The following is a 139,854-nucleotide window of genomic DNA, read 5'->3' as shown; positions in this document are numbered from 1 at the left end:
ACATAATAGAAGGCTATAATCCACTCTTTTGAGGAAATTAAAATTTGAGGTTTCTGAGCCCGGTGGAGAAAAACCTTGAAACCTTAAGGAATACATCTCAGGGTTATATAATGCCGTTTGAAACCTTATATGATCATTATATGTTGTGATAAACGTCCGTGGTAGGCTTGAGTTTACGAAATCACTGCAAACTGTGAACGGGTAAAATGACCGTTTAAGGGCATATTGGATGGTTCCATCGACCCAATTTGACTCCCGGAGATTATAAGGAACCATGGTAAACATCTCGGTAATTTTTATTTTCGAGCGAAAAAAGGTCAAAAATTTACAAAATTGAAGGCTATAATCCACTCTTTTTGAGGAATTTTGAGGTTTAGGGGTCCGATGGCGAAAAGCCTTGAGACCTTAAGGGATACATCTCAGGGTTATATAATGCCGTTTGAAGCCATATATGATCATTATATGTTGTGATAAACGTCCGTAGTAGGCTTAAGTTTACAAAATCACTACAAATTGTGAACGGGTAAAATGACTGTTTAAGGGCATATTGGATGGTTCCACCGACCCAATTTGACTCCCGGAGGTTATTAGGAACCATGGTAAACATCTCAGCAATTTTTATTTCCGGGCGAAAAAAGGTCAAAAAATTGCAAAATTGAAGGCTATAATCCACGCTTTTTAAGGAATTTTGAGGTTTCGTGGCCCGGTGGCAAAAAGCCTTGAGACCCTAAGGGATACATCTTAGGGTTATATAATTCCGTTTGAAACCATATATGATCATTATATGTTGTCATAAACGTCCATGGTAGGCTTGAGTTTACGAAATCACTGCAAATTGTGAATGGGTAAAAATACTGTTTAAGGGCATATTTGATGGTTCCACCGACCCAATTGGACTCTTTAGGGGTATTAGGGAACATGGTTAACATCTCGGCAATTTTTATTTACGGGCGAAAAAAGGTCAAAAAATTACAAAATTGAAGGCTATAATCCACGCTTTTTGAGGAAATTTTGAGGTTTCGTGGCCCGATTGCGAAAAGCCTTGAAATCCTAAGGGATACATCTTGAGGTTATATTATGACGTTTGAAACCATATATGATCATTATATGTTGTGATAAACGTCCGTGGTAGGCTTAAGTTTACGAAATCACTGCAAATTGTGAACGGGTAAAAATACCGTTTAAGGGCATATTGGATGGTTCCACCGATCCAATTGGACTCTTTGAGGGTATTAGGGACCACGGTTAACATCTCGGTAATTTTTATTTTAGGTCGAAAAAAGGTCAAAAAATTACAAAATTGAAGGCTATAATCCACTCTTTTTGAGGAAAATTTGAGGTTTCGGGATCCGGTGGCGAAAAATCTTGAAACCTTAAGGGATACATCATGGGGTCATATTATGCTGTTTGAAACCATATATGATGATAATATGTTGTGATAAACGTCCGTGGTAGGCTTAAGTTTACGAAATCACTACAAATTGTGAACGGGTAAAATGACCGTTTAAGGGTATATTGGATGGTTCTACCGACCCAATTGTATTCCTGGAGGTTATTTGGGACCATGGTAAACATCTTGGGAATTTTTAATTCTAGGCGAAAGATGGTCAAAAAATTGCAAAATTGAAGGCTATTATCCACGTTTTTTGAGGAAATTTTGAGGTTTCGGGGCCCCGTGGTGAAAAGCCTTGAGACTCTAAGGGATACATCTCGGGGTCTTATAATTCCATTTGATACCACATATGATCAATATATGTTGTCAGAATTTTCCGTGGTAGGCTTGATTTTACGAAATGACTTCAAGTTTTAAACGGGTAAAAAGACCGTTTAAGGGCATATAACGTATATTGGATGGTTCCACCGACCCAATTGGACTCTTGGAGTGTATTAAGGACCATGGTAAACATCTTGGCTATTTTTATTTTTGGGCGATAAAAGGTCCAAAAATTACAAAATTGTAGGCTATAATCCACGCTTTTTAAGCAAATTTTGAGGTTTTGGGGCCCGATGGTGAAAAGTGGCAAAATTGAAGGCTATAATCCACCCCATTGTTCGAGTATAGGCTGGATTCAGATCATTGTCAATTAAGGTCGGGTCCTCGGGTAGGGTCAGTTTTTGACAGTTTTAGGGTCTCAATACTTTTCGCCACCGAGCCTCGAAACCTAAAAAATTCCTCAAAGACTGTGAATTATATAGCCTTCAATTTTGTAATTTTTTGACCTTTTTTCGCCCGAAATAAAAATTTTCGAGATGTTTACCATGGTCCATTTTGAGAGTTTAAGTAGGTGGGTGGAACCATCCAATTTGCTTTTAAATGGTCATTTTACCCGTTTTAGTACATGCCTCTTGTATTGGCTATAAGCTCTTACGGGGCCATTACGTTGCCGGATAATGGTCATTTATGGGTCCACACAATATTATATGATCCTGGGATTCATCCCATAGTGTTCCGTGAAATTCCAACACCAGCTCCCGACACCTTCTAAATCGCTTCGATTTCGTGTATTATAGTAGAGTTGTCGATTCGGGTATTCAAGTCGGATTTGGGTTGGGTCAAATCATGTCTCGGGTTAAATTAGGATCTGGTTATGTCGGGTCAATCTAGCCTCATATCAACTTCAAGTTCGAGTCGGGTCAATTTCAATTGAGTTTATTCTGGGTCGATCACCTTTTCGGATATATGTCGGTATCTATTTGAGCCAAAGTCGGATCGGATTCAATTTTAGGATCGGGTTGTGTTTGAGTTTGGTTTGAGTGGGTTAATAGATGGTACATTCGAGTTTGAGTTAGTCACTAGTGGAAAATTTCTCATTCGTAACAGGCTATTTGTAACGGGCAAAGCTTTGCCCGTTACAATTAAGATATTCATAACGGGCAAAATAGTGCCCGTTACGAATACTTATTTATTCGTAACGGGCAAAATAGTGCCCGTTACGAATAAATAAGTATTCGTAACGGGCAAAATAGTGTCCGTTACGAATACTATATTACACGTAAATGACCAAACTTAGCCCAACTGATGAGAGGAGAGCCCAATACTTTGCTTTTTAGGGTTTCACTCCCTCTCTCACTCATCAGTCCCTCACTCCCTCCTCTGGCCGTCATTCACCTCTCTCTCTCCTCTCCTCTCTCTCTCTCTCTCCTCTCCTCTCTCTCTCCTCTCCGTCATCTCTTTCTCTCCTCTTTCTCCGTCATTCACCTCTCTATCTCCTATCCTCTCTATCTCCTCTCCTCTTTCTCCGTCATTCTATCTTCGGAGGTGATTATTTTGGTGTTTTGGGCGGAGGTGTAACCGACGGTGACGGAACTCCGGTCCAAACCTGGTTAGCGTCGATTGAGCAAAGGAAGGAAGGATAGATCTGCCCGTTGGGATTCTATAGCGACGTTGAGAACAACCAAGCCCGTAGGCTTCTTCCTCTAATTTAGATCTAAGTCGTTGAACAAATTCACAGGTTTGTTTCGATTTTTTTCTCTTTTGCTTTCTTTTCGTTCTTCGATTTGATGTGCTCGTTGTTTTGATCTTCGCATTGATTTTTTTAGGATTTATAATTGGTTATTGTTCGAGAATTATTTAGGTTTTTGAGTGATTTAATAGATTTATAATGTGATTATTGATTCAACATTTGATCTGATTTTCAGTACGTGTTGTTAGTGAATTTGTGAAATCATGCGTTCTCATCATCGGTAAGATTTGAGAATTTTTCGTCTAGGTGTTTGATTCTTAGTGTTGATTTTAGGATTTGTGATTTTGGATTGTTTATTTCAATGATCTGAAGAGGATTTTGTGGTGTAAATCTTGTAGATCTGTAAATTTATTTGAATTTTGAAAATGGTTATTTAGTTTTGTTGTTTGTGAATTTGAATTTAGCTTGGAAATGAGATGCGATTTGGTAGTAATGACTTTAAATTGGTGAAAAACTTTCTTATTTCTGAGATCTTTAAGTAATGCGCAAATGTTCGTAGTTCCGAAGCTTAATTATGCTTGAATTATGTAATTTTATGGTGAAATCAGCTTATTTTTTTTTTTTAAATTTTGATTTTTTTTTAAATCAACTTATTTTATGTAATTCAATTATTATTATTATTATTATTATTATTATTATTATTATTATTATTATTATTATTATTATTATTATTATTATTATTATTATTATTATTATTATTATTATTATTATTATTATTATTATTATTATTATTATTATTATTATTATTATTATTATTATTATTATTATTATTATTATTTACGGGCTGATTCAATTATGATTCAACTATTTTTTTAATTTTGATATTATTTTTTTTTTCAATTATGTTAATTTTGGTTTGTTGTAATTATTGAATGTAGGTGGAGCATATAATATCTACACAAGGGAGCTTAAGACTCAACGTCTCAGACCATAAATGTTGGGATAAAACTTGTTTTTATTACAATTATTATTTTTTTGCTCTTTTATTAGTCTTAGTCTTAAGAAACTTGCGACATTATATGACCAAGTTGATGTATTTTAAAGTTGATGTATTTTTTTTTTTTTTTTGAAACAAAAGTTGATGTATTTTTGAGTATATTAAATGTGTATTATACTTGTGAAATAAAAAAAAATATATCTATGTATTATATTTGTGTAAAAAAAAAAAATAATCTCATTATTTGATAAAATGATCCAGCATGTGCTAGCACGTGCTGGATATTTTTTTAATTGCATTAAACACTATTCGTAACGGGCAGATGTAATGCCTGTTACGAATAATGGGTTATTCGTAACGGGCAAAATAAATGCATGTTACGAATAACCCGTTATTCATAACGGGCATTTTATCAGCCCGTTACGAATAACGGGTTATTTGTAACGGGCACTTGAAACGCCCGTTACGAATAACTACTTATTCGTAACGGACAATGTAAGTGCCCGTTACGAATAAGTAGTTATTCGTAACGGACGGTGCCCGTTACGAATAATAATGGCCATCCGTAACGGCCGCATACGTAACGGACGCTGCCCGTTACGGATGGGCCCTTTTTGCCCGTTACGGATGGCCTTTTTTCCACTAGTGAGTGTTGAGTTGGGTTTTAGTTCAAGTTCAATTCCAATAATATCGATGTGCTCAAGTTGAACCTATATAATTACGCGTTCCATAATTTGATCAGCTTTATCAAGATTTAATTAAACCTATATATGAGTAATAGAGAACAAAAGGTATACAAGCTGAATCGGATTGTGGGTTTACAGATTTGTACCTGCATATAAGTTGAACAAAAGGCATATAAATTTTATTAAACCTTCCATGACTCGGGTATAGGTTCTAATTGGGTCGGGTACAAGTTCGAGTACAGATTGTTGTTGGGTCGGATTAAATCGGTTGACGGTTACTCTCAGGTCGGGAGCAGGTTCCGGTTCAGGTAAAAAACAACTGGATCAAATCGGTTGTTGGTTAACATATGGTTAGGTTAAGGTCGGGTTACAGGTCACTAGTTTCACCCCATTATCCGAGTACAGGTTGGGTTCAGATCATTGCCGATTCAGGTCGAGTTCTTGGATCGGGTCTGTTTTTAACGGCTCTAATGATTATTATGTTCAAAAGTTACAAATGCTTAAGTTAATTAAAGAGCAAAAATGACACATCTCGCGATCTTTTATCACAAACTCACGATGACTTGTTCTTTTACATATACATATGTTTTCTTTTACGTATGAAGTTGATTTATACTTATTACAAAGCATGAATTTTGAGGAGATCAAATTTGTTGTATACAAGTATACAATACACAACACTATTTTTTTTAGGTGTATAGTCGTATAGAGTCACGAACAGTGTTATGTAAACATATAGTATCTATATCTGCACATTTAATTTTTATATCAATATGTATGTAGTCTATAAAATTACAAACCCCAAATGTTTTCCTTATTTTTTTTTTGTTTTTATTTGTTTTGGAATAAACAACTCTTTATTCACTCCTCCAATCAATTCGTTTGTCTTTGAACGATGAAATCTCTCTCTTTCTCTCATCTTTTATTGTAATATGATCAAGGTTGCAAAATTGATAGCTTACAATGTATACATCACCCGAAAATTGTAATTACTGAAAGTAGGATTCAATCCTAATCGTAACTAGCCTCAATCAAATGAAGAAATAAACACTTTCATTGACTCAAAATATTAATGAATGAAGAAGTTTTCTAAATCTAAGCCGTCAACTCAGTTAAGCACCATTTGATATTCGTAAACTTCTCAAAATATCCAAAACTTATACTTTAATTTCCTCTGTCCCAAATTACTTGTTTTAAACCCAATTACTTAAAGTTTATGCACGTAAAAAACCAGGGAGATAATAAATAGATAGGTGAATGTGAGACCCAACTCGAAAAAAATGTACAAAATAAAGCAAGTAAATTGCGACACCAAAAAAACCAACAAAGTTCATTGGGTGAAGACTACTAATCTTAAACAAGAGACTGAGGAAATATAGGTAAGGCTACTACATACTTGTATATATATATAATTGGAGTGATTACTACGTAGTATAATTTATATGTTAATGATTTCACACAATTTGCAAATACTTCTTATGATACATTGGTTATTTATAAGTTTTTGGTCAAATTATAATGTATGATCATATGACTATATGAAGCCTTATTATTATGGATAACATTACTTATGATTAATTTTAATTTGAGTTTTTCGTCAAATTTTAATTTTTAGTTTTGATCGATTGCATGATAATTAAGATGGCATTTCATGTAAACTCGGTTGTAATTTTACAGACTAATACAGTTTTAGACAACTGTAGAAATTCTATGATTATTAATGGACAGATTAAAAGTTTGAAAAACCCAAAATAGAAGAAATATTGGAAGGGAGAACGTAATATTAGGAACATTACTAAATGAAATGCATGGAGTTAAAAACAGACATTATCAAGTTAACCAATATCTTGTTGTCATCACAAATCAAATTACCATTCTTCATATTTATAAATAAGTCAACAATCGAAGAAGATTAAAATTCAAAATTATTATCCTAGAGTGATCATCAAGATCTCTCGAAATTTTAAAGATGGGTAAAATAGCGATAATTTTCTCATCTTTACCATTTCTATTATGTACAATATTAATGGTAGCACAAGCTGAAGATCCATACTTGTACTTCGATTGGAAGGTTACGTATAGTACGCTTTCTCCCCTAGGCGTTCCTCAACAAGTTATTCTTATTAACGGGCAATTTCCAGGACCAAACTTGAATACCACCACCAACAACAATATTGTTGTCAATGTTTTTAACCAACTCGACGAGCCATTGTTGTTCACATGGTATGTATCTTCTTTAATTTGGTTCATTTTCTTTTGTAATTTCATCTTAAATTAGCACATCGCTAATTCCCTTCAACCTAATTAATTTTAAAATTGATCAAATATAGTAAGCATATATTAAGCACGGCCCACTTCAGCACAAATAAAATAAATTCCTAACATGTATCTTTCTCCTTTGAAATTGTTATAGGGCTGGGATCCAACAAAGAAAGAACTCATGGCAAGATGGTACACCGGGTACAATGTGCCCTATCCAACCGGGCACGAACTACACATATCGATTCCAAGTTAAAGATCAAATTGGTTCCTACTACTACTACCCAACCACCGGCTTCCTAAAGGCAGCCGGTGGGTATGGTGGGCTACGAGTAAACAGCCGTCTTCTCATCCCAGTTCCTTATGCTGATCCCGAGGATGACTACACAGTACTAATCGGGGATTGGTACAAACAAAGCCACAAAGCTCTTAGAAAGACCTTGGATCAAGGTAAGTCTATAGGCAGGCCAGACGGTGTCCTTATAAATGGGAAGCAAGGCAAGGTGGGTGATGAGAAAGAGGAGCCTCTCTTCACAATGAAGCCAGGAAAAACATACAAATATAGGATTTGTAATGTAGGGTTGAAGAATTCTCTTAACTTTAGAATCCAAGGTCACAAAATGAAGCTTGTTGAATTAGAGGGATCACACACGGTCCAAAATGAGTATGACTCTCTCGACGTTCATCTAGGCCAATGTTTCGGTGTTCTTGTCACTGCTAACCAAGACCCCAAGGACTACTACATGGTTGCATCCGTCAGGTAAACTAATTATCCTTTTTGAGATTAATCTAAGACCGCGCTAGGTATAAGAGTCACGTTCATTCAACCTTATATCTATGCAACATGCTATACACAACCAATTTTGGTACATAACACAAATAAATAAGAAGTGTATAGTGTATAATACGAATTCCCTTCATATTATACGAGTCATAAATTATGGGACAGAAGATTTTGACTCCGAAATTTAATACAAATATGTAACAACATTGTGGAGGTACATAATAGGATTTCACATACATAAAAATCTTAATATTTACACTAGTGTCTTTCTTTGTCCACAGGTTTACTAAGTACCACCTCCAAGCCACGGGGAAAATCCGATACACCAACGGTAAAGGTCCGGCTTCCAACGCCCTACCTGAGGCACCCACCGGCTGGGCTTGGTCCTTGAACCAATTCCGATCCTTCAGGTGGAACCTAACCGCAAGTGCAGCCAGGCCAAACCCTCAAGGATCATTCCATTATGGTCAAATCAACATCACTCGTACGGTTAAGCTCGCAACCACGGCCAACACTGTCGATGGCAAACTTCGATATGCTGTCAACAGTGTCTCCCACATTGACACCGTAACACCCTTGAAGCTGGCGGAGTACTACGAAGCCGCTGATAAGGTGTTTAAGTATGATAACATTGGCGACGATCCACCAAAAAACGTTGACCAACTTGACAAGATTACCCTTGCACCAATTGTGCTCAACTTCAAACATAGGGACTTTATTGAGGTCATCTTTGAGAATCATGAAAAGAGTGTTCAAACATTTCACTTGGCTGGATATTCCTTTTTCCCTGTCGCGTAAGTTTTCATATCACATACTTTCTCTATCTCATAATACACACGTGACATTTAAGACACACGCACAAATACATTTTAAAAATCTACTAGCACGTACATATATTCTTTAGGGTTCTTCTAACATTACTAATTATACTCTCTATGCACATGAAAGTTCGACTCACTTGACTTTTGCATGTCTGGCCTCTAATGCGCATCTCTACATGTGGTACATGATTTTTACCTTAATGTATCGATCAATATACATTTTTTTACCTTAAATGTATCGATCAATATACATTTGACTCTTTAGCATACATAGTCGAATCATGAACTAATTTTGAAGCATATATATACTCTATCGATAGATAATACATAATGACGCGATACTATTGAAATGATTACAGGATCGAAGTAGGAACATGGACTCCAGAGAAAAGGAAGAACTACAACTTATTGGATGCAGTAAGCAAGTACAACATACAAGTATACCCAAAATCATGGGCAGCAATCTTGTTGACATTCGACAACGTAGGGATGTGGAACGTAAGGAACGAGTGTATGGAGAGGGCATACTTAGGGCAACAACTCTACATTAGTGTTCCTACACCCGAACGTGTACTCCGGGATGAATACAACATCCCTGATAATGCTGTTCTTTGTGGCATTGTCAAAAATATGCCTAAGCCTAAACCTTACACGCCATAAACCTCTACTTAATTCGTGTTTTAATCTCATTCGTCAATCTTTTGTAGAAATTGTTTTTCCTGTTACAGTAACACCAACTAACGTACATGATGACAACAGTACCCTCTTTCACATTGTTGTCTAATTTTGGAGGCGAAGGTTTAGGTGACACTAAATCATGATCGAACAATGTTACTGTAAGGATAAAAAAAATTTCTAAATCTTTTGTATCGAAATTTTTTTTTTAATCCGAAGATAGTAATATAGTTAGATCGATTAACATGGGAGGTGCAATGGTACAAATTCGTCCGGAAAAGGTTGTTAAAAGGGTTTAAAGAAGAAGATTAATGAAGATTAAGTGAGGGTTGAGGCAGCATAATCATCATCTTGTATTTCTTGTGTTGATTATGCATTTATTTGTATCATTTCTTCCCAAAAAAAAAATGCATGTACTCCGTAATTAAAAGTAGATATTTACTTTGCATATCTTTCATTCTTTCTCTTGATTATCATCAATATTGTGCAACTTAATTTTGTAACTATCCTTTTGTAACTAAGAGATGTAATTTCGATCTTTAGCTCGATTATTAGAGGATTTAATACTCTAATAATCTAATTAGAGGATTGAAGTTTAGTGTTGGAACTTTCGATTAATTTTCACAAAAACATATACGCAAACAAGTAAAACTCGAGTTGCTATGGCTTGAATTAATAATAGGACACTCAATCAAGACTACTAGTCCTATATTGTTACTTCAAGCCACAACTCGAGTTCGAGTATAAGCACAAATTCCCTACAAATGTGCCCTCAATCAGTTATAGCTCATCAAACTACTATAAAACCTTCTCTTTTAACAGCTTAACTCGAAGCCTAAATACATATAATAAAGATGTACTAAAACTTTACTCCGAATCTTAAAATTCACACACTCAAAATAAATCATATAACACTAGAATGCAAAGATTCGAGAATGATTAGCGTAGGAACTAAGTAGGATCATGTGGAACCAAACTTAAGTATGAACCAATATGTTACCTTATGCAATGCAAAGACCACTCTAAATAGTCTGATGCCTTGAACAAACTAGAATTTTTTGCTTTCATAGACCATTTCAGGCACTATATTCTATGTCATACTTCATATGAATTTTAGTTATGACCACTACTTTCTCATCAATCGCCCTTGTGGCTCTCTAAACACCAAAAAAAAAAAAAAAAAAAAAAAAAAAAAAAAAAAAAAAAAAAACTACGTATTAAAACAGTAAGAGAATGGTGAAGCTACTCAGGAAACTCAGCAGGGATGGATAAGGGCATGGATCTTCTCACATAAAGCTCATTAACCAAAAAGAGAATCATTAATACATCAATATGACAACATATACTCCAGAACTCCCTGATTGTGCAAAATAACCTATACCAGTACATCAATAATCAAAAGATCCTGCAAATCTTTTTACCAGACTATATCTCAGCTTCACTGAAATTGCAGGGGTTGTCATCACCATCAGTCACCAGAGTATTTGCTAGCAAACCACAGCAGCTCTAGTAGCTCGATGCTCATTGCAAAGCATACAATTCTGTATCCTGTTGGGACTGTAAGATTACTGCTGCCAACCATGCGGCTGATTATGTTTCCTGCCCATCATGTTTGATCCTCGGCCAGCACCGGAACCATCATAAGGACCACCTTGCTGGTAATTTCGTCCACCATCATAACCACCTGAAGCACCACCTCGTGGGCCGGCAACTGGCATGCTACTTGGACCATATCCTTGTCCTCGTCCATGTTGCATGTACGGGCCACTGCCATAGCCTCTATCACCACCTTGATTTCCACGGTTAGGTCGATTACGTCCCCCACTAGGATTTCCACCCTGCGCATATCTAGAGGGTCCTCGTGGCTTCCCATGATGGCCAGGCCCAGAAGGAACAGAATGTTGAGAGCCATGCATGGGCTGATTAGGACCATCTTGCATCTGACCATGGGCTTGACCAGGCTGAATGGGCGCACGAGTATATAAAGGGGGATGCTGCAGTTTCTGACGTTTTGCAGCTTCCTCGTGTTGTCTTTGCTTTTGACGTTTCTGCTTTGTCTGGTATTCATGTGATGATTCGTATTTTGGTAAACTGTTTCACCAAAGAGTTGTGCTTAGTGAGGAACTAAAATAGCACGGAGTAAAACCCATTTTAGCATATCTTTTACATGCAAATGCTGAAAATTTTCATACAAAGGAGGAAAGGAACCTCTTAGGATCACAAGGCAAAGGATCAGTCCAAAAATACTCAGCATCAAGTGCATCTCTGGTAGATATCCTCTGTATCAACATCAACTAGAGATTTTAAAAGGTGGGATAAAACATAAAAATAAATGCTGGTCTTGTTAATTGTTGTAAAGCAATAACCAACCAATTGTTAATAAAGGTAAACCCGCATTTTCATACCTGTGCAGGATCAAGAATCAGCATCTTCTCCAGCAACTCCAAAGCATGCCGATCAAGGCTACCACCAAAAAAAAAAAAAAATAAATAAATAATAAAATTGTGTTATATTTATGTTAACAACTTTATTCACAATTTTTGCAACACCCAAACTTACAGTCTAAAATGATCCCAAAGGCGCTTCTTCAATGGCCTGTTTGGTTTGAAATTGCTATACCAAGGTAGTTTTGTGACCCCAGGCCAGTTGGAGTCATCTGGCGCTCCACACAGCTCAAAGATCTTACTTATTTGCTCTGGCTAAAATATACCAAAGCACACAATAACAAAAACATAGAATATAATGATTAGCAAATATTACAAGGAAGCAGGCCCCCAAATATCATAGGTTTGCATTTCAGGACTGAAAGTGCCACATTACATGGTAGGAAAAGCATGGTGCACGCATCATAATGCTACAGTACACTCAAGTTAAAGTTCGTCCCTGCAGTCAAGAATAGCTCCTGAACAAAGCACGAGACTAACCTACATAACTAGGAATAGACACACTTTTTCACTCAAACTCCCTTTCTTTTTACCACTATATTATGATGGTGAGATTGTGAGACAAGAAAAATACATTATGGAACCAGAATCTGAATCCTAAAAAAAGTTATAAATTATAGCGCATGGTATACCAGCAATCAAGACATCAGCAAGATACCAATTTTCAAAAGTAGACTAAAACCTACCCCCCCACCCCCCCCCCCACCCCCTCCCCCCTACCCAATCCCAAATAAAAAATAAGGGTAGAAGATATAATCAAGAAAGCTGTTAAACCTCCAAAGACATAGCTGGAACTAGCTAGAAGAGACTAGCTATGAGGACAGCTAACATAGCATATGCCCTTTGAACATATAGATTTTCAATGACTTTTTTACCACAATACTTTGGCACCTATATGTTGCATTCCAGGACAAGGCAGCATAACCTTAAAGAATCAGAATACAACTCTCCTTACCCAGTCAGGAAAAAAAATTTGTTTTCACTAATTCCTGTAAAAGGTAAATCATCTTATTTTTCAGCAGTACAGGAAAAATAGAAAAACTCCATCCACATAATGAGAAAAAGACACACACTAGCCATTCTAGCAATATTGCAAAATCAATTACTGTAATAACTTGGTCTGTAATCAGTACACGTTCACCCTAACTTCATCAGCTATTGGGGAGAACCAAAAGTCACTGAGAAATACAAAAAGATCATGAAGGAAATGCAAAATTATTTAGTGAATACATGATGATAACCTCAGAGACCAGTAAGGGCAGCAACAAGTAATATTTGTCCATTTTTATACAAGAAAAGGCAGAAACTACCCAAACTGACTGACCCTTTTCTGGTAAAGTGGTAAGTACTAAGTGATAGATTTAAATTATACAGAGTATATATACATTTATAAGTGAGATAAGGGCTGCTTTACCTCATCTTTCCCAGAAAATAAAGGTTTCCCATCAAGAAGCTCTGCAAAGATACAGCCTACTGACCACATATCAACAGCAGGACCATACTTAGTACTGCCAAGTAGCAGCTCAGGAGGTCTGCAACAGTTAACATACATCAGCAATTGATCTAGAATAGGATTTTGAAAGAAATCCAAATGAATTTTGATTATGTATTCAAACAAAATTTACTAAGACTTTAAGAGATACAATTATTAATTTATAATTCAATAAAACAAATATATACCTATACCACAGGGTAATGACACGATTGGTAAGATTTCCATTATGCTCATTTGCAAAAAACCGAGCAAGGCCAAAATCTGCAAGCTTCAAAGTTCCCTTGTTATCTATAAGAAGATTTGCACCTGGCATTACAAACAGCATATATATCAATATTAATCCACGTATATGTGCAGTGCCAATCAGGAAACAGAGAATATCTGCTTCATTGAGACCTTTTATATCACGATGCAGCACTTTGTTCACATGACAATAGTGAAGTCCCATCAAAAGCTGTCTCATATAGCACTGAAGTCCAAAAAAAACATCACTACTAATTTGTTTTAAAAAATCATGTATTCTTATAATTAATTCTTTGAGAAGGATCCCCATACCTTGATCTGTGGAACAGAAAATATCGAAGCACAACGGGCAAGGCCAGCTAAATCATGATCCATGTACTCAAAGACCATGTAAATGCCACCTTTATATAGATAATTAACAGAAGGAAGCACACAAATTTCATTTAGACAAAAATAATGAAAAATGTTATAACGTGGGCGCCAAAATATGAAAAGTACAAGGCACTGCTACAGTGCCACATATACTTGCCTGGCCTCCCTTGCTCATCTTTCTCTTGACCTGGAGAAAAAACATGCCATCAGAAAACGATCGATCCATGTATGCATAATAATTATCCAAAATATATTTAGGTGACAGCAATACTGTTGACAGCCAATATATCTCACCTGGAGAAGCCACAATCTCTTTTAACTTGACTACATTTTCATGTTGCAGCTTCTGCAGAATTTTGATTTCACGAATGGCAGTGATCGGAAACTGGAAAACCAATAAAATGAATTACACATCTTGTAGACTAAGCACTGAGCATTGCTTCTTAATGCATAATAATATTTCAAATTTATTAAGTTTGACAGTCAACATAGATTGTTTGTTGCCGGAACGCATACCCCTTCCTTTTCATTCTCCATTCTAATTTTCTTTAAAGCAACAGTTTCCCCAGTTTGAATTTCTGTAGCCTTGTACACTTGCCTGCAAGTAGAAGAAAAAGAAAAACATAGGTAGTTCATTCATACATTGTTTATACACTGATACAGGAAGGAGAAAGCAAAGAAATTAATACTAACTTCAATGCAAATTAGAACCATGATAGTGAGTAAGAGTAATGGAGAAAATATGATGTAAGACAAAAGATCATCTATGGTTCCAGGAGAAGCTAGAGGAAAGGTAGGCTAATATCAGGTAGTTACCATACACATACACAAATGAAAAGTAACAAACAAAAATTGAAAAGCCTGTCCAACCAAGTTGAACAAACCGGATGCCATACATATCAACATACAATAGCAAGTTCTTTAGTCTGGTCTTACATTTACAATCATGAAGGAATTCTCTAACCACAGTTTCTACCAATACATTTGACTACGTTAGTGTGACCAAAAAGTATTGCCACAAAGCCTGCAATAATCATAATCTCCATCCTGTCAAGACAGATCCTACTATGGTACTCGGACTCTTCATTTTACCTCATGTACCAGTGTCGGACCCTCGACACTTGGACATGGGTATGACACCCGGACACTTCACTTTTAGTTCAAAATCATGGAATTTTTTCACAAAATAGCCGAGTCGGACGCTTGGACACGTACCCATGTTGGACATGAGCACATTACATGTGGATTCTTCAACAAAATGATTAGGAATTTGGGATAGCTATGTATAAGCTCTCTAAATTCTGAACAAAGCCCATGAATAGGCCTGACAAATGTTATAGGTTTCAGGTGCTATGTCAGGGTAAAAGAAATGTACTCTATTCTACCACTACCCCAGTCACACTGCAAATTGATTGACCAGCCAAGTCAGAAGTTACTAACATAACATCTTATTAGTTTCCTTTAAATTTGTTTAGGAAAATTTTCTAGTGCAAAATTAATCACCCAACATAGAAATGTTACAAATCTCAATCAAATTAAGTTGAGAAAAGTAAAGAAGCAACTGTTTCACTTAGAATGAAATCTCAGTAATACCTGGAATCTACACCTAATTACAATTGAGAAAAGTAAAGAAGCAACTGTTTCACTAAGAATGAAATCTCAGTAATACCTGGAATCTACACCTAATTACAGTTGCTTCTTATGTTTTAGAACATACCTACCTAAACTCCCAACATTCAATTATCATAGAATAAGATGAACATCTAAAAGCTTCCCCTTTCTCTAGCCATCTCATCCGCCAATTCCCATCCCTTCACCTTTTGATCCACCCCGTCTCAGCCCGATCCCATTCACCTATTCCATCTCCTGATCACCTGCCTCTTGCTAGCTAATTCGCAACCAAACACACCACCACCACTGTTTCTCTTTGAGCATACACCACATCCTAGACCCCAGTTATGGCCAAGGCAAACTCATGCATCTTTCGCAACCCACAATTCCACACCTTAAGAATTTTAAGATAATTTGATAAACCTCAACTAACAAATCTAAGAAATACCCAGATATATAAAAAAATAAAAAATAAATAAAAACAATACAATATCAAAGCCTAAAATCTCCATCGCTATAATCTTTAATTCCTGTCCAAAATGGAAAACACCACAAAAAGGGTTTCAGCATCAAACTATTGCAGTCCTACAATTTTACTACCTCTATTCGCCAATTAAACCCAAATTTTATCTAAAAAAACCCTAATAATGCAAAATCACACATTTTAATTTCATAATAAATAAAATTTCATTCTTGTGAAACCCTACTTAAGTATACCAGATCAACAATTAGGCAATCAAAACAAGTATAAACAAAACAGCCCAGAAATCAACAACATGATCGAAACTCAAAACCAAAATCAAAAATTGAAAAAATAGGGAGAAGAAAGATGATTACGCGTAAGTGCCTTCTCCAATTTGTTCCAATTTCTGAAAACAATCGACGCTTCGGGAGCCATAGGAAGGTAACTCCTGCAAATTGATTTGACCAATAGAAGCAACCGCCATTAAATTAGGGTTTGTGGGAAGAAGAAGAGAGAAGAGAGAGAGTGGAATTGGGGAATTTCTATGGCATGCTGAAACTAGTAGTCTACCAGAAGTGGTGAAGAAGATGCTAAATAAATCGGAAAATAAAAACAAAAATATAAAACAAAAAAAAGATGGACCTAAATAAATACCTTTTGCCTTTTCTTTTGTTATGGATCATTGTTAAAGTCGGTAAAGCCCATAAAAGAATAATCCATACAAAGGGTACGTTTGGCAACGATATGTAAGACAATATTCGAAAACGAGGGGAAACTGACAAGTTAATTGATGGTACTAATAAGTTCATAGCCGAAGTTAATAAGTTAGTTGTTAAATGCATCTTAAGGTACTCAAAGTAACATATCTCGCTTTAAATTACTTGAAATTTTGCTTAAGTTGCTTTTCAAAATTTTTAATTAATCAATTAAGGTGTCTGAAATGTATTGTCAAACATATTCAGAGTTATCTTTCAACAAACATTGTTGACGTTAAGTGTATATATTATGGATAATGGATGGATTAATGTTGTTCATTATTGTGAAATGTTTGACATAATAATTAACATATCAAAATGTCATGTAACGATTATATTTTAAAATTAAAATTAAGATGTATTACTTTGTTTCAGTAGCTAGAGGGGATCATCAAAAATTCAAAACACCGTGATCTACTATCAAACTCATCCCATTTCGCCAAGTTTAGACTGTATCCATATCGATTTCGAGATCTTCAACTTAATGATTCAATGAAAGTTACACACTCAATATAATGTCATGCCTTGAAAAGGACTAAATGCCCAGTCTTTATCACGAGAATTTTAAGTCACACACTCACATGTTTAGCGTCACTTGTGAAATCCCATGGCAGGTCCAAGAGGAATCTTATAGAAATCGATTGATGAATCAGACTCCCACGCTTTTATGAAGCAATTTATCAAAGAGAAATGTAATACAAGTACATAATGATCACCAATTTACTATGTATCTATGCACAAATACTTCTGGAAATCTAATAAGGTGGGATAGAATTAAGATGAAAGTTAGCATAGTTATGTAAGTTATGGTACATAAACACTTGAAAATGTAACGGCATTCAAGGCAAGATCTTTGATTGCCTACTGCTGAGCAGCCAATAATCTATAGTGATGCTTACTGCTCATATACTCAGACCGAATTCGGATGAAAAGGAAGAGTAAACAGAATTTCTGACTCAGATTTTTCATACTATAAATGTTCTGCTATTCAATATCTGTAATGTCTGATCTACAGATAAGCTGGTTATACTATAAGTTAACAAACAATCAGAACTTTTTGCATGGTTGATGAGATTAGACTTCAAATCCTCCGCCTCCTTCGTACCCAATTTCAAGAGCTTTAGCAGGTCCCTGATGCATGGGAAAAATGCTTCTGGTCGAGCACATAAAGTCTTGAAAGCAAAGAACAAACCTTGCATATCAACTATCAACTGTTTAGCTCCCCTATCTGAGAATCTGACATTAAGAGAGAGAAGACTGCGAAATGTGAAATGGTCAAGTCCATCAGCTATACTTCTCCATGTATCCAAGAAATCATTAACATTAAGATTTTCTTTTAGCAGAAGAAGCCGGCTTCTCAAGTAATCCAGCGCTCCAACAAGATCATCAGATATAGTTGTCTCCCCTTCAGTAACTTGCTCAAATTGTTCCACATCATGGAAGTAATAGTACGAGTGAGTTTCAAACTGGTGAAGAACATGAGTGATTAACTCCATGAGCCAAGTGGTCTCCATCTCAATTAAGTTGTCGATCTCTTCTTCAAAGAAGCAACCGCTATTTGCTGCATCAAACTTAGGATCGACATTTAGTCCCTTTTCAGCAAGTCTCAATTCCAAAAGATCAACATCATCACTCCATTCTAGTAATTTGAATTCAGAAAACCTGGCTGCATTGATCAAATGACAGACTCTAACTATACTCTCTTTAGCATCATAAACAGAAAAGTCAGCACTCTTACGCCTTGAAAGCAAAAGTTTAAAGAAGCGCCAGAGGAATTTGCCAGGTGCTGATCGAATGAACTGTATTCGACGTGCAGTACCTGGCAGAGTCTGACAACGCTGGATCATTTCCCAGGCTGTCTTAAGAGCATATTCTGTAGCTAAAGGAGCTTTATGATCTTCTCTTGTAGATAGAAAATACTGATCAATTTCTGTCTTTGCTTTATGATCAGTACACCAAGCTCGCTCATCCTTCAGTTCTGGTTTTAGTTTTTTCCATGCATCCTTTAGCTCTATCTTAGCCCATATATGGAGCCAATCAGGTCTATCACAAAATGCAAACAAAGCTGACATATTTCTTAAAGAACCCGGAAAAAGATATGTTTCTGAACTGATGAATGATTGCATTCGTTTATCAAATCTTACAATTTCATCAATCAGGTGAAGCCAAGAAGAAATAGCATCTGATTTAGTGTTTTTCTCTTTGTATCTCTCAGCAAGAAGAGGGAACACATTTTTTCCCAAGAATCCAGAGAGAACTTGCACCATTGCCGACACCCAAGCTTCCTTAGCACTACAACTGACTATCCTTGCCTCATCAATTAAAGGCTGCAAAACATCATCCACTCCTTCAATAAAATCACGTGTAATTTTATAAACAAGAGCAAACATTAGCTCAGGCTGATTAATCCATTTGAGCAAATGATGCTCAATCCTTGATGCTATCGAAGACACCAATTCATCGATGGCCCAAAGCCCTAGAGTTTCTTCTTTCTTTTGTCCCAACAAAATTAGGTGTCGTTCTTCCCTCTGCAACTGCACATGCTGCAATGCACAAAGTGCTAGAAAACTTTGAGAATAGCTCTGTTTCTTTTCTCCTTCCATGAGAACTAAAGGATTTGGGATGCCTGTAGCCTCCCCATGTTGTGTGCTTGATGCCAAAAATTTGGGAGGCCATCCTAGAGAAGCGAGAAGATTCCGATGATCAGCAATTACCTGAGGCCTAAGCACGCTCAAAGTCTTACCCACTCTGGTATCAACAGCCTTCAAAAGGTTGCACCACTGAGGATGATCTTTCAGTAAACCCAACAGAAGTTCCTCAATATTGCTAATGGCCTTCACGGCCCTCTGAACATTGTCCAACTTTGTGTGAAAATGCTGAAATTTCATAAACAGAAGGACATTAATTTGCAGCTGTCCCAGTGCCTCTTTTCTTCAATTTTGCATCTTATTTTGAAAAATATAATGCTTATCATTCCAAGTCTACATGCACATACAGGAAAGGAGAGAGTACAGAGCAAAGTCGATCATTACTCCTGGGATTGATGGACTTGGATCAAGTTTTGAGAAAGTATATCCAGTGCGACGATTCAAAGCAGATACAGCATCCTCAAGATCACCAACCAGTGTTTCCAACTTTAGCGCAATCCCTACATTTAGTCATAATTAGCAACAACTTCAGCAGGCATGCAGCTAACAAATTGTCTAATTATCCCTTAGTGAGAAGGTAACAAAATCTCGTTTGCTGGGGTGCATCTTATAGGAGCACTCATAATGTCAAACATGCAGGAAAGATAACAAAGCAAAAATAGAGAGAATTCAAGCATTACTTTGACCTTTGATTTTTCTGAAATGTCCTTGACAAAGCATGTGGGCATATATTGCAAAACTAGGTATGACATTGCACACTTGCACCAATATATTACATTTTGACAATAGTTAAAAAAAGATAAGCTTTATTGTTTCAAATGCAATACTACGTATTAACAAACATTAGACAGACCACATGAGGAGTTCTTATCTAACACCAAATATACATGAATCATAGACTAATGACTCTACCACTGACACAATGGATCACTTGATTTCAAAAATTGAGATGTCAGATGTTCAATAATCAAGGCTCCTAATTTCATTACAAGAAAAGGCAACACCACAAAACAGGGTTAATCTAAGTCTAGGTTACCTAACCCAATACATAACCTCCCGATGACCAAACATGCTTATCATCCAAAGACAAGCCAGATATATACTACACATCGATAATACAAGTGATATGTAATACGTACTAGAATAGCCCAAAACACAGGATTCCAATAACTATAAAAACTTCACAAGCTATTGCCAGGTCCTATACATTACACGTTTACAGTCGTATATAACGTTTCACAGACGATAACTAGCAGGATTAAGCCAGTAATATGTCAATATTGCGAAAAGGGACAAATCTAAACACACCAAAATAGAAAGGAATATAATCTCTGAGCAATTGCCAATGTTAAAAGATAGAACTTAACCATAAATAAACAGGCACTCACATCATCTAAATTCTAAAGGCATCATATCATCAAATGTAGAAAAGCAGAAAATCAGAGAAATTAAGAAATCATGTTCACAATTCTAAAAAAAACCCACCTTTCAAAATCCAAAATATCTAAAAAAAAAAAAACAAAAAGACAAAGAAATTACCAAAACCCACCTGCGTAATCACGTATGCTATCAATCCGCCGCAACTCTCTCGCAATGTATTGCAAATCCTTGCCTACAATCTTCTCAATCCTCCTACTTTCAGCCCTATTTCCATCTATCAAACAAAATTAAAATCTGGGTTAAATCTAAAAGTTGATAATTTCAAATTATTACAACAAACAAACAATTAAAAGAGAATTTGTGAATTTGAAAATAAAACTTACAGTAGGAAGATTTAATGCTGAGATTTTCCAAATTAATGGTAAAATCTTGTAGAGAGGATTTGGCGCGAATTGAACGAGAACCCCATGAAATTAACAATTTACCAAGAGTATTGTGGAGATTTTGGAGATGGATTTGAAGGTGGGAAGAATTTGTATTGAGTTCAGATGTTAGATCTTCAAAGTTTGAAGGGTTCAACCCTAGATTATTGATAAACCCTAATATATTTTCTGGGATTTCATTGAGTTTGGGAAGAACATCAACATCTTCCTCACTCAATTTTTCCATTTTTTATTACACTGGATTTTGCTTGTCTTTTTCGGTGCTTTTTCCAGTGGTGAATTTGTTTTAGAATATGCGCAATGGTGTGACATTTTTATTGCACTCCAAAAAATTTTAAAAACAAAGAGGAAAAATTACATTGGCGGTGGAATTCATTAATTCAAATGGGTATTTGAGAGGGGTCGGTCTATTATTCTTATCGTAAGAAAAAAAAACTACAATGGACTGGTATAATTTGTGTTCCGCCCGGTGCACCATTTGGGCTAATTCGAATTTATAGATCAGTTTTGGGTGGTGAAATTGTAGTCCCCTCCTAATAAATGTTGCGGGGATCATATACATATCCTTTCTATCAAGTGTAATTCCAATTACTACTATACAAACATCTAATTGGTATAATGGACTTGTATATGACTCATACAAATTCGTAGAAATTGTGTGTTTAATTGAATGAGTTAAAGTTCTCTTACTAATGTTAAAACCATGGAGCTCCTAAGATCATTGGATTATTGATGATTTGCTCTATAGTTATGTAAGGTTGTTGAAGAAGAGTGCTACTCTATAGTTGCAACGTGGATTCATTATATTTATATACAAGTAATGTATGCTACAAAGTAAATTTTAAAAATAATATATGCATCAAGAGAATATTCTTAACTAAAAGTTAAAACTTAAGGCATTTAAGGTATTTTATGTGGACAACACAAATTCACCATTTGAATTATTACCTCCGTTTCACATTACGTTATTTATTTCAAGTCAACTAAATTTACAAATTATGAATAAAAAAAGGGTAATGCTATATATAGGCATATAGCCCTTACGGCTATGTATAACTGTTAGGGCCTATAATTAGTGTTCATATTGTATAGTTAACGGGCCTATTTCTTGAGCCCTATTCTCTTGTATAAATACTCTACTCTTTACTCTAATGAAACCACGGAAAATCTTTTCGTGACATGGTATCGGAGCCTCTATACTCTAATCACTAAAACCCTAAATTTCTGATTTTTTTTTTTTTTCTCTACTCTACTCTACTGCTCTATTCGATTGATCATGGAGGATGGAAAGCTTGATCCTTCTTCTCCCTTTTATCTTGGTTCTGGCGACCAACCAGGGAATTTGATTACCCATATCGTGTTGAAGGGTGATAATTATCTTGCTTGGTCTCGGGCTATTACTCTTTCATTGAAATCGCGGCGGAAATACGGTTTCATCGATGGCACTATCTCTAAACCTCCTGAAAAGAAGAAATTGCTTGACTGGGAAACGGTTAACTCTATGTTGGTTTCTTGGATTTTGAGGGCTGTCGATCTGAAAATTGCAGCCTCTATACCCTATTTTGATGATGCCAGACGACTTTGGGAATATCTTGCAAAGCGATATTGTGAGGCGAGTGGACCTCGTTTGCAACAATTAAGGGCTGCCATTACGAATTGCAAGCAAACCCCTGCTATGTCTGTCGAGGACTATTACAGTCAATTGGTGGGATACTTTGACGATCTCTTGCGCCTTAAGCCACCTCATGGCTGCGAGTGTGGTTCGTGTTCTTGTGGTGTGGCTGCCAAGTATGAAAAAGACAGGGAGGAGGAGATTTTACACCAGTTTTTGGTCGGCATTGATGATGCTAAATACGGTGTTGTTCGTACCAATTTGCTCTCACAACAACCCCCAGCCACGCTTGAACGAGCTTATCAAGCTCTTCTCCAAGAAGAACGCTCTAGAAGCATAGCTCTCACCAAAACCCCTGTGACTAGGGATGATGCCCACGTTTTTGCTCTGCCCTCTGCTGACCGAAAGCAATTTCAGTCCCCTGCTCGTGTGGACAAGTCTAAGTTATTTTGTTCTCATTGTAAACGCTCGGGTCACGACAATTCAGGTTGTTTTATGCTTTATGGATATCCGGATTGGTGGCTCGAACGATACGGGAAAAAAGGGGGGGCTGCCTCGGGTTCCTCTGCCGTGGCTGCTCCTGGCAGTAAGCAGGCTGCCCAGCCACCTGCTGCTCGTGCGTCTGCCTCGTTCAAACCCCCTGTGCGCGCCAATGCCGTGGGCAGTAGTGGTGGTGATTCTTCTGCTTCAGATGATCTTTTGGCCTTGCAACCGGAACATGTTCGTATTTTATTAAATATGGCTACTAGTCATCAAGAACGGTTGAGTGGTGAGTTTAATTCCTTGTCTTGGATTATTGATACCGGCGCTTCTCATCACGTCACCGGTGATGAGTCTTGTTTACTAGATGAGCAATCGATCTTACCTTGCCCCGTTGGTCTTCCGGACGGTGCACAAGCATTAGCAACAAAGGAGGGTCGAGTGGCTCTTGCCGATGGCATTATTCTTGAGCATGTTCTATTTGTTCCGAAATTTTTTTGCAACTTAATTTCGGTCTCTAAATTGATTGATGATTCTCACTGTTTTGTCAAATTCACTAATTCTTTATGTGCTATACAGGACCAACTCTCGGGGAGCCTGATTGGAGGCGGTGAACGATTGGATGGACTCTACTATTTCCGACGTCTTCCCAAAGTATGTGCGGTGACGAATCCGAAGGTTTCTACATTCGAGCTATGGCATCGTCGTATGGGTCATCCGTCGGATAAAATTGTCAAGTTAGTTCCTGCTGTTAGTGTTAGCTCTAGTAGCAAATCTTTAAGTAAAGCTTGTGATATTTGTCCACAAGCGAAACAAACTCGGGATAGTTTTCCCAATAGTGATAATAGGGCTAGCCGTATTTTTGAATTAATTCATTGTGATTTGTGGGGGCCATATAAGACGCCGTCTACTTGTGGTGCTCACTATTTTTTGACTATTGTTGATGATTTTTCAAGAGGTGTTTGGGTTTATTTGTTGAATGATAAAACCGAAGTTTATTCTTCTTTTCTCTCTTTTTTTGCTATGGTTAAATGTCAATTTGATGTTACTGTCAAGTGTGTACGAAGTGATAATGGTACGGAATTCAAACACTTAATTCTGTATTTCAATGACAATGGCATTTTATTCCAAACTTCTTGTGTTGGTACACCTCAGCAAAATGGTCGGGTAGAACGAAAACATCAACATATATTAAATGTGAGTCGAGCCTTAATGTTTCAAGGGAATTTACCAATAGGTTTTTGGGGAGAATGTGTTTTGGGGGCGGTTTATTTGATTAATCGTACTCCTTCTACTTTGCTAGCCAACAAAACCCCATATGAAATTCTTTTTGATAAGGAACCTAATTTTGATATTTTGAGGGTGTTCGGGTGTTTATGTTTTGCCCATAATCAACAAACTAAAGGCGACAAATTTGCACCTAGGAGTAGGAAATGTGTGTTTGTGGGATATCCTCATGGTAAAAAGGGGTGGAAGGTGTATGACTTGGCAACGGGTGATATTTTTGTCTCCCGTGATGTCAAATTTTTTGAAGATGAATTTCCTTTTGTGTGTGGTGATGGAGTTGGCGACGCTAATGTAGAGGTTGATGATAATGTTGGGGTTGATGTTGATTTTTTGGATGATTTAGAGAATGTTTTGGAGTTGGGTGAAGCTTCTCTTACACACGATGATACCCCTAATTCACCTCTTAATACCACTGCTTTTGATGCTACTACTATTGCTACTCCTAATGCTGCTACTGCTACACCAAATGCTACCCATACTGCAACCCCTGCTGCTGATTTTTCTGCTCTAAACGCTGCTGCCACGCCCCATAATGCTGCCCCTCACTCGACAGTTTCTGCCTCGGAGGTGGCTGCCACTGGCAGACTGGACCGCAGCCCAGCCGCGGCGCCCAGCTCTGACCGCAGCACCTCCGCGGCCCTCTCTGATTCTCTGGACAGTGGCTCGGATAGCAGCACTATGGCTGATCCAAGTCACTCTTCTACACCTTCAGATACCTTGGATCGTTCTCAAAGGGATAGGCACCCTCCGGGTTGGCATCGGGATTACGTCGCACATACTTTAACTCTTCCGGGTCCATCCATCTCTCCAAGTTCACTGTCTGTTCCAAGCTCCTCAGGTACTCCTTACCCTTTAGCACATTTTGTGAATTGTGATAAATTTTCTGTGCGACACCGTGTATTTATTGCAGCTATTGATAAGATGGTTGAGCCACGTAATTTCAAGGAGGCAATGCAAGATGAGGGATGGAAAGAGGCAATGCAAAAAGAAATTGATGCATTGGAAAATAATGGTACATGGGTACTTGAAAAATTACCTCCGGGCAAGAAAGCTCTCGGGTGTCGATGGGTCTATAAAGTCAAGCTTAATTCTGATGGCACCTTAGAAATATTGAAGGCTCGTCTCGTTATTTTTGGTAATCATCAAGTTGAAGGTATCGATTATAACGAGACTTTTGCTCCAGTTGCTAAAATGGTAACTGTTCGTGCTTTTCTTGCTGTTGCTGCTGCAAAGAATTGGGAATTGCATCAGATGGATGTCCACAATGCATTCCTTCACGGTGATCTTGATGAGGAGGTTTATATGAAACCTCCCCCTGGTTTTCATGGTGCTCAACCTGGTATGGTGTGTCGACTTCTGAAGTCGTTGTATGGTCTTCGGCAGGCACCTCGTTGTTGGTTCTCTAAATTGGCCTCGTCTCTGCAAAGGTACGGATTTCAGCAATCCTACTCTGATTATTCTCTCTTTACTCTGCAATCTGGGTCTATTCAACTAAGTGTTCTGGTGTATGTTGATGATTTGATAATTTCTGGTAATGATTCTTCTGCTATTTCAACATTCAAGTCATACTTGAGTGACTGTTTTCATATGAAAGATTTGGGTGTTTTGAAGTATTTTCTTGGGGTTGAGGTTGCTCGTAGTCCGGAAGGCATATTTCTATGTCAACGGAAATATACACTTGACATTATTGCAGAGTCTGGTTTGCTAGGTGCTCGTCCGGCAGGTACTCCTATTGAGCAGAATCATGCTCTGGCGAAATCAGAGTCCTCTTTCTTTTCTCATCCCGAGCAGTATCGACGACTTGTGGGTCGTCTGATTTATTTGTCTTTTACTAGACCGGATTTGGCATACGCGGTGCATATTTTATCTCAATTATGCAACAACCGCGCCAGGACCATTGGGAGGCTGCTCTTCGTACGGTGCGGTACTTGAAGGGATGTCCGGGTCAGGGTATTCTTTTGAGTTCAGATTGTGATTTACATATTACAGGTTGGTGTGATTCTGATTGGGCAGGTTGTCCCTTGTCGCGTCGTTCTATCTCTGGTTGGTTGGTGTTTATTGGTGCTTCTCCTGTATCTTGGAAGACTAAGAAACAGGACACGGTGGCCAAGTCTTCTTCAGAGGCCGAATTCCGCTCAATGTCTAAAACTACTGATGAGTTGAAATGGTTAAAAGCCCTTCTTCTGAGTTTGGGTGTCTCGCATCCCCGTGCTATGAGTTTGTTTTGCGATAATCAATCTGCTTTGTATATTGCGCAGAATCCTGTTTTCCATGAGCGTACAAAGCACATTGAGGTGGATTGTTATTATCTTCGTGATGCGATTCAGGATGGTCTCATTAGTCCGTCTTATGTGAAGACAACAGATCAATTAGCGGATATATTCACCAAGGCTTTGAGTAAAAGTCAATTCTCGTATTTACTTGGCAAGTTGGGCATTTGTGACTTGCATGCTCCAACTTGAGGGGGGGTGTTAGGGCCTATAATTAGTGTTCATATTGTATAGTTAACGGGCCTATTTCTTGAGCCCTATTCTCTTGTATAAATACTCTACTCTTTACTCTAATGAAACCACGGAAAATCTTTTCGTGACAATAACATACATAGTAAAATATTATAAGTCATTACTAAGAACGTCCTTTTGCCTTATGTCAGGTTACCCAAAGGATTCGAACACCCAACCTATTACAAGAAGAATGGTTATTTAACCATCTAATCCAATTGACAACTAAGTTATATACATGAAAATATGTTTATAACTGATAATCATAAGCACTAATCTTTTTAAAGAAATAAAGACATTATAAATATCAAATGCATATAATCACAAAGTATAATTAAAATAACAACCCGGTGCAACGTCCAGCCTATACACTAGTTTTTAATAAAAAAAATATATGGATTTGCTTCAAAATAAAATATTTTTTTATTTAAAAAAAAAAAAACTTTATAAAAACCACTAATAAATAGCAAATTGATCATTTGGATCGGATTTGGGTCGGATCCGTAAATATTTTTGGATCACATCGGGTAACAAAGTCACAGTTCCATACTTCCAAATATCAGTTGAACAGAACTACTACTCCTGCATCTTATTACATCCGCCCAATTTATTCACTCTTCCAATTTTCTTTTTTTTTTTTTTTTTTAAATTTATAGATTCCGATTTTCAGTTTCACTTCGTTTGATAATCTATTCCATTTTGTTTTACTTACAAATTCCAATACATTTGATTTGGTAGCAAATTAAGAACTTCAAACTTCAATTATCTACATTTATCCTGCAAATCAATTCAACAGCAATTTTTAGGTAATTTCTGCTCTATCTCAATTTTAACTTTGTAATATTACAGTTATTGTATTGATTTGTGTAATAATTTTGTATTGTTAAATTGGAAATGTGGAAAATTTGTTGTTAATTACTGGGATTAATGTGATTGATTTCATTGATTCTTATATTTGAAATGTTTTGTTGATAATTTAGTTTTGTTGATCGATGATTTAGATAGGTTACATATGAAAGATTGTATCATTGTATGCCATTTTGTTTCCAATCTGAATCATAGCTATAATTTTACATTGACGTTTGCAAGGTATTTTACATATTGATGATCATTTAGAGATTAAAATGTTCAATAAATTTGGTGTGATCATGTTACTCTAATGGCTAAAGTAGTACGCGCTATTCTGGTTGTAAATTTGTTTGATAATAAAATAGTGTAAACATCTAAAAACAATTAGGGTGTTTGATTGAGGTTGACAAAAATGTTTAATCAAGGATGTTGCTTACCTAGTTCGATTCCCCTTAGGTAAGTGGAACTTCTCATAGGAAACCGGACATATTGAGGTCTACCATGGAGTATACCTGACATCTAAACCGAACAGGATGTTTGCGTTTTGTGTATCGAGCTTTGAACCTTAGCATAAGCATTAAACCTTGGGATCTGCCATAGTTTTTCTTTCATTTTTGGTTCTTCTAAGGCGTAAAGAGGCCCATAGAGCTGCTGATTGAACTCACAATACAGATGTCAGGCTTGGTATTTGTAAATCTGTAACGCTTCTTCTATTGGTCGTATAGTATAGATTTTAGTTCAGCAGCATCTCTGTGCTTGATTTTGCAATGTGATATCGAATTCTGCTGTTTATTTGAGGTCTTGTCAATAGCAATTTACCTTTGTACTGAACAACTTATACTGATCCTGTATTGACCTGAGGCTCTTGACTCTCTGAGTCGCTGAGATATTAGTACCCTTGAAGTGTCTGCACTGCCTGCTTAAGTGCTTATGCAAATTTTCATTGTAATGCTAGATTGTCTACATCTAGGCAGCTATGCTCTTTTAAATGGAGGGCGTGATGGAAGAAAAGATAGGACGTGACATATATTCATCTAGCAAATCCTTGGAATGGAGCCTATGGCAGCTTCTCGATTCCATTTTACCAACAGGTGGTTTTGCACTTTCATTTGGCCTTGAGGCTGCAATACAATCTCGTTTAGTCAATAACCCTGAGGATCTCCAGACTTTTGTGATTCAAGTTTTGCAAAATACGGGGAGCTTACTACTTCCTTTCGTACATGCTACAACTATATCACATGACATAGAAACTTGGCATAAACTTAACAAGATGTTGGATGCTATACTAACCAATGAGGTAGCTCATAAAGCATCAACTACCCAAGGTTCAGCTCTTCTGAGGATTGCTGCAGCCATGTTTACAGAAGTACCTTCTTTGAAAACCATGAGAGAACAGTCACTGGGTGCTAAGGCTATTTCTTCCCACCATGCTCCCATATTTGGACTTGTTTGTGGGCTTCTTGGAATTTCTCCTGATATATCTCAACGGGCTTACTTGTTTATCACACTAAGAGACGTAATCTCTGCTGCAACAAGGCTGAATTTGATTGGGCCTCAGGGTGGTGCCGTTCTGCAGCACAGGGTGGCTTGTACTGCCGAGAAGATTTTGATGAAATGGAAAAATTGTGATGTTGAGGATGCATGCCAAACTGCACCCTTGATCGACGTTGTGCAGGGCTGCCATAGCTACCTGTTCTCTAGAATGTTCTGCTCATAGGAGTCATAGGTGAATGTTAGGGTAATGTTATATATAGCCCTTAGGGCTACATATAAGCATTAAATATACTCTTGAAAATTGTATAAAATAGGAATTCATGACAAAAATACGCGCAAATCAGTGTGTTTTTGTCATGATTTTCGAAATTTAAACAATTTTCTAGAGTATTTTTAATGCTTATATATAGCCCTTAGGGCTATGTATAACATTTTCCTATATTTTATTTGCCCGAGTTGATGTTATTATCTACGTGGTTGTGTGGTTGAACATAAGATGATGGTCTAACACGTGAATTTTTTGCTCGCTGAAGTTCCTGTTCACGTCGTAATCATCTAACCTCAGTAACCTGTCTCGTAAACTAATTGGCCGTTTGGTGATTGCTGGTTCACCTTTCTGTTGTGTGCTGATGTTGGGATGTTCCAACATTTACTCTTTATGTCAAAATGTAATTTAGTTGTGCTGTAATGTAGACAACGTAAAATATGGATCAATGAGCCAAAAGCCTGAAATATGGCTTCCTTTGCATTTCCTCTCAACCATCATTTGTATCTATCTTCATGCTGTAATTATATGCATGGACTTACAGCTATCAGTTGTATCAGGATGATTTATCTTTCAAATTGATTTGATTTGCTGTAGTTTCAGTTTAGTAAATCATTGAATCATAGTCAATTAAATTACTTAAAATTATGTTATAACAAACGGAGCCACGGAGGGAGTATATAGTTCCATCTGAAATTGTTTACCCAAATAAAATTTCATCAATCAAAGACCAAACGTCACCATGTTTTCTTAATTACTTTGAACCAACCAAAATTTACTATCTTGTTAGATAAGACTTTGGCCCTATTTAGCAATAGCATATTTTGTAGTGAGTAGTGTTTCAACCAAATCAAAACACTATTTGAATAAAAAAATTAGTGTTTGGTATGATAATGTTTCATGCAGTGGTTGGTGTCTCGTAGCATTCTGGTAGCTTTTCTCAAATGTTAAAAATGTTATTGGTTGACAAGTAGTAAAGGGCGTATGACTTTTACTTTATTTTAAATATTTCAACTGTTGTTTTTGCCAAACACTCATACTTACTAGCAAACTCGACCTTAGGTGCTAACATTTTCCAACCTCTAATTGACGACTACACACTACTCTGGTACTCACCACTGAAGCTACCCACTACCGCTAGTTTCACCAAACATAATCTTTAACTTGCGAAGTAATAAGTTTTAATATAAAAGTAATTCAATAAAATAATTTTATTTCAACCAAAATATTTCAATTTCAATAAATATCTGTTGTGAATCTATGAATAGATCTAAAATAAATCATAAACTAGGATGTGTTTAGTTTGCATTCATGATCTTATCACTTATGTGGCCTGCACCTCTCCTTCACCCAAAAAAATGATCTTATCACTTATTTCAAATCAAATCAGTTTGTATTCAAATTTATCGTTTATTTTTCATCGAAATTTTTAACTACGTAATGAATAAAGCAGCGAAAACTATTCTTCGAAAAAATAAAATAAAAACTACGATTTATAAACAACGTGTTTTATGTTTGTAATATCACTAAGTACAACATAAGTGTAATTTATACTTAAATTTCTAAACTTGAATATAAACTGATTTGTTATAGTTTGAAATCTTTGAATTCAAACTAATCTTCTAGAATAACCACGAATCAATAATACAACTTGCAATCAAGAGATAAAGTCTATGAAAATATTTGCAAAATTGGAAAAATGATAAAATAAATCAATAATTTACACAAGCATTAAATTGACACTTACATTCAAACCTCTACATTATCGACTATGCTTAATTCACCTTATTTTTTTGTATATGTGACCGGAACTTATATCTTTGACCTGAATTGCTCCAATTGTCCTAAGTGGCTGAATCTTGACTTCATACGGATGTCAATCTACAATGAAAACAATATATAAATGAGGTGTTATTATTAAGGCTTTGTTCACTTCACCTCAACAAACATAATAGTAAGGAAAAACAGTTTCACTTCAGTAAAAATAAGTTTAGTTCTGTAAAAATAATTTCAATTCATTATAAATAAGTTCAGTTTGGTAAAAATAAGTTCAGTTCACTAAAAATTAAGTTATCTTAAAGAACAATTATTAAAGAAAATCAGTTAAAATAATTTCAGTTCAACAAAAATAATTTCAATTCAGTAAAATTAATTTAAATTCAGTAAAAATAATTTAAGTTCAGCAAATATAATTTTATTTCAGTAAAAATAATTTCAATTCATCAAAAATAGGGTGAAGTGAACAGAGTATAACTTGTATTTTCTATCCAAACTTTTATATATGGTTGGCGTGGCCACATTGTGTGGCTAGTCATTATGGGGTTACCTCATTAATGTTATAGGGGTTAGTTGGTCAATGTTACAGGGGTTATGTACTTCGATTGTTAATAGAGGTTACTCAATCAGTGTTAAGGGTTATTTGGTTAGTGTTATAGGGGTTAATTTGTCCAACTATATAATGTGGGTATCCGCACTCAAAACGCGTTGTTTATAAATACGTAGTTTTTATTTTATTTTTCGAAAAATAGTGGTGATTGGGACTACACTTGGTAAGGAGGGATTATCCCAAAGGGTGAACCGATAAAACACAAAAAAAAAAAAAAAAAAAAAAAAAAAATAAATAAATAAATACACACAATAATTAGACATCTGATTTATATTTTGCACAAATACTAATACAAGAATGAGATCTAAATCTATTGACTCATTCTCAATTCAATCCACAAATATCTACATCAATTTTCAAAATTCTTTTAATTTTTTTTTAATTAAAAAAAAGTGCACACGAGTCTAACAAAGTACAAAAACTCACTCATCAAACATTTGAGGAATAGTACTACTCACTACTATTATTAAACCATTAAAAAAGATCCCTTCTAATAAAGGCAAACTTCTCCTTCTATAATAGGAAAATCATTATGTCAAAAAGGAAATAATTAAGTCAAAACATTACATTATACAATAATATCATACTCATTAACTATGCTTTAATTATTCTCTTTATTTCATGTGATTATTAATTAATTAAATAAAAGCAACACTTTGGGCCTACTATATGTCAAACCTATTTTAATATTTTGACCCAATATTAAAAAATAAAAATGTAGGTCTAATTTTTTTTAGTACGTAGTATTTGTCTATAAAAAACGCAGAAAAATAAAATTGAAGAGAGAGAAAGAGGGGGAATGAGGAAGAAGAAGAAAAGCAACAACACTTGGGAGAAGTAGCAAAGCTGTGTGTACTCTCGACCTAAGCTTTCTCCCCTATTTTCACTCAAATTACGCCATTTTTACTCTCTCTCTAAAACTTTAATCTTTCTCTCTAAAAATATACTTGCGTTTATCACTCTACTTTCTCTCCTTATTTTCTCTTCTTTCATACTCAATCAAACCTGTTTCCTTTTGATCGCTCTTTATGTCTTCTTCTTTCTTCGATTACGGCTAGTTTGAATTCCTGATTTTCCCTTTTTTTTTTTTTTTTTAATTTTGGTTTTCTTCTCATTTCTCCTGTTTTTCAATTTTATTTTTTTTATAATTTTTTTCTAGATCTGATTGGGGTTCTGGTGTTGTGGGTTTTCTGAAATTGATGAGGGTCGAGATGGGTTTGCGCTGATTTTCGAAATTTGAGTTGAATTTTTTGGGGTTTTTTTTTTTTTTTTTTGTTGAGATTTTTTAAAAAATTTGTACTCTGATTTGATCTGAAAAATCGTGAATTTCTAAGTGTATTTTTCCCTTAATTTTTTTTTTGGGAATTTTGGGTTTTGTTTTTGATCTGAATTCTGTGAATTAAGTTTCAGTCAAGGCTGATTTTTTCTTCTATCCGATCAAAAGCATTGTAATTCCTGGATTTTTTGGTACCAATTTTTCATATTTTATTATAAAAAAAAATAAAAAAATCAGTTGATTAGCTTGATTAGGCTCCAATTGGTCTTAATTAGGGCATCACATTGTGGGAGTTATCTGGGTGGTTGTTGAAGATTGTTCACCATTGCAGTTCAACTGTTTCAGGTAAAGTGTTTAATTTTTCCTCTGTTTATTAAATTAGTTCAATTATTTTGTTGTTGAGAACTAGTTTATTCATGAAAAATGCAGAAATGATTCAGATTTTACTGTGATTGGTTTCAATTGATGTTAGTTGTGATTGAATTACCATGTAAAACTATGGAATTTTGAGCAGAAAGTAGCATATATTCTATGTCCACTTAAGTATGATTTATGAAATTGAGAATGATGAAATCCAATCTGTTTCATGACATTGTTATGATTAGTTATCGTCTTATTGGTATCTCATCTGTTTTCATTGTTATTGGTGTCTGTTGATGCTGTTTTAAGTTTCCAATTGACCTTTTCGAGCTGCTAGAAATGATCCTGAGGAGCGCGCAAACGGGAGTTAAGATGGCTCTTATCCATGATTTGCTTCTTTGGTTGAGCTTGCATTGTAGAATGGCATTTTGTTACTCTGTAGAGATGTCATCTGTGATTGTTTGATTGTGTTGTGCCTTGTCTGTCTTGTTAAATGAGGACTCGAGAGGTATATTCCTGAGGTGTTGTTCATAGAATGAATGCTAGAGTGTATTGTCAATTGCAAAAAATTAAGCCTAATTTGGCATCTGTCAGGTGGATTTTGTTCTGTTTTTTGCTCCCTTTAAAACTTGTTTGCACCCTGCGATTTTTTTGGCATATGCACTCATATTTTTTTCCTGCTTGCGAAATGCAAATGTACCTTATTGTTGCTTTACCATGACAACAATGTTGCTAAATCTATTTGCATAGTTTTTTGTATTGCTTGTTTTTTGTCTTTAGGATGATCTAGTTGTTAAGCAACATCATTGTTTCAATATTCTGATGGATTGCTGACCAACTTTAGGCAATCTATTGAAATGATTGAAATGACAAGCGACAGTGACAAAAAGAAGGCTGCAAGATGTCGTAAAAATTCCCCTGGTGCTGAAGAGGTTTCGAGTGGTGGGAACTCTTCTGGGGGAAGCTGTCTAAAGAAAGGTCCGTGGACATCAGCTGAGGACGCAATCTTGGTGGAATATGTCACAAAGCATGGAGAGGGAAATTGGAATGCAGTCCAAAAACATTCAGGACTTTCAAGATGTGGAAAAAGCTGTCGTTTGAGATGGGCAAATCACTTGAGACCTGATTTGAAAAAAGGATCATTTACCCCTGAAGAAGAAAATCATATCATAGAACTCCATGCTAAGATGGGTAATAAGTGGGCTCGTATGGCTGCAGAGGTACATTTTTAGCATCTCCCTTTAAAAATTTGTCATGCTTGTTGCTTTGAACTTATGGGTTCCCTTGAAGCTTTTTCATTAGCTGTTCTTAATATCAATTTGTTGACTACATGTTTTAATCACATTTAAACATTAAAATTGTGTGTCATATTTCAACAGTTCTCACATTGCGCTGAATATTTTCCTGCATCTGAAAGTCAAAAATCAATGTTTGTTTTTCCTTCCTTTGGAAGTGAATCATTCTATCAGTCTGTGATAGACACTTGGTAGAGATTTTTTGTACCCGATGTGTGGTCTCTTTTTTTTTTTTTTCAGAATAAGCTAAAGGCATTTATTATTTGTTTAGGTTGCTTCTTATGTGATGACTCTGGTCGATTACTCAATCCTAGTCTCTTAAGAGAGGGGAGGAGGGGGGGGGGGGTGCATTAGGCAATTACTTTTGAAAACGGATCTCATAGTCTTAACTTGTTTATTATTATCCTGGTATGTAAGTAGCTGATTGCATCAAAGGAAAAATATGATGGTTGCTTGTAAGGCATTTTGTGTGCTACAGGTAAAATTTAACGTCTGGCTAAATTGCTCTGATGTTGCTATGTCATCTGTTGGACTCAGTTCTCTGGTGGGAATAATGTCTCACTTTTCGCAGAGTGAAATGTTGGTTCGGTTTATTTTTCTGTGCACTTTCAACTTCCTGTTTATCTTGCTTGCAATTTAAATTTAGTTTTGAATATTACTTTAATTGCATCCTTTTTATAGCTCATTTCTAGCTGATCATGCATATCATGTGATGTTTTCTGCTAGACTTTCATCACATATATTCAGCAATTATTCTTTTTTATATTTCACCATTTCTTTTTACCTTATTCTCTGATTCCTCTATTTCCCCATATCCTAGTTTCCGTATATTTGTCCTAGCTTCCAATATGTTAATGCTTATCTCATTTACTTCCTTTCAGTTGCCTGGGCGTACAGATAATGAGATAAAGAACTACTGGAATACAAGAATTAAGAGGCTGCTACGAGCTGGCTTACCCATTTATCCTCCTAATGTTAGTAGGCAAGCAAGGAATGATAGTCAACAAAGTGAGGAGATGATGACATGCCAGAGTGGAGACATGCACCATTCCGAATCCTCAGATACAAATAGTTTTCAGATTCCTGATGTAGAGTTCAAGAATTTTGGGCTTGATCCTGCTTTACTTGATATTGCTCCTACAAATCTCCTCCCAAAAGGTGTGAGCTCATCTAATAATTATGGTTTAATGTTTTCTTCATCATTGAATCCTCACAAACGCCTTCGAGAGCTGGATAGCCAGTTCCATGTTACTGTCCCAAGTACCAGCAATACTTTTCCTAAATTTGAACAGCATGAAGATGATCCTTTTGGAAGGCTTGTCCCTGTGCAGCCTCTTTGGTCACCTCCTATATATGATCCGGATTTGAATATCAATGGAACTTCCGCGATTGATGTTCTTGGCAGCCATGCCCCTATTAATGGCAATTCCTCTTCTTGTGAGCCTGTTTCCGAGGCCATGAAGCTGGAGCTCCCTTCACTCCAATACTCAGCATCTCAAGTAGGTAGCTGGGCTACTCCATCTTCCCCGCTGCCCTCCCTTGAGTCTGTTGATACTTTAATCCAATCCCCCTTGAGTGAGCACACTCAATCAAATTGCCCTTCGCCGCACAACAGTGGCCTGTTGGAGGCAATTGTGTATGGATCACAGTCGAAGTGCTCAAATTATAATTCACACCAGCAGGGTTTAGACACTTCTGTCATGGCTGGTGATGTTGTTGAATCTTCATCACGAAATGTATGTGAACCAAAATGGGATGCTTGTGATCCAATGTCACCACTTAGTCATTCTGCTGCTTCTGTTTTTGTCGAGTTCACTCCTGTTAGTGGTGGAAGCTCATCAGATGAACCCCAGTCAGCTGAGACTATACCAGGTTAGTAATTTGTTTCTTGCACCAACCTCGGTTGTAATACTTTTATCATGTTAGATATGCAATTTTAATCAATAGTCATCAATCTTCCAAATACCTGTTATAGCCATTGAGTAAATTTGCCTTTGTGGTCTCAGAGTCACAGGATACAGCTTGACGCAAGGGACATAGGGAAATTGTTAATTAGTTTAGAAATAAAGATGGATAGTTTTCTGCTTAATAATTGGACACAGGACTATTTACTTCTGAAGAGGGGCGTAGGGAAGCTAGTTCTTTCATTTTGATCCCAACCAAGATCATCTATTAACATTTTTTTTTTAAATAAAAAAAAAAACAGCTTGAATTAGAGTAGATTAACCCTCAAGACAACTTAATCTAATCTCTACTGTTCTTTGTTATTACTTTTAGCTGTTAAATTCTGTTCTTTCTAGTGCTATGTAATTCTAGTAGTCTATACTTAATATAGGGTAGTCTGTATCTTTGGTTTCTTACATCTAAAAATTTAAACTAATTTCATGCAGGCAAATTTGACTGGATATCAGCTGAATCAGATGGGAAGAAGGACGTTTCGTGTCCTTTAGAGTATTTAAGGCCTGATGCTTTGCTGGACTCATATTGGTTTAGCCATCGCATTGGGCGCAGCAAGGAAGAATCAATCACAGGAGATTTTGGGGCACTTCTGGGTGATGATTTCAGCTATGAACACAAACAAGGCAGTGCTCTGCCTTGTGTTGAATCAAACCAAAGTTCTGGGCTGGGAACTTCTACATGGGATACCATCTGTGGAGTCTACCCGTTCACAAAGAACAATTGATTGTGCGTGATTTGACGCATTCATTTCAGACCTTGAATTTCTTGCTTTAATATTTGGATTTGATTGGCTGTATTTCGTTGGAAAAACAAGTTCACTGTGATAATACTTAGCTCATGCTTTGTATGTTGTTGATGTAAGAATCTTGGTTTTTGGAAGACCAGTTTTTGTTGTTGTGAAAAGAAGAAAATTTTAAAACTAGCGGTACTGTTTAGATGACGAGTACCGCTTGTTTTTTGGGTTTCGATAACTGTTATCGTCGTCTCCGATCATCTCTTGATAAATCTGTTTGGTGTGAGAGACATTAAGAGTTGCATGCAAGCATTGTCATTAGTCTTGAGGTTTTATGTCAAATGGCATTCAATCTTTTGTAAATTTTTTGTAAACTTTTATCTTTCTGTGCTAGTGTGCTAATTGTTATGTAAAAATTTTATCTTGCTCGATAATCTTCTTTTGGTATTATGCTTATTATAGTGAATTTAGCAATCAGGTATTTTGGTCAAAACAAGTTCTATTACTATTAACAGAGAAGAACAAAAATTCGAGAATTTGATGCTGCTGCTAAAAATACCCACCTCCCAGCGCAAGCGAAAAAACTAAGGTTATGATCTCGCTATAAAAGGGAAGGATTAAGTCAAAATAATAGATAAATCAGCAAATTTCATGTGTATACGATGCACACTATACGTCAAAATAATAGGTAAAACGGCAAAATTCATGTGTACACGGTGCACACTAAAAGTCTAAACATTACGGAGTAGATCAAATGACGACAAATTTCATGCGTACACGGTGCATACTAAATTCATTGTTGTGCACAATGATCATGGGCGTGGCCGTGTGAGATATCCCCTTTGCAAGTAGCTTCACTGGCTTGTTGTTTCATTGTTTGTTGCACTTGTGTGCTATTGGTAACATTGACTACAGAGTATTCTCATGGGCTATGTATAGGAAAAAAAATGTGTACTTCGTATAATATAAGGAAAAGATCTATAAACGTGTCTTTTACATTAAGGTAACAATTAATTTTATGAATCAAAAGGTCAATAATTTGAGCTATAAATGTAAAGTTACTTAACTTCACGCCAATCAATGAAGAATGATGGTTGTTTCGTGTGCAACGTACCAAGTACGAGCAGTTGATATCGACCAGGCCAAGGCACAAACCTGGATGATGATTGTGCCTCCAAAATCATGTTATCAATATTGCCTTGAATTTTTTCTACTGCCCTAGTTCAAATTTTCAATATACTTTATGTCTTTATGTGATTATATTTGGATCATGCTTCGAGTGACTGTCAATCTGTCATTATCATCTGATGACACATTTCCATGTTAATGTCTTGCTAATGTCTATAAGTAGAAGTAGCTAATGTCTTGCTAGTGGACCACGTAATCCAAGACTCGTAACCTTGCATAAGTTGCTTTTCAACCCCTTACTCTAAAAATTGGACTATTTGTTACGATATAAGTCAATTAACTAAGAGCTCAATTAATAAAATTAAAAAAAAAAAAAAAGTGCAAGTGATTTTCTACTTATTTCTTACTCCCTCCGTTCTCGAAAGAACGACCCATTTGGCCTAATTTTAGTCTAAAAAAGAATGACCCATTTGCATTAAAACACCCACCAATTTGCAACAATATTTGTGCAAAATTAACTTCCCATATAAAAATTTGATTTTCCATTTAATTTTGTTTCTTTCTTTCTCTGTTTTTTTACAAACCCTATGTAAATTATCTTTTCAATATACTTTTACTTCTTTTTATTTAACTTTCTTAATACCTGCATAATCAACCCAAATGGGTCGTTCTTTCGGGGACGGGGGGAGTAATAATTCTTTCTTTGTAAATTTAATAGATTTAGGGTCTGTTCACTTCAGCTTAATTTCAGTTCAACTCCAATCAGTTCAGTTCAATTCAACTCCTAATTTCCTTCTTTCATAAAATATTCATTTCAGCTCTATTCAATTCAGTTCAGTTCAGTTCAGTTCAGCTCCAATCAGTTCAGTTCAGTTCAACTCCAATTACTTTAGGGGGCGTTTGGTTCGCAGAGTGGTATAGGTTTGGAATCAGGAATAGGGTTAAGGTGGTATCGGGTTGAAATTTGATACTTAATACCATGTGTTTGGTTCAATTCTGGAATGAAATATCATCCCTTAATTTCATGTATTTGATACCTAAGGGAATGGAATGAGCCAAACCCACCTCCCCCCCAAGGTTTCTAAACCCCATACCTCATGGGTTTGAGGTATGGGTTTAAAAATCATATTTTTGGCAACCAAACATATGGTATGGGTTTTGGTCATTCTAAACCCATACCTCATACCTATAATCCGCGAACCAAACGCCCGCTTAGTTCAGTTTAGTAAATGTGAACATGCCTTTGATTGGTTAATAAAATTAGATTCTATCGTATAAAAAGGGTTAGAGTGGGAGATAGATATGGTTAAGTTATTGTTGATGAATTTTATCCTATCACTGTACATGTAATTATCCTAATTAAGCTAGCTAAACCCAAAAGAAAATACTCTGTATATTCATTGTCATCTCAATTCTCAAATCGCTTAGCTTATGTTATCCTCAAGAATGTGACTACCAAAAGTATCTTTAATTTTTTATTTCTATTTTTCATCAGCTTCACCAAAAATTACAAAATATATCAACTCACAATTTTTTTATTTTTTTTTAAGTAAGAGAACTAATAAACTATCACACATTCACACGGTATTAATGTGAGAATCGATTAATTAGTGGTGTATTCTAAATTTTGAATTGAACATTTCATGAAATAAGTGAAAGACTGGGGCCTAAATTAATCTTGTTGTACGTAGTTATAGTATACGTACAGGCCTGTTCACATTTACTTAATTTCAGTTCAGTCCACTTCAACTCCAATCAGTTAAGCTCCAATCAGTTTAGTTCAGCTCCTAATTTCCTTCTCTCATAAAATATTCATTTCAGCCCAGTTCAGCTCCAATCAGTTCAGTTCAGCTCAATTTAGTAAATATGAACAGGCCCCTAGTATTATATTAGTCGATTTAACAACTAATCGAACAAATATATTAGGACGCAATGCAAAAGTGCAAAATATATACACTCCCTTTTTTTCATTGCAATTTTTGAAATGTTACACTATTACAAATTTATGAGTAACATTAAGTACAAAATTAATGCATATTTCTTTTATCATATTTTGTGATTTATACGTTAAGTAATTGAAATAATGTTTAATCTTATTAGAGATATTAATGATATAAAATGTGCATTAGTCATCATAGCAAACGTGAAACTCTCATCAATTGTTACAATTAATAAGTAATAGAGGAAGTTAGTAATAAGATACAACTAATACTTCGTATGTTAGAGCTTGTTCACTTTAGCTTAATTTCAGTTCAGTTCAGCTCATTTCAGTTCAGTTTCTAATTTTCTTTTCTCATAAAATATTCATTTCAGCTCTATTCAATTCAGTTCAGCTCTAAGCAGTTCAGTTCAGTAAATGTGAACAAACCCTTAGTTGCATAACTGCAAGTCTACAACATGATAAAAAAGTGACCACCGTTGTGTCCTTATTATTGAAATTAAATTTATTATTGTCATGTTATATGTTAACTACTACGTACGTACTATTAAACTCAAGATAGATTGGAGAAAACGGTTTAGCCCGACTTCTAATAAGTATTAGAGTCGGTTTGCACCATGAAAATAATTATTTATCGGTCATAGAATATCATCAATCCTTATTCAAATTTTTTTTTGTAGAGTTATAAATTTACTTTAATTATTAACTTAATTATATTAAGGGCTTATTCTCTTTAGTTTAATTTCAGTTCAGTTCCTAATTTAGTTTCCTTCTCTTATAAACAATTCAATTCAACCCAGCTCAGTTTAGTATATCAGAACAGGCCCTTATTTACTTTATCTTAATAAATTTTGAGTATGGATGTTAAGGATTGGTGGATTAAGACATAGGCCAAATAGTGCTTTGAGTAATTCAAACACAAGAAGTTGTCTTCCTTTTCCATTAGTTTTGCTAATTACTCTCAATTTAATGCAAAGTCACAAGAAATTTGTATTTTAGGAATTAAATCAAAAAATTATTACTAGTATCTAAAATTTTAGGAAATAAATAAAAATCCTCCAATCAAAATCTTATCTTTTATATTATATGAAATAAAATAAAAATCTTCATTAAGGAAAGTGTTAAACGGCTCTTAATAATAATTGAACCCTAAAATAAGGAAAATAAAATAATACAGGTGTAAAATCTTGCAAGTGGCAAATAAAAATAAATAAGGTAAGTATGTATTCCAACAAATAGCATTTCATGTAAATTGCTGATAAACGTTTTCAAGAACATGAAAAGCTTGGAGTAAGGACTAAGGAGTTCAAATTGCAAGAAACCGAAACGGCCGGTTTGCGGTTGTAACAGATCATTATTAATTTCATTTGGATGTTTATTTTAAAAGTTGGTTTTGCTATCCTCTACTTATTTTCACTTGTGGTAGAAACTTCTTTGAATTTAAGTGAACTTATCGAATTAAATTGACTTAATTGTCCTTATTCCCTTTGGACTAATTCAGATTCGGGGATCAGAGTTCTAGGTGCCGTAGGTGGTTACGTCCCACTCCTCTCCCTATTGTTGTTGCAAGGGATCAAACACGGATTTTCCCTTCCAAGTTATACTTTCAAACTAGATTAGAAAATTATTAGGATTCATACATCATTTAAAACCTAAACTTATTATTACTGAGTATATGTTATATTGGAGTATTTATTATTTGATTTTTTTTAATATTTTTAATCATCAAAACTTAATTTATAAAGCTTGTATTATTTTTATTAAACTTAACTAATATTATTAAATTGAATTATTTTTCATTAGACTTAAATCAATTTCTTTAATTACAATATCAATTTAAGGTGAAGAAACTAGTGTTTTAATTAAACTTATTAGCCGTTATGAATTAAATAATCTAAAGATATCAAGTGACGATAAGATGAACATAATATGACTTAAGTCCAAACATGTTTAGCTTAAGAAAAAATAAATTTTAAAGAAATTGAATTTTAGAAAAATAAGTGTTATACGATTTAATTAGCATATAGCATAAGTTCAGATTAGTTCATTTAAGAGCTACAAGGTTCAATATGTTAATACAAAGTCTGAATACAGTGAAAATCAAGTGTTAAAACATATCATTGAGCTAATTATTTATTTTTTTTGAAAGAATTGAGCTAATTATTTAAGTTTGTAAAAATAAGAGATACTTTAATTCAGTTTCTCAATTGAAATATGTCATTAAATCAATTCGTCAAAAATTATATCCAAAATTTCATTTAGGAAAAAATTGAGTACAAAAAAAATCAAATACATTAAAACAAGTTTAAACATTTTAAAAGTTTACGTGTTTAGCTCAGATAGTGAAAATTAGGTGATAGTAAACATAAGTCCTTAATTGTTAAAGTCATATGAAAATGTGAAAGTATATACGAGACGAAACTTCAACAAAAGAGGAAACAAGATTTAATACGTGTTAAAAACCTTGTATGCATGATCGAGTTTAATTTGGTTAATCTTGATCAACTCTATCGTATAATAACATAATTAATGTGGAAAGTAATGGGCTTGTCGTTTAGTAGATTCGATATAATTTAATACTAATCTAATCTCATTTATCATCATACATTGGCTCTCAAATATAAGAATATAACCGATTTTAAAAGTTAGCATCAAACCCTAATTAGTAAGAGTAAGTGACGACATACTTCGTATTATACAATAGAACTATAGAAGTATATTATTCAAAAAGAATTAAATTAAACTTTATAAATCTTTATTTTTAAGCACATTACTCCGTATCAAACTTCACAACAAGTATTAACCAAACCCCATAAGTAGAAGATCTCCCATTGACAAGTGATGAAGTCATGACCTAGTCATCACTTAACAAACAATAATACCATCAATTAAATAATAATTAAAAATTATAAATAAAAGTGTTGAAAATTAAATACGCACAAATAATTGAAACAACAATAAGGAAATTTTATTCAATTCAATTCCTTCTCCAACTTCTATATAATACTCACCCAATCATAATCCTATGTTTGACCCTCACCCCCAAATTTTTTTTTTTTAAATTTTTTTTTTACTACCCTTAAAAATCTCTATTTCGTGTCAAAAATTTCCAAAAATAAAAATCAAAAAATTAAAAAAAATCAAATAAAAAAATCCGAAAAGTCTTATTTTAATCTTTTTTTTTTTTTTTTTCTATTTTCCTATCTCTCTTTAAATTGAGCTGCCTCTCTTTGTTTTCTCTTAAAAAAGCCCTAACTTAGCTTCAATTCTTCATTCAACTCAATTTCTTTCTTCTTTTCTCCTTTTATTTTCCGCTCTCTTTCTTTGTTTTTTTCCCTTGTTCAACTCCAATTCAATGGATCCAAATCATCCTGACAAAAACAAGCTCAAAATCAAGCTCAAATTCCCATCAAAAAAACCTACTACTACTCCTCCTCCTGATGATGAGGAGTTAGACAAAGGCAAGAGCCGAGCCGAAGCCGAACCCGAACCCGAAGAAGTGGTAAACACTAACAAAAAGGTGTGTCCACATTGTTCAAAAGAGTTTAGTAACGGAAAAGCACTTGGAGGTCACTTAAGAATACACGCTATTGAGAAAGACTATAAGCCGAAGAAGCAAAAGTTCGTAGTCGGGTCAAGTTCGGGTAGTCAGGAATTCTGGTGTAATATTTGTGATCGAAGGTATCGTTCTGAGAAGGCTCTTTATGGTCATATGAGGTCTCACCCTGACCGAGGTTACCGCGGTATGGAACCGCCTAACGGGTTCCCTACTGAGGATGAGGATGAGGATGAGGAAGACGAGGATGAGGATGACGGCGGTGTTAGAGAGTTGAGGTGGAGGGTTACTGGGAAGAGAGGACAGAAGATCATGGATTCGACGATGACGGAATCGTCGAGTTTCGAGGCGGCTGCTACTGAGCTGATGTTGTTTATGGCTAATTCTGTAGGAGTCGAGGATGAGGATGAGGACGAGGATGAGAATAATGAGGGTGAATTTATGAAGAAGGTGAAGAGGTTAGTTAGGGAGAAATTGGGTAAGAAAAAGATGGAGGAAGAGGAGAAAAAAAGTGGGATTAAAAAGGAGAAATTGGAGGAAATTGAAGGGATTTTGAAGGAACAAGGGTTAAAAATTGAGGAATTTGATGAAGATGAGTTGTATTTTTTGCAAGATGATTTGGGGATTTCTAGTGTTTTTGCTGATGATTGTTATTATAATTCGGATTCGAGTTCGAATAATGAGATTGTTGTTGTTAGTACTAAATCTGATAAGAAGAAGAAGAAGGATAAGGATAAGAAGAAGAGGAAGAGGGTTTCGGGATTCGAACCCGAGTTTGAACGACCTAATAAGAAGCCTCATAAGAAAGATGATGGTGATGATGGTGATGGTGGTGATAATGATAATGTTGATTCGCCGCAGCCGGCGACGCAACTTGATTGGCCGTGTTATACTTGTGGGAAGATATTCAACAGTCATCAAGCATTAGGAGGTCATAGATCAAGTCATAACAAAAAGAATTATTCAAAATCTTTATTAGCCCTAACCCTAGCTCAAGATCCAATTCAAGGGGGTCAAGTTCAGATCGATCAAGGGTCCGGGTTAACCGATGTGGGTCCAGGGAGTAGAAGTGGAAGTGGTGATGAGGAGGTTAAAAGTGTTGTTGAAGTGGGTGAGTCCTCTTTGTCCTCACCACCCGCACCCGCACCTGCTCAAACTCAAACTAGCTCACCTTCTGGTCCTTCTTTCGAGTCATCACCGTCTGCTCAAACCAGCTCCGGTCAGAGGGATCGTCTTCCTTATATGATCGATTTAAACGTCTCTTTGATGGACGAGGAGGAGGAAGGTGGTGATGGAGTTATTGATTCAGGATTTTGAAAACTTTTTCATGCTAATTAGTAATTCAATTTACTTTCAGTTCTTAGCTAGTCAGTTGTAATCTTTGGCTTGTTTCATATATATCAAAGTTGTTACTTGTTAGTCAGTTGTAATCTTTTGCTTCTTTCATATATATCAAATGGCATGAATTTATTAAAGTAATGAGGGAAAATACATTGGAATTATACATTGTATAACAGTAATTATGGGATTCATAATGACTATATAAGCCAAATTAAAGGATTTAATTATCACTTTCAGTTTCTGTATGTCACTTGTCAAAAAATAAATAAATTTGTATCAATGGTAATCTTTTGCTGAGACCTCAATTTTGGTATCTTCTAGACTTACTACAAATTAGTTGTTTTGGCCTTAAAAAAAATAATTTAAATTTAAGCGAGTATTATTTTTCCTTATAAAAAAAAAAGCGGGAAAATTTGTTTATTCGTAACAAGTTAGAAGTCTTGCACGCGGGAAAATGACCAAATTAAGCGCCTTAATCTTAGGAAGTGTAAATTCAAAATACAAAACTAACTTTTGGATATTTGCATATGTTTGGGCTGTTATGAAACAAAGTGGGAATGTATATATGTTTATGTTATTTAATTTGTTACACTATTTCTGTACAAGTTTTGATCGCCAAAAAGTTTATGTTTATTAATTCGGAATTGGAAGTACGTATTATAAATTCAATTTTTATTTTCTTAAGTCAATAAACTCTAGATTGGAAAAAATACATATTCTGTATGATGATTATTTAGTTTAACTCTAACTGATAGAGTTAACTCACACATAATACGTAAGTAAATATTCTCTACACATTATGCTTAAATATGATTCGTCAATTTATGTGAAGATAAATATACAAAAAAGAAGATAAGAATTGGAATAGGTGTATATGAACTTCTTAATTAACCTCGATAAAGATGAAATTAGACTATTTGCTATGAACTTGGATAGTATTGGGTTAATTAACATATTCACTTTTACACTAAATTTCTTGGGGTTTTTTTTTTTACTAGTGTGAAAAGGTTATTTGCAATTTCTACAATTCACGTTTGTTTGACCAAGTATTTTGGTATGCTGTAAATAAATAAATAAGGAATGATGAATAATTATATATTGCAACTTATATGGTAAATAAAATGATAATCATAAAAGTGGTAAATTTTGGTTATAAAATCTCAATTTACCATCTTAAATTGATACTCTATGATTTTATTTTACTCGTATAATTTACCAAGTGAGCGGAAAAATGAGGTTCACTTATCTTTGAAATGATTATATTGTATTTATTAGAAGATTATATGCCATGTATATATATATTATAAGATTTGGTATCATATACGAAGTATATACTTGAAACCTTTGATGTGGTTGTGCATGACATCTTGGCATGGAGCTGGAGATCGAAAAATTGCAATCTGATCATAAATTGGCCCAAAGTAGCAGATAATTCATCTTTGGATTTAGGAAGATTTCCGTGAACAATTACGGAGTACTCGTATTATTTTGATAACACTAGTTTACGCGTGATTTTTGTTGCGTATTTCTTTTAATAATATCATTACTTTTTTTTTTTTTTTTTGACAGCTTTAATAATATCATTAAAATTTTATTCAAATTACAAAATTTTAATGTTTTCACAATATAGATTAACTTTAATCCAGCAACATGTGGTTTAAAATTATACGAAGTAACCTTTTTTTTTTTTTTTTTTTTTTTTGAAAACATACGAAGTAAACTTCATTATCATATATCTTATTTGCCAAAAAAAAAAAAAAAAAAAAAACTTTTGGTCAATATTAATTACTAAACAAACATAAATAGATTGTTAAGTTACTGTACTTGATTGATGATTCCATTGTTTTTTTAACTACTTTCTCATTTTTCTCCTCCTCTCTAAAACAAACTCACCCATACATATAAATTTAAAAATCGTGAATTATTTATAAACTTTTGAAAAAGTTAGATTTTTTTTAGGATTAAAGAAGTAGAGGATCGATGAGTAATTTAAATTTCAACATGAGATTGAGATATTTGTTGATGTTCCCTCCAATTCTATAAATCCGATCTTTCCATATATATGATTGTATGTTCACACTTGTATATCAAATCCTCAATTTTATATTAATAAAAATAAATTAATATAATAAATTTATACTGATAAATCATAGAATTAGGCATAAAATGAACAATTATATATATATATATATTTTTTGACAAGAAAATGAACAATAGTTATATATTTTGTCACTTAAGAATTCCTAGAAAGTGATTAGCATTAGTGTACGAAAATTTAATCTAAGATGATGTATCATGTACTAACTAGGCTAGTCATGAGTGTTGGGGCATATTAAGAAGCTGCTCCTACATCACGGTGCTAGTACAGACCGTGAGAGCTCTGATGAAGCTGTGTTCGGTAAGCTAAGGAGTGGGTTGGGTCACGGTGTTGTTGTTCAAGACCATGAAGGGGTGGTAGAAGGGCACGCAGCCTGCTTAGCTTGTAGGTAAAACTATTGTCCTTGGTGTGCATGCAAATATGCAATGGACAACTTGTATATTAAACAAACTATGTGACCTACCAAAACAAACTTTATAGCTACGTACGTACGTACTATTATTTATTTATTTAAGTTAATTTAAAAGAAAATGTACATGCCTTATTATTTAGGGGCATACAAGGTATGATTTATGGATTGGAGAAAATATTTTGACTTTGATTGTAACAATTTTAAAATCTTCAAAATTTGCTTGAAAGGATTGCAACAAGGATTACACTTATCATATAAACCTTTTAGAGATTTTGGGATCATATAAATACATACTCAGTATATATATACTTGGGAGTTGTAAAGGAAAATATTGAAACATCTTAATTTGTAGATAATACAAGTACATCTTAACAATCTTTCAAAAAAAAAAAAAAAAAAAGTACATCTTAACAATTTATAATAGGATTGGACTAAACGACTGCTTGATTAGCTAGGCCGAGATACTGATTATACATGGGAATGATGAGATATGATACATCGCAACATGGATCAAACATTAAGCAAATACTTGGTGCATTGTAAAGATGATTACTCCGTAGTAATTATATCCTTGTGATATACGGAGTACAATATTTGACTATTTACGGTCTCCCTATATAGCAGTTATATCTTTCACACTGATTGAATTTAATCCACTGAAAATTGTCAAACTTGGACAGGGGACTTCTAATTTCTTCTTTATTTCATTCACAAAACCAAAAACTACTAGCTAGCGTTGTCAAGAACAAAAAGAACTGACAAAATATTTGTTACGATATGAAATACTCCGTAATACAATAATAAGCTTTGCAATTAGCATTTACTACTAATCAGTAACCTATATACTAAAGGCGAATAAAATATGACACTTGTCAAAATCTTGTTAAATAATATCCTGACAATTTTTTATTTACCTTTTTTTGCCAACTTATCTTTGGAAATTTTTTTCCAACTTTACTACGGAGTAATATATATTCTTTCCCTCGTAAATATATTTTATTATATATTTGTACGAAATATACATATCATACGGGTATATACAACCAAATTTACTACGAAGTATTTTTTTTTAGAAAAAAATATCGAACTTTGTCATACTTTTTATAAAAAGAGAAAAAATATACAAAAAAATTGTTGAAATACAAATTTTTGTAACTCCGTGCATTTGCACGGGAGCATAAACTAGTATAAAGTATAAACACATAATACTTCCACAAACTTTTAAATAAAACGGATGTTCAGTAAATTACTGAACATCCGTTATAAAATGACAATAAAATGCGCAAAAGTTACACTAAAAAGCACAAAAGTTACTCTGACATATATAAGAGATATTATGCTTTATTGATAAATTTGACAAAAGTGACACTAAATTTGACAAAAGTGACACTAAATTTGACAAAAGTGACACCCGATGTACAGTAAATTACTAAAAATCGGGTATATACAAAAGTGATTGTAATACTTCATGTGTCTAAAATATGCAGTTTTTTATAGAGAAAAAATAGCTCTCAAAAGGCACATACAAAGCCCATTTTCTAAGTAATGGATGTCATAGGTCCAATAGAAAAGAGGTTATCATACATTAGCCCAAATAATTCTGAAACTAAAGCCCAATTGACCGATGACAAACAAATCACAGGATCAAGCGCCAAATTCCAATGAAGTTTGTGAGTCAAGTCAATTAATCTACTAATATTTTTTTTTTGGTGCAAATGAGGGGAACAAACCCCGGGAAAAGCAAATATAAAACAAACTAAGCAGAAATTAAATGTGGCAAAGCCACCTCTACACTATCCTCATGTAATATGCGTCCTAACTCGATAGGAGGGAATTGAATCAACTCAATTTGGTTGTTCTGCACGACTCCATGATTAGCAAGCCAATCCGCCGCCCTATTAGCTTCTCGATACACATGTATGATTTGCACTTGCCAAGAGCCATCTTCTATTAGCTGCTTGCACTTCTGAATTATGTGAAATCCCTGTCCTCGGTTTACATTCTGGTTACTTAGAGCAGCAACAACACTCTGACTATCAATCTGGACTTGTAATTTTTCCACTTTCATTCTTAGTGCCAGTTCCAATCCGTACTCAATGGCTTTGAGCTCAGCTATGAAAGCATCACACACTCCAATTTTCAGGGAAAAGGCATGTAACATTCTACCAGATTCATCCCTCACAAGCCCCCCCCCCCCCCCCCCCCCCCCCCCCACCTGCTGGACCAGGTGAACCCTTGGCTGCCCCATCAGTATTCAGGGCAAGCCAACCAACATCAGGTGCCATCCACTTTATAAGGGCTTCCTGTCTAGCTCTTGTTCCTTGCTGAGTGCTTGCCTGATCCTCACCAAGCACCCTCCAACATTTCATGTCATTCCAACATTTCTAATATCCAATGCATCTTAAGATCACATGAGCATTACAAAGCCATCATTTGTCGCGTGCCTTAGTCAAGTCATTGCATTGTGTAGAAAAAAACAAAAAGAAAATAAGATTAACTAATAACTATTCAGTAAACCTTGTTGTAAGGACTTGTGACTTACCTTTATTATGCAAATCGCATTTTTTTTCTTCGCGACATGCTAAAGTTGGGTGAGCCACAAAAAACATATATTTGAGGTGGGCTCTAGCTATGCAAATGTAAAAGAAAATCCTTGGAAGTGTTTGGTTTTTATAGGTTAGGACTAAAGAGTGAGGCTTGATGAACCCAAACCTATAACGATTATGCTTGGTTAAAAAAGGTCGGATTGAGAGCGTTTTGAGTTCAATTGAGTGACAAATTATTAATAGTTGAAGGGAACTAATTATTCTACTTACCCCTTTCATATTTTTTAAAAGTGTATCACTTCCTTTCTAACAAATTATTAACCCACAACCTCCTTCCCTTTTTTTTTAAAAAAAAAAAAAATAAATCTTTCAAAAAATTGACTTAGGACATGTTTATATTTACTTAATTTCAGTTCAGTTCAGCTCAGCTCCAATCAGTTCAGTTCAGTTCAGTAAATGTGAACAGACCCTTACACATTAAAGTCCAAAAACCCGTGCCATGAGAAGAGCAATAGCAAGAAAATATGTGAACTATCACAAAATAAAAAAAATTGTTACTCGTACAGTCGTACAATATTAGAGGAACACATTATTTATTTTATTCCATTTAGCTTCCCTCCCTATAATCAAATGTGGTCAAACCGATGTAGTTAGAAAAAGCGAATGAAGACATGGAGCAAGTTGAACTGAACATAAAGTACATAACCAAAGTACTCGTATAAGTATTTGCGTAAGATATTTACTTGTAAAAAAAGAAAAAATAAAAAAAAAAAAAAAAAAAAAAAAAGGAAAGAAGTGGAGGAAGTTTAAGTGTTTAACAAAGGAAAGAGGTTTATGCGAAGTTGGAATATTCGGAGTTTTCCCAAATCTCTAGGGTTTTGGCATATAAAAAGTAATTCACCCATCAATTCTTCTTCCTTTTCTCTCCGCCTCACTCTCTTCTTCAACTCTCTCCCACTCATCTCTGTTCTTCTCTCTCCTCAATTTTCATCCTTAATAATGGCAGTTTTCAAGGATTTGCACACCGAGACTGGTCTCAAATCCCTCGATGATCACCTTTCTGGCAAATCCTACGTTTCTGGGTAATTTTTTTCCAGATTTTAATTTCCTTGTTTTGCTCAAATTTTGATCCAATTTTATGATTATTATATTATTAGTTCTTGTTGATTTGTAGCATTGTTATTGATTTTGTAGCTGAATTGTATTGAATTTGTAACAATCTGATTGATATGCATGTTTATTGATTTCAATTGATTTCTTTGCCGCTTCGATTTTAACTTAGTTGTATGTAACTTTTGATGATTGAGCTTGTGTAAAATTCTATGGTAATGTTGAGTTGATTGTATACAATATGATTTTTGGGTGCTGATTTTCAAAAATTTGAAGTGGTTTACAAACTGGATTGGGTTTTCCTTAGAGAGATTTCAATGGGTTTATAGTTTTGATTTATTGATAATATTGTGATTAAAAGTTGCAAACTTTTTTAAATCGTTTTGGCTTTTGTTGATTTTTGCTAATTTTATTGGATCCATAATTTATGTAATTGTATAAATCAATGCAACATTATATCATTGTATGTTAGCAATATAACATTGTTAATTGATTATATAATTTAATTAGATCCTTAAGCATGAAAATTCACTGAAATAGAGAATCCCAATTATATTTTGGATTGGAAGAGTATTGCCCATGTTTTTTTTTTTTTCGAAATTTCTATTCTAATCACTAATGTTTGTAAACTTCACTATTGTAAAGGGATGAGCTAACCAAGGATGATATCAAGGTGTACTCCGCCGTATTGGAGAAGCCAAGTGATTCTTTCCCAAATGCAAGCAAGTGGTACGAGAGCGTTTCCCAACAGCTCGCCGCAAGGTTTGTGACTGATTTTCACCATTTTCCAACCTTACCAATTCGCTATTAGCTTTAGGATTTGTCAACCACTTATTGATAATGATAATAATGATATTACCTGGATGTGTGGAAGTTGTATAACATCAGCCATTTAAGTTCGGTTTAGGCCTAAGATTCATACTTCGTAAATGCTAGTATCCTTTAACATCATCTGCATTACTTCAACTATTTTCAAGAGATAAGTGCATTGGGACGTGTGGTGATAAAAATATCTTAGAATTGCTGCTACTGAATGATATTAAGAGCTAAAGAGAATAGGAGATGGTCCTTCAGTTATTATAATCAACAATTAGAGCTTGTTTTGTTGTCTTTTCATTGGGGTTCATTGTCAATATTAAGAACATTAGAATTCTTATTTCGTTTGGCGGTCTCTTTCTCCTTGATTATAGGACATGTATGATTTGAGATCACATAAATTGAATTGTGTTATTATCCCATAAGTATCCATCACTAATTTGAGTTTTACATTTCAGTCATTGAGGTAATACGGGTAGATCCAAAATTTAATGAGTTTTACCCTGCTTGCCCATCCTTTTGCGGTTATAGATAATTTTATTTTGTCTGTTCTCCAAGATTATTTTTGTTCTTTTGGAGCTCTCAAGAGTGGTTCAACATCTGATCATTTTTTATTTTTTTTTTCATTTACAATGACAGTTTCCCTGGCCAAGCTGCCGGTGTGAGATTTTCTTCCCAGGGAGCTCCAGCTGCATCTGCTCCTGCTGAGGAAAAAAAGGTTTGTTCTTAAATTTATTTGCGCTTCTTTAGTTGTCTTTTGATACAGAGATGGTTGTAACTTGTGATGCACTAAGGTAAGAAATGGTACTGATTACACTTGCTAATGATATTGATAAAAAGAAATAACTTTGCTTAATTTACTGTTTACTCATCAAAATCAAGTGATATTCAATCAGTCACTAATTTAAGAAGCTGTATGATTTATATAATTCAAATGATAACAATGAGCAATTTGAATGAGGTTGATCATATGGTTTTGTAGTAATTGTATATGTACTAAAAGAAAGTTTAAAAAATGGCTTGAATGAATACGGAGTATTGTTTATAAGATAATCTGAAAGTGCTGCGATCTCAATGTCAAATTTTTTTTTTACATATTTTTTTTAAATATGGCCTATGAGGCTATGATATTTCTTCTCCTTCTGTCACTGTTTGATAGTATTATGGTTCTCTTATGCAATTTTTGTTTTGTAAAATTGCAGGAAGTAACTGCTGAAGATGATGACGATGATATGGATCTCTTTGGTGATGAGACCGAGGAAGAGAAGAAGGCTGCAGAAGAGAGAGAGGCAGCTAAGAAGGCTTCTGGAAAGAAGAAAGAAAGTAAGATTTGTCTTTTGAATTGTGCCTAAATTTTCTTAGTTTTCTTTGCTTTGCTTGGGGTGCACTAGTCAAAGTTTTTGTTCTGAAAGTTATGTGATCTCTCTATGTCGGTTGAGTGGAATTGCTGAAGAGACAACTTGTGTGCATTCTGTCAGCGTTAAATTTTCGAGCGTTACACCTGGATAATGGGTGTTATGCATGAACTAACGCTAAAGTAATATCCTTCTCCAGAGACTTTTATCCTATAGTGGAAGAACTATAGTCTTTCCCTTTGGAGTTGGGTAAATTGTTCAATTTACTGTCATAGTGTCATATATACGTGGAAATAGTCTTAGATAATGCTTCATAACATAGAGGTTGATTCATCAATCTTTTAATCTGTGATCGGATATCAATTGAATCTAATTGCAGAAGAGAGAGACTATATGTTTTATATCATTGAGTGCAAGCGTTGAATTTCGAGCGTTACACCTGGATAAATGGGTCTTATGCATGAACCAGCGCCAAAGTAATACCCTTCTCCAGAGATTATAGCTATAGCGGAAGTACTATAGTCCTCTTTTACTTTGGAGATGGGGAGATTGTTTATTTTACTGTTGTATGTGCTTGGTGTTATCTTAGATAGTAATATTTATAATTTGAAAGAACTGTGATCTCAATTTCAAATGAATCATATTGTGGAAGAGAGTACTATGTGCATTCTGCCATTTTCTGTCAAGCGTTGAATTTCGAGCGTTACACCTGGATAATGGGTCTTATGCATGAACCATCGCCAAAGTAATACCCTTCTCCAGCGATTTTTTATCCTATAGCGGAAGAACTATAGTCTTCTTTTCCTTTGGAGATGGGGAAATATTTTCATTGTAATATACTAATATGTGCTTTGTGTAATCTGAGATAATAATTCTTCATATGGATGTGCACTCGTTTGGGTATTGTATGACCGGCCCTTTATAACTCTTGGTGAATTCATTTCACGTGAAACAGCTCTATAGCCCATGAAACTTTTTTGCCTCTGACTATTCTACCTTTGTAATTAGGTGGAAAATCTTCCATTCTTCTTGATGTGAAGCCATGGGATGATGAAACCGACATGCAGAAGCTTGAAGAGGCTGTTCGCAGTGTCCAGATGGAAGGTCTCACATGGGGAGCATGTATGATCCTATCTATTTCCAATCTCACCTTTTACAAATTTCAACTTTGCATTATTATATGTTGAGCTAAATGTCCCACTATTTTTCCTGCAGCCAAATTGGTCCCAGTTGGTTACGGTATTAAGAAGATGACAATCATGATGACCATTGTTGACGACCTTGTGTCCGTCGACAACCTCATCGAAGACTACCTCACGGCCGAGCCAAGAAACGAATACATCCAGAGCTGTGATATTGTTGCCTTCAACAAGATTTAAGAGGACTACATAGTATAGCTCTATTCCGGGTTTTAGTAGTTCTTAATCTGGGATGCTTTAGTTTTTCTCTAAAGATTTTGTTTTCATTGCATTGTCTTATAGGTGGTGTGTATGGTTCGATGGATGAGTGGGGCTGTAAAACTCCGAGATTTATTTTAACGATAACAGTTTTAATCAAATCGGATTCTTTGTTAGTATTCTGGGTACCGATTTGCTTCCAATCTGTGGACTATATCAGTCATTAAGCTTGTTCCAAGTCCAGTGCAAGTATTTACGGAGTATTTTGTTCTTCTCCTACGTTTGGGGGTTGGTGAACCTAAATTCGGTGTTTTTCATGATTTTCCAAGCTATCATTTGTGAAAGTAACATGACTACGGAATTCTTTTCTCTATTGTGAATTTGTGATGATGCAAAGGGTGAATAAGTAGTTGTAAGTCTCTAAAAAATGCACACTGAAAAAGACCTCGTCTTTTGACCTTTTCAAATCTAGTTTTATAAGCCAATAACTAACAATATACGAGGTTCATTAATATCAATGACAAGTTTAAATTGATTTTCTTATTAATAATGCGTTGTAGAATATTACAAGTACTAGTTGATTGTTGTTACGTGTTATAATAATATCTAATCATAAAAGAAAATTAAGTGCTATGCACGGTATTGACTATTAAGTAAGTCATGACGGTTATAAGATTAAGTTTCGATGTGTACATGTGTATGAAATTATAAATGTATGATAAAAGTTTCTAATATTGTTTATTCCAGCTAAGCTTAATTTAGGTGGAAGATTATTGCAAGTGAGTTATAACGATAACTTAGATTATGATTCAACGCCTACATAACTATGAAAATTATAAATGTATGACAAAAATGTCCAATATCATTGTTAAATTAAGCTAAACTTAGTTTGTTATAAGATTATTGATTACACATAATTCCCCCCCCCCCCCATTATTTATTAATATTGTCGTATTATATGATCATACTTTGTATAAATTAATACTTCCTTATCTCTTAAAATTGTTTCATCCACCCTATCTACTATAGATGGATAAGCCTTATTAATAAATAAATAAATTAATTAATTAAAAGAAAAAAAAAAAAAAAAATTTATTTCATCTAAAAAAACAATCAAATTAACAAGTTAACCTTTGTTATTGGTGTCTAAACGTTGCAAATATCATAAGTGAAGATTGTATTTGTAAATTCAATAGCTATAAATGTAAATTTTTTGGTATTTGTTTTTAAGAAAAAAAAATAATAAGTGTTAACAATCATCAAAAAAAAAAAAATAATAATAATAATTTCTCCGTTATAATTATACAAAGTCATTTAGGTCAATATTTATGAACAAAAATAAAAGTATGTGGAAAAAACAAAGTTAACCCATGAGACAAGGCAAAGGCACGATAATTTCCACATTCCAAAACCGCTGACATCATTATTAGCGTTTTCTAAAGGTATGCGTATTGCGCACCCCTAGCGCATTTTAGCGTTTTCACCCAACCAACCCCATCAATCATCTCTCAAAATTAATTTCCAATGGCTCTTATCAGATTCTAGAATTTCTTATTCCTCTCTTTCTCTCTCTAAAATTCACTTTCTCTCTCTAAAAAAAACACACATTTTTCAAACAAACACTCTTTCTCTCTCCTCTCGTCACTTCAGTTTCCATGGTTGTCTCTGGTAAATCACTCTTTCTCTCCCTTCATAATTTATTTTTTATTTGATGGGTTTTGATTTTTTTCATCTGGGAGTGATTTATTTTTGGTTATTATTAATGGGTTTTATGTAAAGTTGTGTTCTTTAATTTTAAACTTGATGTTTTTGTCAGCATCTTGTTGTTTAATTAAGTTAATTTGATTTGGGTTTTGTGTTTTGAGCATTTGTTGTTTTGCATGATTAGATTGATTTTGTTCTTTGAATCTGCTTTTCATTTTGTAATTTTGGTCAATTTCAGATCTTACTCTTGATTTGGGATTTTATGGATGATTGAATTGGTGAATTTGGTTTTAAGATGAAGTGATTTTTTGTTAATTGAATTGGGTATATGGGATTTTGTTTGGTGACCTTGGTGTAACATTTGTAATTGAAGTGTGAATATTTTATCTTCCTGTTAAAATTTGCAATTTGTTGTGATGAATTTGTTTGAAAAGTATGATTGAACATTAGAGTTACCAATTCTGATGCAGGGTGATTCTTGGGTGTTGAAGTTAGTAGATTTGGGGGATATTTGAGGGGAGAGATTTTGATCAAGGGGAAAGAAGTGAAAAGCGAGGGATTGATTTTACGATGTCGAGTGGTGGAAATACACACTGGTGTTATCAATGCAGGCAGCCAATTCGCCCTCGAAGCCGAGGCACGATTTGCCCTTATTGTGATGGAGGGTTTGTGCAAGAGTTAGAGGAGTTAGGTGGTGGTCCTGGTCCTGGTGGATATAATACTACGGCTACTACTAACCCATATGGAATGAGAGATGGTCCTGATCAATTACATGGAATAATGGAAGCTTTAGACTCTCTGATGATCCGGAATAATCCCGAGCATAGGTTAGGATTAATTGAAGCTTTGGATGCATTTATGGGGCAAAGGAGGAGATATGGTTTAGATGCTGATCGTAGCCCTTGGTTGATTTTCCAAGGGCAAATGCCTGGAAGGATGCCAATGCCTAGAAGTGGTGGGTTTGAGATGTTCTTCAATGGAAACCCGGGAATTGGATTGAGCCGGGGAAATAATGGTGATCTGTTTGTGGGGCCTGGCCTTCAAGAGTTGATCGAGCAGCTAATGGTTGACAGGCAGGGGCCACCACCAGCCCCTCGAACAGCAATTGATGCAATGCCCATAGTCAAGATCACTCGGGCACATATCCAGACTGATTCACATTGCCCTGTTTGTAAAGATCAATTTGAGTTGGGCACTGAAGCTAGGCAAATGCCTTGTAATCACATGTACCATTCTGATTGCATTGTCCCATGGTTGGTCCAGCATAACTCATGCCCTGTTTGTCGCCATGAGTTAGGGTCGAGTACTTCAAGTGCCAGACAAAGCACTAGTAGTGTGAGCAGAAGAAGTTCCAGTAACAACTCAAGAGAGAGAGGAAGTAGTGACCAGAATACAAGCAGGAGGAATCCATTCTCTTTCCTGTGGCCTTTTCGTTCATCAAACAGTAGCAGCACCCGTGAGTATGTTCCAACTAGCGCAAGCAATCCCTCCCCACCCCCACCGCCACCACCTCCAACAACTCATGAGAATCATGAGATGAATTACAGTGGCTGGCCTTTTGATTACTAGGTTATGTATGTGTGTAATCAGCATTGCTTGAATTACTTGCTGTCTTTGCTTGCATGCCTTGGGTATCAATTTGGCTATTTTAACTGAAATTTCGTAAATATGTTGAAATGGAACAAAGTTGCCTCAGACAATGACGATGTTTTGGTCCTGGTTCCAAGAATTTTACAGGTTTCTGCCTTTTTTTTTTCTATAAATATTTTCAATTTCTGGGGGTAATGCCTCGTGTAGATATGTTCATATGTATTATCAAGTTTCTTTTGCTGGTGCCATCTGTTTCTGTTAGAGAGTATTTTCTCTCAGTGTCCCTTGTCCTTCTATGTTTTCTAATGAGTACTTAGCTGGGGTTTTTTGAGAAAACTCTACATACCGGAGCCTCGTTATTTTGAGGTATCGGGGTGGTTTCATTGTGGGAGTTTTATGAAAGCTCATCTCGATCATATTCACTGTTGTTGTATACGTTATTTTGGGCTGTTATTGTGGTGGTTTTGACAGCCGCCTTTAGGCTTTAGCTGGTACTCGTATGAATATTCTATCCTAGTAATGTACAAAGTATTAGCATATGAATCCCATCCCTTTTAGGATCAGTCTGAGAATCAATTCTAGAACATGAGACTATTTTATTGAGTTGACGCTCATTGGAGGGAAGGGCATGGGAATAAAACTCGCCGTATGGAGTATGTCAAGTTAGCAGTGGGAACCATTGAAAGCCATAGGTTAGCTTTTTGGTAGAGGAATTATTCCGGTGACTGAGACGTTCATGTACAAAATCTACCCTAAAGTTTACATACAGCTTTACTCCAGTTCATCATTGAGAGGGACTTTTTGGTGACTGAGACGGCTGTGTATGTTTGGCTACAAACTTAAAGAGATGTCCATGTACAAAATCTACCCTGAAGTAGGGCATGCTTTCCATGTGCTTCTAGTTATTGTTAGTGTTGCATGCGACTGGCTACAAAGCGACCGAGCAGTATTTTTTATGGACTGTTAGTACTCTGAGTCCCCTCAGCATTTCTTATGCTGCTCTTTTCATATCTCCTTAGCGCAGGGGGGTAGTATGTGCATCCAAGTCGATTTTAATGTGTAGGGTTCAGTCTTGAGAGAAGACTTTACCTTGATGTATTTAAAATAAAACGTAATTTATTTTCTTTCGACATTAGTTTTTATTTTTTCACCTTGCAAATATTGATTAGCTGGTGAAATCATGATAATGAATATCTTGATTGTTTGCTAGCTGTAGGTTGATAACATAAGATAAGATGAGATTTTTGAAAATTTTATGGATTAGGAACTACATTGATAGCAAGTTATCTTAATTTACCTTTTAGGAAAAAAAAAAAAAAAAGAAAAAAAAAAAGAAAAAAATCTCAATTCGTTACTTTTCTTGACTTAAATCTGGATTTATCTTCACTAAGAAAAAGATTTTATGAAGGTTATGCCTTTTTGAATTTAACAATGTAAAATATATCCATGGATTCCTCCAGATTAATAATTGTAACAGATTCTATTTACCGTTGTATTATGAGGAATATACGGGGTATAATGTCAAAGAATATTGTTGGCGATTGTTTACAGTAATTTTTTGTTTTTCATCTTCTTTCATTTTCATTTCAAATTAAACACATGAAGGGGAATTGATTAAATATTACGGTTTTAAGCTAAATTAATGATAATATAAACCTCAAATCTTTCTTTAGTATACGTCAAATATCCACCATGACATTGAAATGAAACAATGTGCATAATAACAGGCTCAAGGAGCTAAACATCATTGCGAAATACTTGTATTAAGCTTGATCAATATGATCATTAATTACATGTACATCCTAATGAAGGTTTAGTATATGCAGTTTTTACTGACGGACGAGCAGAGTTCTAATCATCCAAGGATTGCTTGCTCTCAAAAGCTCTACTTCAAACAGCTTCTTGTTATTCTAGCCTAAATCTCAAAGCTGTGTTCTTTTTCAATTTCTGTTCTTGCCTTCTTTTATTGGAGCATGTCACAAAATTCTTAAGAGAGATTGAAAGTCTTTAGTATTTCTGATGAAATGACCCATGCAGCGGCACCTATCACTAGGGAAAGTGTAACCTTTCCTCCGGGAACCTGCTGGGGCACCTTTGGGAGCTCTGGCGAAGTCAAGTATCTGTCTGACCAAGACATCGCTGCAGGAAGAATTCCGAAAAGCACCAATACTGCAAGCTTACAGATTTTGTTAACAACTAGACATATACACCGTTCATCCCTAGATAATAAGCCGCTATTCAAGACCGTCCTAAAAATATAAGCAAAAAATTCAAATATACTTTGTAATATAATAGAAACGTATCCCTCTTCTATTAGACTTCTCCCATATTACCTTCAATGACACCCTTGACTAAACTCCAAAGGCAACAATGGGAAGTCAATCATAAAACTTTGGATAGTGGATGGATATGGTACTGATAATTCGTTTGTTAAAAATGCTCCCTTACACAAATGTGGCCTATTATCTAGAGATGGAAGGAGTAAATATACTACAATTTACATAATTGGACAACTGAAAGACGCAAGGCATATGCTTACCACCGTATGTTCCAGCAAAATCCAAAGCCTTGAAAAAAATTTCGGGATCTAACAGGGCAAGCACCAACGGTGGGAACAAAGTAATCAAATATGGAAGTGGTTTGCTTTGTCCGGCTGGGAGTTTCAGCACTGCAAGAACGGTTGGGAAAGCTCAGTCTTCAATTAGGTAACAACCAAAAGATGCATAAGATACCAACTTTTTTATATTTCACCCTATTGGAACATAAATTTCTAACATTTGCACTTCCTTCTACAAAAAAAGAACTGTTTTTCAAAACAAACCTCAATATTGTATGTGTGCTAGAGAAAATGAAGCCAAGACCAATATAATTACAAGTTTCTTAAAATCATCATAACTTTTCACAAAAATTCTCATTTGTGAAATAAAAATCGTCAGTCAATGTGAATTATATAATAAAGCCATATCAACAATGCAAGTATCATAAACAATTCTAGAGCAGGAAAAGGAGAAGTGCTTACAGTCAGCTAAGAAGTCGGCAAGTCCCAGAACAAATCCAATGTATGATGTTCCAATAGCAAAAATTGAAAATGTATCTACTATTGGCTGCATTGCAAAAATTCCAAAAAAACAGAAGCAATTTGTAGAATTGGTCAATCTGTCTCCTCAGAGTCAACAGCACCAAAACTATCAAGAAAACTAAAGTACAATTACCCCAACAACTCCTTTGCTTGATCTAAGTTCTTGTAATGGGTCAAGAATCTTCCCGACATCTGAATCTAGATTAGTGAATGTACCAAGAATTACTCCATTCCAAACAAGAAATAGAAGCAGGGGAATAGCGGTTCCTACGACAACTGCTGTCCTGCAAGAGAACAGGTTTAGTTTATTCTCAGAATATACCAGAAACAAGAGCTTTAGTTGGCATAAAATCATATTGCAAGCTGGAGTATATATTTATGCTATGTAAGCTTGACAAAGTATGTTCACTTCAGTACCATGCAAGAGGATTAAACAGTCAAATTCATGATCATTACCTGTATTTGATCAACAATATGTTAAAACATACTATCAATTGGTGCAATAACCTTTACGATAACATTTCTTAATGTGCCAATGATGAAGAGAGGACAGGCAGTCCATCTATTATAAAGGGTCTTTCTGTAAAAAGAAAGTCCCCGGGATTATGAATGGTTGGAACAGCATAACACAGCTAATTATGGATGGAGGAAATACTACAGAGTTTAACCATTTCTTTGTCTATATTGACTCTAGCATTTGGTCTAGATAGCACCACAATGCATATAATTGTACTTCACAAATTGTCCTAAGATAATGAAATGCAGCAATGATAAGAATGCTAATCAAAGATTCACCTTACTTTTGACAGGTCACCCTCCAAGTTTGTGCAAACGACAGGCACCACGTTCTGAACAAACCAAAGAAAGATGTGCTTCATAAACAAAATTAATGAGCTAAACAAATTGTGAGACTTGTATCCAGATTTACCTTCAATAAATATTATTTTAATTACATATGTATTGAAAATAATTAATGGTTGATTGGTAAAGTTAGACAAGAAAAAAAGAACGAGACACACTTTTAAGGGACATAGGGACTAGCTTACTTACGTGATAGACATACGCAAGTGCTATGACAGGTATACTTGAAGGCACAGCTTCAAAATTGGCCTTCAAAAGAGCATCAAGATGTAGGTCTGCACTAGCAACGACCTGGAGATAGGAAATCATATTCTAATTAAAAAGTGAAGTGAAAAGCTGTCTTTAGCACAAAAAATCATGGTTCCGCCTAATATAAACATGGCCAAAATGAAGCAGCTCTAGCACATCCCATATAAAAAAGAAAAAACTAGAATAGATACAGAAAGAAGAGGGGCAATGGGAGAAGGCAGAAGGGTCATTCAGCTCATAAAGAGGAAGTCTCACCACTAAAGCTGTAAATGCAATAATGATCCCCAACACTAACAGTCCATTAACAGCACCAATGATACGCTGGCTGCAAGATAAAAGCAAAAACAAATTTTATCTTACACATACCTTCCAAAGAGATGCAGAGAGAGTAAAAAAAAGAGTATGCCCTATCACAATAATATTGAACAGTATGCAGTAAATCTGAGCAAAAGGCTTACACATACCTTCCAAAGTAACATAATCCTCCAAAAGCCAGTGAAAACAATGCCGCACTTTCCCATCTATCATAACAATTATATTCATCAAAATCTGTATACTAGATCCACTGCATTAAATATATATGTTTTGATTGTGTTACAACTTGCACCAATTTCATAACAGGGCCCACTGTATTGCTCATTGACACTTGCAAGTTGTAAACTACTAATGTAACCAGCAGTGGTGAAAGATGAAATGAAGGTGGTAGCAATCAGCAAGCAATGTTCTTATCAAGAACACAAGTGTAATGCAGCCAGAAAAAACTGAAGGTTTGCCAAATAAAACTCAAAATGTCAGCTACTCAGCTTGATGCTAGGCTATGCTGAACCTCTGGCAGACTGGCCAAGTCTGCAACCATTAACCAATAGCATAGCTACAGTGGCTAATTCAGTTCAAAAGGTAATTATAAAACAAAGATACAGTGATGCGCAATAAGTCCAGACCAAGTCAAGAATTACAGAAGGCTCAAATACATCATCAACTACAAGCGGAGAGACTTGCATATAGATGCCTTAAAGTCAAGCTGTAAACTCTACCCATGAGAGTCGTTTCTTAACCAGAATATGCCTACAGATAAACACACCACCCAAGCTTACCTGACACATCAAACCTTATTATAGGACATGGGAACACAGGGCTAAATCATTTATGTATACTTTGGATAAACCCAATGCAAACTAGAAGATAAAAATATTCACATGCAAGGATGATAACATCACTGTTATTTCAATTGCCTATGAGCACTCAGAAAATAACTAATACCAACAATAAATGCACTGATGCTTTACCAAAGGTAAAGGAGAGGAGATTGCTAGAAGCATAGCTCATACAGTGGAATACCAAGGTAATTTGTCAATATATCTGATGACCGTGCCGTGTAAGCAACAAGGAGAGCGTAGTGTATAAAAATGTATGACCAGCTGCAGTACAAGGAAACACAGTCGATAGTTAATATACAAACAGCAATCCTCAATAGATTCATTAAGCAGAATAGCATCAGGTAATAAATTGAAATTCTTGTTCCATAATGCACAAAAAGTAAAAGAAGAAATGTTTGCTGCAATATTTAGTTAGAATATTTTGGGAATTTTCAAGACAAGCTAATGCAACTCAATTAAAAATGTCATGCAGGATATACAACTGAAATCAATTGCTCGGGCACATGGAAGTCTATCTCACACTAATGTGTTCCTTTTTCATATACATCTTCAGATCTTCTCCAATAAGCCCTTTTTTTTTCCTATGCCAGACACCCGAACAAATAAGCTCTAATAGTATGAGGCTTGAGCATATCGGGTTGTTTAACAGTCACTCTTTTGCTTAGCTTTAATTGTCTAGTGATCAATGCATAGCAATGTAATGAGGATAGACTTCTACGACCTACCCTTATTTACTAGAGCTAAGCTGAACCACTATCTTTGTGAAGGCTCCGCTTATATCACGGCATCACTCATCCAAATTTTTAAGACAAATGAGATGTGCATTCTGAAGTTTAAGTAACAGAAATCAGTCTTACTTAAAGGTTCAAGGATTTACAAGGGGTAATAATCCTTGTAAAATAGTTTAAACAAGTCAAAAGTTAAGATCCTAGACAAAAGTAGAACTTATTATTTTCTTCTAAAAGCTTCAGAAATAGGAGACATTAGAAGTTTATTATGTACATAATCATAAATCAAAACAAATTGTCTTACCAAGTGACTTGAACTCCCACTGAACCTACTGTTCTCTTTGCCATTGACACCTGAAAACAATTTCCAATCAATAATATGTCTGCTTAAGAAAGACACAGGCAACATTCGTTTCTTAAAAAAAAAAAAAAGTTGCTGAAAGCCCGCAGTTTAAAAATTACACCATCAATCATTGCATATGAGCAAAGAAGTATTGTTCACAATTTTGGGGGAAGGATAAAGCGACATATAGGTCATATACTGATTAAAGATGTTCAAAGTATGATAGTGATACTTGATAGTTGGTGTCATGAACAAATGATGCATGACATTCCTTAAAACCACAAAATTAAACATTCCTTTTACTGATCCAGATGCAGATGCTCTATACAAAATCCAAGCTCAAGCTCCAAAAAGAATAAGACACGAAAGTGTTGCATAATTACAAGAGGGAGTGAAATGAAACTTGCAAATTTTATGGTTGAACTAATTCATGGCCTAAGTTGAGTTTCTCAAACGAGTAAGGGGAGCTGTATTTTCTTGTCCATTCAAAATATTAACAATCCTGAAGTCTGAAGATAATAATAATAGGGCATGACTTACCAAAGAGACACCCCCAGAACCCAACTCGCACATTGTATTTACATTAACTTCAGCAATTAGCAAGCCAGTTGCAACCTGCATATGTTCAAAATTACTGTTAAGATCATCCACCACTCCACCTGTGCATCAGTATATGATCACTATTCAGCCATGACAATCAAATGAACGAGTTCACTGCAAATCCCTACCATATATACCCAACAACCAATGCACGCCACTGCAGAGGCAAGAAACCCTGATTCTTGTGTCACAGCAGGAATTGCTAAAATCCCTGCACCTATCTGTAAAGTTATAACAGTCAGGCAACCTCGGTGAAAATGAGTAAACTACTAATCATATCAAGTCCATGTTATAGTTGAAGCATACACCATAATGAGAAAAAATTGAGCATGTAAAAGCACAATGTAGTCAAATGCTTCTTTAAAAGCTAAAATTTGACACCTGATAACTCAGTCAGACCCCCTCCCCCCAACCACACACACACACTTGACCACAGTCATAACTCAGAACACGTAACACCGGATATTTCTTCTAGGCCATAACATAGCCGCTTTCACTTGCATTAATCCCTCAACTACTAGGTGGGCACATATAATTCAATCCAGAAATCAATAATATACACTGAAAACACTCAAATTGTATGCACTAAGCTAAATTAGGAGGTGGGCATACCGTAGTTCCTGCCACAAGGAAGATTGAACTGCTAAGGCTACCTGTCAACACAATTTAAGAAAGAAATGATGTTTGATCAAGAACACAATCAAAGTTCAAAAATAAGAATTTAATTATAATTACAAGCAAAACAAAAAAATAAGCTAGAATTCTAACCAGGTTCATGCTTCAAAGTGGCTTGATTAAGATTTGAGAACAACCTCTCAAATTCATTTTTTTCAAATTCTTTTCCCAATTCTCCTTCTTCCTTTTTGAGTGATTTTTGGGTGGATTGGCTTTGTTTTTGATAAAAACATCTTAAGCTGGGATTTCTGAGGTGATTAGACAAATGGGTATTGGGAAATTGATGAAATTGAACAGAATTTAAGGGTTTAATTTGATGAAGATGATGGTGAAACAGAATTTGGCGGGTTTTGGGATTGAACATAGAAGCGTTGAGCAACGCCATTTCTCTTTCATCAAGTCAAGAGTCTCAAGACATGAAATTTTTTGCAATAAAATTGTAGTTGGTTCATGTTGTACGAATTGTGAGCATTGGAAGGGTCCACGTTATCAGCAAGTAGATCAGTAGATGTTCATTTTACTTAGTTTTGCTATCTTTGCATTGATTCCATCATAGCACATTTTGTACTAATCTAGTCTGATTTTTAGTTGGTAATTATTTGATTTCATATGTCAATACTACTCACTTTATATGATGGATTATGAGTTCAAAGAGTTTATATATGAAGTATGGATTATACAAGCTCAATTTACATATCAATTGTAATTGTACCCTCTTTGATTAGGCAATTTAGAACATTTTCGACATTATGAGTACAGACTACAGAGTACCAATTAAACTCCAACAATAGGTGTACCTCTTAGGGATTGTAGCTGGGTGTGAGCATGACTTTGATGGTTAGTGAGACACATATAGATATCAAAAGTCATACTCGCTATAGGTGGTGGGTATGTGATACATTTGAAATTATGTACGCCTTATATCCGACTAATACACCCTACATCTACCCACTGATACTCTTCATATCCATCCATTTGTCTAATCCTTACTTTGTATTCACAACGATTTACGCGTTTTTATTTATTGAAAACTAAATAGTTTCGATTGGGATGTAAGTGGGTAGTAGATAGATGATATATGAACATGTGGGAATGGATTAACGGGTGTGGATATTGGATGTACACCTACCATGGGTAAAAGTTATAAAAAATTCAAAGTGGGTATGAGTACGAGGAGATCCGCAGCATCTTATTCTTTATATCATCCCTTAGGGCCTGTTCACTTCAACTTAATTTCAGCTCATTTCCAATCAATTCAGTTCAATTCAGTTCAGCTCACCTCCTAATTTCCTTCTCTCATAAAATATTCATTTAAGCTTTATTTAGTTCAATTCAGTTTAGCTCCAATCAGTTCAGTTCAGTTCAGCTCCTAATTTCCTTCTCTCATAAAATATTCATTTAAGCTTTATTTAATTCAGTTCAGTTCAGCTTCAATCAGTTCAGTTCAGCTCAGTTCAGTAAATGTAAAACAGGCCCTTAGACCACATAAAAATCTTCAATTTTTTCTACGATATTATTATTGTGATTATCATTATCTGTATTCTTTAACCAAGATTGGAGCATTATTTTTTTATCATCACCCTACTTAAAATATTTTAACAAAATTGGTTTTTTTTTTTTTGTTTTTTTGTTTTTTGTTTTTTGCCTTTTGTTGTTGTTGTGGTGGTGGTTTACAATCATACAAATATTGCATTGTGGAGTGTATCTTGTTGGAAAAGAAAAGTAAATAAGAAAAATCAAAAATAGAAGCGAGTAGGTACATAAGGTCATTAACATTACATTACGAACCAGCCTTGTAAAACCCTAAACCTCGATTACAGGCTACCCACTCGCCCACATCTCTCTTTTCTCTCTCACTCAATCGCAGGCGCCATCCAAGTAATTCCTCTCTTCCCCTTTCTCTCTCTTTTTTCATATCATTATGTTCTGATTTCAACTCTCAATTTGTCAATTCTCGATTTCAATTTTCCAATTTTGCTCACAATTATGCTTGATTAATCGATTTAGGTCTGAAATGTTTAGTCTTTCTGGGGTTTTTGTATCTAATTTTTCTGGGGTTGTAGCTAATTTTACTGGGGTTTTTGCTGCTAAATTTTCTTGGGTTGTAGCTAATTTTTAATGTGTTGCAGGCTTTTGTTTATACAATACCTTTACTGTTAGGACTGAACTATAAAAATGGAATTTTTATTCATTTAAGTATTTATTTGTTGGGTTTGTGTTTTCTAATACATAGGAGAATTGCTTGTACAAATTGTTACCGATGCAACAAAGGAATTTGATGTTCTATAAGTTTGAGGTTACTTGGTTTCTGCAGATTTAGCTATTAATATATTTGAAAGATGGTAACTTTGATCCTATTGCTTTGATTCATACGATATGATAAATGGGTTTGTGCTTGTTTATGTCAAGGTATGAAATGGCCCTATTCTGTGTAATTTGGTGCTCGGGATTTGTGTTTAGGGTCAGCTACTTTACTGCTTAGACAGAGTGTTATTGATGCAACAAAGAATCATTATTTGGGATAGTTTGAAGCTTTTTTGAAAAATGATCTCTAATAATTGTTTGGGGCTTGGGTTGTAAATATTTTCAGGTTGAAACATGAATTTCCAAAATGTTAAGGTTCCCAAGATGCCTGGCGGTGGCGGTGCAGCGTCTGCTCTAATTAAGGTCGGAGTTGTCGGTGCTGTTGGCCTTGGACTCTATGGAATCACTCATAGTATGTACAATGTTGAAGGTGGTCATCGTGCTATTGTCTTCAATCGCATCTCTGGTATCAAGAACAAGGTCAATATTCTATTGAATACAGCATTGCTTTAATTGTATTTTCTTATATTCCAGATTTACTTGCTATTTTATACTAATTGTACCATTTCCATTGTAGACACATATTCCATAGTCTTATTTTTTTCAGTTGATTGTATCAGGGCACATCTCTTATTTATGTGAATTGTGGGCCAAATATCTTTTCAGAATAGATTTCAACATATTATAATTATACTACTTACAAAGTATTTTGTTATGTTTTGCAATATTGCATGACATCTTGAGAAAAAAAAGGGTTATGACTTGAATTTTTCTTGGTACAATATATGTATAGTTAATATCTTTGTGAGTGACATGGGAAGCAATTCCATTTCATGTACATGATCTAATAGTGTGCAATGGTAAATAATATTGCTAATATATTTTAGGGTCTTTCTTGATTTTATATATATATATATATATATATATATATATATATATATATATATATATATATAATAAGTTAATAAAAAAAAAAAATCCAGATTTGTGTATTTGTTAAAAATTTGATAGATGTTTTTTATTTGTTGCTCAAAGAAGTTAGATGTATAAATTTGATTTCAACTAAGCGTAAGACTCAGTCACTCAGACATGTGAAGTGAAGAATTTTGAATGGCCAATTTTGCCTTGGTTAGGAATTCTTTTTTTTTTTTTTTTTTTTAAAAAAAAAATTTCAACTTTTTATTTTCCATAGGTTTACCCTGAAGGAACACATCTCATGATTCCATGGCTCGAAAGACCAATCATTTATGATGTTCGTGCACGACCTCACCTGGTAGAAAGTACATCTGGAAGTCGCGATCTTCAAATGGTAAGTTGATGCTTTATTTAGTGGTGTATGTGTATGGAACTACATATGGTATGTCTATAATGTACATGCATGGACTATTGCTTTATAATATCTTATTGTTGTCCATTTCTCTGTATGGATATGTGTGGGCATGTATGTGTGCATTTCTTGGCTATAGATGTCCACTTTCCATCCATTATAATGTGTAATTGCTATACTCCTTTGTGATTGATCTTAATATATGGACTCTCCTCTAAGTAGGGCCTGCCTTGAGAAACATGAAAAAAAAAATTGAGGGGTATTTGATTCTGTGTCAAGTCGTTTGGTGTAAAGGATAATGCTCTTCCTAATTGCTTGCATCGCAAGAGTAAACCAAGTTTCTTCCCACACTCATTTTTTAGATGTCAATAGTCTACTTCTATCACATCTTCATGAGCTAGAAAGAGGATTTCTATCTTGCAAGAGAATAATCTTTTTGCCGCAAGGAACCTGTTTAAAGCTATAGCAAACCTTCTTTTACTTTTCTCATCATCTTTTGGGCCTCCTACACTGTTCTAGTTGAAACATATAAGCAGATAGAAAAAAAATTGAATTGTGCTTTCGACTTATAGTTTTGACATGATATGAAGCGCGAAAAATAGCTTTAATTTTGCGTAGTTTGTAGTTACGCATATGCTAATTAGTTTTCACACCGGGCTCTGCATGGGTTCTGAATTCTATCCCCCCTGTATTAGATAGTTATATTTGACCCTTATTGATCGTATGTTAGCTGAATTACGTAATTGTGGTTTTCAGGTCAAGATCGGTCTTCGAGTTCTTACTCGCCCTTTACCAGAAACTTTGCCGACAATTTACCGTACACTTGGTGAAAATTACAGTGAAAGAGTCTTGCCATCCATAGTCCATGAGACCCTGAAATCTGTGGTTGCCCAATACAACGCAAGTCAGCTACTTACTCAACGTGAGGTAATTCGTTATTTCCTATTTGCTCGAGTTGATAAATATACATTTGTATAAAATAATTTCAGTGCTTCATGGATTTTGTTATATTATACCTTCTCTGTCCCTTATTGTTTGCACCATTTGACCCAAAAAGCTCTCACATAAAGTGGGCCCATGGTGCAAACAAAAGGGGACTAAGGGAGTATGCAGCTAAGCATTGATTAATGAATGGCTTTAAAACTATCACATATGTTCACAACTAAATTGTAAGGAATATTAATAAGCTATGCAGATTTAAGTTATTTTTTCAAATCATCTTTCAGGCTGTTAGTAGGGAAATTCGAAAAATATTGACGGAAAGAGCTGCAAACTTCAACATTGCATTGGATGATGTGTCTATTACCACTCTTAATTTCGGTAGAGAGTTCACTGCTGCAATTGAAGCAAAGCAGGTAGCTGCACAAGAAGCTGAAAGAGCCAAGTTCATTGTGGAAAAGGCTGAGCAAGACAAGAAAAGTGCTATTATCAGAGCACAGGTAAGAGCTATATTTGTTTACAAATTGCAAAACTGTCTAAAAATTAAATTGTTCCTTGTGTGCATTTATTTGACAGTGTTCACTATTTTGTGTCTGGACTCTGGAGTGTCATTTGATATTTCTAAAATACACCGCTCAACATGTCAAATGTGTTGACTGTTGAGTGTGTTTTCCTTATTTAATTTTGTAGTTCCTTTTTGTCCAACAGCAACTTGACTCGTCCGATTTGATCTCAGCTAGCCTAATTCAGTAGATGCATAGGAGTAGCATTTAACGTCTTTCTTGTTGAATGTGTATTTTTTAAATTAGGTTCTCCTGGTTTTTGGTTGGTGTTAATGTGTCTACATATCTTGTTTTTGGTTGACAGGGAGAAGCCAAGAGTGCTCAACTTATTGGTCAAGCTATTGCCAACAACCCAGCTTTCATTACTTTGAGGAGAATCGAAGCTGCCAGGGAAATTGCCCATATAATCTCTAATTCATCAAACAAGGTGATGTTGAGTTCAGATGATCTTCTGCTCAATCTTGGGGATATGACACCAGAGGCACCTAAGAAGTAAACACCTGGTCTGCGGTGGAATTGTGCAGCAGCTGGGTTTGGAAGGATTTAATGGAAAGTCAAAGAAGTTTTAGTTATTGAGGAACTTCTGTAAATGCCAGGCTTTGACAATACTCAGATGGTTAATTGTTTATCAAACCCTTTGACTGATCATCGCCTTCAATTTTAAGTGAATTTTGCCTCAATGCTTACGGAATAAGCAGCCACTCTCGTTATAAAACTTGAGATCTTTATTTTGGTGCTCATATAATGGATGTTGATAGTAATCGTTGAATTAGAAATTGCTTGTTTAAATACAGCAGCATTTTTCCTGGATTTTATTATAGTGTTCATTTAAACCTTGGTTTCTTTGCGGGCTATTTTGAAGACACAGTTTTTTGTGCTATTTTCACGTGTGCTTGGTGTGCCAAAAATGTGTTTCCCTTCTTTGCAATAGTGAAACAAAAATTTGTTCTCTGTGTTGCTGTGCGGATAATTATTTTATACGATGAAGGTCCATTGATCGCATTCGTACTGCACAAATACATGTTACGGACTCATCTTAGGTTTCTATACCAGTATGCCTTTGCGTGGTTTAGCTATATCTATTACTAGTAAAACTTTTTAGTTTTCCAAATTATCTCCGCATGTGTAAACTGGTCTAAGTCAGTAAATGGATATATTTACAGATCGTAATACTTGATGTTTGGCTTAGATTTCGAAGCCTAAGATAAGAGTACTAGAGTGTTCATAGTTATCGTCACTTTCCATTGTGCCACAAAATCTCCATTTGAGACTGAGAAGAAATGGCGGATGAGAAAGCATTGGAGAGGGAAGAAGAGCGGCGAGGAATGTTACCACTTACATGCTTTAAAGAGCGGGAAAATCAGAGGAGGTGGTTGATTGGTACCCGGGAACAAGGGGATGCAATGGTTTTAGTGACGGAAGGAAGACCAAGTTAGCAAAGTGATTAACACAGCAGTTTCTATCACTTTAACAGAGAGAATTTATCAATATGGAGATAACAATTACTGTTTTTTTTGTGATAATTGAGTCTTAGGGATGAAATTAGGAGTAATTATGTTAAGCGACATATGGGTTTTCAGGTAACCCCATATTAACTACTAATTACCTAATATTTTGATAACCCATACCAGAAAACGTGGCTACAATTGCTTCATTTCATATTTTTGATCCTTTTTCCTTCAATTCGTACCTACACCTACGTCAAGGAAAAATTAAGGGCAAACACAAATATGCTAAAATGAAAATATAGAAGCCATTTTTTCTTTTACTGAGAATTAACCACCAAAGAGCAACATCAGAACGAACACCAACATATGAAATTCAAGCACAATTTTCTGGGGGTTTTTTCTTTTTTCCTTTTTGTTTACTTTTTATTCACGATACTTCTTCCCCAGCACAACCCTACAGTGAGGGAGAAGATACAAACTGTCTAGGTAAACTAAAGAGATCTTTCCCCTCAAAAGGGGATGTCCACTCCCGAGAATTGGCAGTTGATGAATCAGCTATACCCGCTCCACCATCCTGCAACCCAACAATAGGTACACCATTCCCATTGGAAGAAGACGGTCTCATAGTCATACTCATGGCAGAGGCTCCTGAATCGTACATGTGAGCTCCACTCCTAGAGAAAGATCCCAACCCATTCCACAAACCATTTTGCTTAGAGGGAACGAAACTTCGATCCAAGCTCCAGTCTATATTAGTGTAGTCACATGATGGCATTGTGCCACTACTAGCATTCCAATCCACTGGAGAATTTGACCCAGATGAGCAGGTTGAACCCACCCCGGAAAAAAGCCCCAGGGAAGAAGCAGCGGCAAGGGTTGGAGACCCACCAATCCTGGTCCACGATGCATTGCTACGTGTAGAACCTGGATTATCCATTGGACTACTACCTGGCATAAACGGTTGATGTTGATGTTGATGTTGATGCTGATGTTGAATTTGATGTTGCTGCTGTTGCTGCTGAAATTGAGCAGGATGATAAAATTGATTCGAGGTCAAGTTGTTTGGACTAAGGCTTCTAGTACTAGGGATATGAGGCAGTAACCCATTCGGCTTCAAAATCTCCGAATTAGTGGGATACCAACTAGCCGCTGTACCTGGAGGAGAAGAGCTAATGCTTGTTGCAGGGGCGGTTTTGACATTTACAGACTGAGGCCGCTGCATCATTACTACAGGCTCTCTAATTGACCCTGGCTGAAGATTCCTATATTCATTACCAACAGTTGTATACCGTGCCTCTGCCTTGGCCGGTGGAGGTGAAACCTGTAGCGGTGGTGCCAAAGAATACGAAACCGAAGGATTTGACCCTGCTCCGACAGGCCACCTTTTCTCAGCCGGTGTAGCAATTTGCTGAGGTCTAGGCCAATCTAATTTGGGCTGAACTCTGGTAACTGGTTGAACAACTTTAGGCACCGATTTGGGAGCCGGTACTCCTGGAACTGCAGCTTTAGTGTAATTAAAATCTTTTTCATCCCTTCTCTGGGGTATCAAAGTTGCCGAATTGGGTTTTGGTTGCAGCAGTCTCACATTACTCTGACTTGTTGCTACAGATATCTTACCATTACTAAAAGAAGGAGGATCCCCAATTTCTTCAGGTTTAGGCAAGACAGTTGGTTGATCCTGTTTTAGTGATCTCAAGTTCTCTTCAGCCTTCTCTAAATCACCTTCACATGTCACTATGGCCCTTTCTACATCTTGCTTTGAGCATTTGAACTTTATTTCCAATTCTGCAATCCGAGCAAGCTCTTCAGATATATCAATCTTCAGATTGTTCCCTGTGTCAATATTTTGATCTTTATGCTTATCAGCATCTTCACCTCCTTCAAAGAGCCATGCTACTGCCTCTTCCACTCGGCCTTCATTTAATATAAGAGCCATAGTTGCCCGTTCATGAGAAAATCCCATGGCCACAAGTTGCTGAGCAAGAGCTTCCAGTTTTCTGGACATAAGATAGCCACTGCAGCGTTCATGCAATTCTTGGGCACGCCTTTCCTTCTGACGCTGATGTTTCCTCTCATTTTTCTGGCGTATCTTCTCACGCTTGTCATTATCAGCGCCTGGGATTACCTCTTGCTTGATTGCAGCATTTGATGCCTTATCTTTATTATGTTCTTCTGACTCCACAGACCGACTATCATTGTTGGAAGCAGAATCATAATCACCTCCACTTCCATGAGTGCTCCCACTATGGTCATCGGAATCATCTATGTTACGGAAACGACCATTTGCATGAAGTGTTGGAGCCAAGTATGTAGATGATGCCTCAAGAGTATGAAATGTCCCCAGCAATGGATTATATGCACTTGCTGGAATTCCAGTACCTCCATTTACAGCTGCAGAGGACTTTGATGGAGTCTTTTGTTCCTTTCCCGCCTTTTTGTCCTTAGACTTAGATTTGGAAACCGATGACATCTTGCAAAGACACGACAGGTGGATTTATGATCCTGACAAAGATAATAAAAACAATTTCATTTTTGATGCCTTAACATGTGCACAATTGAAACCAAAGGCTAAAATGCATAAAAATCAGTGAAACAGGTAAGTGGAACTGAAAAGGTTAAAAGAGAGGTCAAGAAAAAGAGTACTCCGTATGATAATTAACAGTACCACAGACTTGGCTCTAATACACGAACAAAAAGTCAAAATTCAAAACTCATAACTCATACAAAAACATTCCACAATTTACATTCCAACATATGAGACACATGTGAGCTATGTGACCCTATGGAAAAGGCAAGCATAGCAAAACACAGCAAAACTTGGAGAGATGCTCATTATAAAACTGATCGGGCGTTGGAGGGGGTAATATTATATACATTAAAAGCAGAGACAATTTTAAGGCAAAGACAACTAAGATAACCCAGAGTATATATGTAAAGACATAGTTTGAATGACATGCAGCAATGACTATGCAACCATGATAGGTGCCATTTAAATGATCAATTATGGCTTCATGGGATGCAACAGAAAACTTGAGAGCAAGGGTGAAAAAAAGAGGAGGAGAAGATATTCATCGAGTTTGCAATAATGGTAGCACCTTAATTTTCAATATCTTAGAGGTGGCACCTTAATTTCCAATATCTTAGAGGTGGCACCTTAATTTTCAATATCATGGCACCTTAATCTTCCAACATTAGCACACATACAATTAAGAAAAGATTTTATTTTTATCAAACCACAATAGAACTATAATTATGCCACAACCAAACCGATTCTTAAAATTCTTTAGCTTCGGAAATTAACATAAAGCATATTTTTCAAACAGTAAGAATATAAATTGTGTAACACAAGCCCCTCTTGATTGTTCCATAACAGTTAAATTCTCTTACACAGCAATTTATTCTCAACCACAAAATCAAATCCTAATAAAATTTCTAATCCGCCAAAACTTAATATGTTTTTCTACTTAACAAACCATGATAAAATACTACCTTGACATTCTTGCCAAACTTTAAATTCAGAAATGCATATAGAAAAACTACTTTACCTCCTATTCAGAATGAAACACAAATTCAGATTACTATACTATCACGAATCTTAAAAAGCAGCATCCAACTGTATTCCAAGACACTAAACAAATATTTTTATCAGATGTCTCCAGAGAGACAACACACTAAACAAAGATTAACAAAACCTACTACTGTAGAATGAGCAAAACACAAAGAACAACATATCCGCAGTTTAATTTTATTTTATTTTCAAATTATAGGTGCCTAATTAGAAGACCAGAAAATTAAGGAAACTCCAGAACATCATAAGCATAAGCGGCAACATCCAAAGGTCCCAAACAGGCACACGTTATTACTCAAAGAACGAAACTGAGGAAACAGGACATAAGGAAGGATAAACAACATACAGAAAGATAAACCAATTAATTGGACATCTACATCAAAGGCCTCGGTTCTCAAGTTTTTCACCCATATTAGTCTGTCTGCTCTATGCCCCTCGAAACGAAACATACATCCTAAATGCAACTGTGCTCTGGAAATGCATTCCCAGCAAACAAACACAAAGCACTAGTCTCTAAAGATTTTCTCTTCACTCGTTACAAGACTTAATTAGCTAGCCATTTCTGTCAATCATATATATCTCAGCACAAGGGAAAAAAAAAGGCAAATCCATCTTCATACACTATTATGCTCCTCTGAGTTAATGAAATCCCCGAAACATGTCACTGTGATCAGAAAAATACCCGAACTTCCAACTAATTATTCAAAAGAACTCTCCACACACACCCTTAATAGTAGAATTTTATACACTCTCTCTGAGATAAGACTGTCATCTCTCTGAATACTTCCGCTACACATACTCGAGTTTTCAATTCAATTACAGCAACAAAACTTAACACCCTGTTCTTTTCCTAGAACAATCCATAGCAACAAATACAACATATGAACAAATATATAATTAAAAAAATTGGAATGAATGCGTTCAAATTATCAAACTAATACAAGTAATAACAGCATTTCAGTTGCAAAAATAAAAAAAAAAAAGTAACTGAACCGACACATAAAATATTAAAATGAGTCAAGATTATAATATCAAACTAATTTGTTCATTCAAAAGAAAAATTTGAGAACAAATAATTCAATACCAATAAGTTGATCATATAAGCATATAATCACGTTTAATTTCTAATTCCCCAAAACTTTCCGAATCTAATATGTTGAAATTCCGACAATAGCTCAACCCTAACCCCAAAACGATCGAAAATTGAACATCCAAAAATTGAACACCGGCAACTTTCGACAACAAATGAATCCCAATTGACGCACAAAATGCAATTCAATCATAAAATTAGGGCATAAATTACAGCTCCAACCAAAAAAACTAACATTTTCTGGAAAATTCGAAGAGAGAGAAAGAAGAATCACGAACCTGGTTAGAAATTTAGGTAAAATCAAGAAATGAACGGATCGATTGATAGATCAGAAGGTTGAGATGACGATTGTCGGAAATAGGAGAGAGAAAATTGGGGAAATTGGAGATGGGAGGAGAGAGAAATTGCGAGGCTGAAACTGAATCGAAACGAATTAGGGTTTTTGATTGACACGACGACGATAATGATGAGGAAAAAGAAGAAAAAAGGAAAATTAAATTGGGGAAACTATTAAAATTATTTTCGGAAATAAATAAAGGAAAAAGGAAAAGGGAAATTGTTTTTTTTTTTTTAATTATTTTATTATTATTCTATGGGCGACGTGGCTTTTTGAGGAGTTTTTACTTTTATTATTTTGCTGGTTTTTTTTGGGCCAAAAGGAGTTACTGTGTTGAGAAACAGTTGGGGCCCAGCATTAAAAATGTAACTGTAAAAATTCGGTAATTTTTACAGCTTTAATTTCTTTGCATGTCGTGCATGTGTTTCTGTCTCACCACTATTTTGAGAAAATAAAATTGATAAAAAAAACATGGAAATACGAAGTACTTGTATAATATAAATAGTTTTAAAATAATATTGTCGGTTTTTTCAGGCTATTTATAAGTTTGAAGCTCACCTTGAGCTTATAAATCCTGCTCAAGCTTGGCTTAGTAAGAATAATTTGAGTTTGAGTTATTGACTTGGTTAAGATTGTTTAAATATTAAGCACAATAAGGGGCTTAAGCCCTTAACTGATTGACTGAACTGAATTGAACTGAGATGAACTAAACTGAACTTATTGGAGCTGAACTAAACTAAACTAAACTAAACTAAATAGAACTTATTAGAGCTGCTCTGAGTTGAACTGAAAATAATATAAAGAGAACAGGCCCTAAGTATCGAAATAAAACACAAGTAGTATTTTACTATTTTTGTAATGAATGGATATTCTAGCACTTGGTATGACGAAATCAAACAAAAAACATCAAATATTCAAATATGTGATTTGTATAACATATCTTAATTCTTAAGTGAATAAGCTTTCAAGTTTAAGTAACATTGGGAATATGTTCAAATCGTTTAGTATCCAAATTGAACTATTATGTTAAGCTTTAGCTTAGATCATGAACAAACAAAGGCTGGATTGTTTTCTTCATGAACCATTACACAATCACATTCACCGCGACATAAACATGATTGCACATAGATCATATTCGCAAAATGTACGTAGCTATAGAGGTATCTAGATGTAAGTTGTGGTAGCAGAGAAGTTCATTGTAGAAATATAATTATGGGCCGTCAATAAGCTATTAGATGTGAAGATTGGTAGTAATTAAATGGTAATAATATTTACATTTAAAATGTTTGGTAAAGTAGCTATGGACTAATTGTACCTTTAAAAAACATTTCCCCCCCAAAAAAAAAATTAAAATAAAATACCAACAGCTACTTTCATTTTTCATGAACTATATACACAACATCAAATCAATTGAGCATAAATCAAATGAAAATTGTAAATTATGTTGGCGATTTGTATGGAGATTGTTACGGTTTATAAAGCTATTGGATTTTTTCCCTTTAAATGAATAATCCCATCAAGGAAATGTAACAAAGCAAGTTAATTGAGAATGAATCAGATGAAATTTGTAAACCGCGTGTCAGTTGTATGGAGATTAATATATAGTTAATAAAGTCAGTGGATTTTGCCTTAAAAGAAATTTTTCCAGTAATGAAATGCAATAAAGCTAATCAAATCAGTTGAGAATAGATCACATGAAAATTAAATTGCAGCGGTTTTATAAAGTTAAGATCAATACAGTACAGCTAATAAAGTTAGCTAGTTTTCCTAAAAAAATAAAGTATCCTAGCAAGGAATTGCAACAAAGCAAATTAATCAATTGGGAATTATAAATCACATGAATTCTAAATCGTGTTAGCAATTTTATAAAGGCTAGTACAACAAATAAAGATAATGTAGTTTTTTTTTCCCCTAATGCAGCTGAGAATAAATCACGTGAAAGTTGTAAATTAAGTTTGTGGTTTTATGAAAACTGTATAACGAATAAAGTAAGTGAGTTTTTCCCTTGTAACGAACTATCCAGCTATCCTAGCAATAAGGAAATGCAATAAAGTATGTTAAGTAACTAAGCCGAGAATAAATCACATGACTTGGAAATTGCGTTAACGGTTTATGGAGACTTGTAAAGTTGATAAACTTGGTGATTTTTATCTCTTAGAAGGAATTATCTTTGCAATGAAATGCAACGCAAATCTGTTGAGAATAAATCACATGAAAATCGCAAATTGCATTAGCAATTCTCCAAAGACCAATACATGAATTCTTAACCTGCAACCAAGCAACCACGAGCTAATGTGTGCGACTTACATTACCTCCGATTTTTTTTAGTTGCAACTATGAAATATTTTTGGTATAGGTAAGAAAATTGCTATACAAGTAATAAAACTCCCTCTATTTACATCAAAACTTCAAAAAAAAAAAAAAAAAAAAAAGAAAAGAAAAAAACACACACACACTCAAAAAGCGAGCCAATTTCGGCGGTTGGCGCCTTGCAGAAGGTTTGCTCAGTTGAACTTCCCGCAATTTCTTACCATCCTCAATTACTATTGAAATTCGCACTAATTGAATAAATTAGGGTTTTTGGCGTTGTTGATTATTACAATTTTCAATCGACGATGGAGTGGAAATTGGATTCTTGCTTTTCTGCTGTATGTCTCTATACTTTAATCTTCTTTAACTTTGGACGAATTAATTCCTAGAAATTAGTATTTAAACTTGCAATCATCTATATTAAATTTATCTTCTACAATTATTTGCGGGTTTTGGTGTTGTGTTTTGTATATTAAATCTTCTATACAACTTCAATTATATCTCAGGAGAATTAAAATGATTAGGACATGGTATTATGATTGATTTATAGTGATATTCGACTGCAATTTTATTACTAATTGGGATAAAGTTGCGTACATTTGTCCTCGACTTCTGACGAAATTGACAGTGGGTTGTTGTTGTTGAAGAAAACTGGGTTAAGGAATGAATAATTAGTGATATTTTGTGACTTTTTTCGTGTGAATTCGTCGTTAGATATTGATATATGATGTTATTGTAACAAATTCTTTGGTGGGGGGAGGGTGATGATGACACCGTTTGATCAAAATTGGTTTAGAAAGTGGAATGTTGGCATTGTAGTGGAGGTAGATATTAGTTAGATAGGTGTATACTCTTATCAAAAGTGATGATTCAATTCTGGTAAGTGAAATGTACTTGGTTAATTGAATTCTGTGATATTCACCACATATTACAGGTTGAAGTACTTTATCGGCTTTATCCTATTAGGCTGTATTGCTTTTTATTTTTGGGTTTGTGGAGGGGTGGGAGGGGCAGGGGGGGTGGGGTGGGGTGGGGAGGAGGGGGGGTTTGAGGTCTGAGGCTCCTGCAAGTACCAGAATGTGAATAAGAATCAAAGTGTCCTAGCAGATGAGAAATATGGTTGTCAGACTTGGACACGGGTTCAAGAATCATAGCCAACAATATATATACTATGCCTTGTAATATGTTTTAAGTAGGACCAGATTCTTTTAATCAACGTTTCCTGCATTACTCTTGTTGAAAAAATAGTGAAAGGCAATGTTGGGAATTTTGGGGTACTGAAGGCTTGAAGAGGGTCCATTTCCTCTTCAAGTGGTACGTGTTGAAGCTGAATGCTTTCTGAATTGCTACTTTGACCTTTGGTGTCCTTGAGATTTGATGATTGTCTTTATCAATGCTCTATTATCTATAGTTTACTGCTGGCTAATCATCACAGATAATGCAGCTATCTAGGATCCTATTCGCTGGGAGGTGTTGTGGTTATCTTTTTTTGCAACAGCCTTGAATTATGAAAATTATGCATCTGACAAGGGTATGAAAAGGTTGGACATGAATGTTCCTCTTCTAATACGTGAGTTTTCAAAAGTCTAAAGTATCTGGCATTCCTAGTATAATCATACTCATATGTCCTGATTTACTTCGAGGAATTCTATGTCGGCTTTAGCAATTTCTTCAGTGCTAGTTTTGTGCAACCCATATATTATGTTTGAGATATTACTCTTTAGCCTATGCAGCTGAAGCTTTGGAACTATACCTACAAGATCTCTGTGATCAGATGTATGAAATTTCATTGACACAAAGGGAAAATATTATTAGAGGTGATTTGCAGCCAATGTACATGTTTATTAATGTACTTTATGTACATACTTAATATGCTTTATGCTCTTTTGCAGTAATGTATAAAACCAGCAAACCAATAATTTCAAAGGAAAAAAAACACTTATATTCCTGCTAGAGATAGCATATGATGATGTTATCTTATACTTTGGTCATTATCCAATTACATGTTATTCTACCCCTGGTTTAATGAAAAATTCCAGCATCCCATCCAGATTGGTGTTCTTCATCTGTTGAGAACCTGATTTTGACAGTGAAAACCCCATGCTCAGTATAGTATTGCCTGGGCATGTCATATGATCAGAAAGATTTTCATGATGCTTCAGTTTAGTATTGCCTGGGCATCCAGGGTTGTGAATGAGAACATTTTCTTTATTAGTAAGTTAATTATGCTTTCTTTTTTTTTTTTTTTCTGATTTGTGATGAGACTTGCCGGGCAGGGTATACTAATAGTGGTAGAAGAGGACGAGGAAGAGGCAGAGGTATAGGAAGAGACTGGACAAGTGGACAGGGCAGTCAAGGAACTGCAGTCTGCAGGTGATAAGTTTGAAGATGATCCAGACATGCAACTATGCAAGCAATGATGATCTATGTGGGAGTTTATTTTGGAGATTTCATAGTTGACCAGGCATCAGTCCAGGACTTTGACTTGAATATGGACCTGGATGCAGATGATACTGTTGCCACAACTTCAGATCTGGGACTCGATAATACAGCAGTAGATCCTGTTATAGAATTGGCACTTGATGAATACCCAGAGTGGCCTCTCATTGAGATGGGAACTATTGCAATCAATGCTGCTCAATTGGCAAGCTCCAATCAGCAAATAGGAGAGGATGAAAACTACGATGAAGAGTGAGTTATCTTTCAGTTTTTGTAAATCAGTTGATATTGATTGTGTTCTGTCTGAATTAGATTAGATGTACATAAACTTGACTAAATTTGTGCCCTATCTACCATTAGAGAATTAAGGTAGGGAATTTAAAAGTTAAGACATACTTTGACTAGATATGCGTGCCCTGGCATTGAGGAATTGGGCTAGGGAATCTGTTTATGTACACATCTGTAGTCTTATAATATGCTGTTTGCTTATCTGAATGGTCAGTTTTGCCAGAAAATCACTATCATCATGTTAGAAACAACTGACATCAAGTGATATTATGTGATAGTAAACCATTCACTTTGGCGTCTTTAGTCAGATTTTAAACAGAAGTACAATTTATTCAGAATTTGAAGTCAGTACGATTTTGAGGAATCACTGTCATACTTCCTTCCAGCGTCCTCTTCTGCCTGTCTGTTGATGAAAACCTTTTCAACTGACTCAATATCTTGCTTGGTTTGTGTCATTGAAATTCACATACATCTTTACTGTAAGCACCTTAAAATCACCTGAAGTTCTTGCTGATTAACTGTATTAATTTTTTTTTTTCTTTTCCAGATAATTTGCTTGCTATGACTAGTAATCCTGAATAATTGCATAAAACAACAAAGTAATCCTGAACAATTGCATAATACAATGAAGTAATCCTGAACAAATCGTGCTTTTTAAATCAAATGTATGCACAGATTTTTTAGCAATCCTTACTTTTCTATGTGAACTCATGAAGTAGTCTCAAGATGCGTTATTTATCTTCACAAGTGCTTTTTCCTCCTGTTGTATCTCCCGTTTTTGCTTCCTCTCAAGCTTCTTTCTTCTCTTTATAAATAATAGGCATTCTGATATTATAAATAGAAAACCAAACCTGGACCGAGAATATGTTTGAAAAATTCTCTTTAAAGACATAAGATAACAAGTTTGATACATATTTAGCTTCACTATGATTATAAGAGGTCTTAGGGTTGTGTTCTGCTTGTGCCATTCTGTATACACTATAGAAAAATCAATAAATCATGAGTTGACTCTGGAGAAAATTCAAATCTTCATAGACAGTTCTTTGTTTGTTTTGGCTTGATCAGTGTATAGTCTACAGTTTACTTGTTCTAAACGGTTTGATGGGCTAATGGTGATTAGAGATATTCAATGTATCATAATTTATTCCATGGTAATGCATATGGTAGGTGAGTTTTATTCTTAATTGAATTCTAGGCTTTCGACCGAGTTCAGGTACGAGTATAGATGGTAGACCACTTGTTCATGGGAACTTGTGGGGCTGATGGTAACTAGAGAAAATAAAAGTCTAAGTCAATGCATAAATTAAAATCTACAATGGCAGGACACTTGAAAAGTCTCTTGACAATGACGGTAATGGAGGGCGCTTGGGGTTGTAATAATTGTAGATATGGATGGGTTTTTTGGGATTAGCTTACCTTCATGGGTTTTATTATAAACAATACTAGGTTAGACCCCGTGCCATGCACGGAAATTTTTAATAACTAATTTTAAATTAACATTGTATAAGTAAATTTACATATGTGAATATTATGATGGATTATAAAATAGCCTATTTGTCAAGTAGATCTTTTAAAATATGCATTTGATTATGGAAGGATACATGCATACATCAAATATTTTTATTTATGTAAATAAGAAATTTGTTTTATATTTAAGTTTATAATTGGCAATAAATATTAGGACGGATCAAATCTTTTTATTTATGTATTTGTTTTTTAAATGGAATTTTTTTAAAACAAAATTTAAAAATTAAAAATATAATCGACACACCAGGAAATGACACGTGTCATTGCTGGTGTGTCTTTTAGTATATAGTAAAAGTGTAAGACCCGTGCCATGCACGGATTAAATTAAATTATTATTATTATTATTATTATGATTAATAATGGTCATAATATAAGACAACCTTTTTATAATCGGTATTGTTAATATATTTTTTTTACGGAGAATTGGAAGTTAATTTAGTAAATGTTTGGCCATTTTTTATAATTATATACATTAATACATATATAAACTAATGAGTTTAAAGATATTGTGTCAAGACTGTTCTTTAATATTGATTTTTTTTAAAAAAAAATACCATCCAACATTTCTATAGTTAAACTTTTAGATCCATATATAAGGTCGTGGTGGGTACATATATTTTATTTATAAGGACAAAATATATTAATTAAAATTAACAAACCCAATCGCAAGTTAAGCATTAGTACTTCAAGAATCTAAACATACCAATTCAATTAGTAATTTAAGCAATTGAAAACAAATCATTACCATGAAAAATATAGGCTTTAACAAATTCAATTAGCAAAATAATCAAACCCAAACTAAACATTGTACTACATATGTGAATTTAAATTTCACGAATTCAATCAGCAAACTAATCTTAACTTATCCGATTCAATTAGTAATTTAAGCACATTAAAACTAATCAGAATTATGAAAAACATAAGACTTAACCAATTCAATTAGCAAATCAATCAAACTGATACTGACTAACTATAGTATATGAATATAAACTAACTAATATATGAATTTAAACTTAACCAATTCGATTACCAATTTAAGCAAAGAAACTAACTAATACTATAAAATCAAACTTAACCGATCCTAAAGAGGGTATAATAGCACTTTACATAGAAAAAATTAAACAATAGCATCTAATCAACATAGTAAGGAAATGAGTGATAATTCCTCCAAAAAAAAATGTTGAGATGATAATTAAGCCAATGACCCTACATTATTCATCATTCATTTATTACGTGTCTGCAAAACAAAACCAAAACAGAAAATATAAAGGCAAATAAATACATGTGATGTTATTGGAAGTATAATTAATGAAATAAAAGTAATACCTGTAGAAGTATTGACACCCATAAGCTATAGCATTGTTCCTTTTGCTACTTGTACAATTCTTCCATTCTGTATCATGTGTTTTAATATCCAAATTTAAGTGAACGAAAAGAACTTTCAAGCAATTTTACCAAAGAATGTTAATTAAATTTAAAAAAAATTACCTCATGTCACATTTTGAAACACTTCTTTATATACTACATTTTGAGTAGTATTATATGTCTTACCTTCCTTATCACATATTAAAATTTTCAGCCCACTTTTTTTTGTAACCCTTGATATTGCAACATATATTTAGATAGTATTGTGGAGTATAAAATAATATTGGAAGTTTGAAAAGATTTTATACTACCTTTTCACATTATTTCTGTTTTGTGAATGATATGGTTGATATAATTACTATGTATATATTTATTATGTAAAGAATAATAATCAATACTAAGAAAAAAAATATAATAAACCGATTCAAGAAAGATAAAGAATAATCAATTGATTATATATGGTTTATATATAGGGAATAGATCTTATATAAATATGTAAAATTAAAATTTTTTACTCGTAAAATTCCATGAATGCCGCCACAAATCAACCATCTGGAGCTCGTCATATCTGTTTCACCGCTTTAAGACTTTGATCTACAACCATATAATTTGACAATATTATGTTCTTTAATTGGTTCCCAAATTTAACTACTTGTCTTCTTTACAATTGATTGAATAGAAATGCTGAAATATTCCTTTAAATCTCATATTAACATAACATTGTATTACATAAACTACTAAACCGATTCAAGAAAGGTAAAGAATAATAATCAATCCTAAGAAAAAAAAAAGAAGTTAATTTTTTTATGCAATTTCAATTTCAATCAATTGGCGAACTACCTAAATTGAAACATTGTAAATTAAACCTAAATTTCATAAAATTCTCAGCTAAAACATTTAAACAAAAATGAAAATCAAATATAGCAACAATCCAAAAAATTAAAGTTGATAAATTGATTCAAGAGCAATAAAAATGAAAAATAAAAAGCACTAACCTGTAATTGAATCGGAATTAAGGGTTACAAAATGGGGATGATGCTTTGTAATTGTACCTAAATATCTCCGAAGTGTTAAAAATTGCTTCTTTCAAAGTTTGAAGAGGTGAAAAGAACATCAGTTAAGAAAAAGAAAAGAGAAAGAGTAAGTTCTAGATGTTTAATCTTTGGGATTCTAGAATCATGGTGAAGTGCTCTGTATTGAAGTACTGAACTATTCATTTTCGTGTGTTTAAACATTAAATAATATATAATAATAATAATATATAAGAATATAATAAGGAAATAATTATATATTATATATAATAATAATAAAAATATAATATAATAATTTAGGAATTAATGAAATTGGCGGGAAAAGAAGAAATGACGTTGTGCCAAGTGTCATGAAAGGGTTCGCTTTTAGTATAGGTTAATAGATAGATTGATGATTCAGTTCACAAGTGAAGTTAATTAACAAATTTTAATTTACAATCATGCATCATGTGTTGCTACTTTGCTTATGATACAGTTATTTTTTTTACAATTATGAAATTGATGTTATTTTGTTTGGTCTGCGATTGTTCTATGATTTGCTGTCTCACCACTTGTTCGAAATAGATCATCCCAAAATTGTTATTATTTTTTGACTTCTTTCTTGAGAAGGCAAAGCCAACGTCATATGACTTTGTTGAAATGATACATAATCTGGTAAATCAACCCAAATTGTTAACAACTCTTCATTTAAAATTTAAAATAAGAAGGAAGCTTCTGGTCATAGTCTTTAAATTAGAAGGAAGCTTCTGGTCATAGTCTTCAACTCTTCATTCTGCATAATTCAAGCATCCATATATAGTTCGTTCTTTAGAAATTCTAAACCCCAGTGGAAACTTATTATTTAATTTCCTTCGTTTTTTATTAGATGCATCACTTTCTATGTATAGAATTTTCAATTTAGGGGTCGTTTGGTTGACAAGGGAAATAACTTCCCATAGGAATTGACAAATTATGGGAATTAACTTCCCACATTAGAATTCCCATGAATTGTTGAAAGTTGTTTGTTATTCATGGAGGAATTTGCAAATCATGGGAATTTCAAGTTACCAAGGGGGTACTTGGTAATTTAATTCCCATGTTTTGTGGGAATTGGAAATTCCCATGAATTTGAAATTCCCACATTTTTTATGTTTTTTGGTCAACCAAACAAAACCTCAATATCCAAATTCCCATGAATTTCTATTTCCCCCATTTCTTTTGTGCAACCAAACGACCCCTTAGATGCTTCACTTTTTCTTTTAGTCAATAAATTCTCTCTATCTTTCTCATATCACATGGGCCCTTCTTTCAATTTAGATTTAAAAATTGTCTAGGAGTCTGCAATTTCAAAAGTGATGTATCTAATAAAAAACGTAGGAAGTACAAGTCCTTACAATCAAGGAGTAAGTCTACTTGAAAAACATACGAGTTTTTATTTAACTTTTTTTTTGTTATTTTGGGTTAGCAGTTTGCAATACTAGCAAAGATAGAGTACTAACCAAAGTCTGATGAAATTTCAGGTCATGTTGAAAGATTATGGAGTAACATGGGTATCAGGTACACTAAAAATTCTCTTATGCATTTGGTGTTACTTTCTTTCTAGCAACAACATCACCCTTGTTAAAAGCCTTTCTTCATATGCTAATGTCTCGAATTCATTGGAAAACAATAATAACTGGCTTATGAATGGAGGGAGCTATTATTCTGATGATAATTATATTATTAGAACAGCCTTGTACTCTCCAGAGTACATCCATCGTAATTATAATAAGTATGGAGTTTTGATAAGTACTGATTATTATCCTCCGTTTGGATTTGGGCTTTTTGCCCGTCAAACTGCACCTGATTCATATGTACTTGTGATATATATTGGGAAGGAGAATTTTTCCCCTGTGGTTGTTTGGTGTGCCAATCAAGGTCATCCTGTTCAAGGGCTTGCCACACTTGCTCTTACATCTGAAGAAGGTTTGGTATTAAGGGATGCAGATGGAAGTTTTGTGTGGTCTACCAATACCCATGGCCTTGCAGTGAGGTCAATTCAGCTGAGAAGTGATGGGAACTTGGTCCTTTTAAATGGAAATGGGAAAATCATCTGGGAGTCATATAATTACCCAACTAATACGTTAATCCATGACCAGCGTCTTCCACTGGGACATAGATTAATGTCAACAACATCAAATTCAAGTGATTCCCCAGAGCTCTTTTATGTTATTCGAGATCACTATGGTCTTCATGCTTTTGTTGATTTGAATCCTTTACAATACTATGGTTTCCGGCATATTGAAGAAGATAGTTGGAATGATATCTACTTAATCAGATCGCCCTTGTATCCTGATGAGTACACTTATAAGAATAGTTATATGCGTCTTGATCAAGATGGACACTTACGTACATATATTTGGAAAGAAGGTGAGAATTACAACAGTGATGTCTTTGATAATGATAATTGTTCATACCCTACAGTTTGTGGAAAGTATGGAATTTGTAAGGATGGTGGTAAATGTAGTTGTGCAGCAGGCGGGGATGATGGTAGCTGGGATTACTTCAAGCCAGTTAATTCATTTGATTCCAGTTCAGGATGTAGCCTTGTTACACCTCTATCTTGTCCTAACAACCACAATCTCCACAGTTTTCTAGAGTTTGATAATGTGACCTACTTTGCCCTTACTCCCTCTCTCACAGAAATAAATGTTGAGAGCTGTAAAAGTGTGTGTTTGAATAATTGTTCGTGTAAAGCCGTCTTCTTTCGTTACCATATGGATACCTCTTTTGGTAATTGTACACTAATTTCTGAGATACTCACTTCGATGGATGTTTCTGATCAATATTTGGCCTATAAGGCCGTTGCATTCATCAAAGTGCAACACAAGGCATCAACAAAAGCTTCATTATTGAAGAAAATATCGGTACTTGTATCTTCTGGGTTGATAGTCTTATTTGTGGTTATTGTGTTTATGATACGGAGGCGAAAAAGTAATAATGCCAAGGATTTTGATTGTTCCCTTGATGTTTTTGTTGATAACATAAGTCGGTTCTCTTTTGAAGATCTGAAATTGGCAACCCAAAACTTCCAAACAAAGCTTGGCCGAGGAGGATTTGGGTCTGTATTTGAAGGTACATTAGGTAATGGAACAAAAGTTGCCGTAAAACAATTGGAATCAGTAGGCCAAGGGAGGAAGGAATTCCTGGCCGAGGTCAATACAATAGGTAGCATTCACCACTTCAATCTAGTGAGGCTAATTGGGTTTTGTGATGATGGACTGAATAGACTTCTTGTCTATGAATACATGTGTAATGGGTCACTTGAGAAGTGGATCTTCAACCAAGACAAATCACAGACACTAGGCTGGAACCTACGTCGAAAGATTATTGATGGTGTGGCTGTGGGGCTTGAGTATTTACACGAGCACTGCAATCAAAATGTGATCCATTTTGATATCAAACCTCAGAATATACTCCTAGACAAAGACTTCAACATCAAGATTTCTGATTTTGGCTTGGCAAAAATGGTAGACCGAGATCAAAGCCATGTTATGACCATGGTAAGGGGGACACCAGGATATATGGCTCCAGAGCTGGTTACTGGTCGTGCCATCTCTGTTAAAGTCGATGTCTACAGCTTTGGGGTTCTTGTCCTAGAAATTGTGTGTGGCCGTAAAAATTTTGGTTCATCAGACGGTGATTGTCTCATTAACTTGGTGAAGGTGAAGGCTGATGAAGATCAACTCTCTGATCTAATTGACGAGCATGGTGAAGGTATGCAACAACACAAGGGAGAAGCTGTGAAGATAATGAAGATTGCAATATGGTGCTTGCAGCCTCACTTCATCAGGCCAACAATGTCAATGGTGGTCAAAGTTTTACAGGATCTTCCGAACATGGAAGCTTTAACTGATCTCACCTACTTAAACATGGTCCACGAAGCAGCTCCAATGGAAGCAAATTGCGGCTTTTCAGTCTGTCCTACAGAGTCACTTTTGTCTGGACCTCGTTGATGTTTTTTTTTAATCCAATTATAGCCTGGTTTTAGCAGTTTGTATTTTGTATTGTATTGCATTTATATGACTAGCTAGCTATTTCAAAGTCCTTTCGTATTTTTGTTCAACCACATAGGCTATGTAAACCATGTAATATTTCTTCAATGTTTAAGGAGGCCAAAAACCTGTTGAAGATTGTCTTTTGAAGAAGCTAGCTTAGCTTAACTAGCTTTTAGTATGAAGATCAAAACATTTACTCAAAATGAGAAAAACCAATATGGTGCACATTTGCGAGACAATAGCTAGGAATTTTGCACTGTTAGATCTTAAAAGGATGAATTTGACATTCCAATCGTTTTTTGTGTATCCAATTATATAAACATTAAACAAGAATTCACAAACTATAATTTCAGTAGCATATATAACATAATCTTTCCTATCCAACCAGAATATGTAAAAAAAAAAAAAAAAAAAAACATATTTCATAAACATAATCTGATACAGATGTTCAGGACTTCAGAAATTCAGCTATCCTGAATCAAGTCATGATTAGCTTCAATCTTCAACAACCTGCAAAAATTTGACAAGATCGACAACTAGCTTAATTAGTACAGTTAGTAGAAATGTATTTACGAGAACGAAATCACAAGGCAGTACCATCTATAGGCAGAGTACCCCCAAGAAACTTGAAATCTTGCAACTCTTTAAAGTTCAACCATGGTTTAACCCAAATTTTAGCTTCATAGTACTGAACTTCGTTGTTGTTTCCTGCATTATTTGCCTCCAAAGTAATGTAATACAACGTACCAGCTACTACTTGCTCCTTAACATTTACAACCTTCCGGAACTCCAGCATTGAGTTCTGCATATTATTTTTCACAAGTTCAATAAAATTTCTGAACCAACCAAATCCGTTAAGAGTAGAAATAATTTTAATATATATTAAAAGAACATAACAATCATAATATTTTCCTATGTTAAGAAAATGGATCCGTTCTACAAGTTGGACGGTCCAATTCTTATAATCCTACCCTCTTTGTTCCTAAATAATCACAACAGTTTATATGTTAGGAAAACGGATACTTTCTGCAAGTTGAACGGTCCAATTCTTATATATATATATACTCCTACGGTCCTACCCCCTTTGTTCCTACATAATCGCAACAGTTAGTTTGAAATTGCATGTAATATGAGAAAAACGTACCTGTTTCTTGTTGTGCTCATCAACAGCAAATTTGGCAAGATCATTGATCTCCAAGATGTTCTCTGAACCCTTATTCTCTGAAACACCTCCTACCATTGCCATTTTGCCTTTCTTTTTCTTTTTAATTTCTTTCGAACTTTCTTCACGTTTTGAATTCAGCTGATTAACGACCTATTTTTATAACAGAGTTTTTTCAATAATAATAAGATAATCTTGGTCAAAATAAGATAAATTGTTATCATGTACTTTGCATAATAATTTATTATAATACAAGTAATAATCAAGCTTGAATCATCTTATCTTCTTAAGATAAACACAATAGCGAAGGATTACTTCATCGTTTGAAGGGGATGATACATCTTCATTTTGCAATTAATGCATTGACAAGTGGATTATATATACTATTGTATTCCTATTTGTAAGATAACTCATAGTTTATGTCCATAATTATTAATTACGTACGAGTTGTTTATTTTCAACAAAGGTGTGCATTGAATTGATTAAAGTACGTTGATCAAATTAATATGGAATAAATTTCTTTGTACTTCAAGAATGAAATAATACAATAATACAACAAATATTGAGTAATTTGAGTCAGAATAATAAAGATAGCCAATACATGTCTTTATAAATCATTAACCAAATGGAGTACGAGTACAAGGTATCTTTAATTGTAAGAGTGTAGATTTAAGGTGTTGATATATTTTTGTATCAATTACTAGAACTATTCATATCATTCTACTAGAATTAGCTTGTTCTCCATATAAATTATTTAGAGGGAAGGATAAAACTAATTTTGTGCCAAATTGACCCGTTTTTACTTTTGTGCCAAATCAAAGAATCAGGGCATGCATGTTTGAGAATTTTTGGTCTTAGCTTTATTGAAAATCACTCTGTTGTTAGATTATGTAAATAATCTAGTATATATGTAGTTTGTAAATTACTAATGTTGTCTTAACCCTAACTTAGTGTACGCTTGTATTATACATTGATGTTTAATCAATGATAAAGGCACGGCAAATATTCTCTCATCTCTCATATTCTCTCATGCTATAGTCAAACTACCAAGACGTTTTTAGGTGATAGTTCAACTGAGTTCAACAATCACCTAAAAAGGTCTTGGTAGTTTGTTTGTCAAACATTTGGGCTACTTGTGAGTTGTAGCATTGTTTACACAAGCCCAACCAATTAAAAAGCCCAAAAACAAGGCCCAAATTCTAAGCCCAAGTTTATAAAACTTCCAGCACACGAATCCAAATCCCCTGTATTTTCTCTCTCCTCTTAAACCGACCCAAAAATATAATTCAAAATTTAAAACTAACACTCTCACAGAAATTGAAGAAGAAGAACAAGAGAGAGAAATTGAAGCTTTCAAAGTTGTTAAAAATGGCGACTGTTAGAGTTGATATGAAAGGATTCTATAAGCAGAAGAAGAAAGGTAATACTGGTATTTCAAAACCTTCTCCTAAAGGCGGTAACAAGAAGAATACTCCTTCTCCTTCTCTTTCCTCTTCTATTGGATCCGACGTCGCTCAATCTCCTGCTCTTGTCACTCGCAATGGTTCTTTTGATCTTCAAGGTCTTTATCTTTTCTCTCTCCTACTTTTTATTTTGTTGATTTTGTGTTAATTTTATCATTTTTTTTTTGCTGTTGAATGATTTTTAATTTGTTGCGGTTTTAGAAGTGTTGTTGATTTTTGGTTGATTTATGTTTCAAATTTGGTTAAACATTGTTTGTGTTTGATGATTTTTTGTGGTGAATTGTATGTTAATGTCAAATAACGCAATGTTAGGGTTTTTAATTGGTTTGTAGTTGAATGTTTAAGAATTGACCTAATTAAATGATTTTTTTACGAATTAATCCTTTTCTTCTCCAATAATTGGCTAAACACGACCTTTTTTTGTCAAATTTGGATAAATATGATCATTATTTTTCTTTTGAAGTAATTTTTTAGATGAATTTTATTGTAAATTAATGTATTGTTTGAGAAATTAGTAATGGAAATTTACACATTTTGATTTTTATGGCTTAATGTGGCTTGGTAGTTTGCGAAAGTAGTACTTTTGATGATCTTTTAGAATATTTGGGTTAATAAGGAGAATGTGATATTATTTGATTGAAGAGTCTCATTAATTTGGTGAACTTTTTGTTGGCAGATGATTATGATCAGAATGAGGAAGTGTTGAGGCAATTTGACATGAACATGATGTATGGACCGAGCATTGGTATGACTAGGCTTGATCGATGGAACCGTGCTTGTAAGTTGGGACTGAACCCTCCTAAAGAGGTTGAGAACCTTTTAACATCGGACAAGGTTCGTCCTGAATCCTTGTGGGATGGTCGTGTTTGAGGTGTTAAACCGGTTTAATGGTTGATGTCATCTCAATCCAGACTTTTAATTTTAGAGGTTAGATGTTCTTGCTCTTAAATTGTGCAGTTTGTGTTAGTTGATTATCACTTCTCGGTGATATTAAGTTCCTGGTTGTAAGCTTTATTCTCTACTTGAATGCTGTAAGTCAGTTATGCTGCTGGGAGTCTATGCACTCCTGTTATGTAAGAATTAGCAACTTCTTTGGAGATTTTCTATTGTACCTTGCATCTAATTAAACATAACCCTATTACAAAATGCCGCTGTCTCAAGTTTCATTTCTTGCTGTCAATCATCTTTCATGTAGAAGATCACTTATGTGCCATTTTGTCTGAAGAAAGATGTGGTGTTAATCTTTTGTTGTCTGTAAATTCTTCAACAAAAAGCTAATGTTTGTAGTTCAGAAATACAAAGTATGAGAATATGACTATATTGTTATATGAGAAATGCTAATTTTTCTTATTCAGCAAAGTTTACTCTCTGTCTATTTGATGTGGATCTTAACTCCTTAGGTTTATAGTCTTGTATGGGAAAAAAGAATACATAGTTTTTGATCATTGGTTTAATAAATCTTCATTGATCGGAGAATTCATAACCTGAATTCCTGAATGGTTAACAAACCTAAATAACTATGATAGTTGGATTTCATAATAATTACCTGAAATTATGTTGTTAATTACACAATCTTTAAAAAAAGAAGGGCGCAAAAAAAGAGATATGATTAGAAGCATAGAATACAGATTATTAAACAGATAGAAGCATAGAATACTGGTTAAACAGATAGAAGCATAGAATACAGATTAAACAGATGCTAGTTTTCAGCAGTACATTAATTTATTGTATTGAGAATACATAAACAGGAAGACGAACTGGTACAAGCGAGAGCTATGGCTATTTGATTTACCTGAAAAAAACATAGAAGATAGTGTAGAGTTCTGATGACATCCATAGAAGATAGTGTAGAGTTCTAATGCTGCCACAAGTGCAGCTTAGAAACTCGAGGTTGGACTAGCTGCAGATCAACGTGGTCCAGACAAAAGTGACTCTGTTGGGCGGAATGTAGAGTCATAGTTTGTTTCCACTGGAGCAGCTTCTTGGATAAGGGTCAAGTAACTGAGATCACTCAAGGCTTCCATGTTTGGAAGATCCTGTAAAACTTTCACCACCATTGACATAGTTGGCCTGATGAAATGAGGCTGCAAGCACCATATTGCAATCTTCATCATCTTCACAGCTTCTCCCTTGTGTTGTTGCATACCTTCCCCATGCTCGTCAATTAGATCAGAGAGTTGATCCGCATCAGCCTTCACCTTCACCAAGTTAGTGAGACAATCACCTTCTGATGAACCAAAATTCTTACGGCCACACACAATTTCTAGGACAAGAACTCCAAAGCTGTAGACGTCGACCTTAACCGAGATGGCACGGCCAGTAACCATCTCTGGAGCCATATATCCTGGTGTCCCCCTTACCATGGTCATAACTTGGCTTTGATCTCGGTCAACCATTTTTGCTAAGCCGAAATCAGATATCTTGATGTTGAAGTCTTTGTCTAGGAGTATATTCTGAGGTTTGATATCAAAGTGGATCACGTTTTGTTTGCAGTGTGTATGTAGATATTCAAGTCCCGCGGCCACACCATGAATAATCTTTTGGCGTACACTCCAGGTTAGTGCTAGTGATATGTCTTGGTTGAAGATCCACTTTTCAAGTGACCCATTACACATGTACTCATAGACAAGAAGTCTATTCAACCCATCATCACAAAATCCGAGCAACCTCACTAAGTTGAAGTGGTGTACGCTGCCAATTGTATTGACCTCTGCCAGGAATTCCTTCCTCCCTTGGCCTGATGAATCCAGGTGTTTCACGGCAACTTTTGTCCCATCGTCTAACGTGCCTTCAAAAACAGATCCAAATCCTCCTCTACCAAGCTTTGTTTGGAAGTTTTGGGTTGCCAATTTTAGTGCTTCAAAAGAAAACCGCTTTACTGTATCAACAAAAATGTCATCGGAGCAATTAAAGTCTTTCGCTCTGTTTCTCTTTCTCATAAAGACAAAAACGAATACTCCAGTAACCAACACCAAGACTATCAAGCTAGCAGAAACAGAAAGTACTAATTTTCTCTGCGATGAAGTTTTCTTTTGCTTTTGCACTTTGATGAATGTGACGACATTATATCTTCCTCCAGAATCCTTCAAAGTGAGAACCTCTGAAGGCAGTGTACAATTACCAAATGAGGTATCATTATGGTAATGAAAGATGACAGCTTTGCATGAACACTGATGTAAACATGCACTTTTGCAACTCTCAACATCTGTTCCTGTGAGTGATGGAGTAGAATCGAAGTAGTCAATATTTTCAAGCTCTAAGAAATAATGGAGGTTGTGGGTGTCGGGACAAGCTAGAGGATTAACAACACTACATCCTAAAGAGGGATTGAACACGTTAATTGGCTGGAAATAATTCATACCACCTTCATCAGTCTCCATTGGACAACCGCACACAGTTTTATTCACGCAAATCCCATAGTTTCCACAAGTTGTTGGGTAGGCACAATCACCAAACTCAAAATCTTCAAAATAATCAATTGATTCATCTGGACCGCTTAGATTCCGGTTCATCCATAGTAGGCGTCCAGTTGCATCAAGACGCATATAACTTATATTAAAACCATTATAGTGAGCATCATCTAAACTTTGGGAAACCATGTAGTGGTAGGTTTTATAATCCAAGAATCCATATTGTTGTGGAGGATACAAATCAACATAAGCATGAAGACCATCAAATTCCCATTGAACATAATACACCCCTGTGGAAAAATTTGAAGTTGAATTGCTGGATGTTAATCTTTGTCCTATGGAAAGATCCTTCCTAAAATTCAGTAAAGTATCGGTTGGGTAGTCAAATGACTCCCAGATGATATTCCCTTTTGCATTCAAAAGGACCAAATTCCCATCGTCTTGCAAATGGATGGACCTAGCTGAAAGGTTCGAGGTGTTAGTTGACCACACCATATTTCCATCTCCATCCCTTAACACCAAACCTTCTTCTGATGTAAGATCAAGTGTTGCATCGTCTCTAACGAGATGATCTCGATTGGCACACCACACAACCTCGCCATTATAAAAGTTGCCGTCATCCTGGGACCCTATGAGTATAGCAAGTCCGTTTGAAGAACCGTAGGAGACAAAACCAAACGCAAAGGAAGGATGAGTGCCCTCAGAGTTCAAGAGAGATGTGATGTTATTGACCTTCCATGAATAACGAGAAACATTTGCATATGATGGTGGTAGGCCGTAGTATGGGTCGTAACCAAAGTCGTAGTGATAAGCAACGATGTTATTGTTCTTAAAAATTAAGCATAAACAAGTACATAAGAGCAACTTAAATAATGTACCTGATACCCACTTAAATCCCGCATCTTTCATCAGCATATCCTGAAATTTCATCATATTTAAATTTAGTATTTGTGTTTCACTCTTTCTGCTTGATTGCAAAAACTACCAAAGCAATCTGAAATTACTCAAGATACAGCTCCTTCCTCCTCATACAGGACATAGCAATCATGCATAGACTTGAAAGACCTTGATATTTCTCAATAAGACAGTAATCATCCATTATTGACTCGAAATACTTTGAATTCGATTTTCCATGGGATTATGAGAAAAGTAAATAAACAACTTATGCTACTAGAGTTCTAGACCTAATACTATTGTCTTTAGTGGGTTCTCAAATTCTAGGCGCCTTTCATTTAAGATTTTTTTTTTTCTTCTTATAATTGCATACAAAAATTATGTTATCTCTATCCAATGAACAACAAAAAATGTGTCAAGTAAATAAAAACGAAAAGGAATTTTGCACGCATTGCGTGCGCCTCTAAGCTTGTATTAGTTAAGACTGAGAGTTTGTGTATATATTGATAGGTCATATACTCATATATATATAACGCATCATGACATTAATTGATTCATTATATTCGTTATCTAAGTTTTTGTGAAAATGTAGCATGGTCTTCCCCCTCCACCATTTTTTTGGATCATATTCTTTTTTTTCAAAGTTAATATCAATGATTGATATTCATGCTTTCATAAGTATTGCCCTATGCTCTGCCCGCCACACCCAAGTACTGCTCAATAATTCAATATAATAAGGAGCTAATCTACACAAACATTACAATAGTACAATGTATGATAAGTGATACTTCGTAGAATATATGATAAATATTCTAGATATTATTTTATATGGAAGGATAGATGTTATATGTTGTATTGTTATTACATTCCTTCATCAGGTATTTACATAATTAAATCAATTTACTTAATGCTAGGGGAATGATCAAAGCTGGCACGAAGCAACGTCAATTTTTCACCATAGTCCTTAATATCAGCAGCTGCTACTGCACCAGTCTCGCTGTCCCAGCAGTGACTTGTACTACGCGATGCATCCAATTTTTGTTCGATTTCATTCCATTCCATTTTCATGAGCCGGCCTAGATGCCCTGCTTCTACATACACCTGTAAATTAAAAAAAAATTGAATAAATACATTGACCGATGATCAATTATTAAACAAAATGTATCTCTTCAAAAAAAAAAATTATTAAACAAAATGTACTATATACACCAATTAATTTCTAATGATCTTTTAACACTTTTCATTTTGATTTTTTTCTACTAACACAGTTACACTTTTACTTTAATCCAATTTCAGTACATCTCTTAATTACAGTCTTACCCCACAATATTTTTTCATTTACCCCCATTTTATTTTACTTTATCCGTCTTTTTTTGTACACCTACCCACCCATCCACTCATCGAGTTTTCTATATTTTATCAAATGGAAATAGAGGTAGCACGTTTTATTAAGTGTGGTTATAAGTTATAACATACCCTTTTAAGCTCATTAGGGTTGTCCGGCTTGTCCCAAGCCAAGAGCCATCCAAGCTTGGGAGGAGCATGATTATTGATATGACCATATATCATCGAGCCTTTCGACCCTACAACCACCGGGAGAGTCCCTTGCCACGGGGCGCCTTGGTGCACAAACCCACCACTAGCATGCTCACCAATAGTCTTATCATGAGGCTTGGCTATGAATTGCCCCTTCCAATCATGGCACTTATTAAGCATAATTCCACAAGGTTGGAGATTCTTTATTACTCCTGTCACCAAAACTAGCTCATCTTGGCTCACCTTCGCCTTCTCCTTGTTGTTTGCTAACATTGTTTGTGCTTCCTTCTTTACCTGTTCTCCTATTGTTGCTCTCTCTGCCTTCCCCGCGAACTGATGAATTGCACCTCGGACTTGTTGGTCTGATGCCATTGTAGTCGCGCCACCTAAAGCGTTGCAAAAAATATATATCAGATTGAATTACCAACACTATATATATTATTACTCCATAGTAAAATGAAGAAAGCTAAGTATACCTTAATCAAGTACAATATCAATTGATGATTGAAGTTTATGATTAACTGTTTTCAATTGTGTATTTATGAAGGGAAAGATAAAAAGGTTGCGTACATATGCATTCTTAGATGAATCTAATAGTACTATAGGTGGCAAAATAGTGTAAGAAGAATCAAGTCGAAAAGAAATGAAAGAACTATTCTAAAAATTAAAGCGAATATTTGGGAATAAAATAATGCCTCGGCTTTGTCATAATATCATAAACAGAGAGAATATAAAGGGGTTGCTTAATTAGAGGTTATTATATTCATACCGTGTAGGCTTAATTTAAGATTGAACGCGTTGAAAAAATAATGAAGTCTCGTGTGATTTTTCATGTTTGATACCTAGATAAGATTAGGCCGAAAATTCTTTTACAAAACATTGTACTTGTACTCTTCAATGTGGTTTATCACATATATACGAGTGATACAACTAATAGCTACTTAAATGTTAAATGTTATAGTCATGAGATTCATATTATATATATATGGGATGTATAGATCAAAATAGTATTAACTGATTAGGATCATTAGTATTCCTCGATGAGATGCCACGTAATTATTGCACCATTGAGCATGCTCTAGTGTTAAGAAAAGCATAGATATATCAGAACCACATTCCTTCTTCCAACAATACAAAACCAAGGAGGCATCATTTATTGATTAGATCGATTATTTAATAATTACAGTATTTATTTAAACATGATAAAGCTTGCATAATGGAAAATGCAGGTTAATAAAGTCCAAGTACCGTACCCCTTTGGTGGTAAGATATACTTCTTTTGTTCAAATTACAATATTAACGTGACTATTTATTCTGCATAGAAGAGGACCAAGAGGTATAATATTATATATGTTGATGATGGTCTTGGTCTTGGAATTAGGATTGGGAAGTATTTTCATCAAAGAACACACGATCAAAGCTTGCACCAAGCAAAGCCAGATTGTCGCCTAGAAGGTTAATTTCAGCAGCTGCTATAGCTCCTGTCTCGCTATCCACGTACCGACTTTCGTTGCTAGATGCATCCAATTTTTGCTCAACATCACTCCATTCCATTTTCATGAGCTTGCTTAGATCCCCTGCTTCCACATACACCTAAAAACAATTTCAAAAAACAAAAAACAAAAAAAAAAAAAAAAAAAAAAAAAAAAACCTTAAACCATGTATAAAAAATTACATAAAAAGCAAAGTTTCAAAACAAAATAAGCCAAAAAAACATTACTTTGTGTTCATCAGAACTCTGAGCCTTGAACCAAGCTAAGAGATATCCAAGCTGAGGTAAAGCCTTATCGAAAGTACCATATATCAACGCGGCCTTACAGCCTATGATAACTGGGCCGTGACCGCCACCTCCACCAGGAATATGAGGGAAAGTAGGAGCCCTATGAACTAACCCACCACTACCATTACTCCCACCAACATTTGTAGGAGGTGCCACTACGAACACTCCAAACCCGTTAAGGGTTTTATTAAGCATAATTGGCCGGTTTTGGGAATTTTTCATAATACCTGCAACTGTAGCAAGTTGAATCTCGTCTGCATCATTGTTGTTGTTGTTTTCCAACAAGGTTTGCGCCTCCTTCATCGCCTCACTGATTGTTGCTTTCTCCTCGGTGGTTAATTGGGTTACACCCTGGTCTACTTGTTGCACCGAAGTCATTGTTTCCTAGCTAGCTAGCTACCTACACAAGAAAAAAAATAAAATAATAACGCTTAGAATTCATTCTATATGACCATAAACAATATAATAACAACAAACATTAAGGTAGAAAGAGAAGTAGAATAGTAGATCGAGTATTAGGCTTTGTTTTTTCCAACTTATTTGATCAGAAAGATACGAAATATCAAAGCAATTCACATCTAAGGATTTAGATATGTACAAAAGATTGAACATAGCGCTAATTCATATACTAGCTTTGTTAGTTTTAACTTATTTGTAACGATTAGATATTTTCTACTAACATTTTATGTCAAATCATTACAAATAATTTGAAACAGAGGTAGTATTTTATAGTTGGAATAATATTGAACAATACATACTCGATCGAAATATAAATAATACACATGTACTAGCTTAGCTTAGTAATAAATCGAATTAAGATAGCTATTAGTGCTCGAACCAACCTTATGATGAACTACAGAAAAGAGATTAGGATAGAATGTATACCTCAGCTCGAATACAATATAATGGAAATTAAAGAAGATTAATATGAATTGCAATAATGGATGAAAATTAAATAATTTTGGGTTCACCATTTGAATGTATTTATAGAGGGACGAACAAGAGGAATTTTATTTGCAACGAAATTATAATTTAAGAAAAATTCGTGTCAAAATTGATGGCTTGATGCGTAGGATAGTAGTTGTCAACTTGTCATCAAAGTCATATATAAACTTATCCCAAAAAAAAAAAAAAAAAATGATGTTTGCACTTCATATAATTATTTGTACTGTTTTCATTTTATTAATGTTATTAATATTGTTAATAATCAATATGATGAATTGTCAATTGTATAGAATATAGTGACAAATTGTCCTTGTTGAAATTAAATGTCGGTGTTTGTTCAAAGTCGTCCATGTTTATCCATTGAATCTTAATTAGCAAGCTAATCTCCCAATTTTTGTACGGAGAACAAGGTTTGATAGAAAATGCAATGCTTAATTTCTAACCCAACTACTTAACACGTTATTTGAGAAAATTATTAGAAAATGTAAACAAGTGGATTTTGTTATACGGAGTAAAATCTTTAATCATAACTACTTTAGCGCTAATTCTTTTATCGTGCGTGGTAAAATTATTTTAATTAATCTAATCTAATATCTTTGTTAATGTGCAGGACAAAGTAATGTGTGAAAAGTAAATAATACTCCGTACACAGTCCATTGTTAAAAAAAATCGTGGCCATCTTAAAAAAAAACAACGTATATAAATGTTGATCCGTGTATTGACATTTACATGATTCGGTGAACTCCCATTATGTATATTTGTTAATATATATATAAATAATTCTTCAATCAGTTAGCAAAAAATTACCCTTAACAAGAACTTATCATAAAAAACATGCATTCTTCAAAAAAAAAATAATAATAATAAATAAATAAATAAAAAGGTAATATAAAGCAAGCATTCTTTATTATATAAGCACTAGATGTATGTATCATCCATCTTTCATCATTATTACAAAATCAAGAGGGCATTACTTAGCATATTATACATGATAATACCTGCATTATACATTATGCAGTTTAATTATTTAATTAAGTCGAAGTGCCCCTTTAATTTGGTTACGTTGTTAATTAAGTACGTAGAGGAGATACATATATGATATATAGATATTAACACTGCGAGAACTGATCAAAGGTAGCACCAACCAAAGCCATGTTGTCGGCACCGTTCTCAATTTTAGCACATGCAGCAGCACCGGTGTCGCTGTCCCAGTAGCGAGATATGCTGCGGGATTCATCAAGTTTCTTTTCAATTTCAGTCAGCTCCATTTTCAAGAGCTTGCTTAGATATCCAGCTTCCACATACACCTGCAACAAACAAAAACAGTCATGAGTCTGATGAGATTTGAACATGTGACCTTTTTATCACGCTGACTCTTGATATTAGTAAAAGGATCAACTCAACTAAAAGCTTGATAAGCTGATGGCAGAGAGCCAGAGATGTATGTTTCTACCGTACTTATCCTGACTACCACTATATTTAATTTTCATTGGTCGACCAACTCATCAAACTTATTGAAAATGATTTTTAGTTTTTTAAAATTCAAATTTTTTTGGAAAATTTAGAAAATTAATTTAATTTCCGATTTTTTATTTTTGAATTTTTTAAAAAGAAAAATCATTATTAATATTGGGATATTTTGATTTTTACCACCTTCAAATAACGACTTTATTTACTTTACCACCTCATAAAAAAAAATAAAACATCAGTTTTACCACCAATCACCTCCTACTAATGGATTCCGTCCATAAATCCGTTAGTGGGGCCTACCTTGCACACTTGTCGCTATATTATTGGGTAAGTTTTAAAAAAAATAAAAAAATAAAAACAAATTTTTTTTTTAAAATTCCCCATCAATCAACCGGTGGTTGCTGTCACCGTCGGGACCCCCACCGCCGGACCGGCTACGAGCAGCCCCACCACCTAACCGTTACGACCAGCCCCCACCACCTAACCGCTACCAGCCACCGTCGGGACCCACCTAAACCCTAAACCGCTACCATCACCGTCAGGACCCACAACCACCGCACCGATTTCGATCCCTTTTCCACCAATTTCTGACCTCAAAACCCTAGCCACCACCTAACAGCTACGACCAACCCCACCACCTAACCGCTACCACCGCATCACACACCACAGCCGCACCGATTTCTACCCCCTTTCCACCAATTTCCGACCTCAAAACCCTAGCCACCACCTAACAACTACGACCAATCCCCACCACCATCCAAACCCAGACGCGAAACCATCGCGACCCGAAACCACCACCACCCAGACGCGAAACCAACGCAATCCACCCCAGCCAACCTAACCCCAAACAAGAAACCACGCCACCGAAACCATCGCGACCCGAAACCACCACCACCTAGACGCGAAACCCACACGAAATTTCGACCAACCAAGGTAGTTGATTTCGTTGCTGGTTGGTTGATATGGAAGATCGGGGAAGATGAAGAAGAAACGTCAAAAATGTGAGCCCTACTAACGGATTCATGGACGGAATCCGTTAGTTGGTGGTAAAATCGAATTTTTGGAAATTTTGGTGGTGGTAAAGTAAATCATTTTTTTTTTTTTGAGATGGTAAATTCAATTAAGTGGTTATTTGAAGGTGGTAAAAGTCAAAATTCCCTTAATATTGGCTTATGAAAAATTAAGTATTGTGATAGTCATTTTAAGGATGACTACTATAGAATTTTCAGGCTAAGGCCTATGATTGATTCTATATTCTATGATCGTGTATTGTGCTAAACAACAAACCTTGCTAATTCCATTGTTGACGTGAGTTGGTTTGTCCCAGGCCAAGAGCCATCCAAGCTGAGGAAGAGCCTTATCATAGTGACCATATATCACTAAACCCTTGGAGCCTACAAGCACAGGGAGTTGTCCTTCCCAAGCAGTACCCTCGTGCACGAATGCACCAACCCCGGTAGCCATTGTATCAGAAGGTCCGGATATGAAAACTCCTTTCCAGCTGTGGGATTTGTTAAGCCTTAAAGCGCGGCCTTGTTGGTTTTTCATGACACCGGAAACCAAGACAAGCTTATCTTGGCTCGCCTTTGCATTCTTGATGTTGTTTGCTTGGACAGACTGCGCCTCCTTCATTGCCTCTTCGATTGCTGCCATCTCCTTGCCAGATAATTGGTGCACTTGCGACGAAGCCATTGTTACCTTAGCTTGCTTAACTTGTCGCTGGCCTGAGGGTCAATTCCATATTATTAAGGCACATTACAAATAAAGTAACTTAACCTAACAAAAAGGCAATATTTAACACTTCAATAGTTCAATATATATGCTACATTTATAAGCCAATTATAAATTGCTATATGCATGAACGAATTTAATTTCAATAAACATACTCCAATATAGATTGTATTACGAGTATAACACAATATATATATATATATATATATATATTTAAAAACTTATGTAGTTCGTTCATGAATGTTGGAAGAAAAGGCATTAGCGTCATAGCGTGGATTGTATTATAACACAATTTCAAAAGTTATGTAGCTTATATGCATGTATGAATATTGAAAGATATAAACACTAATATAAAACATGTAATAGATACCAGGCCACATATATATATATATATATATATATATATATATATATATATATATATATATATATATATATATATATATATATATATATATATATATATATATATATATATATATATATATATCCATATTAGAATTTGTTATATACATCCGGGTGTACCGTATACCCAACGAACCCAAGATTAGTCTTTGCTCTTCATTTAATGATTAAATAATAAGCAATCATCAAAATGTGAACAAAACATTTATGGGTGTATGGTACACCCGAGTGTATATAACAAGCTCTCTAGTTATATTGCCTGCATGCATTAAACGATGGAAATTACTTCATATAAAAATAAAGTAGAAAGAAAGCATACCTTAAGTTGATCTTGTAACTGATAGCTAGAAGTTTATGCTTTGCAATGCTAAAATACCCTTAGTGCAATGGTGTATTTATAGTGGAAATGAGTAAAAAGGTTGCGTAAACAAGTATTCATAACGTACTCTTACTATTGACAAAAAGGATGGAATAAAATGAATAAGGTCGAATAACTTTTAAAAATGAAGAACATGATAAAAATTTAATGTCAATAATGATGGGATAACTCATAAACTATTAGGACCACTAAGCTACTTCCAACTATTTTTCTTAATTTGATGAAGGGGGAGATAAAAAGAAGAGGGGAAAAACCCAACTTAATAAGCATTGATTCAATGTTTTTGTTTCCAGTTCTCTACTATTTTTCCAGCTATTGTGTATTACGTTACGCACTAACGAGTGAAAACTACATACTATTCTAGTAATGACTATATTGTAACAAATATGTCAAATACAAGTCTGGGCCGCACCCGTCACGGGGGAGTGCAAGTCCGCCACTTTACAAGATCAAGGAAGTTCCATCTCAAAACTATATGACAATGAGAGGGGTAGCCCCTTAGCGTCATATAGTGGTGATAACTCTTGAATTATTTCAATGTGGGATTCCATTACCACTACACTCCCCCTTTAGTATTTTTACTGTGGGACAAGAAAATGCTCACATGTAGGTTGTTCATGGGCTACGCTCAACAAAATGCAAAATGATTAGTTGGACCGATAAGATTTAATGGTACATGGAAATTAAAGACGCACGAATATGGGATATAAGATTTAATGGTACATGGAAATTAAAGACGCATGAATATGAGATATAGGATTTAAACTGCTCAAGTAGATGGAACATTTTAAGGATGACTACTATAGAATCATCCCTAAAATTTGAGTCTAGTGCTAATACATTTGTTTTGAACCACTTAAAAATCTCTCTATGTGTTCTTTATTAATTTGTACGTTAATTACTTCTTCTTACATCTGTTGTAATATAGTCATGCATTATTAGCTTAATACAAGTACGTTGTTTTCACTCGTCAACAGATGGCAAAATCGTACGTAAGTGGAAGCAAGAACATCGAACCTTTTGACAATAAAAGAATTTGTTTGCAAAGAATAATTTATCCCTAAATCTTTTTTATGATAATAGAAAGTGAATGAAGAAAATGAAATTTTAGACATAAACTTCGATATGAATGAATCGACGCTTATTTAGTTGTTTTTTCCCTTATTTTTAAGTTCTCGTTCAATCATATTAAGAATAAAGAATGAAGAATGTTTAAAAGCTATACTTCTTTATTTTTTATATCGGTGATGTTGCACAAACATGCTTGTTTGCTTGTGCAACAACATGGACATTAAAAAAAATTTGTTTAGAGGAGTTAATATCATTCATACAACGAGTCTAGATTTTATCGTTATCAATCTTGTAGGTCTTATATACAACAAGTGTAGAATCCGTGTAAGAAAAATAGGACCAACATATAACATCAAGAGCGCTACAGAAGCATTGACGACAATATATAGAATAGAATACCTATCTATTTGATTTCACAATTTAAAGTTATTCTTTTGGTTTTTACACCTTCCTTTATTCCTTATACCAATTGCTAAGTAGTAATTAGATCCTATACTAACTAATGTACGAGTTATCATTTTAGTTATCATTTGTTATCTTATTGAAAATATAGATGTGTAAGAAGATACGGTATATATATTACTCCCTCTGTCTCTTTATTAAAGTCCACTTTTTATTATTTATTACTCACATAATAAGAGGGAGTATCAATTGTTGAAAATGTAGACATGATAGAAATTCGTGTGGTATCTTTGATTGAGTGTGTGAGAATAAGGAACCAAACTTATTTTTAAATATTGTGAGAATTGAGATTTATTAATAAATTCAAAATATAAATACTCTTACAATCAAAAGCCTTAATGTCTTTACTGCATTTATATAGTCACTGAGCGTTTCATCTTAATGGATTCAAAAGCCTTAATAATTTTGGCGTTTATATAACGTTGCAATTAGAAAAACAAAAATTAGTAAAATGTTGCAATTAATATAGAACTAGAAAATGATACATGGATTCAAAACCCTGACAGATGGGTTGCTTCTGTACAAAATCTAATCACAGAGTTTTCATGTCCGGGTGAGTCTGGTCATATCACCTCAACTGGGGGCTCCCAAGTGAGTCAGAATCCTTTGCAGGATTTCAATATCTATGTGGATGCTTCCTTTAAGACTAACTCTCTTGGAGCTGGTATTGCTTGTGTGTGCAAAGATAGACAGGGATTATGGATCAAGGGTATTGCAGTTCATTGTAATGCAATTTCTGCTGTGATGGCTGAAACTATGGCTATCATAGCTGCTGCTGCTTGGGCCATATGGGAAGGATGGGATAGGGTTTACCTATTCTCTGACTGTCTGAGAGCTTCAGGGCATCAACAACTCAAGGTTGGGGACTGATGAAATGAGGAATTATTATTCTTTGTGCAGGGGCCTGATGGAAACAGCAGGAGGGGCAAAGCTGTTCAAGACTTCCAGGGAAGCAGTAGGGGAAGCAGATGCGGGGGCCAGACAAGCCATGTTGGATCTACAGCGCACTTCTAGTAATTTATGTAATCAGGATTCTATCTTAGAACATTTTGTAATTATTCAGGATCCTGTACAGGCTAGCTTACAGACTTGTAACAGTTCTAATGTTCATTTTGGTCCAAACTTGTTATACTCGGGACAACTAACTGTAGGGGAGATGCTCCCACTTCTGTATCAACCGCCCTAGCTATGGGGGTTGCTTTTGTAAGTTGGCTGTGGCCATTAACTTTTATGATGCTTATCTAATCTAGTTCGTATTTCTACCAAAAAAAAAGAAAAAGGAAATGATACATGATGTATGTCTCGATAATGGAATACATATTTCCTCAATTTTCAGGGGAGCATTTCTTATTGATCTAGTATAGACGTATAGTACTGTAGATATTATTAATAGCTACATCGTGTATATTAATTACAAGATGCAGGTTAATTATTCAAATTTATGTCCCCTTTGATTGTTAATTTGATAATTCCTTAAGAAGATGGAGTACAAGTTTTTAATGTCACTGGTGCTGGTTTCTTGCCATTGATAAGTAAATCAAAGCTAGCACCAACCAAAGCCATGTTATCACCATGGTTCTTAATTTCAGCAACCGCAGCAGCACCTGTTTCGCTGTCCCAGTACCGGCTTACGTCGTGAGAAGCATCCAGTTTTTGTTCTACTACAGTCAGATCCAGATTCATGAGCCTGTTTAGCTCTCCAGCTTCAACATACACCTACAACAAAAACAATGTATCATTAGACTTAGACCCCGATTTAATTCTACTCCATCCATTTCTAAAACATAGTTCGTTTTGTTTCACTCGTCAGTATTCTTCGATCCTCAAATACGTCTAGTATTTTAAAAATCATACTGTAAAAGGTTGATATTGTGAAACTACACAGTAGCTAGACTGATCATCAAATAACTCACGAAGTCACGAGTATGTTTTTCTTATAGAATTATCGATAGATAGAGTATTAGATTCGGGAAATTCCCTGTTTCTCATGGTGAGAAACGAAATTTGTTTCTCATGGGGGCATTTTCGTGAATAAATCAACAACTTTTTCAATATTGTGGGCTCCACAGTTGAATAAAGTTGAAAAAGTTGTTGATTTATTCACAAAAATGCCACCATGAGAAACGAATTCGTTTCTCATCATGAGAAACTGGGGCATCCTCATTAGATTCCATTTTCATTTAGAGGTTATCATTGATCGGGCCGGGCCAAGGTCAAATAATCAACCCACTTCTCGAGCAAGGCCAAGATTCAAGCCGATTTTTTTGTGTCCAAACCCGCCCAAAATGGTCGTGCGTGCTTTTTGGGCCATTTTTGGGCGGGCCAAAAAAACAACTAAATATGTGTAAAAACACATTCCCAACCCTATCAAAAAAAAAAAAATTAGAGCCAAAAAATCTGTCTAAAATCCACCTAAAATCGGGCCGGGCTAAGTTTGATCAGGATTCCATTTTCATTATCATTTAGAAATAAATAGAAAGAATAATAATAGAATATGTGCCAATTAAACGATGTAATGGTACAAACCTTGTTAAGTTTGCCAGAGACTTGAGCAGTTTTGTCCCAAGCCAAGAGCCATCCAAGCTGAGGAAGAGCCCTATCATAGTGACCATATATCACAACACCCTTTGAGCCAACAACCACAGGGAGGTTTCCTTGCCAAGCCGCGCCCTCGTGCACGAATGCAGCTTTACCCTCACTCATTGTCTCAGTAGGGTTGGCTATGAAACTTCCTGTCCAGCTATAGGTTTTGCCGTTTTGTTAAGCCTTAAAGCGCGAGACTGGCTATTCTTCATAACACCTGTGACTAGTACCAGCTGATCTTGGCTTGTTATGTTGTTTTCTAGGACAGATTGCGCCTCCTTCATCGCCTCTCCGATTATTGCTTTCTCCTTGTCTGATAATTCATTCGCCATGCCACCAACTTGTTGCACCGAAGCCATTGTTATATTAATTACCTTCCTTAGCTTAGCTGCTGCTTTATTCAAAAAGTACGCGTTACTAAGTAAAATGGCCATGTATAACACTTCAACATATATATATATATGCTATAATTATAAGCTTATTATTATATATTTATCAATAATATAGTTCATACATGAATAATGGAAGAAAAAACACATGCAATCCATATGACCATAAGTATATAAAATGATAGAAATTATTTTATGGCGCAAACAAAAAGAAAAAAAAAAAAAAACATACCTTGAGTCTTGTAATTGATAGAATAATGAAGCTTATGCTTTGCAATGAATTATCCTTTAAATGCCAATAATGGTGTTTATATAGTGGAAATAAGGAAAAGGTTGCGTAGTCATGCATTCAGAGATTGAAGATAAAACCATAATGCTATTGTCATATAGAATAAAAATAAATTAAAAAATAAAAAGAATAAGAATAACTTTTTAAAATGAAAAATTAAATATGATAAAAATTCATGCATGTCATATAGTATGAAATTATTAAAATAATATTTGTATATATAGTTGTATTCGAAAATAGCTAGAAAGCATAAATAATTGGCGTTATGGATGATTTTTTTTTATTGAACATCAAATGCCGCCTTAGCTTAAACTTGAATTAGACTATATTAGGGCCTTTTTATAAATATTCTCTTTGAATGAGGATGTAGGAAGGAGAATAACAGATTGATTACCGTAAATTCGTATACATGTTTATTGTTTTCCTCTAAACATTCATATTCTTGTATGAAGTTCTAATATGGAAAAAGAATTGAAAAAAGATAATTAAGAGGGAATTCTTTTCCAAATAATTTTTTTGTTGTCAATGATTCGATGTTCTTCCTGTCAAAAAAAAAAAAAAAAAAAAAAAAAAAAAAAAAGAAGAAGAAGATTCGATGTTCTTGCTTCCACTTATGCATGATTTTGCCAACTTACTATGCAATTATGCATCACTTACCGTTCATGACTGGAAATTACTCCGTGCTATGTCAGAACAAATGCAAGAAAAACAATTTAATCTGATCTACAAATGATAAGAACGTACACCAATATTTTATTTACATGGTTTACTAACAATGGAAAAACGCTAGTTTTAAGGCAGAGATCAAAAAGAAATGTTGAACTTTAGGATTGGAGTTCAGAATACATAAGTTGGCAGTTTTCAGTACTTGAATTTTGATGTAAACAAGTTTAATTTGCAAGGGTTGTTTTATTTCAGGTCTTCTTACAATCTTATGTGCTCGCTGCTGAACTTTAAAAGTAAGCTATTTTCTGATGCATTAATCAAACTCTTAAACTAGACCATTTATGGTTAAATGATCCTATTCATGTGCAAAATTTTCCATGTATATATACGCGTTTGTAATCTTTATATACTACTACCTCTGTTTCTTGATCTTCTCCAAGTACCTGTGTAGTGCTGGCTGTTGGTGTTTGCAGGGTACAAACTAAACAGCTTCAGTTGCCATGTAATGGTGAACGACTCCAATGCTACGGAGACTAATGGATGACATGATACGAAGTATATACAATATAGGCCAGTTGCACCATCGGGCCAGTTGCATTAATTTTCATTTTTACAGCCATCTTGGCCCTGAATTATCCTGGAGATGAAGGGGCAAATGCTGGAACAAACAGCTACTTCTATGCAGGCTTTGCTTCATGCTATTTTTTAGGCTAAGAACAGGTACTAAGCAAACAGCAAATACCGTATACAGTTTATAGTTTACCGTTATTGGACAGGACTTGAGCGTGGCTACAATAAGGTAATCCCTTCAGTTTTCTCTCATTAACGTAATCAGAAACATACACAATGGACAATAAGCCTAAATTCTAGGGACGGTCACTATATACAGGACTGATTTCTATCTTCCAGCTACATAATTATATTAGACTTAGGGCCTGTTCATATTTACTAAACTGAGCTGAACTGAACTGATTGGAGTTGAACTGAACTGAACTGATTGGAACTGAACTGAACTGAACTGAATTGAGCTGAAATGAATATTTTATGTGAGAGGGAAATTAAGAGCTGAACTGAACTGATTGGAACTGAACTGAACTGAACTGAACTGATTGGAGCTGAACTGAACTGAACTGAACTGAAATTAAGTAAATATGAACAGGCCCTTAGTATTTTGTTGCTTAGAATATAGTAACTGTTCCTAGAATCAAGGGTAATTATCAATTATCATGTTGTGATTTGTATATATATCTCTGATTGCTTTCATGAGAATACTGGTTTGAAGTGTAAAACGAATTGCAGAAATTGAACATTGCTAAACAACACGCAGAAACATATAATGATTTTGAAAGCAAGCTACTGAGAAACAAAGAAGAAATACACATTATTTGGTACCATAATAATATAGATTGACGTATGAAACAGAGTTCAGAAGAACAATGTTCCATTCATGAATCTTCATTGAATTAAAGGGTGCAACATTACAGATTATTTAGAAAGAGTGATTGTATAGATAGAATTCACTCAAACAGGTTTTAGCAGTCGCAATGTTCCCAAAAGCAACCGAGTACATTCATCAGAGACCTGCAAGAGGAAAACTTCATTAAAATTACAGAAACTGAAGTTTAGATCAGTTTAGGACTATGACTAGCACAGGAAAGAAATCAGGTAAATAAGCAATCCAACGGAAGAAAAAAAATCCATGTACTAAGGAAGGCGTTAACTATGCCAAAATCAAGTGATGGCAGATTGGCAGGACATATTTCTAGTTCAGACATAAGAAGACTAAAGATATCAATTTTCTGCAAGATTTTACATCCCTCTCTAAATTATAAACTTTACATCAGTGAAAAACTAGACAAAACAGAATGGTCCACAACTCATTGCAGATTTTACAAATCAGAAGCCAACCCTTTTAGTCCCTAATCCATAAAATAAGAATGGCATGCCAGCAGCTACTTCTGAAAAACTTGTGCAAAAAACTCAGTTTCAAACAAAAAATTAAAAAAATGTCACAAACATCATGTAATGTAGCATAATGAACTGCTCGTATATACCTTTATGACTTTATCTTTCTAGACTTCAGCATAAAATGAAAATTCCAGAAGCCAACATAATATAGACAAACAGCATTACAGCAGGGGAGATTCTTAATCACGAAAAAAGAATAAAATCACGGGGGCAGTTACCCTTGTAAGATGAAGCATATAGAAATATAGAAGTACATACCTAGGCAACCTAGCTGCTGGAACCCTCTGCTGTGGCATCAGCATCACCCAAATACTTGAATTCTTGCACTTCCTTGAAGTTCAACCATGGCTTAACCCACACTTTCGCTTCATAAACCTTCTTCTTGTCACCATCAGTTGCCTCAAGAGTAATATAGTATAGAGTACCAGCAACAACCTGTTCCTTGGTGTTTACAACTCTGTGAAATTCGAGTAAAGCATTCTGCGGAAAAATAATACAAATTGTTAATCATCCTGATTCCTGAATATGATGCCACCCCAAAATTGACCATCTATATCTGAGTCTAGGTCAACTCACAGGTTTAAGAATCATGAGAACATAAACTAATTGATCCTACATTCTACCATCTCCAAACCATCCATCCAAAATATAATCAACAAAACAGCGTTTTGTATAGAACTTTCAATATTATCAATAACTTAGAATTCAATTCTACCAAGTACCAACTGCATAGTATAAAATAATCAAATCTTCCTAATTGTTTGTCCCATTTGACATTTTCACAATTTCCTAATCATATTATAATCAAGTGATCAACAATAGCTTTAGTCACGTATAATTGAAATTACACGTTAATGCGAATCTAATTAGATCACACATAAATTTATTTCATTTAAAAAATCCATATTAAAAATAAAAAATAAAAAATAATAAAAAAAAAATAAACAGCTTTTGTTTTCTATTTTTGTTGAGAAGGGCTTGTTTGGCATCATTTTTGTTTTCAATTTTCTGTTTTTTTTAAAAAACTAAAAACCAAAAACAGGAACCAAGAAAAAGGTGTTTCCACTCTTCTATCGTCAGTTTTCAAAATTATTATGATTTTAATAAGTCTAAATAATTTTTGATTCATTATGTGACATATATAATATACTTTTAAAAAACAAAAAACCAAAAAAACAGAAAACCACAACGAAGTCAAACGAACCCTTAGATATTACAATTATATTTCAGATTATGATCTATGAACTAATCAACTAACTGCTCAGCACAGTTTACACCCTAAAAGTCAAGGTATCATAAAGACAGATTTACCCCAACCAAAATTCACCAATAAAATCAACAAACCACTTAATTAACAACAATTAACGAACAATTCGATGATCACCAATCAATTGTTACTCATAAGTGAACGACTTTTTTTTATACAGTATTATCTCAATGACTCATAAATCAATAGTTTTATCTAATTATTTTATTTGGTGAAAACCTTTACCTCAATTAAAATTGGATATAATTCAATAAATACAGAGTAAATTTACCAAAGTTAAAATCAAAATTAAAATTAAACAAAAGGTAATATAATAATATACAGTATACACATAAATACAATTGAAACGATTAAATTTCGCCTAAGCATACAATCGGAGCATGATTATGATGCAAAAATCGACATCATAAACAAAATTTTAAACATCAATACTGCAGAAAAAAGAAATAATAACATAATATCAATACAATTGCTTCACCAAAAAAAAAAAAAAAAAAAAAAAAAAAAAAAAAAAGAGAAATCATCTCAATTAAAAAAAAAAGAGAGAGAGAGAAACAAACTTCTTTTTTGTTGTGTTCATCAACAGCGAATTTAGCAAGGGTTTCGATTTCCAAACTATTCTCTGATCCTTCTTTCTGCTTGATTCCTCCAACAATTGGCTCCGTCGACATTTTTGTAAGTATAAATTTCTTTTTCTCTCTCTAAAAATGCAATACTCCGTATATTGTTCTGGGTAAGATTATCAATTATTGTATTCTGTTACGATATTTATAAAAGAGATAGAATCACGGGTTACTTTGACTTTGAATTTAGAGGGATAGGTTCGTATTTTCCTTGTGATGGGATAGGTTGTGCTTGTGCACTTTACTTAACTACTAATCCATTTTTAACAAAATAAAATAAAAAGATAATAATAATAATAATAATAATAATAATAATAAGATACCCTTAACTAGAGTAATTAAGCGGTATTTGTTCATATGTACCTTAAGGGTCTGTTCACTTCATATTATTTTCAGTTTAGTTCAATTCCTAATATCCTCCTCTAATAAAATATTCAATTCAGTTCAGTTCACTTCAGTCAATCAGAACAGGCCCTAACAAAACATAACATGACTTAATTGAGGTACTTAATCACGTACATGTTCAATTTGTCTCATTTTATTTATACACATGCGACATCCTATCTCAAGGGCTTCCTAATGTTTATTTCTCCTTACCTTCTAAAAAAAAATAAAAAATGTGACATACGAAGTAATACTCCAACTATTCACTGTTGTTGAGAAGAATATGCATGTGACATGTCTACACTAACAAGATCAATTTGTCACATAAAACTTTTAAATGAGCGGATAGACATGACACATCAAGTAAGGTTTTCAAGAGAGCAGATGCTTGAGCGATGAAAGTTTTAGTGTTGCCAATATTAAACTTAAAAGTGTATGGCATTAGAGGATGTTGGTATTGTCTCAAATGATAATTTCCACCGCTATTGAATCAAGTTGAACTAAATCTGTAAAATCTAGTTTAGAATAATTGGTGGGCAGTGCCTTCCAAACAACCATGATGGAGTTTGTTATTAAAGTGGGAGTGTGGAGATCCAATGAAGCGGAAGATATCATTGAAAGCTATAGCGTTGACATGACTGTGTAAACTAATTGTCCCAAGAATTGTAATTATGGTTTTAGATACATAAAAACTAACTAAGTTATACCTTTTAGTTAAATCTAATGTAATGTTGTAATATCATCATAATTAACTTTTTACACAAAGATTTATAAATGTTTATGCTCATACATTTCTACTTAGGGCCTGTTCTCTTTAGATTAATTTCAGTTCAGTTCCTAATATCCTACTCTCATAATATATGCAGTTCAGTCAATCAGAAGATTCAGAACAGACCCTTACCTTCTTAGTTGCTCACCTACACAAAGTGACCATGACCCCCACCCCCCCCCCCCCCCCCCCCGTGCAAATTCAAATGAGAATATTGTTACAAAGAGTCAAAACGTAAGCATACCTAATTCATGCAATTATTAACCCGATCTAAACTCAACCCGATTTCAACTTTATCGCTATGTTGCTATGGGCTTTTACACTAGTATCGATACCCAAAAATGACACTTATGGGCCGGGCAGTGTCAAGCTTACAACAGGCAGGCTCAGCCCTGTAAACACAAATGATGGCTTGGAGCGCAATATTCTACTTCAGTTTGTAGCTCAATTGCAAGTTGAGAACTACTCCGGCGAAACGGTTGTACTCGTCAACGGCGCCAAAACAAAGCCATGAACTCCGAATCGAGAAACTCCATGGAAATTGCATCACCTTCGCAAGAGAATGATCAATCCAAGAATTTCAGAACCCTAACTTTGCTGTACTCCAATTATCTTTGGTCTCGATTCTCCAATTCTCCTTTCATCGGTAAACTTTCCAGTTTTTGTCGTCAATTTGGTCGTGCTAGGTCTCGTCGCCAGAAGTTGTGTTTGCCTCTTCCTCTTCCGTCTAAATCGGTTCATTCTTCACTGTAATTTCTCTCTATTTTACTCAGATTATGCTGAATTCAACTTAATTTTGTTTGTTTGATTGCTTGATTTGAGCTTGAGTATTGCGTACTTTTGCAATTCTTACATGTTTCTGTTGATTTTGTTGTAGTGTTGGATTAAGGATTTTTCTGGTGGTTTTAGTGTGATTGTATTGCTATATTGTTTGAGCTTCTAAAATTGTGCTGAATTTGAAGTTTTTGAGCTAGAATTACTGAGAAATGTTATGTCATTGAAATTCCTTATACCTTTATGATTTTCGAGTCGGACAGGATGATAGTTCAACATTTACTGTTCGAAGTTAAGGTTTACTAAATGTTGTGACAGTATATTGCAATGTTTTTGGAGGATATTGTTTTGATTATATGATGTTTCAAGCTCGAGAAGCTACTAAACATTAAAAATAATATGCCTGTAGTCGTAACTATAGTGTGTTTGTTTTATGTTAATGATTATATTTTGTGGTAATGCAGGATACTAACAGAAGCATCTAGAATTTATGATGTTTTGGAAGATGTTTTCGAGCATATATTATCAAATATGCACAATGTTCAGAAGAATTTGCAATATTGGCAGGCTAAAGCAGAGGTTGTTACATGGATTTCTGTTTCCCATGTTCCTCAGCATGTCAATATGTGTTTGTAGTTTCATTTTGTCTCTAGTTTTCAATGGCAAGAGATTAGATGCCAATGATTAGTGTTTTTTTGGTACAGGGGTCTAATGCTCAGAAAGCCTATTTTATGATGTTTGAGAGAGGGCCACGGGCTTTGATTGGTGAAACTGTTGAATTGGTGCGGAATTTTATTGCCGAAGATTCTTCTTTTCAAACACTTTGCCATTCTGCATCTGGTTTTATATCCGAGAGAGTTTCTGTATTGGATAGCATACGATGTGCACTTGCTGTGTTCCTGTCACAGGTTTGTTCACTTTTTCACCCTTGCTTGCTTTGCACAAAATCTGATAAATTTTCCCTCATGTAGAATTTGTGGTAATGATTAATGTGAAGGCATATGATATGTGCGTGCTGACATTTATTAATGTTAGGTTTCCCAGCTTCTTTTATATGCTGTTTTGTGGTTGCTTCTAGAAGTGGGAACTGGTCGGCAGAGAAGCACCTATGTCTTGCTTAATATGTTTTCTTGTGTATTTTACTCCTGAATGAGGCTAAGTGATATCTGCCCTTATTTGAGAAGGGCATATAAGGTGGCTCTTTTGCATCCTATTTAGTACTTGTGGCTTGGGTGTGGGAGAATCCTTTCTAGCACTAGGCACTAATATATTTAACATCCAATACAGTTGATAAATCATTTAAATTACATACTACGAACATACGATTCATTTTTTTTTTTTTTTTTGGTACTTAGGATGGTACGGTGAAGTACCTTTCTGTTTTGGACAATATACTGTTACATTTTCTGGAGTTGTTACTCAATACCTTGTTTAAAGATGCATATCTGACTATCTGTTGGCCCATGAGTTAGACAAACGCACAAACCAAAGTTAATGCAATGTATCCCTCTGCCTCCTGTTTCTACCTCTCTCCAATTGCTACTTATCTTAGAGATTACCTACAACTACAAGTCCACAACACATGTGTAAGTTATCGGAGGCTTTGATGCAACTTTTCTCTGACAAGAGAAGGAGTTGTTCAGTTAGAGCTTGCATGAAGTACATGGGACAGAGCTTGCATGAATTACATGGGAAAGTGTGTGTCATGAAGTACAAGTCTGGGACCTTGTGGTTAGACTGTTAGAGGCCTCTTAAAGCTTGCATGAAGTACATGTTTCTGAGGACGGAGAGGCAGACTATCGATTATATTCATGGTCTTGGCTGATTGATTCTAAAAATGAAAATTTGCAGTGTATGTGTCTATATTTGAATACTTTTGACCTATATACAAGTTATCATGAATCTCATTCAGGTGTATATGGCAATTGATAAACAAGGAGAAGACCTGGTGGCTGATCCTCAAAAGGCATTGCCATCATTATTGATCACTATCAATGGATTATTTTCAAATCTTGAGAATTCCGTTGCTCAATTGCGTATTTCTTTGTCCCAGGTATATATTTTTGTTTCATCTTCTTCCTTTTCTTTTTAGCAGTATATTTTTGTATTTGTTTGTAAAGAACTTTTGAATTGTTTTTTCATTGTAGTTCTGAATCTTGCTTATTCTCTTTATGCAAAATAATCCAGATAGATTCATTTACTGGGGAGAATAACTCATATGGACTTGTATTCAATAGAATGACTGAAGTGCAGTCACAGTGGACGGATGATGAAATTCGAGGTGCAATTGATATAATTTATCAGAACCTCCAGAAGCTTGACTCATATCTATCTCTCATTGTAAGGCTATTTATGTTGTTTTCTAGAGTTACTCTTTTCATGTGCTTAGGTCTTTCATTTCAAACTGTCTAAACTCGTATGTGTATGGTTTCTTTCTAAATCTGTTGTTCAATATGGTTTTGTGATGTTGTGTGCCCCCCCACCCCCCCCCCCCCCTTTTTCTTCTTTATTGTACACTGGAAGGGACGTAGAAACTGAACACACTAATTTGATTTAATGTATAGAGATTCTCCCATTCTTGCTGCTGACAATCCTGACATTCATAGTTCCATTTTTAAGTGTTAGTTAGATGATCATCTTAGAGGCTTGTGTGCTAAGACTGAGTAATGGGTACATAGGCATTACTTCTTGCGTTTGACGTTTCAATTGTATTTTTTTTTCTTCCCTGAAGGAAAGTTTAGCTATTCTGTATATTTGAATTTACTGTTCGGATAATAGCTAGTTACTTACCAGACAGTATAAAAGCTATATGACTGATGTCTACAGCTAGGATTTCCTGGAAAAGGAAATGCCATTATGCAGAGAACAGCAAATGAGAATCCATATCTTATGTAAAATCTGCTTGCTTAGAAAATATTATGGTTAAATGATTCCTTAGCCTTACTACTTATTGTTGCTGCTTCTTTCCTTTACTTTTATTTTTCCGAGGTAATGATTATATGTTGCTACTCAAAAGAATCAAGATTTGGAGATGTTAATATTCTTTTATATTTCACCATATAGCTGGAAAAAAAATTCTTAAAAAGAAAAAATTCTTCCATTCCCCTGATATTGTAACACTTCACTATTTAGAAATGCTTTCTCTCTATCTCTCCCCTCATCACATGGGTCCCATCTTTATTCCTCTCTTTATTTCCCCTCTTCTTAAAATCTGTTCCCCCCCCCCCCCCCCTAATGTTTCAATATTAAGGAAATGGAGGTTTTTTTTTTCTTTTCTTTTTTTCAAATTCAAAAAGTCTTTTCTGTAAACCTGATACTCTTCATGTACTAAGGTTCCCTTGAAAAAGTCTTCTCAGTGCATTGCAAATTAGAGTGTATACTCACTCTGTCTCTTTGAGATTGTCCCAATTTCTTTTTTTAGTAGTCCCTAGTGATGGTACAAGGGTCGTGTTGCATGTCCACCCAAGGACAAGGCATACCGGGTTCCGGCAATATTTACGACTCCTAAGGCCCTTAAGACATGATGATTTAGGATGAATTAGATGGTTTCGATCACTATAAATGATGCATAATCTCTCCGGTTGAAAAAATGATATACGGAAGCAAAATATGAAGGCTATAATACACAAAATCGGAGCGATTTACGAGGTACCGGGACTAAGTGTCGGAATTTCACGGAACATTACGGAATGCATCACGGGGTCATATAATATTGTTTCGACCCATATATGACCATTATTCGGCTACGTACATGCCTCGTGAAAGCTTATAGCCAATACAAGAGGCGTGTTCGAAAACGGGTAAATTGACAGTTTTAAGGCAAATTGGATGGTTCCACACTTCCACCCACCCAATTGGACACCCGGAGGATGTTAGGGACCATGGTAAACATCTGGGGCGAAAAAAGGTCAATTTTTTCCAAAATTGAAGGCTAATCCACGCTTTTTGAGGAAATTTTGAAGTTACGGGGCCCGCTGGCGAAAAGTCTTGAGGCCCTAGGGGATACATCTTAGGGTCATAAAATGTCGTTTGGAACCATATATAGCCATTATATAATGTCATAAATGTCCATAGAGCTCACGAAATCGGTGCAAGTTGTTAACGGGTAAATTGACCGTTTTAAGGCAAATTTTATGGTTCCACCCACCCAATTGGACTCCCGGAGGGTGTTTGGGACCATAGTAAACATCTAGGAAATTTTTATTTTCGGGAGAAAAAAGGTCAAAAAGTTCCAAAATAAAAGGCTATTTTCCACGATTTTTGAAGAATTTTTGAGGTTACGGGGCCCGATGGCGAAAAGTATTGAGACCCTAGGGGATGCATCTTAAGGTCATATAATGCCGTTTGGAACCATACATAGCCATTATATAATGTCATTAATGTCCATGGTAGGCTTGATCTCACAAAATCAATTCAAGTTAATGGGTAACTTGACCATTTTAAGGCAAATTGGATGGTTCCACCCACCCAATTTGACTCCTAGAGGGTGTTAGGGACCATGGTAAACATCCGGGTGGGCGAAAAAAGGTCAAAAAATTCCAAAATTGAAAGCTATTATTCACGTTTTTTGAGGTTAATGGCCGGTGGCGAAAAAGTCTTGAGACCTTATGGGATACATATATGACCATTATATGTTGTCTTAAATGTCCATAGTATGCTTGAGTTCACGAAATCGGTGCAAGTTGCGAATGGGTAAATTGACCGTTTAAAGGCAAATTGGATAGTTTCACCCACCTAATTGGACTCCCGGAGGGGGTTAGGGACAATAGTAAACATCTGGGAAATTTTTATTTTCGGGAGAAAAAAGGTCAAAAAATTCCAAAATAAAAGGCTATTATCCATGGTTTTTGTGGAATTTTTGACGTTACGGGGCTCTATGGCGAAAAGTTTTGAGACCCTAGGGGATACATCTTAAGGTCATATAATGTCGTTTGGAACCATACATAGGCATTATATAATGTCATAAATGTCCATGATAGGGTTGAGCTTACGAAATCGATGCAAGTTGTCAACGGGTAAATTGACCGTTTTAAGGCAAATTGGATGGTTCCACCCACCCAATTGGACTCCCGGAGGGTGTTAGGGACCATGGTAAACATCTGGGAAATTTTTATTTCCGGGCGACAAAAGGTCAAAAAAAATTCCAAAATTGAAGGCTATTATTCACGTTTTTTTAGGAATTTTTGAGATTACGGGGCTTGTTGGCGAAAATTCTTGAGACACTAGGATATACATCTTAGGGTTATATAATGTCGTTTGGAGCCATATATAGTCATTATATAATGTCATAAATGTCCATGATAGGCTTGAGCTCACGAAATCGGTGCAAGTTGTGAACGGCTAAATTGACCGTTTTAAGGCAAATTGGATGGTTCCACTCGCCCAATTGGACTCCCGGAGGGTGTTAGGGACCATGGTAAACATTTTGGAAATTTTTATTTCTATGAGAAAAAAGGTCAAATAATTCCAAAGTAGAAGGTTATCATTCACGTTCCTCGAGAAATTTTTGAGGTTACGGGGTCCGGTGGAGAAAAGTTTTGAGACCTTATGGGATATATCTTAGGGTCATATAATGCTCTTTGGAACTATATATGACCATTATATGTTGTCTTAAATGTCCGTAGTAGGCTTGAGTTCACGAAATCGGTGCAAGTTGCGAATGGGTAAATTTACCGTTTAAAGGCAAATGGATGGTTCCACCCACCCAATTGGACTCTTGTAGGGTTTTAGGGACCATAATAAACATTTAGGAAATTTTTATTTCCGGGAGAAAAAAAGTCAAAAAAATTCCGAAATAAAAGGCTATTATCCACGATTTTTGAGGGAATATTGAGGTTACGGGGCCCGGTGGCAAAAAGTATTGAAAACCTAGGGGATACATCATAAAGTCATATAATGCCGTTTGGATCAACGTTATATGGAACGCGGGACGTTCCGGAACTTGGTACGGGTACGGGAACGTGGAACGTAGCTTTAAGAGTTCTCGGAACGTATGGTCATTTGTTTTAATAGTGATTTGTTATTTATAATTTTATAATTGATACTCCACTATTTACCATAAATTAATTATATATACATTTAAAAAAAAAAAGATAAAGCTGGATATTGCAGTTAATGTATTGTTAATTCCCATGCTATATAGCTGTAGGCCCTGTAGCACAGTGCAAAAATAGTTACTATGTAGACAATTAAAAAAGAAAAAAAAATAGGAAGAGAAGGGGATATTGGGACATAAGGGTCCACTTTGTTAGACTTGTTTTCTCATAAGTTATTAGTCTTATCACTCTTCCATTCCACGATTCTTCATCTTCTTCCTCCATTGATAAAACCTTCAAAGTCTTTTAAACTTTCAATTATTCCCAAAATTATAAACAAATGACAACACAATTGTAACTCTCTTAGACTGCGACTTAGATCGTACTACAATTGTGTTCTCCGTCGTCGACGAACCAGATTGCGAACCACCGCGAACTGGAACGTGTCAGTACCGCGTTTTGGTACAGACGTTCGGGTACAGGGAACACACTATCGTCCCGTGTTCCGGGTAACTTTGGTTTGGAACCATACATAGCCATTATATTATGTCATAAATGTCCATGGTAGGCTTGAGCTCTCAAAATCGGTGTAAGTTGTGAACGGGTAAATTGACCGTTTTATGGCAAATTGGATAGTTCCACCCACTAAATTAGACTCTTGGAGGGTGTTTGGGACCATAGTAAACATCTGGGCAATTTTTTTTTATTTCAGGGCGAAAAAAGGTCAAAAAATTCAAAAATTGAATGCTATTATTCACGTTTTTAGAGTAATTTTCGAGGTTATGGGGCCCGTTAGCGAAAAGTCTTGAGACCCTAGGGGATCCATCTTAGTGTCATATAATGTTGTTTGGAACCATATATAGTCATTATATAATGTCATAATTGTCCATGATAGGCTTGAGCTCACGAAATCGGTGCAAGTTGTAAACGGGTAAAATGACCGTTTAAAGGCAAATTGGATGGCTCCACCCACCCAATTGGACTCCCGGAGGGTGTTAGGGACCATGGTAAACATTTTGGAAATTTTTATTTCTATGAGAAAAAAGGTCAAAAAATTCCAAAATAAAAGGCTATTATCCACGATTTTTGAGGAATTTTTGAGGTTATGGGGCCCGATGGCGAAAAGTATTAAGACCCTAGGGGATTCATCTTAAGGACATATAATGTCGTTTGGAACCATATATAGTCATTACACAATGTCATAAATGTCCATGATAGGGTTGAGCTTACGAAATCGATGCAAGTTGTGAACGGGTAAATTGACCGTTTTAAGGCAAATTGGATGGTTCCACCCACCCAATTGGACTCCCGGAGGGTGTTAGGGAATCATGGTAAACATCTGGGAAATTTTTATTTCCGGGCGACAAAAGGTCAAAAAAATTCCTAAATTGAAGGCTATTATTCATGTTTTTTTGAGATTACGGGGCCCGTTGGCGAAAATTCTTGAGACACTAGGAGATACATCTTAGGGTTAATAATGTCGTTTGGAGCCATATATAGTCATTATATAATGTCATAAATGTCCATGATAGGCTTGAGGTCACGAAATCGGTGCAAGTTGTAAACGGCTAAATTGACCGTTTTAAGGCAATTTGGATGGTTCCACCCACCCAATTGGACTCTCGGAGGATGTTAGGGACCATGGTAAACATTTTGGAAATTTTTATTTCTGTGAGGAAAAAGGTCAAAAAATTCCAAAATAAAAGGCTATTATCCACGATTTTTGAGGAATTTTCGAGGTTACGGGTAGGGGTGTTCAAAAAAACCCGACCCGATTTCCCGATGACCCGATAAATACCCGATGGGAAATTTAGGGGAAAAAACTGTTTTTCCGGGACGGGTACCCGACCCGGGAAAATTTAATGTTATCCGGGTCGGGACATGGGCCGCATTCTTTAATATGCGGGTACCCGAATTCCCGAAATTAAATTTATATATAAAAAAAAACGCTACTAAGCCCAGCCCACAATCCCCACATGCCCCTTAGGGTTCCTTCCTCACAAGTCACAACTCACAATCGCCGCTCTCTCTCTCTCTCTCTCTTCCTCTTTGAGTTCCTGCCTCTCTCTGTCTTCCTTCCTTCTTCCTCCTTGAGTTCCTTCTTTGTTCTTACTTGCATCATGGGTCCAATTTACCCTTGAATTTGTGGCTCGTGGTTCTTACTCGCATCACGGGTCCAGTTTTGTTCGAATTATGAAAGAGGTGGGTGGTTCAATTTTGTGAGGGGTTCTTATTTTTTCTGGGTTATAATCGAAGAAACGTGGTGGTTGATTTTGGGTCTTCAATTTCTGGGTTAGAATCGTGGTGCCGTTGAAGGTAGATTTTCGTCGGATTTGAGTTAGAACGGTGGAAATTGAAAGGTGAAAGCAAGACTTATGTGAATGATGGTTGGTGTTGATAATGATGGTTGATGTTGGTGATGATTGAAGCTGTTAGCTACGAATTTGGGCTTCTCTTTTCTTTTTTCTTTTTTTTTTTTATATAATGTTCAATACAGTAAGATCTATTTTTACTTGTAATTGTATGTAATTTTAGTTGTACTTACTTTTTCTAATTATGTAAAGTTTGGGTAAATAAATTCTAGATTGTTTATAATTTCACATTTTGGGCAAATTACTGTCATATCAAATTCGGGTACCCTATGACCCGACCCGAGAAAATCGGGTACCCGAAATCCGGGTACCCGGTCTTCTCGGGTCAGGTCACGGGTCGAGTTTCAAACTACCCGAAGATTCGGGTACCCGCTGTTTCGGGTACCCGAAAACCCGGGTACCCGGATTTGAACACCCCTAGTTACGGGGCCCGGTGGCGAAAAGTATTGAGACCCTAGGAGATTCATCTTAAGGTCATATAATGCCGTTTGGTACCATATATAGTCATTACACAATGTCATAAATGTCCATGATAGGGTTGAGCTTACGAAATCGATGCAAGTTGTCAACGGGTAAATTGACCGTTTTAAGGCAAATTGGATGGTTCCACCCACCCAATTGGACTCCCGGAGGGTGTTAGGGACCATGGTAAACATCTGGGAAATTTTTATTTCCGGGCGACAAAAGGTCAAAAAAATTCCAAAATTGAAGCCTATTATTCACGTTTTTTTGAGGAATTTTTGAGGTTACGGGGCCCGTTGGCGAAAAGTCTTAAGACACTAGGAGATACATCTTAGGGTTATATAATGTCGTTTGGAGCCATATATAGTCATTATATAATGTCATAAATGTCCATGATAGGCTTGAGCTCACGAAATCGGTGCAAGTTGATAACGGCTAAATTGACCGTTTTAAGGCAAATTGGATGGTTCCACCCACCCAATTGGGCTACCGGAGGGTGTTAGGGACCATGGTAAACATTTGGAAAATTTTTATTTATTGGAGAAAAAGGGTAAAAAAAAATCCAAAATTGAAGGCTATTACTCACGGTTTTTGAGGAATTTTTAGGTTACGGGGCCCGGTGGCGAAAAGTCTTGAGACCCTAGGGGATACATCTTTAGGTCATATAATGCCGTTTGGAACCATACATAGCCATTATATAATGTCATTAGTGTCCATGGTAGGCTTGAGCTCACAAAATCGGTGCAAGTTGTGAACGTGTAAATTGATTGTTTTAAGGCAAATTGGATGATTCCACCCACCCAATTGGACTCCTGGAGGGTGTTAGGGACCATGGTAAACATCAGGGAAATTTTTATTTCAAGGCGAAAAAAGGTCAAAAAATTCCAAAATTGAAGGCTATTATTCACGTTTTTTGAGGTTACGGGGCCTGGTAGCGAAAAGTCTTAAGACCGTAGGGGATACATCTTAGGGTCATATTATGCCGTTTCGAACCATATTTGACCGTTATATGTTGTCTTAAATGTGCGTAGTAGGCTTTAGGTCACGAAATCGATGCAAGTTGCGAATGGGTAAATTGACCGTTTTAAAGCATATTGGATGGTTACACCCACCCAAATAGACTCTCGGGGTGTATTAGGGTCCATGGTAAGCATCTCGACAATTTTTATTATCGGGTCAAAATAAGTGGAAAATTGTCCAAAATTGAAGGCTATAATACATTATTTTGGATCAATTTTTTGACATTTTTTAAAATAATGATCTGTATGTGTTGGATGACTCCTTGGGTCATATAACAAGGTTTGAAACCATAAGACACAGATAAAGATGTCTATAAAGTACCAAGTATGAGTTTAAACTCTATTTTGAAATTCATGAAATATAGTGATGTCATATAAGTGTAGTAATGTGATATTTGACTTGAGTATAGTGATGTCATATATTTATAATGATGCCATATAAGTATATTGAAGTGATGTGACTTGACTATAATAATGTCATATATTTATAATGATGTCATTAAGTATATTGATGTCAAATAAGTATGTAGTGATGTGATGTGACTTGACTATAATGATGTCATGAAAGTATATATGAACTAATGTGACTTGACTATAATGATATCATAATTATGAAAGTAAATTGTAAATGATGTGATGTCATAGTATGATGTGACTTGACAAGTGTGATGTCATAAAGGTATAACTATGCTACATAAGTGATGTCATAAAGGTATAATTATGCTACATAAGTGATGTGATTTGACACTAGCAATGGAAATGAACACATTATATAATATAAGACCATCTTCATAGGTGAGACTCAACTTCGAGTATTGAAATACAAAATGAGTTGTGTTTCACCTCTAATGGTGATACCCAACTCATTTCTCAATTTAGCAACTCATGTGAAATTTAATTTCCTAGTGGTGAGACTTTCTAAAGTATACTTATGTCACTTTCAATTTGTGGTCCAGCAATCACATTTTAAGTTTTTTTAGAAATAAAATAAAATTAAAACTTAAATAAATTACAAAACAATTATAATATTTATATAAGCCCACATTATTTATCAAATGAGAGTCAATGTTGAGTATATAAACTTAGCAACTTTCTTTTGGAGTTGCTAAGTTTAGATACTAACTTATTGGTATCATTTACAAAAAATACTCTCTCTCTCTCCTAAAAAAACTCACTGAAGTCTCACCATTGGAGATGACTATTCATTGTTACTATTCACATGTGTGTTGATCGATATGATGTGTGATGTGTTATGTCGAGTTGATTGATATATTTGAACAAACTATTCATGTTTGTAATCTCATGTAAACATTCACCAACAACTCAAATTGTCCCCCAATCACCCTGTTTTTGGGTCAATCACCATATTCTCGGTCTTATTCCGAACCTCAAAAAAAGCACGATAAGGGAAATATGGGATGTAAAAAGTGTTAAAAACCCACCGACCCACCCCCCCTCTTATTCCCCACATTTTCCCCATCTTGTGGACTATTTCAGCAAATTTTCATATTTTTCCAATTACCGCCTTTTTTCCCGTATTTTCCGTTTTTGGGGCCCACAAAAAATATTTTTTGGAAAAATAAAAGTGTCAAAATGTAACCCATTCTTTGGATCCCCCCCCCCCAAAAAAAAAAAAAGGGTGTTATTATTACATTTTCACAAGTTTTGACCCATTATTGTGTTACTGTGAGTCGGTTGTTCACTAACAATTTACAAGAGGTGCAATATAAAGCTCTATAGGGGAAGGTAGGCAACTCAATGATGAATAACTATAATATAGTTATTCAATGTTGATTCCTTCTACAGACCTGAGGTAGGTTTTGTGCATTGCCAGACGCTAGGAAGACTGCACACAAAAATCTCACCGGGGGGAAGGCGGAAAATATGACGGTGTCATAGCTTTGAGGCCGGGAATGTTGACCCGGCCATATGCTTGAAACGATGCAGACGCGACCTCGAATCTATAAAGCCGATGTTGTTCGTCTTACCTTAGACTATTCGTCCCACCGTTGACGTTGTACTTTATGTTAGTTTAGGGTGTTTTCAACTATATTTTCTCGTAATGACTTTTTGTTGTTGTAGGACTCGTAGTTCGGGGGAATCACTCATGAGGGTCCAGTCGTCCACACCACAATTTTACTCTTTTGTGTTTTACATATACTGCAATCGGTCCGACCTTTATTTTCTTTCATCAACTCCACCCAGCCAAATACTTCATTCTTTTTTAGCTGACACACTTCTTTTATCACATTTGACATTGCATAAATTCAACCGTTGATATCTATAATTATAAGAAGTAAAAAATTTAAAGAGTTGATAATTTGAAAATACACATTGAGACGATTCTAACAAGATCCTACTTGACTATGTTTTTCTTATCGGTAAATCACAAAAGCTAGTCAAAGTAAAGTTTGTGAATAGTGTCAAAAGTCATATGTGTCAATTAAAAAGAAACGGAAGAAGTATTAAATCTGTAACTAGCCCCAATGGGGCCAACAAATAGGGATTGAGGCAGTAATTTATGTACTATGCGCGCTTGCATGATGTTAGTATCTTGCGTATGGACTTAATCTTGAGAAAAACAAAACTTTGCAGTTAATGTAATCTATTTATAAATAGCTAATGAGGTGTTTGTATGATTGTATGGCTGTACCTTCATTTTTTTTTTGTTCTCTCAGATTGCTAGGCATCGGAAGCCCAGGAATATGACTCGGTACTGGATCCGGTATACGTGCGGGGCAGTTGGCCTTTCTGTTTGTTCACTGTGGATTGTACGTCATAGTAGGCTGGTTGGTAGTCCTGACATTGATAACTGGGTTCGTGAAGCAAAAGAATCAACAATTAGTTTCTGGACTGAGCATGTGGAGCAACCGGTATGACTCTGGTGGTGGTTTAATTCTAGCTGAATGTGTTGTTTTGATGGGGCTTTGGTCATTAATCTATGTTTGGAAACAAGAGGCTATACTGCTTACATGATGCATATGGTACTCTGAGAATATTAATACTTGAAAATGTGGTTTCTCTTCAACTTGAAAATGAATGTAATAATAAAGTTAAGTCGGTAAAAATAAAAATCATTTTTATTTAGTAGTAAATAGTAAGCCTCATACAACAAAAAAAACACTTGTAGATCAGTAAATTCTGTTAAATAATTTCAGTATGTGAAATTCAGTGAAAAGTACAGGGTCGTAGCCATATCTGTCTGGGACAGTAGGCATTGAGAGAGTACAACTAAAGATGATACTTCGTATATTTCTTAAAGCATCATTCCCCATGATGTAAATGAGTTAGTAGTCTGTTATGTGAAGTTGTGGATGGAGGTGTAGCGCTTCAGAAATGGCATGCCATGTAATGTTTGAAGCTGTCATCTCTTGCAGTATATAATTATGAAATTCTGCAGTTGTTCATGTTAGGCATAGCTGAATTGAATTAATAATCTTCCTAGCGTACCTTTGAGTGTATGGGTCATTTCTGTCTTTCCATATCTTTTTTCATTTGATTGCAAACTCATCATCTTCTTTAATTAATAATATGTTGAGTGTTTTATCTCCTGTAGATCTTAAATGTTCAACTTACATTACCTCATTGTTTTGTCAGCTTATGTCAATTAGGGATGAACTTTTTGAGACATTCAGAAAGAGACATAGAGGGGTAATGGATTCAGAAGAAGTGCAATTAACTGCTAATTCGCTACATAGGTAAAGTTTCTTGACTCAACTTTCAAGTACAAGAGATTTAATCTTAAACTTTTGTTCCTTAGATATGATCATGTCGAACTTTGCAGGTTTTGTTACAAAATTATATGTTATTTTTTTTTTTCTTACAGAAAAGACCCTATATGTATGTATCATCTTCTAATATTCCTCCATTTTTTCTTAAATACCCACTTAAAAAAAATTCTGTCACTGTCAAGCAAAAACACCCACAACAAGCAAATGAGTCAACCTACAAGGCTACTACTTTATTTTTTAAAAAAATCTTGAGAACCAGATATCTGACATTTCGGCTAGTTTCTGACCATAAGGTGCCAATGCTAATAAAAAATTGTCAAAGGTAATCAACCAAAAAAAAAATGTATCTCAGAATTTTTTTAGTACAAAAAGGTTTTTTTTGACAAATTTTCTGGTTTCTTTTTACTTAATGTTTCACAGATGACGATGCTAAAGATTAGAACTTAATTTCTAGTCCCTATATGAGATTGTGGTTCAACTGGAATTGGAACCAGGCCCTTGTAATGTCCATTATGTACTAGCTCTATGAATTTTCTGAATGGTTCTAAGTAATCCTGTTACATAAGACTCCTAAGCGCTTCTCCAATTCATCCACCCCACATTGATAATGTGTATTACATTGCTCACTAATCCATATTCTAAAGGAAGTGAAGTATTTAACCACTTAATTATTAACCACTCATCTTAGCCTTTATAGGTGATGTTGGACAAATTTGTTAGCGAATGAATTGTTACACTTGATCTATGAAGTGACTATTATACCTGTTTTAAAAAGCTGCAGTGGCTTATAAAATGTGGAACCAGGTATATGACTTGTATTCTTCAAGATCTTCCCTTGAATTTCACTTGTGTTTTTATGATTTTTTGTTATGAGAACCTTTTGCAAATCAAATTGTTATTCACTTTGTTGTCAAAGCATAAAGTATGCACATTTCTGGTTAAAAATTGAATTCCTTATTGTCTGTTTAACGGTGTTATCTTTTCTAAATTCTCTCTTTACCAGCTGGTTTGACTTCTTTCATGTCCTGATCTTTATTTATTTATTTATTTGCTGAACAGAATGTTGGTGGCTTTCTGTGAGCAGGCAAATGGCCAGAATTTCCCAGAGAATGCTACAGATCTGGAGCTTCTTCAGATAGTTATGGCGAGGTATTTCCTCTGTCAAAATTGCAACTGTATCTTTGAACTGTGTCCATAAGACAATTTAAATGAATCAGTAATACATGGTGCTTCTTTTTTGGAAGCGTAGCAATGAAAATCGATAGGCAGAAACAATCCTTATTCTTCGTGATTGATGTACCTGTTTTGGATGAAATGAGGATGTTGTAGTGGATACATCTCTGCTCTAAAAACTAAAGTAAGATTGCATTTCTTCAGAGTTGAAATAAATCAATGGTCAGTGCATAAACTGAAAGGAAGGGCATTTTGAGCTGTCTAGAGCTTGCACTAAAAAAAATTGATTTACTGGTTAAATTCCCAGAGCTGCTTTCATTTGGTTTGAACTCAGGACTTAAGCCATTGCTGCCTTATTCAAAAATTCAGAATCAAATTATACTCCTCAGACTGTCATCAACTTGGTATAGTTTACAGATATTGATGGATTTATGTATAGGGGCCTATAGGGCTTGGATGGTTAGTTTCAGTTATTAAGGATATGTCAAGCCTATTTCTTGTCAGCTATTGTTTGTTTTCTCATCTTCAATATTCTTTCATGGGTTCTATGTGAATTTTAGATCACTCTAATTTTCTAGAAGAAGATCTGGCCAACAGCGTACTAGATATAGGATTAGGTTATTATTGGTTATGTAGTTGCAGAGCCTTATCCCGTTAATGTGTATTTCTCGGTAGTTGATTTTCAGATGGGCTTTTCTTGTCTGTAAGTGATAATGGCGCTGATATCTGATGCAGATATGAGAAGGAGATGGTGCATCCCCTTAAAAGCGCTTTTGGTGGAGAGCTTCCTCGTGCTATGCTCATCCAGGTGAAATATTATCTACTTATATTATCCTAGTGAAATATCTATAGAAAAAAGATGTCATGTTCACCTTTATTATCAAGCTCTTAATTGAGACTTGATGCTCTCTTGCAGGTTCAAAAGCTGAAATTAGATATTGAGACGTAAGTATAATCAATTTTGCAATCATGTGGTCTGTTATAATCCAAGGACTTAAGGAAACTAATTTTGTTTCCGCTGACAATCTACTATTGATAGGGCAATGCTTGAATTGAACCAGATTCTTAAGGCAAATGAAATCAACTTTGCCATTTTAGCTGCGTTACCTGCTTTCGCTCTCATTCTCCTTTCAATCATGTTAGTGCGTTCTTGGGTTACACAGGTAATTTATTCCTTGACACCTTTACCTACATCGGGTTTGCATACATGCTTAACTGTCCCTATTTCATTGATTGTTTTCTTAGACTTGGGTCCATATTACATGCTTATTTAAGATGCATTGAGATTCACCATTAATTCAAGAGGCCACTTCCATAACAACAAATCCCTTCTTCTTTAGATGATTTGTACTGACCTAAGATGTTTGAACCTGATTGGCTAGGTTTGCTGAACCATTTTGACACTCTTGATCTGATTATATCCATCTTATACCTAAGTAGGTGTTCATGCTATTAGAGTTATTTTCTTTGCTCAAGTATGCTGTTTACTTGTGTTATATTAGGACAAGGGAGCAGAAGGAAGGGGCAGACTTGCTCGTCGTCAGAGGAGGTTGCTCATTGTGGAGATTGAGAAAAAAATCATGCATTATCAGTCTTGTATGGAACTGGGACAGGTATGATCAATTGATTGACTTAAAACACACTGCATGTCTGTGTTTCTGTTTTTTTTTTTATTAAAGTTATAACTTCAATATATTTTGGAGGTAATATGCCTAAATTACATGTGTTTGTTTATGATTCATACATCGTACTTTAAAATTCTTTGCTGTTGCAAATACCTCTTTTATGTCCTGATCACATATACACTGGAAATTTTTTAATACACATGTTCTAGTCATCTAGTGTACACATTAAACACCTATATATGCTAGTGAATCCCCAGTATTATACATGGTTATTTCGCTTGCTATTATGTGCCTAATAATACGAATGAATGCCTGCAAGGAAGCGACTAGCCAGTGAACACAAAAGTAACTTAAAATGTCTCAATTGGACTCCCTTCCCTGTATTAACCACTATGTACCTTGCTATGCCCTTTGTCTGTCATTTCTTCGTGTTACTCTGTCTATTCTCTGTTTAAGCTGGTGGGTTGTTGATAGGTAATAGTCCTCATTCAGTCTTTCCCCATTGAAACGAGAGATAGAAATGTACAAGGCATTATAAACACGTAAATTTAGGCAGAGAATTTTATTTTCATAAAATAACTTCAAATTAAGAACACGTGGTGATCAGTTTGTGCCTTTGATGTTGGATTATCCGGCATTCCAAGACTAAGTTTTGCTGAAGAAGCACTCTAATTGTTGTGAGTGGTGAACCCCACAACAACAACAAAAAATGGTGAATAATTTGATTTAAGTCCTTGATGTGCACAATACAAGAATCTTTCCTTGTGATGACGCATTATAAAGCAAAAAAATTCGAGAGGTACGAGAGAACAACATAATTAACACAGCGATTTCAGAATCCATTATTGTTTTTCATCTTATGGTTGTATCTATCATGAATACCTATGCTGGTGCATGCAAGCTTCATTTGGTTTTTTTTAGTTTGCTAGAGAAAAGTTGAGCGTTGCATTTTTCTGCAGGCACAAGATGCACGATACAGCTTCGGCTTGGTGTTATATACTTTAGATCGTCTATATCGTGCAGTAGAGAGACATGCAAAGATTACTGGAGAATGGTCATGGTTAGTTCCTTGGTACTTTGTACTTTTCAGTTCAGTATTCAATCTTTTCATCCATGCATAAATCAATATATTGCATCCATTTACGGGCTACCTGATAAAGCTGGCAGTACCGATGGTCCTTGCCTGGGTCACATTTTCTTTGGCATGGCATGGCATGAGGCGTGATAGATGGCCATGCTATGGACCAATCCCTTGAAATGGTAGGCGTGGAATATTATGGTAGGTCATACAATGAGCTTTGCCTGCCTGGAGTTCAGGCTCCTGCCAGCTTTATAAACAGGGAAGGAAACTGGGAATTACTTTCATGCAAGGTCTTTTATTTTCTGCTACTCCGTATTGACCAACAGCTGAATAACGTTTTTGCAGCTTGAGACAGGATATAATTGATTTAGCGAAGCCAGACCTTCAAACTACCCACAAATTGACTATCACTTCACGCATGGAACGAGTTTACGACTGCTTGCTACCTTCATTGAAGTAGTAGATTCGGCCATTTCTGAACATACAGATACAGTTACACCCCCCAGTATTCGCATCATATGTTATCTGAAATATTGATGCGGATGTTTTTGCTGACAGTTCAAACTTTGATAAATTTTTTTTGTCATATTACATGTTTGGGGGCCAATCACATTTTTGTCTCAGGTCATTGATTTATGAAAAGAATACTGTATAGAAAAAAAAGAAATACTTCGTAGACTCCGTATTACTTACCGTCTATATAATAACCGTTGCTGCTTACTTAAGTGGTCTGATCCTGTGATTTGGTTTCTTTTAAGTTTGAAGCGGGCATTTTAGGCTTATTCTCTCTGGATTGTAAAATTTACCCGTTACGAAGCATGAAAAGATTTTTCCCAGATAATTCAAATATGGAAAGTCTGCAGTGATTGAAGCTTCATAACAATGGTTCATGAGAGTATTCAGGGCATGTTTTCATTGACTGAACTCAACTGAACTAAACTAAACTGAATTGAAATGAATATTTTAAAAGAGAAGGAAATTAAGAGCTGAATTGAACTGAACTTATTAGAGCAGAGCTGAATTGAACTAAACTGAAAATAAACGTATGAGAACAGGCCCTCAGTGAGTAGTTCTTGGCAGGAAATAGCGATTAACTATCATAATGGTAGCAATCAACTAATTCCCTATCCTTACCTTATAAAAAGTTTTAAAAAAAACCTCATGAATAGTGCATAATATTTATATCCTAGAAACGTTACTTTACAAATTTGCCCCCATTAAATTCAAAACCCTTAAAGAAAAGTCTAAGAAAACTCTTATGAATAGTGTATGAACATTTATATTCCTAAAAATATTCTTTTACAAATTTACCCCTATTGAATACAAAAGCCTTAAAAGTGTCTCTTGAATCACCAAAATTGATTAATTATTTATATTTATTTATAGCATTTTTTAGTCTCTTCATTTTATTTTATTTTTTCTATTTGGAGATAATAATTTCTATTAATTTAAACTTATTTATAGCTTTGTATATGTTCTTAGTTTTGAAAGGTAAAATGTGCTAGCATTTGTTTTTCAAATTTAAGGAAGTATATAAGTATATAATTCATATCTTCCAAAACTAATTCTTGGTACTTTATAAACAACTTTATAGGTGTCTTATGATTTCAAACCACCTTGTACCACCCCAGAAGTCACCCCACGCATTTAGTACATTTAGTTCATTAAACGGTCAATTTACCCGTTCGCATCTTGCACCGATTTCGTGAACTCAAATCTACCACGGGCATTTAAGACAACATATAATGGTCATATATGGTTCCAAACGGCATTATATGACCCTGAGAAGACGTATCCATTAAGATCTCAACACTTTTCGGCACCGGGCCCCGTAACCTCTAAAATTCCTCAAAAAGCATGGAGCCTTCAATTTTGGGATTATTCTGACCTTTTTTCGCCCGGAAAAAAATTGTCGAGATGTTAACCATGGTCCTTAACACCCTCCGTGCCCTCCATTTGGGTAAGTAAAACCATCCAATATGCCTTTAAACGGTCAATTTACTAGTTCGCAACTTGCACCGATTTCGTGAACTCAAGCCTACCACGGACATTTATGAAAACATATAATGGTCATATATGGTTCCAAACGGAATTATATGACCCTGAGATGTATCCCTTAGGATCTCAAAACTTTTTTTCACCACGTTCCGTAACCTCCAAAATTCCTCAAAAAGCGTGGATAATAGCCTTCATTTTTTTTTTTGACCTATTTTCGCACAGAAATAAAAATTGTCGAGATGTTTACCATAGTCCTTAGTACCCTCCGGGAGCCCGTTTGGGTGGGTAAAACCATCCACTAAGCCTTTAAACAGTCAATTTACCAGTTCGCAACTTGCACCGATGTTGTGAACTCAAACATACCACGGACATTTACGACAACATATATATAATGCTCATATATGGTTCCAAACTGCATTATATGACCCTGAGATGTATCCCCTAAGATATCAAGACTTTTTTTCACCAGGTCCCGTAACCTCCAAATTCCTCAAAAAGCGTGGATTATAGCCTTCATTTTTTGATTTTTTTAACCTCATTTTGCACGGAAATAAAAATTGCCGAGATGTTTACCACGGTCCTTAATACCCTCCGGGAGCCCGTTTGGGTGGGTAAAACCATCCAATATGTCTTTAAACAGTCAACTTACCAGTTCGCAACTTGTACCGATTTTGTGAACTCAAGCCTACCACGGACATTTATGACAACATATAATGATCATAAATGGTTTCAAACGGCATTATATGACCCTGACATGTATCCCCTATGATATCAAGACTTTTTTTCACTGGGCCCCGTAACCTCCAAAATTCTTCAAAAAGCGTGGATAATAGCCTCCATTATTTGATTTTTTTGACCTCTTTTCGCCCGGAAATAAAAATTGCCGAGATGTTTACCATGGTCCTTAATATCCTCCGGGAGCCCGTTTGGGTGGGTAAAACCATCCAATATGCCTTTAAACAATCAATTTACCAGTTCGCAACTTACACCGATTTCGTGAACTCAAGCCTACCACGGATATTTATGACAACATATAATGGTCATATATGGTTCCAAATGGCATTATATGACCCTGACATGTATCCCGTTTGATCTCAAGACTTTTTTTCACCGGGCCCCGTAACCTCCAAAATTTCTCAAAAAGCGTGGATAATAGCCTTCATTTTTTGATTTTTTTGACCTTTTTTCGCCCGGAAATAAAAATTGCCAAGATGTTTACCATAGTCCTTAATACACTCCGGGAGCCCGTTTCGGTGGGTAAAACCGTCCAATATGCCTTTAAACAGTCAATTTACTAATCCACAACTTGCACTGATTTCGTGAACTCAAGCCTACCACGGACATTTATGACAACATATAATGGTCATATATGGTTCCAAACGGCATTATATGATCCTGAGATGTATCCCCTAGGATCTCAAGACTTATTTTCACCGGGACCCGTGACCTCCAAAATTCCTCAAAAAGCGTGGATAATAGCCTTCATTTTTTGATTTTTTTTACCTCTTTTCGCCCGGAAATAAAAATTGCCGAGATGTTTACCATGGTCCTTGATACCCTCCGGGAGCCCGTTTGGGTGGGTAAAACCATCCAATATGCCTTTAAACAGTCAATTTATCAATTCGCAACTTGCACCGATTTTGTGAACTCAAGCCTACCACGGACATTTTTGTCAACATGTAATGGTCATATATGGTTCCAAATGGCACTATATGACCATGAAATGTATCCCCTAGGATCTCAAGACTTTTTTCACCGGGCCCCTTAACCTCCAAAATTCCTCAAAAAGAGTCTATTTTGGTTATTGCCTTTAATTTTGGACAATTTTGGACTTTTTTTTGGCCCGGAAACAAAAATTGCCGAGATGCTTACCATAGACCCTAATACACCTTGGGAGTCTATTTGGGTGGGTAACACTATCCAATATGCCTTTTAACGGTCAATTAACCAGTTTACAACTTACACCGATTTTATAAATTCAAGCAAACCATGGACATTTATGACAACATATAATTATCATATATGGTTCCAAACGACATTATATAACCCTGGATGTATCCCCTAGTACCTCATGACTTTCCGACACCGGGTTCCGAAACCTCCAAATTTGCTCAAAAAGCGTGGATAATAGCCTTTAATTTTGGGAATTTTTTTACTTTTTTGGCCCCGAAAATAAAAATTGCTGAGATGTTCACCACGAGCCTTAATACCCTCTGGGAATCCAATTGGATGGGTGCAACCATCCAATTTAATTTGTCTTCAAGCATCCAATTTACCCGTTTTCGTACATGCCTCTTTTATTGTCCATAAGCTTTCCCGGAACCTTTCTTTATGTAGCCGAATAATGGTCATATATGGCTCGAAACAATATTATATAACCCCGAGCAGTATCCCATAGTGTTCTGTGAATTTTTGACACCTGATCTCGACACCTTCTAAATTGCTCCAATTTCATGTATTATAGCCTTCAAATTTGGCTTTCAAATATCAAAATTTTCACTTGGCGATATTATGCATCCAGGTACTTCCGTGGGTTCCCAAAAGGGCCTTAATTAAATAGTGCTCGGAACCATCTCATTCATCCCTAATCATCATGTCTTAAGGCAAAGTCGACATACCCTTTAGTGATGAAAATATCTGTTTGTATGTCTTGTCCTTGGGTGCACATGTCTTGTGCACATGCCACACGCCCCTAGCTCCATCTACCATCCCAACACTTAAGCTT

At 35.1% G+C, this 139,854-nt stretch overlaps 18 protein-coding genes and 2 pseudogenes across 22 annotated transcripts; 9 read left to right on the top strand and 11 right to left on the bottom strand.

The window, feature by feature from the left end:
- Window positions 1-7,056: 7,056 nt before the first annotated feature.
- On the top strand, window positions 7,057-9,611 carry LOC145606212 (L-ascorbate oxidase homolog). The gene is made up of 4 exons (XM_081662255.1): window positions 7,057-7,310; window positions 7,501-8,106; window positions 8,412-8,924; window positions 9,311-9,611. Exons 1-4 carry the CDS (start codon window positions 7,057-7,059, stop codon window positions 9,609-9,611), a joined length of 1,674 nt encoding a protein of 557 aa, XP_081518381.1.
- A 1,258-nt stretch (window positions 9,612-10,869) lies between these two features.
- LOC145603627 (cyclin-dependent kinase C-1-like) lies at window positions 10,870-16,878 on the bottom strand. Its single transcript, XM_081659573.1, has 12 exons — window positions 16,629-16,878; window positions 14,697-14,778; window positions 14,475-14,565; window positions 14,338-14,367; window positions 14,121-14,209; window positions 13,962-14,034; window positions 13,751-13,871; window positions 13,485-13,602; window positions 12,186-12,325; window positions 12,032-12,089; window positions 11,835-11,905; window positions 10,870-11,717 (listed from the first exon to the last, which is right to left on the bottom strand). The coding sequence occupies exons 1-12, from the start codon at window positions 16,736-16,738 to the stop codon at window positions 11,192-11,194; spliced, it is 1,509 nt and encodes a 502-aa protein (XP_081515699.1). The 5' UTR covers window positions 16,739-16,878; the 3' UTR covers window positions 10,870-11,191.
- A 1,001-nt stretch (window positions 16,879-17,879) lies between these two features.
- LOC145605628 (RINT1-like protein MAG2L) lies at window positions 17,880-21,745 on the bottom strand. Its single transcript, XM_081661699.1, has 4 exons — window positions 21,421-21,745; window positions 21,207-21,311; window positions 20,042-20,157; window positions 17,880-19,885 (listed from the first exon to the last, which is right to left on the bottom strand). The coding sequence occupies exons 1-4, from the start codon at window positions 21,704-21,706 to the stop codon at window positions 17,975-17,977; spliced, it is 2,418 nt and encodes an 805-aa protein (XP_081517825.1). The 5' UTR covers window positions 21,707-21,745; the 3' UTR covers window positions 17,880-17,974.
- Window positions 21,746-27,854: 6,109 nt separating this feature from the next.
- Window positions 27,855-30,521, top strand: LOC145605703 (urease accessory protein F pseudogene; annotated as a pseudogene). Its single transcript, XR_014105134.1, has 2 exons — window positions 27,855-28,166; window positions 29,165-30,521. The product of XR_014105134.1 is annotated as an urease accessory protein F pseudogene (transcript).
- A 2,603-nt stretch (window positions 30,522-33,124) lies between these two features.
- LOC145604907 (transcription factor GAMYB-like) lies at window positions 33,125-38,317 on the top strand. Its single transcript, XM_081660893.1, has 4 exons — window positions 33,125-33,975; window positions 34,835-35,210; window positions 36,167-37,157; window positions 37,676-38,317. The coding sequence occupies exons 2-4, from the start codon at window positions 34,848-34,850 to the stop codon at window positions 37,966-37,968; spliced, it is 1,647 nt and encodes a 548-aa protein (XP_081517019.1). The 5' UTR covers window positions 33,125-33,975; window positions 34,835-34,847; the 3' UTR covers window positions 37,969-38,317.
- Window positions 38,318-51,901: 13,584 nt separating this feature from the next.
- LOC145603680 (elongation factor 1-beta 2-like) lies at window positions 51,902-55,863 on the top strand. Of its 2 annotated transcripts, XM_081659628.1 has the most exons (7): window positions 51,902-52,079; window positions 52,753-52,869; window positions 53,563-53,641; window positions 54,126-54,246; window positions 55,287-55,400; window positions 55,494-55,669; window positions 55,760-55,863. In XM_081659628.1, exons 1-6 carry the CDS (start codon window positions 51,997-51,999, stop codon window positions 55,655-55,657), a joined length of 678 nt encoding a protein of 225 aa, XP_081515754.1. In that variant the 5' UTR covers window positions 51,902-51,996; the 3' UTR covers window positions 55,658-55,669; window positions 55,760-55,863. The 2 variants fall into 2 exon arrangements, with proteins under 2 accessions (XP_081515754.1, XP_081515753.1); XM_081659627.1 differs by having other exon boundaries at window positions 55,494-55,863.
- A 1,322-nt stretch (window positions 55,864-57,185) lies between these two features.
- LOC145605656 (putative E3 ubiquitin-protein ligase RHC1A) lies at window positions 57,186-59,175 on the top strand. Its single transcript, XM_081661730.1, has 2 exons — window positions 57,186-57,343; window positions 57,850-59,175. Exon 2 carries the CDS (start codon window positions 57,950-57,952, stop codon window positions 58,946-58,948), a length of 999 nt encoding a protein of 332 aa, XP_081517856.1. The 5' UTR covers window positions 57,186-57,343; window positions 57,850-57,949; the 3' UTR covers window positions 58,949-59,175.
- A 1,435-nt stretch (window positions 59,176-60,610) lies between these two features.
- On the bottom strand, window positions 60,611-67,130 carry LOC145604658 (uncharacterized). Its single transcript, XM_081660566.1, has 14 exons — window positions 66,755-67,130; window positions 66,599-66,639; window positions 66,115-66,207; window positions 65,927-66,001; window positions 65,348-65,397; window positions 64,487-64,576; window positions 63,623-63,679; window positions 63,414-63,483; window positions 63,099-63,200; window positions 62,844-62,896; window positions 62,182-62,332; window positions 61,989-62,073; window positions 61,509-61,637; window positions 60,611-61,138 (listed from the first exon to the last, which is right to left on the bottom strand). Exons 1-14 carry the CDS (start codon window positions 67,044-67,046, stop codon window positions 60,957-60,959), a joined length of 1,470 nt encoding a protein of 489 aa, XP_081516692.1. The 5' UTR covers window positions 67,047-67,130; the 3' UTR covers window positions 60,611-60,956.
- A 1,267-nt stretch (window positions 67,131-68,397) lies between these two features.
- Window positions 68,398-72,579, top strand: LOC145603748 (prohibitin-1, mitochondrial-like). Its single transcript, XM_081659725.1, has 6 exons — window positions 68,398-68,539; window positions 69,252-69,445; window positions 70,158-70,274; window positions 71,049-71,219; window positions 71,519-71,731; window positions 72,099-72,579. The coding sequence occupies exons 2-6, from the start codon at window positions 69,260-69,262 to the stop codon at window positions 72,288-72,290; spliced, it is 879 nt and encodes a 292-aa protein (XP_081515851.1). The 5' UTR covers window positions 68,398-68,539; window positions 69,252-69,259; the 3' UTR covers window positions 72,291-72,579.
- Window positions 72,580-73,528: 949 nt separating this feature from the next.
- LOC145605610 (uncharacterized) lies at window positions 73,529-78,340 on the bottom strand. Its single transcript, XM_081661683.1, has 2 exons — window positions 78,179-78,340; window positions 73,529-75,744 (listed from the first exon to the last, which is right to left on the bottom strand). Exon 2 carries the CDS (start codon window positions 75,710-75,712, stop codon window positions 73,697-73,699), a length of 2,016 nt encoding a protein of 671 aa, XP_081517809.1. The 5' UTR covers window positions 75,713-75,744; window positions 78,179-78,340; the 3' UTR covers window positions 73,529-73,696.
- Window positions 78,341-88,699: 10,359 nt separating this feature from the next.
- LOC145606211 (G-type lectin S-receptor-like serine/threonine-protein kinase SD2-5) lies at window positions 88,700-91,177 on the top strand. Its single transcript, XM_081662253.1, has one exon. The coding sequence runs from the start codon at window positions 88,700-88,702 to the stop codon at window positions 91,169-91,171; it is 2,472 nt and encodes an 823-aa protein (XP_081518379.1). The 3' UTR covers window positions 91,172-91,177.
- A 185-nt stretch (window positions 91,178-91,362) lies between these two features.
- On the bottom strand, window positions 91,363-92,488 carry LOC145605741 (cysteine proteinase inhibitor A-like). Its single transcript, XM_081661810.1, has 2 exons — window positions 92,358-92,488; window positions 91,363-92,015 (listed from the first exon to the last, which is right to left on the bottom strand). The coding sequence occupies exons 1-2, from the start codon at window positions 92,457-92,459 to the stop codon at window positions 91,797-91,799; spliced, it is 321 nt and encodes a 106-aa protein (XP_081517936.1). The 5' UTR covers window positions 92,460-92,488; the 3' UTR covers window positions 91,363-91,796.
- A 1,160-nt stretch (window positions 92,489-93,648) lies between these two features.
- On the top strand, window positions 93,649-94,943 carry LOC145605818 (uncharacterized). Its single transcript, XM_081661881.1, has 2 exons — window positions 93,649-93,936; window positions 94,515-94,943. Exons 1-2 carry the CDS (start codon window positions 93,744-93,746, stop codon window positions 94,706-94,708), a joined length of 387 nt encoding a protein of 128 aa, XP_081518007.1. The 5' UTR covers window positions 93,649-93,743; the 3' UTR covers window positions 94,709-94,943.
- A 566-nt stretch (window positions 94,944-95,509) lies between these two features.
- Window positions 95,510-98,181, bottom strand: LOC145606209 (G-type lectin S-receptor-like serine/threonine-protein kinase SD2-5). Its single transcript, XM_081662252.1, has one exon. The coding sequence runs from the start codon at window positions 98,179-98,181 to the stop codon at window positions 95,746-95,748; it is 2,436 nt and encodes an 811-aa protein (XP_081518378.1). The 3' UTR covers window positions 95,510-95,745.
- Window positions 98,182-98,941: 760 nt separating this feature from the next.
- On the bottom strand, window positions 98,942-100,283 carry LOC145603696 (uncharacterized). Of its 2 annotated transcripts, XM_081659654.1 has the most exons (3): window positions 100,155-100,283; window positions 99,619-100,064; window positions 98,942-99,243 (listed from the first exon to the last, which is right to left on the bottom strand). In XM_081659654.1, exons 2-3 carry the CDS (start codon window positions 100,048-100,050, stop codon window positions 99,043-99,045), a joined length of 633 nt encoding a protein of 210 aa, XP_081515780.1. In that variant the 5' UTR covers window positions 100,051-100,064; window positions 100,155-100,283; the 3' UTR covers window positions 98,942-99,042. The 2 variants fall into 2 exon arrangements, with proteins under 2 accessions (XP_081515780.1, XP_081515779.1); XM_081659653.1 differs by lacking the exon at window positions 100,155-100,283 and having other exon boundaries at window positions 99,619-100,114.
- A 514-nt stretch (window positions 100,284-100,797) lies between these two features.
- LOC145603695 (uncharacterized) lies at window positions 100,798-102,420 on the bottom strand. The gene is made up of 3 exons (XM_081659652.1): window positions 102,344-102,420; window positions 101,399-101,858; window positions 100,798-101,271 (listed from the first exon to the last, which is right to left on the bottom strand). The coding sequence occupies exons 2-3, from the start codon at window positions 101,834-101,836 to the stop codon at window positions 101,056-101,058; spliced, it is 654 nt and encodes a 217-aa protein (XP_081515778.1). The 5' UTR covers window positions 101,837-101,858; window positions 102,344-102,420; the 3' UTR covers window positions 100,798-101,055.
- Window positions 102,421-103,292: 872 nt separating this feature from the next.
- Window positions 103,293-106,431, bottom strand: LOC145605528 (jasmonate-induced protein homolog). Its single transcript, XM_081661596.1, has 3 exons — window positions 106,329-106,431; window positions 105,161-105,597; window positions 103,293-103,710 (listed from the first exon to the last, which is right to left on the bottom strand). The coding sequence occupies exons 2-3, from the start codon at window positions 105,563-105,565 to the stop codon at window positions 103,513-103,515; spliced, it is 603 nt and encodes a 200-aa protein (XP_081517722.1). The 5' UTR covers window positions 105,566-105,597; window positions 106,329-106,431; the 3' UTR covers window positions 103,293-103,512.
- A 1,948-nt stretch (window positions 106,432-108,379) lies between these two features.
- Window positions 108,380-111,231, bottom strand: LOC145605372 (uncharacterized; annotated as a pseudogene). The gene is made up of 3 exons (XR_014105063.1): window positions 111,126-111,231; window positions 110,448-110,895; window positions 108,380-109,637 (listed from the first exon to the last, which is right to left on the bottom strand). The product of XR_014105063.1 is annotated as an uncharacterized LOC145605372 (transcript).
- A 1,974-nt stretch (window positions 111,232-113,205) lies between these two features.
- On the bottom strand, window positions 113,206-115,831 carry LOC145603796 (cysteine proteinase inhibitor A-like). Its single transcript, XM_081659779.1, has 3 exons — window positions 115,644-115,831; window positions 114,075-114,296; window positions 113,206-113,429 (listed from the first exon to the last, which is right to left on the bottom strand). The coding sequence occupies exons 1-2, from the start codon at window positions 115,752-115,754 to the stop codon at window positions 114,084-114,086; spliced, it is 324 nt and encodes a 107-aa protein (XP_081515905.1). The 5' UTR covers window positions 115,755-115,831; the 3' UTR covers window positions 113,206-113,429; window positions 114,075-114,083.
- A 1,422-nt stretch (window positions 115,832-117,253) lies between these two features.
- On the top strand, window positions 117,254-135,851 carry LOC145605048 (protein DGS1, mitochondrial-like). The gene is made up of 14 exons (XM_081661060.1): window positions 117,254-117,608; window positions 118,098-118,212; window positions 118,338-118,541; window positions 119,546-119,686; window positions 119,821-119,973; window positions 130,200-130,394; window positions 131,119-131,219; window positions 132,312-132,401; window positions 133,161-133,233; window positions 133,342-133,370; window positions 133,465-133,588; window positions 133,928-134,038; window positions 135,010-135,110; window positions 135,477-135,851. The coding sequence occupies exons 1-14, from the start codon at window positions 117,370-117,372 to the stop codon at window positions 135,589-135,591; spliced, it is 1,791 nt and encodes a 596-aa protein (XP_081517186.1). The 5' UTR covers window positions 117,254-117,369; the 3' UTR covers window positions 135,592-135,851.
- The last annotated feature ends 4,003 nt before the right edge of the window (window positions 135,852-139,854 follow it).

This window comes from Chenopodium album, chromosome 22, assembly GCF_948465745.1.
Source record: "Chenopodium album chromosome 22, dcCheAlbu1.1, whole genome shotgun sequence".
Lineage (NCBI taxonomy): Eukaryota > Viridiplantae > Streptophyta > Magnoliopsida > Caryophyllales > Amaranthaceae > Chenopodium > Chenopodium album.
The sequence above is the reverse complement of the archived record's forward strand: the minus strand, read 5'-3'. Positions and strand labels throughout refer to the sequence as shown.

Bases quoted from the DNA above. Each gene is read 5' to 3' on its own strand.
- LOC145603680 (XM_081659628.1), top strand. From the start codon at position 51,997: ATGGCAGTTTTCAAGGATTTGCACACCGAGACTGGTCTCAAATCCCTC. The intron at 53,642-54,125 runs GTTTGTTCTTAA...GTAAAATTGCAG, and splicing joins CTCCTGCTGAGGAAAAAAAG to GAAGTAACTGCTGAAGATGA. The intron at 54,247-55,286 runs GTAAGATTTGTC...CTTTGTAATTAG, and splicing joins TTCTGGAAAGAAGAAAGAAA to GTGGAAAATCTTCCATTCTT.
- LOC145603696 (XM_081659654.1), bottom strand. From the start codon at position 100,050: ATGGCATCAGACCAACAAGTCCGAGGTGCAATTCATCAGTTCGCGGGG. The intron at 99,244-99,618 runs GTATGTTATAAC...TTTAATTTACAG, and splicing joins ACCCTAATGAGCTTAAAAGG to GTGTATGTAGAAGCAGGGCA.
- LOC145606212 (XM_081662255.1), top strand. From the start codon at position 7,057: ATGGGTAAAATAGCGATAATTTTCTCATCTTTACCATTTCTATTATGT. The intron at 7,311-7,500 runs GTATGTATCTTC...AAATTGTTATAG, and splicing joins GAGCCATTGTTGTTCACATG to GGCTGGGATCCAACAAAGAA. The intron at 8,925-9,310 runs GTAAGTTTTCAT...AAATGATTACAG, and splicing joins TATTCCTTTTTCCCTGTCGC to GATCGAAGTAGGAACATGGA.
- LOC145605610 (XM_081661683.1), bottom strand. From the start codon at position 75,712: ATGTCATCGGTTTCCAAATCTAAGTCTAAGGACAAAAAGGCGGGAAAG.
- LOC145603627 (XM_081659573.1), bottom strand. From the start codon at position 16,738: ATGGCGGTTGCTTCTATTGGTCAAATCAATTTGCAGGAGTTACCTTCC. The intron at 14,035-14,120 runs GTATGGGGATCC...TTTGGACTTCAG, and splicing joins TTTCTGTTCCACAGATCAAG to TGCTATATGAGACAGCTTTT. The intron at 11,906-12,031 runs GTATGAAAATGC...ATGTTGATACAG, and splicing joins TGATTCTTGATCCTGCACAG to AGGATATCTACCAGAGATGC.
- LOC145606211 (XM_081662253.1), top strand. From the start codon at position 88,700: ATGTTGAAAGATTATGGAGTAACATGGGTATCAGGTACACTAAAAATT.
- LOC145605818 (XM_081661881.1), top strand. From the start codon at position 93,744: ATGGCGACTGTTAGAGTTGATATGAAAGGATTCTATAAGCAGAAGAAG. The intron at 93,937-94,514 runs GTCTTTATCTTT...TTTTGTTGGCAG, and splicing joins TGGTTCTTTTGATCTTCAAG to ATGATTATGATCAGAATGAG.
- LOC145605656 (XM_081661730.1), top strand. From the start codon at position 57,950: ATGTCGAGTGGTGGAAATACACACTGGTGTTATCAATGCAGGCAGCCA.
- LOC145605528 (XM_081661596.1), bottom strand. From the start codon at position 105,565: ATGGCTTCGTCGCAAGTGCACCAATTATCTGGCAAGGAGATGGCAGCA. The intron at 103,711-105,160 runs GTTTGTTGTTTA...TGTTTGTTGCAG, and splicing joins TCAACAATGGAATTAGCAAG to GTGTATGTGGAAGCTGGATA.
- LOC145604907 (XM_081660893.1), top strand. From the start codon at position 34,848: ATGATTGAAATGACAAGCGACAGTGACAAAAAGAAGGCTGCAAGATGT. The intron at 35,211-36,166 runs GTACATTTTTAG...ACTTCCTTTCAG, and splicing joins GGGCTCGTATGGCTGCAGAG to TTGCCTGGGCGTACAGATAA. The intron at 37,158-37,675 runs GTTAGTAATTTG...AATTTCATGCAG, and splicing joins GTCAGCTGAGACTATACCAG to GCAAATTTGACTGGATATCA.
- LOC145606209 (XM_081662252.1), bottom strand. From the start codon at position 98,181: ATGATGAAATTTCAGGATATGCTGATGAAAGATGCGGGATTTAAGTGG.
- LOC145604658 (XM_081660566.1), bottom strand. From the start codon at position 67,046: ATGGCGTTGCTCAACGCTTCTATGTTCAATCCCAAAACCCGCCAAATT. The intron at 65,398-65,926 runs GTAAGTCATGCC...AATTGTTTTCAG, and splicing joins GTTCTGGGGGTGTCTCTTTG to GTGTCAATGGCAAAGAGAAC. The intron at 63,680-64,486 runs GTATGAGCTATG...TTGTTATGATAG, and splicing joins AATTACCTTGGTATTCCACT to ATGGGAAAGTGCGGCATTGT.
- LOC145603695 (XM_081659652.1), bottom strand. From the start codon at position 101,836: ATGACTTCGGTGCAACAAGTAGACCAGGGTGTAACCCAATTAACCACC. The intron at 101,272-101,398 runs GTAATGTTTTTT...AATTGTTTTTAG, and splicing joins AGAGTTCTGATGAACACAAA to GTGTATGTGGAAGCAGGGGA.
- LOC145603796 (XM_081659779.1), bottom strand. From the start codon at position 115,754: ATGTCGACGGAGCCAATTGTTGGAGGAATCAAGCAGAAAGAAGGATCA. The intron at 114,297-115,643 runs GTTTGTTTCTCT...ATTTTTCCGCAG, and splicing joins ATGAACACAACAAAAAAGAA to AATGCTTTACTCGAATTTCA.
- LOC145605628 (XM_081661699.1), bottom strand. From the start codon at position 21,706: ATGGAAAAATTGAGTGAGGAAGATGTTGATGTTCTTCCCAAACTCAAT. The intron at 21,312-21,420 runs GTAAGTTTTATT...TTTGTTTGATAG, and splicing joins CAGCATTAAATCTTCCTACT to ATGGAAATAGGGCTGAAAGT. The intron at 19,886-20,041 runs GTAATGATCGAC...ATGAAATTTCAG, and splicing joins CAAGTCCATCAATCCCAGGA to CATTTTCACACAAAGTTGGA.
- LOC145603748 (XM_081659725.1), top strand. From the start codon at position 69,260: ATGAATTTCCAAAATGTTAAGGTTCCCAAGATGCCTGGCGGTGGCGGT. The intron at 69,446-70,157 runs GTCAATATTCTA...TATTTTCCATAG, and splicing joins TCTCTGGTATCAAGAACAAG to GTTTACCCTGAAGGAACACA. The intron at 71,220-71,518 runs GTAATTCGTTAT...ATCATCTTTCAG, and splicing joins AGCTACTTACTCAACGTGAG to GCTGTTAGTAGGGAAATTCG.
- LOC145605048 (XM_081661060.1), top strand. From the start codon at position 117,370: ATGAACTCCGAATCGAGAAACTCCATGGAAATTGCATCACCTTCGCAA. The intron at 117,609-118,097 runs GTAATTTCTCTC...GTGGTAATGCAG, and splicing joins AAATCGGTTCATTCTTCACT to GATACTAACAGAAGCATCTA. The intron at 133,234-133,341 runs GTGAAATATTAT...GCTCTCTTGCAG, and splicing joins CTCGTGCTATGCTCATCCAG to GTTCAAAAGCTGAAATTAGA.
- LOC145605741 (XM_081661810.1), bottom strand. From the start codon at position 92,459: ATGGCAATGGTAGGAGGTGTTTCAGAGAATAAGGGTTCAGAGAACATC. The intron at 92,016-92,357 runs GTACGTTTTTCT...AATAATATGCAG, and splicing joins ATGAGCACAACAAGAAACAG to AACTCAATGCTGGAGTTCCG.